Below are 104,728 nucleotides of genomic sequence, written 5' to 3'. Positions count from 1 at the left end.
TTGGATACTACTTTGGGTTGTTAGCTATAGTTTTTTTCTAGGTATGATTTCATCCATGTTATGATGGAAGGCTTATTTTTAAATACTTTGTAATTTATAGAAAAATCTCAAAAGTAATACAAGGAACTCCCATAGACACTTTACCCAGATTCACCAATTCTCTCTCTGTCTCTGTCTCTGTCTCTCTCTCTCTCTCACACACACACACCCATACACACATACAAACACACATATGTTGTGTTTGTGGAAGTATGTATATATATATATATGTATATATATAAAATTTCTAATTATATTCTCTTGCACATGCTCTCTCTCTATATATTATAAATATATTTTCCCTTATTTCCCTGAGAATAAGAGCTGGACATTGTATGTTTTATTCTTAGATATTTTGTTGTGTATGTCCTTGAGAACAGAGACATTCTCTTGTACAATGATTTTGCTTAATTATCACAATGTAGCAAACAAATCCACACTTAATAATGTAAAACAGCAGTTACTTTCCATTACTTATGTATTCTGGGGATCAGGAATTAGGAGTGAGAACAGTTGAAATGGCTTATCTGTTCTTGCTATCAGGAGTTTCAAATGGGAGGGACTCCAAACTCAGAAGATTTCAAACACCCGTATCTGGAAATGTCTGAAGATTCCTTTATTCACATGTCTTGGGTGGGATTTCTCAAAATTTGGGCTAAATGGTGACTGTTGGCCAGGGTCTTTACATGTGGCTTCTTATATGCCTTTGATTTCTTCACAGCGTGGTATCCTCAGGGTCACTGGGCTTCTACATGGCTTCTAGCATGGGCTTCTACTTGCTCAGGACACCAACAGCAAGTATTTCTATGAGCAAGATGAAAACTTCAAAGACTTATTTTTAATAAGCTCTGAAGTCACATAGTCTCACTTTTGCCAGGTTCCACTAGTCAAAGTAGTCACAAAGTTGCCAAGATCTAAGGGGAAGGGATTCTAGAACCAGATCTCAAAGGGAAAAGTGCCAAATAATTTGCAATAAACTTTGTAACCACTACCGTAAGCACGGTACAATTCTAAAATCAATGTCACTTTAATACAGTCAGCTGAAGTCCTTGAGTTGGACCCACCATGTGTGAATTCTGTCTTTGCCTTTTAGAAAATATATGACATTTGTCAAGTAACTGGTCTCTGATCTTTAGTTTCCTCATCTCCAAATGAGCTCTATAACAGTATGCGTCTTAAAGATGTTGTCAGGGTTAAATATTTTAATTATATGATGAGTCTGGGACCTAGTAGTGACTTTCTAACCTTTAGATCTCCCTCCTCATAGAATTAAACATAATGTTGAGTGCTCAGGGTGCCTATCATTAATTATTGCTTATTTGGGAAGTTTTAGAGGTGGCTGCCTTTGTAAGACATAATGAAGTAATTTACTGTAAATTCATACTTTTTATCTATGAAGTTCAAATTTCAGAAGACTCATTTCCCCCTTTTTAGATGTGAGATAAGTATTTTCCACTCAGTTGGGGAACAATCCTTATTTTTATACAAGTTATAGCTATTTTAAGAGCAAAACTTGTTCTGTTAATCTATCACAAATACGAAAATAAATGTTAACATGATTGTTTCTGAATCAGAATACCTTTGGTTACAAGTAGCAGAAAATCCAACTCAAAAATAGTTCAAACAATAGAGAATTTATTTTTGGTAACAAGACCGGAAGCCTAGAAAGTCCAGAATTGGTCAATTCAGTAGCTCAGTGATGTCATCAAAGGTCCGATTCTTTCTATGATTGGCTGGAGTCTCCTCTCTGTGTTGGCTTACACCAGGGACATGTCATGGTGACAAGAGGCCTACAGCTGTCTCATGCATCATTTTCAGGTATGACAACTTTCAGGAGAAGAGATCATTTCTTTCTGGGAACTCTTCAAGAATGAGAAAGTCTTCAGAAGTACTCTGGAAGGTGCCCCTCGCCTCCTTCTGCCAACCTGCCTCATGGGCACTCACAGATGTGTCAGAGAGAGGAAGAGGGACCTCTTTACTGACAACAGCCAGTTGAGATCCACTTCTTGTAATTTGTTATACTCACAGTTAACAACAGACAGGTAGGTTAGGTAATGATGTAACAAATAAATCATCCCCAGATTTCAGTGGCTTAAAACAAGAAAGGTCTGTCTGTCTGTGTATCTAACCATCTATCTATCTATCTATCTATCTGGACACAATACCTTTATTTTATCTATTTACTTTTATGTGGTGCTGAGGATCAAACCCAGTGCCTCACATGTTCCAGGCAAGTGGTCTACCACTGAGCCACAACCCCAGCCCTAGAAAGGTTTATTTTTGCTCATCCCACATACCTTGCAAAGTTCAAAGGAGTGTTAGGAGCTCTGCTCATGTTAGTGACTCAGGGACTCAGGCTGATGGAGTAGCCACCATGTCAAATATGCCACAGGGACAGGGAGCTTTGGGTGAATCTTCATGGCAGCAGTCACATGTTCAATCAAGAAGCAACACATGTGGGCGGAGGCTGTGGCTCAGTGGTGGAGCACTTGCCTGGCATGCCTGAGGCACTGGGTTTGATCCTCATTGCCACATAAAAATAAAATTAAGGTATTAGAAAAAAAATCATGCAATACTTTAAAAAAGAAAAAGCAACACATGTACTTCTGTCACCTTTTATTGATCCAGATTAATTTCATTAATTTCAAATCCCCAACCCTTGGGAGAGCTGGAAAGTGTGGTCCTCCCAGGTCTCCTGAGAGATGTACCAGTGCCAGTATCAGTCATCAGTATTTTTGAAGGCTGCAGAGATGTGTCAATGTATATCCCTACATTTCAACTCAAGGGGAGACATGTTCCAAAGCAACTATTAGTTTTCATTTGTAATAAATAATGGAAATGTTGGGCTGGGATTGTAGCTCAGTGGCAGAGTGCTTGCCTAGCGTGTGTGAGGCACTGGGTTTGATCCTCAGCACCACATAAAAATAAACAAAATAAAGGCATGCTGTCCATTTACAACTACAAAAAAAATAATAATGGAAATGTTTCCCACTCAGGGTGTTGCTCTAGAATCTGGTGTTATTACAAATACAGTTTTATGAGGGGTAACAACAGCTGCTTGTCGCATGGCTTTGAACCACAATTTGGCTTTACTCTCATGTTAAGAGTCATGTTTTGGTAAAATGGAGACTTTTCTAAATCTACTGTGTTCTTACCTACTGTGGAAGGATTGATGAGGATAATAAACATATAATTCTTGGGGGTGTGTTTCCAACAACCGACTCTAATTTTACCTACTTTTAAATTCATGAATCTTCTGTCCACATGTTTTGTGATCATAGATTTTTATGTTTTTATTTCTATTTATTCAGCATGAATAATGTCCTACTCCATTTAAAAGATTTATTGCTTTTTTTTATCAAGAACATCATATGAAGGGTTCATAACTTAATATTGGATATTTAGGGTTTGCCAATATTTGATATTATAAGCAACGTTTTGATGAACATCTCTCTGTATTGATCTTTGTGAGCATAATTGTCATTGCACCATCTGTCCCCCAGAGAATGTGTTCATTAGCACAGTGAACAAGCACATCTTACCACCTTAGTTTGATATGGATTCTGAATATTGCAGCCACGTCTCTCACCTAAATGATCTAAGTAAGCCCATGGGCTCCTTAACACATCAGGCTTCAATGGCAAGACTGGCAAAGTGAAAGTGTTATGTTACAGAAAATAGAGTGTGAAGTCCAGCCACTCTTTCATTGGTGCTAATAATGATACCAAGTAACTGAATGGACATTTCACTGTAGGCCCTTGAGTAGTAGTTGTTTTATCTATCTATCTATGTATCTATCTATGTATCTATCTATCTATCTCTCTATCTCTCTATCTGTCTATCTAAATATTTATTTTCCTTTTGCCCTAGCCAAACCTCAGAACAAATAGAGTGAGCTGATATTTTTACCCTGAGAAAAATGAGTGTGGGAGAAGTTTGTCTAAGTTTAAACAGCTACTCAGTCCCTTCAACTGTTATCAGACTTTGAGGATTTAGCTTGATTTTATTTTATTAACTGTTTAGTTTTTAAGACTTATTCCCTGAAGATATTACCTGTACCTGTAGTTTTTAAGGTGCTGTTCACTGCCTTCCACTTTGTACAACACTGGCTTAAGTAGACCTTTATAGTCTTTCCTTTATACTACATATGCCTCCCAAATCTTTGCATGATTAGAGACCTAACTCACAGAAAAATTCAGAAAGTGCATGTGAATGAAGGAATGACCAATGTGAGTCTGTCAAGCTTGGCTAAAAACTCCCTGTGTAGACAAGGGCAGAACAGGGAGGTGTGCTGTACACAGCCCACCACTGTCTGCACACGGGTAGAACTAAGTGTTCTTACCTAAATGGAAGAGAAAAATGTTCAAAATGACTGTTTATCCCAATTAAAAATAGTTACCTGCTGATTGGAGAAAATCTAGACAGTACAGAAAAATATAAATAAGAAAATAAAATTCACTTCCAATTTCAGCAATAGATGTTGTTTTAACCAGTCATTCTTTTTAAAGGCATTTATACACATAATTTGCACAGCTGTAATCACATATACTTTTGTATCCTGGTTTTTAACTTTTTATTATGCCCATTAAAATGTTTTCAGAAAGACACTATTTGCCTCATATTTTCCCATTGTAGGAAGGGTCTTAATTCATTATTGAATATTTGGGGTCTGTCGGTGTTTGGTATTATAAATAGTGTTGTGATGAACGTCTTCCTATATAAATCTCCGTGAGCATGACTTTCAATGCACCATCTGTGCCCCAGAGCCCCTTGATTGGTGACACTCACCTCTACTAACTGACATTGGACATGTGAAACTGGAACTATGCAGCCAGAGCTTGTCAAGAAGACAAATAGGGTAGCAGTGGCCTGTCTCACTTTCATAAAGCAGACTGGAAACAACTATGATTTTGCAGGCCATTTGTTTGGTTAGAAGCTGTTTGCCTCATTGATTCCACTCATGATGTATTCTGAAAGAATGAAGGTGACCTTAGAGAGAGCCAGCCATTTGGAATCCAATTAATCAAGCTTCAGGGAAGTTTGGGCATCCAACAGCAACCCGAAATATCACGATCTGTCAGATTCTTGTTACTCAGAATTAGAGTCTAGGAAGGGATGTGGATTAGGAGTAGCCTGTGGGTAGTCTTCTGGAGACAACATCAAAACTAAGCAGTGTTTGTTATAGGAATTGAAGGGTTTTTATACAAAAAAACCAAAATTGTATTCTCAAATTTAGTGAGTTTTACTGAAGATTTCCATGTAGAGGAAACCTTAGTTAAATTTCAGTGTCATCTCACCTGAGCACTAGAATTTTAAGATAGTAGTTTTAGAATCAAGCTTGTGTCTTTGCTCCCTGGACGTCTGAAATATATAATCTGCTATTCATAAAGTTCTTTAAATGGAGGGGTTCACTTATTTTGTCAGTATGTTGCAGAACCAACAAAAATTAAAATCTGTATTTAAAAAAAAGACATGAATTGATTTTCAGTTACTTAAGCTACAAGCGTGAATGCTTAGCATTCATCTCTAACAGCCTAAGAGGAAAAAGCTTTTACCTTTGATCTAGAATTTATTTAATCTTCTAGGACAGAGTTGGAAAGTCTAGGTCCAAATTCCATGTATTTAATATGCTCCAGTTTTACTCTCTGTTTCATGATGATAATTTTATCACTAGCTCTTAACACCTTTTGTACTAAATTGCTATATTAATATTAATATCAGACTGTGAAAAATTCAGCTGGTAAGTGGTATGCAAATTAGCCTAATGCAAACTTTAATGGATTAGTGCACTCAAAAATTTCTTTGAGACAAAGGTAACTGGAATTGAAAAAGACCAACTAATCAACATTAAATGGAAAGATTGCTACAAGTAAAATAATAAAATGCTGCAAAGCAAGTGTGACTACTTTAATCAAACAATATGAATGTAATTGTGGTATAACCCTTGGATTATATGAGGGGCTGTAAACAGGAATTATTTTTGTTCCCAGTCTCAGTGATAAGAGTTGAATAGCATCCCCCCCAAAGTACGCTGAAGTCATTACCCCTGGGACCTGTAAATTTGACCTTATTTTAGAATAGGGTCTTTGAAGATGCAGTAAAGTTAAGACAAGGTCATCAGAGTGGGTCTAATCCAATATGATTAATGTACTTATAAGGCAATGGAATTTGGGCAGCCATTCACAGAAGGAAGATGGCAAAGAGGCTGGGTGATGGTGGAGGCAGAAAATGGAGTGCTGCATCTCCAAACAAAAGAATGTCTTCCACACGGTGGGGAATTTCAGGGAGTGGTAGAAGGAGGAAGGCAGCTTCCACTCACTCCGGGTGGATGTTGGCTGGCTGAGGTTTTGAGATCAGTGATAAACTCAGGGTCAGCTGTCCGGTGGCTCATCTCTAAACCAGAGGTTTGCAAAATGTGACTGCCTGATGGCCATCAGCAGTACCCCCTGTGATGCTGTTAGAAATACCAATTCTCATGCCCCAATTCAGACTTGCTGATCAGAAATCAGAAGCAAGCCCACAGAATATGTGTTAACGCACCCTCTAGGTGGTTCTGAAGCACCCTGATATTTGAGAACTGCTGTTCTAACGATGCCTCTCTTTCCCAATTCAAAACGACACCCTGACTTTTCTAAGAAACAAGTGTCTACTTCATGTGGCTGAATAAAATGATTTGACTTACTTAAAAAATTATTCCTTCAAAATTCTCTGACAATTTTCTTTGCTTATTTGCAATTTTCAGATACTTTATCTTAAAAGCTTTGTGATACATTTTAGCTGGAGCAAAGAGAACCTCTTTTATCCTGCCTCAAGAATGAAACTCCAGAAGTTTATTTTTAACTACTTTCAACAAGGTGATTTCCACTTGAGTCCAATCTTGCTTAAAGTGATGTTTACTGCTATGGAATATTCCTTGAACAAGATGAGGCTTAAGAATGGGATCCACTCTTTCCTGCTTTGTTCCCTTCAAAGTAATGTTCAACATCAAACTTACTACACATTTTACATGCTTGTTTTGTTTTTGATATTTCTAAATCCATGTGAAGGTGAGTCGTATGTAGGGAGGAGTTTTGCCTACATACTGCTGATTCCCTCAGACCTTGACCAGTATTTGGCACAATGCAGTCACTCAAAAGTTATTTGCTAAATGAATATGTGGATGTTCTTAGTTTTCCAGAATGTGTTTTACAGGTTCTGTAGATTTCAATGTTTATTAATTCATCAAAATGAAAATCATGATTTTTGTTCTTATTTTAATTGTGAGGATGCTTTGTTTCATAGGATCCTCAGAAAATCAATTATTTTTAAGTAACCTGAACACAAGAATTTGTTAGATGGACGTGGAAATATAACTCAGGGGTACACTCTAGGGTGACATAGATTGGAACATAATAGAGGAGGCTAAAACAGGAGAATTAGAGGCGATTTATGATATAAAACTAACACAAAAGAATTTTTCAGTAACTTCTGGCCATGTGAACATGTCTTTTCTAGGGATTATGTTTATATACAAATCTGAAAGTAACAGTGCTAGGCCAAGCACCTCCCAGGGTGCAGTATTTCCACCTTCCTGTCTGCACACCTCACGGCTCCCACTTCACAGATGTTGGCTGTTTTCTCGCGTGTTGAGGATCCAATTTTGATACAGTAGAGCTGGTTTCCACCCTTGAAGCACTTGGGGGGCAAGAGGCAGACACAACTGGAAGTGGAAGCTACGATGAGAGAGAGAGGGAGAGAGACAGTGTGACTTATCACAGGATTTAAAGGATGTTATGGTTTGGAGATGAGGTGTCCCCGACAGCTCAGGTGAGGCAAAATGGAGGAAAGTTCAGATGAAATGACCAGATTATGAGAGCTGTAGCTTAATTGTGGATCAATCATGTGACGGATAAATAATTTGAAAATACTGCTATACTGTAGGCAGGTACAGTGTGGGTGGAGGAAGTAGGTGGCTGAGGGCATGATTTGGGAGTTTATATTTTGTCCGTGGATCCTTATCTTCTCTCTGCTTCCTGGTTTCCCTGAGCTGGGCAGTTTTCCTCTGCTATACCTCTCTGCCATGATGTTCTGCCTCACTTAAACCCACAGCAAATGAATCAGTCGGCTGATCACGGACTGAACCTCTGAAATCATGAGTCCCCACTAAACTTTTCCTCTTCTAGGTTGTTCTTACCAGGTAGCTCAAGCACAGCAAAGAAAATCTAACTCACACAAAGGCTTAGTTTTACTTGTCCCAAGTGCGGGGGTGGGGGGGGGGAGACTCCCTAGTGGCAATGACTGAGAAAGCTGAAACAATGGCAGTCACCCAAAAGACCCATCAGTGGTTAAATGGAGAGGCCTGAATGCAAGACGGCAGGGTGCACCCCTAAGCAGGATTCAGGAGTTGGGCTATCTCTGACCTCTGCCGGTTTCACTGCTCCTATCCAGTCAGGATTTAAGCTATCTCTAGCACCTCCCTCTCAATCGCCGCCCACACGGAGCTGCTAGTGTTTACCAAGCACTTCACATGCTTTATTTAATTGTCTAAAAACTATACTAGCTCCATTCTGCATGGTATAGATTTAGTCAGATTTCAAAGGTCATTCTCATTTTCTATTAGTCTTCCCTTTCCAGTATTAACATTTCTACCTTCTCCATTCCAAGTGGATGAAACTCATCTCAGTTAAAAAACAAACAAACAAAAGTCCCCAAGTGTCCAAGGTGCCAAAGTGTTCCAGTGTTTGTCCTTTCCTTCACGCCACTACCTTATTTTGCCAGACTAAGGTGTTCTTTTCTATTCCCGCCCCCAAGTGTACATTTTCTATAAGTCTCACCTCCTCTATGAAGCAATTCACAGACACTTAACCCCATCTTTTCCTCTACTAACTTTAAGAGTATACATTTTTCAGTACCACATTTGACATTTTCTTGTTAGCGTTCATATGTCCTTTTTCCCAAGACAATTTTAAGTGCTTTGTTTTTAGAACTTCAGTGGTTGCTCATACACCTGTATGTCCTACTCAGCTATTAAACAGATGCTCAACTCATTCTGCTGGAACAATTGATCTTAAATTCTGGATTTGGGGTGCAGATATATGTATAGAAGAAGAATTATATTTTATGGGTCTTGGAAACTGATGTTGACACTTTAAGGAAGTCAGCCTGCGTATCAGCAATGCTGTCTTTAATGCCTATCTTCTATTAAGCAGAAGATAGTTATTACCTTTGTGTCTCACAGGAGAAAACAGGGAAAGGAAGTGAAGAATTACTTACATGCACCATATGTACAGCCATCTTGCCCTTGGTAGGAAACATTTTGTGCAAAAACGCATTTCCTTTCTATGTTCTCTGCCAACCAACTAGAGAAGATTCTAGTTGTGGAAAGTCTCATCCATCATTGGAAGGAATAGAGTTTAGAGAAATTCAAGGTACTATTCCACCTCTGGTAAGTAAATTGGTTTTCTTAGCTTTTGGAAAGGCCATGGTCACCCTTTTTTTAGTATGATCATAGTTTAAATGCTCTTAATCTGCTATATATATATTTTTTCAGACTACCAACACCAAAGGGCCCTTCCCACCACTTCCACTAATCAATCCTTGCACAGTCAGTTTTCACATTCTCATGCTTAGGAAACCCTCCCAGGTTAGAAGATTTCTCTCACCTACAGCTCTTATCACATGCTGCTGTGCATTAAAGTGATTCATGCAATTACTGTGCAATGTTACTCCTCCAACTACTGTGAGCAATTGGAGAGATACAAAGGGTCCTTTATCTTCAGCCCACTCAACAGGCCTTTTCAGTGACTTCCACATATTGGATGCTAAGTGGATTTTTTGCTGAATGAGTTTCCCTTTCCTGTTGGTTGTTGGTGGATATTTTTGAAATTTAGACGGAACATTTAATATTCATAAAAAATAAGCTCCCTGGGGAAGCCATTTCTTTTAACTTTTGAAAAGTGAACTTTATGTTACTTTGAAGTTCTAAAGTGTTCCTTATTTCATTTTAGACAGAGAAGGAAAAGAGTAGCAAAGAGCACAATGTAATCAAGAACACCATTTAATCAAGGTGACATTCAATTCAACTCAAAATTACTAATATCCCAACTTGCTATGAGTAGGTGGAGTATAAAACACATTTCCAGCTTTCTCTTCCTTTGTAAATGCATTAGATTGTACATTGATGCTATTCTATAGTGCTACTCCAAACAGAATTCTTGGTGACACTAACTTTTGTTCACCAGTTGAAGAAGCCCCCTGGCAGAGACAGACCATATCTTTAGGGAAAAATGCTTTTAGTTTTCTGATTATGTTTGGGATTAAAATATATTTTACATTACTTAAATCTCTTATTAAGAAATGAACAAGTGTTGGGTTGATTGCCCCCAAATGTCCTGCTAGTTTGAGGAATACTGGTTAAGTATTCAAAATTTTTAGCAACCCTCCCCCAACTTAGATTTCTGAAGTTTTTGGGCACTTAGATGCAGGTATAACAGAGGGGTTATAGTAAAGCAGATATTTTGATGAAAGTGTATGCTGTTAGTTATTTTTTGTTTGGACAGATTTGAAAAGAACAATTTGTAGAAAAATAGCCAGAAGAAAAAAAAGAAAGAAAAGAAATTATTTTTAATAAAAGAGTTTCATGAAGACTTTTCTTCATAACAAACAAAGAAGAATGGACACTAACCCTAAACACACTCCCAAATATCTGACCCATCTACCTAGTATGAACAGGTATTTGGGAAATCCTCCCTGATACCCATATTCCTCTTATTTTCTGTATATATATATATTTGAGAGAGAGAGAGAGAGAGAGAGAGAGAGAGAGAGAGAGAGAGAGAGAGAGATATTTTTTTAATATTTACTTTTTAGTTCTCGGCGGACACAACATCTTTGTTGGTATGTGGTGCTGAGGATCGAACCCGGGCTGCACGCATGCCAGGCAAGCGCACTACCGCTTGAGCCACATCCCCAGCCCTCTGTATATATTTTTAATGATATTCTTATGTTAAATTTTTTCAGAGAAAAAAAGAAACTTAGAGTTAGTACAAGAAGAATGCTGCATAATGCCTTCAGGTTTTTTCTACCCAAATGATTGTTTCTGAGAGAACTGGCAGTTGGGTAATGGTGTTAACCAAGCACCCAAAATATGAATAATAGAGTTTTTAAATCTATGAGATGAATTAAAAGTGTTTACAATTGGGCAGTGTACATATAGGGCTCTGTTTTTCTGTATTTTGTGTGAAATTGTTTGGTTCAGATGTGGCATGAAGGCCGGCAGTCCCAGGTATTCACCTCCTGACCTGTGGCCACTAAATGGCCTGTTCATCTGTGCCACTTGTGTGTACCCTCTCTCATGGGCCAACCTTTTGGCCTGTCAAAGAAGTTGAATCTTGATGAACAGCTTTACATGGGTCAGGAAGAAATGGGTTTGGGTAATACCTCTTTTCTTTTTAGGACTGTGCTGATTGGGCCAGATAATGAAAGAGAGAGTAAGGGGAACCCTATGATTTCTGCATTTCTTCTTGTAAACTAAGGAGGTTTTAGCAAAAGTTAGATATAGCAATTCAGCAAGTTCCCATTGGATACTTTACCTGCAGATTTGAGATATATTTTTGAAAATGTATTGCAAGGCAAATTTAGATGCCTATTTGAATTCTATTGATTCCTAATCTCTGACCATCTTTGTGTTTTATATGAAGCTTAGTTGGGGCTATTTCAGGGTCAGACTTCATCTTACATCAAATGTACTGCTGTGAAAATCCTACTTCCAAGAAATTCACAAATGTACTGCCAATAGCAACGTACTTATGGAAAATGGAGATTTAATGCCTCATCTTAAGTATTAAATTGGCAGAGATAGGAGCATGATTTTGAGACTTGGTGAAGGAGTGGGAGGACAGTCTCTATTATGTGTTTCAGATTGGAATACAATATGGTAAAATCATCTCTGGAAAGCAAGCTGATGCATTAAATCAGTCAAAACTTTATTCCTAAAAATAATACTTACTTAGAAATTCTATTTTCTGAGTTTTATCCTGAGGAAATAATCTTAAGTTATATATCTCTCTGTGTGATAGATTTATCCATCATAGCACTGTAGATAATAGAAAAATGAGGGGGGAAATTCAAGAATCAAAACAAAAATTGGTTAAATAAATCACAGAATGCCCATTTTGCAGAAATTGAAAATTATATGGAAGAATAACAGATGATGATGAGAAATTTGTTTTATGATCTATTAAGTGAACAACAGCAATTTATATATCACATAGAAAGTAATTATATTTTATTTTTTAAAATTTGCATTGTGTGCAGGGTCACCCCTGGGGTATGCAAGGCCCCAGGGATAACTTTTACGAGGGCATCTGTCTATATAAATAACCAGTCACCCAAATTAGTGTGTCAGCACCATACCAGTAGTCCAATATTAAGTAATCGTGAGCAAGAAGACCCTACCAGTTAATAGGAGCAATCTTGGTTGCTCTCTGGGAGTGAGGATCTACCTCTAGGCTGGATGTGGCACCATAGGCATGAGTCACACAGCTCTGGGGGGCATTTGGTTGATTTGCATGCATGGTGAGAAAGAGAGGCAGCAGAGGGTTGGAGAATTTCTATAGGAGAGAAACCAAGCCGGGGTCTCTGTGTACTACTGTTTGCTCAGGGTATCTACTTGAAAAACATTGCCAGCCTTGGCTGATTCCAGGTACTGGAAGATACATCTAGCAATTGTTATCTATGTGAAACCTAGTCCTTCCTGGACTACACTGTTGGCCCCTTGTATGTTTGAACCATCCAAAAAAAAAAATTAGACAATTCTGACCTGAAGCATGAAATCAGAGAAATGCTCTTCTCACTGGGATCTAAGGGTTTTACTGATTTCACTTGAATAGAAAAGAAATTGGAAAGATATACATCCACATTACAGTAATTATTTCTAATCGTGGATGGTTTTGTGCTGTTTAAATCATTAATTTTTTTTTTTGTATTTGGAATTGAACCCAGGGCACTTTAACCACTGTGTTACATACCTAGTCTTTTCAGTTTTTATTTTGAGACAGGGTCTCTCTAAATTGCTGAGAGTCTTGCTTAGTTTATGAGACTGGCCTCACACTTGGATCTTCTTGTCTCAGACTCCTGACTCACTGTAATTACAAGCATGTTTCCCCACCTCCCCTTCAACAGATAAATGGCTAAAGAAATCGTGGTATATATACACAATGGAATATTACTCAGTCTTAAAGAAGAATGAAATTTTGGAATCTGCCAGTAAATGGATGGAACTGGGGAATATTATGCTTAGTGAAATAAGCCAATCCCAAGGAACTAAAAGCTGAATATTTTCTCTGATATGTGGATGTCAGTTCTCAATAAGTTGAGGGGGGGGGTAGGTAAGAATAGAGGTACTTTGTATTATATGGAGGAGAGGAAAGGGAGGGGAGGGGGTATAAGGAGGAAGGATAGTAGAACGAATTGAACATTATTACCATATGTACATATATGATTACACTACCAGTGCGATTTTACATCATGTACAACCAGAAGAATGAGAAGTTATACTCCATTTATGTGTGACATGTAAAAATTCACCGTATTGCCACGCATTACTAATTAGGACAAATAATAATAAGTTCAAAATGTTTTTGCCCAATAAAAAATGTATTTTTTTAATTAAGGAAAGGTTAGTTTTAAATTGATGACGTGTAAATACCAAGATACACCATATCTTCTGAGCTGCATCATCAGGGAGAGCATGTCTAGGGACAGTTGCGGCTATGGCTTACCTGAACATTTTTCCCAGTCGTAGCACGTATCATAGCCACAGGGTTCCTTCTTTGTGCTATTGGATGCAAGTTTTATCCTTTCAAGTCTCCATTTTAACTGTGGTCCCTCTTGGCAGGTACCAACATGCAGGAAATGGAGTTTCTGATCATTTAAACATCTCTCCGCCAAAAACTTACAAGCAGATGAAGTCAAATAATGGCTGGAATCCATATCAAACACACAGATATCTTCTGAGTAATGACTGTCCAAGGAAGGAAAGCAAGCATTTATATATGAAGATCGGAAAACATAGATGGCACTTAGTCGATTTAATACGTAAACTTACCACCCAGTTTTCTTCCCTCATTTTTTTTTTTTTTTTGCCCAATTTCCCCACTTTCAATCCCTCATTTCATCTTGCAAGCTGCCTGGGATTCATTTTTTTATTCTTGGTATTCCTCCAAATTGACTTCAAGCTAGTCTAAAGAATGCAGTAATAAAGATCTTCCATAATTCGACTCCAAACAACTTTCTTTTCTAAAATTATTTTCTCATTCTCCTAGACACCTCTTTATCACCTGATGGTTGCTTTGATTGCTTTCTTGACTGCTAAGATAATTCTTCCTTTGCTGCCATCCAGCCCTGCTCAGTCGGCACTGTGTTCTCTCTCTTCTCTACCTATGTATATCCAGCTCAGTTTCTGGTGACATTTTCAAGTTCACCCAGATCAACCCAGCCCATGACCTTGAGTAGCTTCTCTGAATTCTAAACTACTCATTAATTGAAACATCAACTTAGAACATGTAATATGGATTCTAGAACATTATATTGCTTTTCAAGCGTGTGCTGTACTGTGATTAAGAGGATGAACATTTAAATCGTTCCCCATATAACTTGTTTCACCTTCCTGAGTAGATGGATGGGGCCCATTACCATCCAGAGGTGACAAGTGACTACAGTTTTTTTTTCTTTTGTTGAGAAATCAAGGTATCCTTGATTATTCCAAATTTGAGTTTCTTGTCCAATGTCAACCTTAGAGTCAACAATCAATGTGCCAATATGAAAGACTGTTCCCAGGAACTAGAACCCAAAACTGAGAGCAAAAAGCTGTGGCTCCTATAACACCTTAAACCCCACATTAAAAAAAAAGATCTGAAGTATATAGGAGGAGGGTGGAGAGGAAAATCAGAGATAAAATAGGATTTCCAGGGCACAGCTTGTATTCTCAAGATTTGGTATCACACAGAAAAAGAAAGAAGCTTCCTCTGATTAAATAGACAATGTGGTCCTGTGTATCTTCCAGAAGACCATCTACTGGTGAGGAGACTGTAGTGGCAAGAAGCCACATGGAGGGGGGTAGACAGAGTCACCTTTGGGCTGAATTATGTCATGGAGATAGATGGGAAAGCACCTTATTGGGACTGGGGCTTGGACTCAGTGGCAGAGCACTTGCCTAGCATGTGTGAGGCATTGGGTTTGATCCTTAGCATCACATAAAAATAAATAAAGGCATGCTGTCCATCTACAATTACAAAAAATAAATTTAAGAAATTTAAAAAAATTGATGAATAATTTCAATCTTTTAAAAAATAAAAAAATAATGAAAAAAGAAAAGCACCCTGTTGGACTCTCCTTAAACAACATTTGCATCCTTACAAAAAAAGATCTGAAGTTCAGGTCCTTGGCCCATTTATTGATTGGGTTATTTGTTATCTTATTGTCTAATTTTTTGAGTTCTTTGTATATTCTGGTTATTAGGGCTCTATCTGAAGTGTGTGGAGTAAAGATTTGTTCCCAGGATGTAGGCTCCCTATTTATCTCTCTTATTGTTTCTTTTGCTGAGAAAAAACTTTTTAGTTTGAGTAAGTCCCATTTGTTGATTCTATTTGTTAACTCTAGCGCTATGGGTGTCCTATTGAGGAATTTGGAGCCCGATCCCACAGCGTGTAGATCATAACCAACTTTTTCTTCTATCAGATGCCGTGTCTCTGATTTAATATCAAGCTCCTTGATCCATTTTGAGTTAACTTTTGTGCACGGCGAGAGATAGGGATTCTGATTCATTTTGGTGCAAATGGATTTCCAGTTTTCCCAGCACCATTTGTTGAAGATGCTATCCTTCCTCCATTGCATGCTTTTAGCCCCTTTATCAAAAATAAGATAGTTGTAGTTTTGTGGATTGTTTACTGTGTGCTCTATTCTGTACCATTGGTCCACCCACCTGTTTTGGTACCAGTACCATGCTGTTTTTGTTACTATTGCTCTGTAGTATAGCTTGAAGTCTGGTATCGCTATACCGCCTGATTCACACTTCCTGCTTAGTATTGTTTTTGCTATTCTGGGTCTTTTATTATTCCATATGAATTTCATGATTCTTTTATCTATTTCTACAAGATATGCTGTTGGGATTTTGATTGGCATTGCATTGAACTTATAGAGAACTTTTGGTAATATCGCCATTTTGATGATGTTAGTTCTGCCTATCCATGAGCAGGGTATGTTTTTCCATCTTCTAAGGTCTTCTTCTATGTCTTTCTTTAGGGTTCTGTAATTTTCATTGTATAAATCTTTCACCTCTTTTGTTAGGTTGATTCCCAAGTATTTTATTTTTTGGGGGGATATTGTGAATGGAGTAGTTGTCCTCATTTCCGTTTCAGAGGATTTGTCGCTCATATACAGGAACGCCTTTGATTTATGCGTGTTGATCTTATATCCTGCCACTTTGCTGAATTCATTTATTAGCTCTAATAGCTTCTTTGTAGACCCTTTTGGGTCTGCTAGGTATAGAATCATATCATCTGCAAATAGTGATAATTTAAGTTCTTCTTTTCCTATTTTTATGCCTTTAATTTCTTTTGACTGTCTAATTGCTCTGGCCAGTGTTTCGAGGACTATGTTGAACAGAAGTGGTGAGAGAGGGCATCCCTGTCTTGTACCAGATCTTAGAGGGAATGCCTTCAATTTTTCTCCATTCAGAATGATGCTGGCCTGTGGCTTATCATAGATTGCTTTTACAATGTTGAGGTATGATCCTGTTATCCCTAATTTTTCTAGTGTTTTGAACATAAAGGGATGCTGTACTTTGTCGAATGCTTTTTCTGCATCTATTGAGATGATCATATGGTTCTTATTTTTAAGTCTATTGATGTGGTGAATAACATTTATTGATTTCCGTATATTAAACCAGCCTTGCATCCCAGGGATGAATCCTACTTGATCATGATGTATAATTTTTTGATATGTATTTGAATCCGATTCGCCAGAATTTTATTGAGGATTTTTGCGTCAAGGTTCATTAGAGATATTGGTCTGTAGTTTTCCTTCTTTGATGTGTCTTTGTCTGGTTTCGGAATCAGGGTGATGTTGGCCTCGTAGAATGAATTTGGAAGTTCTCCCTCTTTTTCTATTTCCTGAAATAGCTTGAAAAGTATTGGTGTTAGTTCCTCTTTAAAGGTTTTGTAAAACTCTGCTGTATACCCATCCGGTCCTGGGCTTTTCTTAGTTGGTAGTCTTTTGATGGTTTCTTCTATTTCCTCTATTGTTATTGGTCTGTTTAGGTTGTCTATATCCTCCTGGCTCAATCTGGGTAGATCATAGGACTCAAGGAATTTATCTATGCCTTCACTATCTTCTATTTTATTGGAGTATAAGGATTCAAAGTAATTTCTGATTATCTTCTGGATTTCTGAAGTGTCTGTTGTGATATTGCCTTTTTCATCCCGTATGCTAGTAATTTGGGTTCTCTCTCTTCTTCTCTTCGTTAGCATGGCTAAGGGTCTGTCAATTTTATTTATTTTTTCAAAGAACCAGCTTTTAGTTTTGTCAATTTTTTCAATTGTTTCTTTTGTTTCAATTTCATTAATTTCAGCTCTGATTTTAATTATTTCTTGCCTTCTACTTCTTTTGCTGTTGTTTTGCTCTTCTTTTTCTAGGATTTTGAGATGAAGTATGAGATCATTTATTTGTTGGTTTTTTCTTTTTTTGAGGAATGAACTCCAAGCAATGAATTTTCCTCTTAGAACTGCTTTCAATGTGTCCCATAGATTCCGATATGTTGTGTCTGTGTTTTCATTTAACTCTAGGAATTTTTTAATTTCCTCCTTGATGTCTTCTAAAACCCATTGATCACTCAGCAACCTATTGTTCATTCTCCAGGTGATGCTTGCTTTTTCCTTTCTTCTTTTATCATTGATTTTCAGTTTCATTCCATTATGATCAGATAAGATGCATGGTATTATCTCTACCCCTTTGTATTGTCTAAGAGTTGCCCTGTGACATAGTATATGGTCTATTTTTGAGAAGGTTCCATGTGCTGCTGAGAAAAAAGTGTAGCTACTTGATGTTGGGTGGTATAGTCTATATATGTCAATTAAGTCTAGGTTGTTAATTGTGTTATTGAGTTCTATAGTTTCCTTATTTAACTTTTGTTTGGAAGATCTGTCCAGTGGTGAGAGAGGTGTGTTGAAGTCTCCCATGATTATTGTATGTTGGTCTATTAGACTCTTGAACTTGAGAAGAGTTTGCTTGATGAATACAGCTGCACCATTATTTGGGGCATATATATTTATGATTGTTATGTCTTGTTGGTGTATGGTTCCCTTGAGCAGTATGAAGTGTCCTTCTATATCCCTTTTTATTAGCTTTGGCTTGAAATCTATTTTATTAGATATGAGTATGGACACTCCTGCTTGTTTCCGCGGTCCATATGAGTGATATGATTTTTCCCAACCTTTCACCTTCAGTCTATGTATATCTTTTCCTATCAAATGCGTCTCCTGTAGACAGCATATTGTTGGGTCTTGTTTTTTGATCCATTCTACTAGCCTGTGTCTCTTAATTGGTGAGTTTAAGCCATTAACATTTAGGGTTATTATTGAGATATGGTTTGTTCTTCTATCCATATTTGTTTATTGATGTTACTAAACCTGATTTGTTATCCTCTTTGACTACTTTCCCCCCTTTACTGTCCTACCTCCCATTGTTGGTTTTCAATGTTGTTTTCCATTTCCTCTTCCTGTAATGTTTTGCCAACGATTTTTTGAAGAGATGGTTTTCTAGCTGCGAATTCTTTTAACTTTTGTTTATTGTGGAAGGTTTTAATTTCATCTTCTAACTTGAAGCTTAATTTCGCCGGATACACGATTCTTGGTTGGAGCCCATTGTCTTTCAGTGTTTGAAATATGTTATTCCAGGATCTTCTAGCTTTCAGAGTCTGTGTTGAGAGATCAGCTGTTATCCTGATTGGTTTACCCCTAAATGTAATCTGCTTTCTTTCTCTTGCAGCTTTTAAAATTCTCTCCTTATTCTGTATGTTGGACATCTTCATTATAATGTGTCTAGGTGTGGATCTCTTATGATTTTGCACATTCGGCGTCCTGTAGGCTTCTAGGATTTGGGATTCTGTCTCAATCTTCAATTCTGGGAAGTTTTCTCGTATTATTTCACTGAATAGACTGTTTATTCCTTTGGAATGGAGCTCTGTGCCTTCCTGTATCCCAATGACTCTTAAATTTGGTCTTTTGATATTGTCCCATAATTCTTGGATGTTCTGCTCATGGTTTCTTAGCAGACTTGCTGAGCTGTCTATGTTCTTTTCCAGTTGAAATACTTTGTCTTCATTGTCTGATGTTCTCTCTTCTAAGTGATCTACTCTGCTGGTAGTATTCTCAATTGAGTTTTTAAGTTGGTTTATTGTTTCCTGCATTTCTAGAATTTCAATTTGTTTGTTTTTTATTACCTCTATCTCCCTGTGAAATTGATCTTTTACTTCCTGGATTTGTTTGTCAATGTGATCTTTCATTGTCTGATTTTGCTGTCTCATGTCTTCCTTGAGACTCCAGATCATCTGAAGCATATATATCCTGAACTCTTTATCTGATATTCCATCTGTTGCAGCTATTACCTCTTCTAAAGTTGAGTTGACCTGCATTGCTTGTGGTCCTTTCTTTCCTTGTCTTTTCATACTGCCCGCGTTTCTTTCTGCTTGGTGCAACTGTTGTGTTTTGAAATTTACCCCCTATTTATTTATGTTGCTCTTGTATACTTGAAAAGTCTCCCTTGCAGGTGCGGGCGGCGGCTGTGCCCCTACTCCAATTGGGGTGACGTGTCTACCACGCTGGCGGCTCTCTGGGCCTGTTCCGGGAGTGGAAGGCGGCTCTGCTCTGTCCCTATTCCAATTGGGGTGTCGTGACTACAATGCTGGCAGATCGCTGGGCCTGTTCCGGGCGTGGGCGGTGGGCTTGGCTGGCGGGATTCCACCTAATGGCAGTCCCTAACCTCCCTGCTTGCTAATTAATGGCTTCTCTGAGGCGCCACGCCTTCTGTAGCTGCTGGGCAGGCCGCGCGAATCAGTTGGCCTGGATCTCCGGGGTCCTGCTGCTGGCTGTTTTGATGTTGCAAGCTGTTGGAGAGTGGTGGTGTATTCTTCAGCTTTCCCGGATGGTGGCCACTGACTGCCTGGATGGAGTGTCCGCTGTTTTGATGTCGCACTCTGAAGGAGAGTGGCGGTGTATCCTTCAGCTTTCCCGGATGGTGGCCGCTGACTGCCTCGGCGGAGTGTCCGCTGTGGGGGATGGGACTGTACCGCTTCCTTCCCCTTCTGAGAACCCGTGCTCGGCCCAAGGGTCCGTGTGGGCTTGGCTGGTGGGATTCCACCTAATGGCCTTCCCTAACCTCCCTGCTTGCCAATTAATGGCTTCACTGAGGCGCCACGCCTTCTGTAGCCGCAGGGCAGGCCACGCGAATCAGTTGGCCTGGCTCTCCGGGCCCTGCTGCAGGCTGCTGGGATCCCTGGCACTCTATCACTTTGATTTTTTCTGCTTGCCCCTCCCCCCGCGCTGGCTAGCCAGGTTTCCTTTTGGCTGCTACTGGGAGGAGGGGTTGGAGGTCAGGTGTCTCTGGTTTCCCCCTAGCCTGTATGGAGGCTCAGCTTGATACTCCCTCTCCCGGCAAGCCTAGGAGAGATTTTATGCGAATTCCCGCTGTCTGGGGGGTGAGCTGAATGACACCGACCTGTTTTGATGTCGCACTCTGAAGGAGAGTGGCGGTGTATCCTTCAGCTTTCCCGGATGGTGGCCGCTGACTGCCTCGGCGGAGTGTCCGCTGTGGGGGATGGGACTGTACCGCTTCCTTCCCCTTCTGAGAACCCGTGCTCGGCCCAAGGGTCCGTGTGGGCTTGGCTGGTGGGATTCCACCTAATGGCCTTCCCTAACCTCCCTGCTTGCCAATTAATGATCTGAAGTATATAGGAGGAAGAATATGAGAGCACAGAGGAATATGAGAGCCCAGTCAAAGTAAAGCGTGAAATATTCCCAACTGGACAGAGTCTTGGCTTTCTACCCAAGCATCCATTCTTTCACCTCTTCAGTAACTGAACTCTAATTTTACTCAGAATGGTCATGTGTCCCACTAAAGAAAGACATTCCTTGCAGGTGCCTGTGGCTCTGGGAATAAGAAAAAGTTAATGAGATAGAAGCAAAGTGTAAATCTTCTGGGAACACTTAAAAAGAAAGGATGCACTCTGATTTTGGTCTCCCTTCCTGTTCCAGCAGTTTTGACTGTGAAATAATTTTAAGGATGGCAAAACTGAGAGCAGAAAAGAAATTCTGTCTTATGGAAAATGGGGGAACCACCAAGCTAGCTCTGGACCACCCATCTCTACATTTATTTTGTGACATCAAGAAACAGTATTTTATCTTCCGTGAATGCTACTTTGATTGCTTTTAAATTCAGCCCAAACTACCCCTTAAATTAACGAGCAATGTTGACACTCCAGTTGTGTTTAGTAAGGAGAAGGCAGTTAACCAACAAAGAGGAGACAGTCATGGAAGTCATGTGAGGACATGTCATTTTTCTTCTTTATGATTCCCAGCATGAAGAAAAAAATAATCAAGTGGCAAAGATGTGTGTGTGTGTGTGTGTGTGTGTGTGTGTGTGTGTGTCTGTGTGTGTGAGGTCCATGATCACACCACTTCCTCTATTTACTTCAAGCTATTGTAGTTGCAAAAAACCTTTTCCTGTTCTTAGTAGGGGAAAGGAAGGCTTTTTAGCATAGGTGAGTTTGACATTTTAAAGTGGAGAAGAGTAATTTAAAACCAAAGTGAGACTGTTAAAAAAAAAAAAAAAAGCTATGCAAACTTAGGGAAGTAGGCTGAGAAATCATTTTAAAATTTGCTGCCCAGTGGGGAAGGAGCAGTTCCACAGAGCACAGGCTCATCAGTTATGTGAAAATTAATATGCCTCATGTGTGTGCGTCAGGAGCTCAGCTTCTCCATCCAGCCGGAAAGACAGTTTTTTCCAGTTTGCCAACACAGTCCACTTACCCACAGTCTTCTTCGGGAGACATACAAATGCATTCAGATCCTGACTGTTTTTGACCTGGCTGACAATGCCCTTTTAATTTTGTCAGAATATCTGAAACAAAAGAAAAGAGAGAAGAGAACAGTGCACAGTGTGGATTCCCGTTGATAAGCATGAATTTAGGAGAAAAAAACCAGGGGCCAAGGGTTCTCATTTATCTCCTAGAGTTCAATCATTCATTTCAGCTTCTTCAAATAGGTTGTCATGAAATATTCCTGCTGAAATGTCCTTTCCAGCTCACCTACACAGTCATTTCCCGCCCAGAAATGCTCTTAAGTACAGAGAACTAAAGAAAATAAATTGATGGAATTTTTGTTCATTTGTTTTTCAAGTGCTCATTGAACATCTGTGATGTTCCCAGCACTCTGCTAGGTTCTGGGGATAGTGGGTTGGGCAAAACCTGACCTGGTCTGTGCCCACAGAGTTTGCAGTCTTGTGGGGCAGGCAGACGTTGATCAAACACAATAATACATATAGAACTGCAGCCATTATTAAGGCTATTAAAGAGAAAGCATATAATCAAGCAAATTGATGTAGTGGAAAGGTTAGGAATGGCCAAATAGGGAGGAAGACTGTAGCAGAAGGAACATCAGGTATGAAAGTGCTCCCCAGGGAGGCAGCATGTGACTTTCCTGGAACTGAAATAAGGGCAGGTTGTGTGGTTGAAGTGCGGAAAAGCTGAAGCATGAAATATAAAATGGCCTGAGAAGCAGGAATGTGGTCAGCTGTGCACGGTATAACAAGGGCCTTTTTCCTCTTCATTTTCTAAGCAGTGGAAGGTCTTTGATGGGTTTTAAGCAGGGGGTGGTGTAAAAAAAAGTCAAGTATGGGTTTTGAAAAAGAAATGGATCCTGGCTTCTGTGCAGAGAATAGATTTGGAGAGGCATGGGGATTCAAGAGAGGCATATCAGAGGATCCGTGGGGCTATTATGGTAATTTGGGTGAAGGGGATGGTAATTTGGGTCAAGGTGTCCTAGGTGAAGTGAAGAGAAATGGATGCATTTGAGTTATACATAGCATGTTAAAACCAATGATATTACATATTATGGTAAGTTGTGAGAGCTTTCAAGTATGATCCTTAGGTGTCTGATTTACATAAGAGACTAGGCATTGTTGTCTTATCGGAATGCAAAATTATTAGACAATGCTTAGTTTTAGGGAGAGAAAGGAGATGAATGAACAGTCCTCCTCTACATTTGTTGAATTTATGGTATCTTTTAGGGGAAACCAAGGGGAAAACCTTGGTTACCTTTGTTTACACTGAGGTTCACCCAGAGAACCTTTAGACTGGTTCTGTTGGGCCTGAAACTGACCTCCTGAGCATGTTGGATGAAACCAATGAAGCCAGAATTAGACAGGCAGAGAGGCAAGGGTGATCCAGAGAATGGAGGCATTGACATGTTAATTCCTTCAGAGCCCTTCCTCCACCCTCATAATCTGCGCCTGTTGCTAAGATAACCTGTCCCAGGGATTGTCCCTCTTCTCAGGGAGTTGTTAATTACCATTCCTTCCTGACTGGATCACTGCTTCCAGGCCTCTTGGCCCACCTGTTTTCCACCTTTTGGCCATCCAGCTGAGCTTTCCTGGGCCTAGTCCTGTATGCATTTCTTAGGATACCAGGATACCAGCTATGGCCCTTCCTCTTCCTCCAGGGAGAAGTCTATGTTCCTGTTTTAAAATAAACCCTGCTTTCTATGCTTGCCTCGGTGTGCTTCTCTAATGTTATACTTCAACATGTGAGGGAGCAGAAGTCATCACCGGTAACTGGCGGTATCACCACCTTCTTTGATCTGGATCTGATGAATCAGACACCCACAGGACTAGAATGGCCTTTGGGAACCAGTTAATTGTCCAGGGTAGAAAACTGGCAGTATGAAGAAATTGCCATAGATTGCAGGACAGAACAGTGGGCTCAACCCAGTCTCTCCTCTTAGCCTATTAGGTGGAAGGTCTGAAAAAGGAAGGAGAGGGGTTTAGGCAAAAAAAAAAAAAAAAAAAAAATGGAAAGATCCATAGGTTTTCCTCTTCACAGCTATTTCCATTTCTTACTATTATCCTCTGTTAAGACCCTCATTCCCTCTGGTGAAGTCTGTCCCAGAACCTTTATAAACATAGAGGTCTGTAGCTCTGGAAAGCGGCAGCTACTAGGATGGACAATGACATAGGATTGATCTTCTTTGTTTTCTTATAGAGTTTTGCTTCTTTGCCCTTTGTAAAGGCCAGAAAAAGGCCCCAAAGAGAACCAACTGTTGAGTGGCCCAGAGCACTGCTCTGTCACTGCTGGTTTGAAATGGTCAGTGGCCACATGCTAGGGGCCTTTGGTCTTCCCCACAGCCTCATGTTGAAGCTGCTGCTGGCTCTAAGCTGCCCACCACCATGTGCAGCACAGGGGCAACTTGGAAATGAGCAATTCTTTCATCTTTGATGTGCTGAGGGCAAGAGGATCTTCTGAGGTGCTGCTGGAGGTGTTGGGTTCTCAGAAGGAAGAAAAAGAAACTGCAGCATCTTGCTTCTTCATGGGTAAAACCCTTTTTCACACTGAAAGAATCAGGAATCTTTCCTGGTTATGTGACAGCTGAAAAGTCTCTTTACCTCCTGAGTCCAGGTTGTCCTGCGAAGGGGGTCGATAAATCATTGCTTTGAACTATGAGAAACCCTGCGTGGTGAAACGTTGCTTTGGGGAGCCTGGTGGTAATGTTACCACTGTTGACCGGTGACGAGTCCTTGCTTCCCCAATGTTGAAGAATAACACCAAAGAAGCACGCCGAGGCAAGGTCAGAGTAGAAATTAGAAGTTTATTAAAGGACAGCAGAAAAGACTTCTCCCTGAGGAAGAAGGGGACCCAAGAGGTGGAATCCGTGGAAGGGCGGTTGTCTCCCCTTTTTATAGTTCTTTCAGTGATGGAATGTAGGTGGGAAGGCCGGAGGGGTGGGACACAGGTGGGCCAAAGAAGTAATCTGGGCAGGAAGGACTTCATTAACACTTCTTTGGGATGGACTTTGGCCTAGAGCCTTTTCAGGACTTCATTAGCATTCCATGAGTTGTCCTCCGTTTCCTGGAATCATTCTCAGCATGGCCTCCATTTTAGATTTCACTGGGTATTAGACCCGATTTATCTAACTACACTGACTACCTAACTTTAAATCTGGCTTCAGTAAGAGGGTACCCAGGGAACACCCATTTGCAAGATGATTCCTGTTGATAGGGGAAGTTCTGTGTTTGCCATGGAACTCACTAATTCAAAAAGCTTTGATTTCTAAATCCCATCCTGTCCCGAGGTAGAAGAGATGGACATAACCTGCTAAGCCCCAAACAACTTGTTTTTCCCATCTTCCTTCTGTTTTCCTGAAGAACTTTTTCACACTGAGTCCTTTTACTGTACCTTCCCAGCAAAATGACTGCTTGGGCCCCATTTTGATGTTAGATCCAGTCTCCATCAAAGCTGGACCATCCCACAGTGTCCCCCGATTTTCACTAACAAATGAGTCTAATCTTATTTCTATAGTTCTAATTGATTTTCCTGGTCTAGCTCATCTGTGTGTCGGTTAAGCATCCAGCCGCTGCACTGGCCGTGGCGGACAATACCAGGTTATTATCTTTTTCTTTCTCTGACTGCTTTCCTTAGTCTTTCTGTCAATATTAATATTATTTCCTTTATACAGATATAGAGCATGAGCAGAGGCCCCTAGCCCCCACACCAGCTGACTATCTCACACTGAACTTGCATGGATTGAGGGCCATTCTCTTCTAAAATTTTGCATTATTTGATTTCAACACATCTGTGTGTTTCCTGAGAGTCAGTTTTGTTTGTTTTCAAATCTACTTATGCCAGATATCCTTGTATAAATTGATTCAATATATAAATTGGCAGAGGGGGAGAAACAGAGTTTTTAAAATAAAAACCAAGGTGAAGGTTTTGATCAAGTAAATAAAAGAGATTTTCAAAAGTCACTTTTGAGTTAGTTGTGGATGAAACCACTGAAAGATTTAGGAGAAGGTATACAAAAATTCAAAACATTCTCTAAATATTTTGCTTTAAAAATGTTTTAAAATTTTCCTCTTCTTTTCAAAATAATGGTTCTCACCTCTAGTAGAACATTTGGATTAGCTAGGAGAGTTCTTATTAATTTTGCTTATTTTGATTAGAATTTTTTTAATTGACACACAAAAATTGTCCACAGTTATGCAATCTCATGTGATGTTTGGATACATGTATACACTGGATAATGTCTACATTGGAATGAATAAATCTATGTCATCAAATAGTTGTCATTTCTTTTTTGATGAAAACATTCAAAAACCATTCTGACTAGAGGATTAAAAGAAAAAAAGAAGAAAAGAAAGAAAACCCACAAATGCTGATCCCATTTTAGCTCAATGACCATAGTCTGAAGAATGTGTCTGGAGCAGATTTTTAGAAGTTCACCATCTGGAGGTAAAAACCTTTGTTTTAGAGAAGTTGATACAAAAAAATGTAGATGATTGTTACTGTTTAGATATCAGGTGTCCCCCAAAAACTCATGTGTGAGACATTGCAATAAAGTTTACAGGAAAAATGATTGGGTTATGAGAGTCTTTCCCTAATCAGTGCATTAATTTCTTGATAAGGATTAACTGGGTGGTGACTGTAGGCATGTGGGGTGTGGCTGGAGGAGGTGGGACATTGGGGGCATACCTTTGGGGTATTTATTTTGTCCATCAGGAGGGGAGATTCTCAGTCTGCTTCCTGGTGCCATGTCCCCAGCTGTTTTTCTCTGCCACACTGTTCTGTTATGATGTTCTGCCTCATCTCAGACCCCGAGGAATGGAGTTGGCCATCTGTGGACCTCTGAAATCATGAATTCTCCCAATAAACTTTCCTCCTTTAATTGTTTTTGTCAGGTCTTTTTAGTCATAGCAGTGAAAAAGCTGACTAAAACAATGATAAATGAAGTTCATTTTGTTCAAAGAGCATTAGGAAATTTCTGTTTTAGGTTAATAGTAACATGTGTACTTAATTAGTGTGTTTCTTACTTCTTTATGGCTCCCCACTTGAATAAAAATTTCAGCTAGCCTTCAATTTATGTTGCTTGATGAGAGATCTTCAACTTCTTCTAAATATTAAGGTTTTATATTGGAAGAAACTCGAACTCACCCTATAAAATTTGAAGACATCCACTCAACCAGTTACTTATTATTTGCTGCCTGAAATCATCTACGTGGGGTAGACTATGACCTAGCCTTCCAGTGGAATCTTCTGCTTTCTGATTCCAAAACTCGATGTTGTAGATATAATCTTAGGGATCTTGGCCCTATCAGAATCCTGAATCCTGAGCTGCTACTTACCTTTTTCACAGGTGAGTGAGTTTGAAATGGGTGGTGTCCAGGAATCCCCCTGGCATGTGTACCGTGATGGCCCAGCAATCACAAAACCTTTGGGGCAGGTTAGCTCAATGGATTCCCCAATTTTATATGTTCTCTGGAATGGTGTAAGGGTCAAGCCTTCTTGGACAGCTGGCTTGAGACACTCTACCCCTGCAGGGAGAGAGCAACATTTCAGATGTGGTTAGCGATGCAAACGACTGTAGGCAGATTGTTTGTGACTCAAAAGATGATGTGAATGAGATTTGTTTAGCCGTTTCCCCTGAGACAATTCTCTGAAAAACTTCTGTGAGTCCTGGTATCTGAGATTGCTTTCTATCAAACTGAGTCCAGACATATCCAACTTTCATTAGTACATCACTGGGACCTTTTACTTTCAAAGAACAATTTGCTTTCCTTTTCTATCTTTTGGGTTTTCCCCAAAGTGAGTTACCATGTTTTGAGTGGCACAGAGGTGGAACATTATAATTGACTCTAGTCTTAACTCTGATGCAACATATCCCATAATAATGCATAGGGTCCCCATTTGGGCATTTTTGAATATCAGTGTTTACTGTAGCATGTCTGTGCACAGGACCTACAAGCTCATTCACTGTCTCAGCAGAGGATGTCAGTGTGCTCCAAGAACTGTGCCCCAGAGAAAACTGCATCTCACATGGAATCCCATTTCTGATACACAAAGAGTCTAAGTATCATCTTCTTGGGACTCACCAATTTGTATCAATTTGTACACAAGGCAAGACAGATGTCTGCAGTTAGCTATGGTTTGCAGACTTCCAGTATTTCTTTTTAAGAGCATGCTTCACAGTTTTGTGTGCATGAGGCTAATATGCAGGGGCAGAAGAACTGAAATATGAGACATTTTGAAATCTAATTTTAGCAAATGAGCTCCATTTACTGCTTCACTAAATCTTTTCACCATAGTTACTAAAAAATAGTAAAGTATACTGATCTAAAGGTGTGATTTTTCTCTATTTATATTGGGCACATTCAGAGTAGTCACACAAAATGTTTGCCCAGTTCTCACGTTGGCATTCTATGTCTCCTTGACTCCAGGTCCCATCTGGTAAGCATCTGAAGTACTGGTATCCAACAGCTCTGAATCCAGTAAGGCATGAAATCTCAACTTCTTCTCCAACTGAGTACAGTTTCTTTTCATTCTACAATTAAAACAGAACCCCCCAAATTATTAATTCAACAAATTACCATATATAAACATCTCAGGTCAACCTGAATTCTGTCTATCCCATCACCTACAAATAATTTATTCCATCACCTACATATAATTTTAAAATGTTATTCGTCTTGTAGTAACCCATTTGTTATTATATACTTTTCTAATTAATAGATAATTAAAGTACAAATACTGTCATGTAGGGATAGGGCTTACTAAAATCTTTAACCAGTACCACCAAAAAAGGAAGAATAAGATTTTCAAGATGACAATGGATCTTATATTTCTAAGTTTTGAGTATTAACTTTCACCTACTTTTTCTATTCTTTTCTTTTTTTTTTTTTGAGAGAGAGAGAGAGAGAGAGAGAGAGAGAGAGAATTTTTTAATATTTATTTTCTAGTTTTCGGCGGACACAACATCTTTGTTTGTATGTGGTGCTGAGTACGGAACCCGGGCTGCACGCATGCCAGGCGAGAGCGCTATTACTTGAGCCACATCCCCAGCCCTCACCTACTTTTTCATCCCATAAAACCTATATGCTGGACTACCGGCACATCAGGCCCAGCAGCCTGCTGAGGGGCGGAGCCGCCCCCTCCCCCCGCACCTGCAAGGTAGGCAGTCCTGCGACCCACAGGCAGGTCAGGCCCAGCAACCTGCGGAGTGACAGAGGTACCCCACGCGCCTGCTGGGTAGGCGGACCTTCGACCGACCGGCAGAGCAGAGCTAGCGGCCCGCCAGCGTGGTAGACAGATCACCCCAATTGGAGGAGGATCACAGCCACTACCTGCCCTGCAAGGGAGATTTTTCAACTATACAAGAGCCATATAAATAAATAGAGGGAAAATTTCAAAAACACAACAGTTTCACCAAGCAGAAAGAAACGCCAGCAGTATGAAAAGACAAGGAAAGAAAGGACCACAAGCAATGCAGGTCAACTCAACTTTAGAAGAGGTAATAGCTGCAACAGATGGAATGTCAGATAAAGAGTTCAGGATATACATGCTTCAGATGATCTGGAGTCTCAAGGAAGACATGAGACAGCAAAATCAGACAATGAAAGATCACATTGACAAGGAACTACATAAACAAATCCAGGAAGTAAAAGATCAATTTCACAGGGAGATAGAGGTAATAAAAAACAAACAAATAGAAATCCTAGAAATGCAGGAAGCAATAAACCAACTTAAAAACTCAATTGAGAATACTACCAGCAGAGTAGATCACTTAGAAGATAGAACATCAGACAATGAAGACAAAGTATTTCAACTTGAAAAGAACATAGACAGCTCAGCAAGTCTGCTAAGAAACCATGAGCAGAACATCCAAGAATTATGGGATAATATTAAAAGACCAAACTTAAGAGTCATTGGGATACAGGAAGGCACAGAGCTCCAAACCAAAGGAATAAACAATCTATTCAGTGAAATAATACGAGAAAACTTCCCAGACTTGAAGAATGAGACAGAATCCCAAATCCTAGAAGCCTACAGGACGCCGAATGTGCAAAATCATAGAGATCCACTCCTAGACACATTATAATGAAGATGTCCAACATACAGAATAAGGAGAGAATTTTAAAAGCTACAAGAGAAAGGAAGCAGATTACATTTAGGGGTAAACCAATCAGGATAACAGCTGATCTCTCAACACAGACTCTGAAAGCTAGAAGATCCTGGAATAACATATTTCAAACACTAAAAGAAAATGGGTTCCAACCAAGAATCATGTATCCAGCGAAATTAAGCTTCAGGATGGAAGATGAAATTAAAACCTTCCACAATAAACAAAAGTTAAAAGAATTTGCAGCTAGAAAACCATCTCCTCAAAAAATCCTTGGCAAAACACTACAGGAAGAGGAAATGGAAAACAACAATGAAAACCAACAGTGGGAGGTAGGACAGTAAAGGGGGGAAAATAATCAAAGAGGAAAACAAATCAGGTTTAGTAGCATAAATAAACAAATATGGCTGGAAGAACAAACCATATCTCAATAATAACCCTAAATGTTAATGGCTTAAACTCACCAATTAAGAGACACAGGCTAGTTGAATGGATCACAAAACAAGACCCAACAATATGCTGCCTACAGGAGACGCATTTGATAGGAAAAGATATACATAGACTGAAGGTGAAAGGTTGGGAAAAATCATACCACTCATATGGACTGCGGAAACAAGCAGGAGTGTCCATATTCATATCAAATAAAATAGATTTCAAGCCAAAGTTAATAAAAAGGGATAAAGAGGGACACTACATACTGCTCAAGGGAATCATACACCAACAAGACATAACAATCATAACTATATATGCCCCAAACAATGGTGCAGCTATGTTCATCAAACAAACTCTTCTCAAGTTCAAGAGTCTAATAGACCACCATACAATAATCATGGGAGACTTCAACACACCTCTCTCACCACTGGACAGATCTTCCAAACAAAAGTTAAATAAGGAAACTATAGAACTCAATAACACAATTAACAACCTAGACTTAACTGACATATATAGAATATACCACCCAACATCAAGCAGTTACACTTTTTTCTCAGCAGCACATGGATCCTTCTCAAAAATAGATCATATATTATGTCACAGGGCAAGTCTTAGACAATATAAAGGAGTAGAGATAATACCATGCATCTTATCTGATCATAATGGAATGAAACTGAAAATCAACGATAAAAGAAGGAAGGAAAAATCATGGATCACTTGGAGAATGAACAATAGGTTACTGAATGATCAATGGGTTTTAGAAGACATCAAGGAGGAAATTAAAAAATTCTTAGAGTTAAATGAAAACACAGACACAACATATCGGAATCTATGGGACACATTGAAAGCAGTTCTGAGAGGAAAATTCATTGCTTGGAGTTCATTCCTTAAAAAAAGAAAAAATCAACAAATAAATGATCTCATACTTCACCTCAAGATCCTAGAAAAAGAGGAGCAAAACAACAGCAAAACAAGTAGAAGGCAAGAAATAATTAAAATCAGAGCTGAAATTAATGAAATCGAAACAAAAGAAACAATTGAAAAAATCGACAAAACTAAAAGTTGGTTCTTTGAAAAAATAAATAAAATCGACAGACCCTTAGCCATGCTAGCGAAGAGAAGAAGAGAGAGAACTCAAATTACTAGCATACGGGGTGAAAAAGGCAATATCACAACAGACACTTCAGAAATACAGAAGATAATCAGAAATTATTTTGAAGCCTTATACTCCAATAAAATAGAAGATAGTGAAGGCATCGATAAATTTCTTAAGTCATATAATCTGCACAGATTGAGTCAGGAGGATATAGACAACCTAAAGAGACCAATATCAATTGAGGAAATAGAAGAAACCATCAAAAGATTACCATCTAAGTAAAGCCCAGGACCAGATACGTATACAGCAGAGTTCTACAAAACCTTTAAAGAGGAACTAATACCAATACTTTTCAAGCTATTCCAGGAAATAGAAAAAGAGGGAGAACTTCCAAATTCATTCTACGAGGCCAACATCACCCTGATTCCGAAACCAGACAAAGACACTTCAAAGAAAGAAAACTACAGACCAATATCTCTAATGAACCTAGATGCAAAAATCCTCAATAAAATTCTGGCAAATCGAATACAAAAACATATCAAAAAAATTGTGCACCATGATCAAGTAGGATTCATCCCTGGTATGCAAGGCTGGTTCAATATATGGAAATCAATAAATGTTATTCACCACATCAATAGACTTAAAAATAAAAACCATATGATCATCTCGATAGATGCGGAAAAAGCATTCGACAAAGTACAGCATCCCTTTATGTTCAAAACTCTAGAAAAACTAGGGATAACAGGAACATGCCTCAACATTGTAAAAGCAATCTATGCTAAGCCTCAGGCTAGCATCATTCTGAATGGAGAAAAATTGAAGGCATTCCCTCTAAAATCTGGAACAAGACAGGGATGCCCTCTCTCACCACTTCTGTTGAACATAGTCCTCGAAACACTGGCCAGAGCAATTAGACGAAAGAAATTAAAGGCATAAAAATAGGAAAAGAAGAACTTAAATTATCACTATTTGCAGATGACATGATTCTATACCTAGCAGACCCAAAAGGGTCTACAAAGAAACTATTAGAGCTAATAAATGAATTCAGCAAAGTGGCAGGATATAAAATCAACACGCATAAATCAAAGGCATTCCTGTATATCAGCGACAAATCCTCTGAAATAGAAATGAGGACAACTATTCCATTCACAATATCCTCAAAAATAATAAAATACTTGGGAATCAACCTAACAAAAGAGGTGAAAGTCTTATTCAATGAAAACTACAGAACCCTAAAGAGAGATATAGAAGAAGACCTTAGAAGATGGAAAAATATACCCTGCTCATGGATAGGCAGAACTAACATCATCAAAATGGCGATATTACCAAAAGTTCTCTATAAGTTCAATGCAATGCCAATCAAAATCGCAACAGCATTTCTTGTAGAAATAGATAAAACAATCATTAAATTCATATGGAAAAATAAAAGACCCAGAATAGCAAAAACAATGCTAAGCAGGAAGTGTGAATCAGGCAGTATAGCGATACCAGACTTCAAACTAATTTGCAATAGTAACAAAAACAGCATGGTACTGGTACCAAAACAGGCGCGTGGACCAATGATACAGAATAGAGAATACAGAAACCAATCCACAAAATTGCAACTATCTTATATTTGATAAAGGGGCTAAAAGCATGCAATGGAGGAAGGATAGCATCTTCAACAAATGGTGCTGGGAAAACTGAAAAATCCATATGCAACAAAATGAAATTGAATCCCTTTCTCTCACCATGCACAAAAGTTAACTCAAAATGGATCAAGGAGCTTGATATTAAATCAGAGACTCTGCGTCTGATAGAAGAAAAAGTTGGCTATGATCTACATACTGTGGGGTCGGGCTCCAAATTCCTCAATAGGACACCCATAGCGCAAGAGTTAACAACTAGAATCAACAAATGGGACTTACTCAAACTAAAAAGTTTTTTCTCAGCAAAAGAAACAATAAGAGAGGTAAATAGGGAGCCTACATCCTGGGAACAAATCTTTACTCCTCACACTTCAGATAGAGCCCTAATATCCAGAGTATACAAAGAACTCAAAAAATTAGACAATAAGATAACAAATAACCCAATCAACAAATGGGCCAAGGACCTGAATAGACACTTCTCAGAGGAGGACATACAATCAATCAATAAGTACATGAAAAAATGCTCACCATCGCTAGCAGTCAGAGAAATGCAAATCAAAACCACCCTAAGATACCATCTCACTCCAGTAAGATTGGCAGCCATTAGGAAGTCCAACAACAACAAGTGCTTGAGAGGATGTGGGGAAAAGGGTACACTTGTTCATTGTTGGTGGGACTGCAAATTGGTGCAGCCAATTTGGAAAGCAGTATGGAGATTTCTTGGAAAGTTGGGAATGGAACCACCATTTGACCCAGCTATTCCCCTTCTCGGTCTATTCCCTAAAGACCTAATAAGAGCATGTTACAGGGACACTGCTACATCGATGTTCATAGCAGCAGCACAATTCATGATAGCAAGATTATGGAACCAACCTAGATGCCCTTCAATAGATGAATGGATAAAAAAATGTGGCATTTATACACAATGGAGTATTACTCTGCATTAAGAAACGACAAAATCATAGAATTTGGAGGGAAATGGATGGCATTAGAGCAGATTATGCTTAGCAAAGCTAGCCAATCCTTAAAAAACAAATGCCAAATGACTTCATTGATATAAGGGGAGTAACTAAGGATAGGGTAGGGACGAAGAGCTAGAGAAGAAGATTAACATTAAACAGGGATGAGAGGTGGGAGGGAAAGGGAGAGAGAAGGGAAATTGCATGAAAAGGGAAGTTGATCCTCAGGGTTTTACAAAATTACATATAAGAGGAAAGGAGGGGTAAGAGAAGAATAATAGAAGTGGAAGAAATGATTTACAGTAGATGGGGTAGAGAGAGAAGAGGGGAGGGGAGGGGAGGGGAGGGGGGATAGTAGAGAATAGGACAGACAGCAGAATACATCAGACACTAGAAAGGCAATATGTCAATCAATGGAAGGGTAACTGATGTGATACAGCAATCTGTATACGGGGTAAAAATGGGAGTTCATAACCCACTTGAATCAAACTGTGAAATATGATATATTAAGAACTGTGTAATGTTTTGAACTACCAACAATAAAAAAAAGAAAAGAAAAAGAAAAAAAATTTAATGAATATGGATTTTTTTTAAAAGAAAATTGCAGATTTTAGTTAAAATAGGCACAGGAATAGGATTTAAAGAATGAAATCTATACATCACTAAACAAATTGCATTGAGGGAGTGATAATTCTGAATTTGTGCTTTTGTTATTTGTAGAGGTCTCAACCTCTTTTTGTTGAGAACAGAATCAGAATAAGAATTCAGATGCATAAAATAAAACACATAGAATTACACAAAGGAACCAATACCTTGAAATAAAATTATCAAAGTGTTTTATTTAAAGTGCAAAAAAAAAAAACCTATATGCTAGTGAGACACAATTACCTACCGTTCTTCAAACATAATTCTCGTCTGTGCCTCTATTTCTTCAGTTGCCCCTATCTCTCCACTAAACACCTTTTTCCCTCTCTCTCAAGAATCAGCTGAAATAGAACGTCCTCTGTGAAAACTGCCTTGGTTTCCACAGCTTGTGGTATATCATCCTTTTAGTGCTGGGGGCAACCGACAGAGCTCTGTTTATATATAAAGTTTATCACATTTATAAGCCCCATGTTGACAGTTGGTGGCAACTCTGCAGATCTCTGTCTCCCAAATACTTACCCAGGCCTTAATAACTTTGAAACTATGCAACCACTATCCTTCCTGGGGGGACTTGTAATGCGACATCCTCTCCCTTTACGAAGAGGCAGGAGAGTGCCAGGAACTGCCTGGTCAGTTATTCTCTGAGAACTGCGGTTGGGGTTCTGAAGGGAGGTGAAGGCTCAGTTGTCCATGTTTACTATTACTTGGGCACATGATTTAACTTGTCCCCTGGAAGAGTCCTAATTTCCTGGATATATAAAGCTGTCCTACTGTCGATTATTGCAGGTGTGTCTTTGTTTCCAAGCAAAATGGAATGATGAAAAGGATTAATGATTTTAGTGTCTTATTCAAAGGCTGCACACTATTTTTGCATGAATTTCTCCTAAAATAAATGATTGTCTTGAACATTTGTTGTTTCCATTTCTCTTACAAAGCTATTATCTACATGTTTATGTTGTAACCATTAAGCTTAAACCACACATCTGCTAGACTGACTAAACAAGAAAACTTTATCTAAAGTCACTGCCACTTGCCCATAGGAATAGGACTTGTCTTGATCACTGAACAGATGTCCCCATGAGTAATAACCTGATTACTGTAACCTGGAGTTAGGTGTGTCTGTCTCTGAATCCATACAAGGAGCATTTTCCTGTTGTGACACGTGACTAAATCAGCCAGGGTCACTCTAGGAGAACTAGGCTGGCATGAATTAATGACACACAGACAGAGAAACACCTTTTTATCTGGGTTCTGTGACAGTCCCTCTGACCCAGTTCCCACGAAGGAGGCAAGGCAGGCAAGAAAGGGAGGGAGCATGCTTCTAACCTGTGTTTATTAACGGGGAGAGCTAATCCATGGAACATTCTATCCAAACAAAATAAACAAACAAACAAACAAAAACGGCAAAAGGTAGAATTACAACAAACAGGTGGGTGTAACTCAACCCCATCTGGTGATGCCCACTCCCAGAGCTGCACCTTTCTTATCGGAGCAGAGGTAAAGTTCACTTGCATTGCAGAGTGCAATACCTCTTTGCTGAGGACTTAAAGATGTGTGCATAGCTCCTGTTCAGGGTGGCCCCTGACATCTTCCTACTAGGAAATCCAAAAAATGCTCATTAGGAAAAAGTAAGGTTGTATTACTTTTGAATAAAAACTGTTAGCAGATAGAGATCAAACCTTTATAATAAAACAAGGAGTGAATTTATTAATGAAAATAAAAACATACTGCTGTGGTTTGAGTGGTCCCCTTATAAACTCATGTCGAATATTTAAGTGTCATTGTGACAGTATTAAGAGACAATTAGGTCATGAGGGCTGGTCACTCTCATGAATAGATTAATGCCATTATCCTGATGAAAAGATAAGTTCTGTTCCATCCTTCCTCTGTGACTCAGAATGCTCACTTGCCCTTCATCTGTGTTATGACCTTATGATACAGCACTAAGCCCTCATTAGTGTTGGTGCCATAATTTTGAACTTGCCAACTTCCAGAATTGTGAGTTAAATAAGTATCTTTTCTTTATAAATTACCCAGTTCTTAGTATTCTGTTATATCAACAGAAAATTGACTAAGACACATAACATTTAATTTTATAATGGAGTCATAAGAATCATAAATTACAGTTTAGAGACTTTGCATGTTTTTAAAATTAGGATGTCAACAGTTTTAACATTTTTTTTTCTGTGAAGCTATAATGGATTAAAAGTTATTTAGGCAATATGTAAATCAATGGAAGTGTAACTGATGTGATTCTGCAATCTGTATACGGGGTAAAAATGGGAGTTCATAACCCACTTGAATCAAAGTGTGAAATATGATATGTCAAGAACTATGTAATGTTTTGAACAACCAACAATAAAAAAAATAAATAAAAGTTATTTAGGTAGTTGGAGCTGATCAAATGTAATTTTGACAATACTGTTTTAGAGCAGGACCAGCAAACCTTTTCTATAAAGAGCTGGATAGTCAGTTGCAAGCCATAACGTGTCTGTCACAAGTATTCACCTCTGCCATTATTGTGTGAAAGTAGTCATAGACAGTATATAAATAAGTAAATGTGACTGTGTTCTAATAATACTTTATTTTAAACAAGTAGTAGGCCAGATTTGGTCATTAGAGCATAGTTTGCTGGCCCCTGTTCTAATGGATTAATTCTCAAGGTGAGACTTCCTGACCTAGCAGCATCAGTACTGTGTTTGATATGGATACTTTGGGGCTTCACCCAAGACCTACTGAATCAGAAACTGTGGGAAAGGGACAGTGACCTAACAAGCTCTTCAGTGCTTTGGTGAATTTGAGAACCTCTGTTTTAGAATAAACACTAGCTAAAATTACCTCTCTCCAATAATTTTCCTCCTCTTAAAATCTTTAGGCACATAGACAGAACATAAGTGACCAGGAAAGACACATTAGCTTAGCCTATAGCCCATGGATATTTATGTGCTAGGCTTGGAGAATTAAGGGTTAATGATCTTTAATCATAAATGTGATAAAATTGGAAAAACACTAATGTAAAGTTTTAAGAAATGTAAAATGAATAGGGACCATGCCTTCTGTGATCAATTTTAAGTATTATGTATCTACTGAAAGATTTACATCTAAAGCCAGACTGTTTGAGCACTGCATTTGATTTTCAGAAAAAGCATAAAACCATTTTGTGGCTTAATAAAAACAGATTAAATTAAAAGGTGCATTACAATGGTATTGACTGCTTCAGGATTCTACAGATTCCTCATCTTATCAGACAGTACAGACACAGGGACTTCTATGATAGATTATGATTAACTCTAGTTTATCTTTTTTGATGACATACCTTAAATGAAGGCATTATTTTTCTCAAACTCAGAAATAAACAACCAGACTTAGTTGAAGATTGTTACAAGTCATCCAAACCTATATTATGCAGGAGTTCCATTCTCTATTCAACAAATATACCATTATCATTTGACTAAGTGGTACCAAGGAACACAAGCAACCTACTGTCCTTTGATCAAATAAGCAGATATGAAGACATCTTCAGTGAGTTCAAGATGAAAGAGTGGTCAGGCATTCTAAATATTACTTCGATTACATAAAAATATTACAAAGATTATTGAAATTGAAAAATAATAACTCCACTTAAAAGAAAATACACATTTTTCAAGTTTGTTTTTGTTTTTTAACTTCAAAACAAACTGAAGGTCAAGATACTTACCCAGATAAATCCATTTTCTGGAAGAACTGGCTGACGACATCCAGAGTCTACTTCTAGCTCAGGAAGATCGACCTCTTTAATTTCTTCATCATCGCTGATACACGGCTGCCCACTAAAAGGGGAAAACAACGTGTGTATATGTTCACATATATTTACACACTGATTACATACATGTATGCAGATTGAATGGAAAATATGACTCAGAGACAAGGGTAACAGCAGATTCAATGCTTCACTAATAAGTTGTGTTGACATAGATAAAATTCGAATTATTTCTTCACTTAGCGGCAGAATAATCAATATCCAAACTGTGTCAGTGAAGGAAATGGCTGCACTTTCCTCTTTCCTTTTACCCAACCTTACATATTTTCCATTATTGAAAACGTGCAGTCCTCCTCTTGACGCCCCTCTCCCTCGCAGCCCCTTCCTCCCTGTTGAGGAGCAGGGTTATTGCACTCGCGGGTTCTTGATTTCTTATAAGTGGGATTGCACATGCTCCAGGAAGACCAGCAGCCCCAATTTCCATCCACTGCACCTGGAAGAAAGGAAAGCCCCCTTGTCACCATGGTGCCTCTGAGAGAATTTGCGCCTTGAAGAAAGGCCAGCCTGACCTGCTTTGTGGAATATTACAGGATCCTAATAAGGATTAAAGGAAATAGTTGCTGACAGGGATCTGATACAAGGCCTGATTTTCTATTCCTGTTCCCATAGGTCTTAATAAAATGGCAGAAATTATGGATCATTTTCACTATAAATGTTATGGTTTAGATATGGTATCCCCCAAAAGCTCAGGTGTGAGACAATGTAAGAAGGTTTGGAGGAGAAATGACTGAGTTATAGCCTTAGCCTAACAGGTGAGTTAATTCCTGGTGGGATTAACTGAAGTGGCAGGGTGTGGCCGGAGGAGATGGAAATTGCCGAGTGGCTTTGGAGTATATATTTGTATCTGACGGGCAGACTCTCACTCTCTGCTTCTTGATCACCATGATATGAACTGCTTCCTTCTGCCACACACTCCACCATGATGTTCAGCCTCATCTTGAGCCCCCAGAAAATGGAGGCCTTCTATGGACTAAGACCTCTGAAACCATGAGTCCTTAAATAAATTATTCCTCCTCTAGAGTTATTTTGGTCAGATCCTTCAGCCACAGCAGCAAAAAAGCTGATGAGTAAATATATATATATGCATGTACAGATACACATATGTGTATATGTACAAACATGAACATTTTCTGAATAGAATATATATCAAATTATTTTTCAAAGGTAGTAGGATATGTTCTTAATCCCATACATTATTCTCTTTCTAAGGAGAATTTGGGGTAACTTTGAACATTACTTAGCTCTGAATGAAAACTTTGGTTGTGACTTAATCTATCCCATATTGCAATGTCATCCTCTTATATTATGATACATTAGAGGTTTATGATAATACTATCATATTTTTATAATTCTTTACTTTTTAATTTATTTAATGTTACAGGTATTATGTTATGTACAATAAATCACAAATAAACAAATAAATACATTTTAATGCTTGGATACATACTAGGATTATCCTCATTTGATGGATGAACAGATTATGTCATGGAGATTTTCCAGCATCACATAACTGGTAGGTTGTAGCTGAGACTAATATGAAGTCATTTGACTTTAGAGTCTTAATTTTTTGAAGGCTTATTTTCTTTATGCATTTATAAAAGGTGGAGTTTGCTAGAAAAATTGTCTTAATTGGCCAACCTAGAATATCTTTTGGAGGGGAAAAGGTGCCTACCCCACAATTAATTACTGATACTTACTAGATTTATAATCTGGAGACCGTATCTCACAGTTCTTGCCATAGGTGCCACTCCGACACACACACAGACATTCGGTCCCTGAGAGCACAGGACGGCCATTATTAGGGCATGGAGCACACTGGCAAGGGTCAAACTTGGCTGTGTATTCTTGAAAAGCTTTCCTGAGGTTGTTCCGTTTAGTCACTGCACAGGGAATGTTTCTTACTAAGTCCATGATGGGAGCAAGCTAGGAAGAGCCAAGAGAGAGGAGATCTAGTCACATGCAGTCAGACAATACACTGCCATCACTGTCCAGTTCTCATGGAATGAGAGGCAAGGTCTGAGAAAATCCTGACTTCAAAGGTATTATTGTAAAATCTACAAGAGCTGCCCATTAAGCCAGTAGAGAAAGGCCCTCTACCTGAGGGCAGGTGTGAACTACCTGAAACTCATCTTCCCTGCACTTCTACTGTGGAGGAAGTCATCTGTGACACATTGCTTACTTGGACTTGCATCATGTTATTCATTAAGGATCAAAGTACTGAGATGGTTGACCAAGGGCTATGTAGCACACAAATGCTCTGCTGAAACCTCATCAAGTTTGATTCATGCAAAAAAATCTAGAGAGGCTGCTGAAGACTACTTTTCTTGTTCTCTGTTTGGTAAGGACAGTACTGGCTTTTGGTGGAGCCAGAAGAGAAAATGTGGAATAGGAGAAAATGAAGAGAGGAACTTGCCAGTGGGATGGATAGAAAAATTACAGTAACAAATAAGGAAGCTAACAACAATAAAAGAAAGGCAGTGCTTATTTTAATTTTATTAGCATTTTAAAATCCCAAAGAAATGGCCATTTAAGGTGCTGTATGACTAAAAAGTGCCCAGATGGGTAGCCAGTGCCTCATTTTTCCACCAAAACCTTTGGAGCTCAATATGTTTTCATGCTGCATGTAAATGGCTCCATTTTCATAATAATTGAATTCCTTTATCTTCATTTAAATGAAGTAAGCATAATAGCCTCTTTGGAGGCCTTTTAAAATGTGGTTGTTAAATGCAAAACTGATTCTAAATGGAATATGACTGGTATGTGGGCAAAGTACTCCATAAATAACAAAAATCAACTTTTAATGTAATTACAGCAAATACAAAACTGGTAAATTGAATCAATGGTGATAGAAACAGGAAGTCAAATGGATCTAAAATCCCATTTATCCCACATCATTATAAATAAAGATTTATAAGTGCTCATCAAATGAAGAGTTGCCAGAAAGATATAGAAACTAAATTTATTTTATGCATGGGTGAGATGAAGAGTACTACTCATGGTGAGTTTGAACAGTTTTATTCACAAAATTTCCTTTTCCAGTGTTTCATAGATGCTAGGAATTCTAAATACTGTACCAGAATGCTTGTTTGAATAGCAAAAGCACTAGATGTGCATTTTTTAAAAAAGCATATTGTGCATACATATTAAAGAAATACATTTTCCATATCATCTGAAAAGAAAATGGAAAAAGAATTGCACAATGTAAAATTTGATTGCTGGAAAACTACTTTAGCTCTCTTACCTCAAAGTCAATCACAGCAGGATTTTCCTTCACTGATTCCAACCACTCAGAAAATACTTTTTCCTCTGGACCTGAGGTCCCTTTCTCCCAGGCCAAAGCTGCTGAATACTTGCTTCTTCCACCTCGGACCAAAGATATGGACTTTTCTGCTCCCTGTAAAAATGAACCTACAACGTATTCAAGAAAATTATCCATTTAATTGTATTGAGAATTTATTCTTTAAAGAAATGTCAATTTGCACAGGACAGAGAAGTAGATGGTATAGTCAAGCATCTCCAATAAGAAAAGCTAAGTGGAAAAACAAGAAAACAATTCTCATTCCCACAGAGACTTCAATAGAGACATGATAATACCAGTGCAAACACTACCACTTATTGAGCATATGGCATCTGCCAGGGACTTCCTACACATTGTGGTATATAATTCTCACAACAACCCTGAGCAGTAGACATTAGTAGCTATTAGTTTAAATGTATATATTGAAACTGAAAATAATTTGTCCTGGAACACATGTTTAGGGAGAGGCATTACTGGCATGCAAATACAACTGAGTTCTTGAGTACTTTTCCCTTTATGGTTTGATGCCAACCCTCCAGCTTTTGATTTACAGACATGGGCCCCTAACATAACATAACCACATAGCTCTGGTATTTGATCAATTGCCTGCCACATTGGAAACTTTCAATTGCAGATAAAAAATGATAGAATGCCTTTAAACTTAAACTTTAAACTTAAAAGCATTATATGTAAAAGGAAAAAAATTTAAAAAAATACTGGAAAAGGAAATTTTGTGAATAAAACTGTTCAAACTCACTATGAGTAGTGAGTTTGAAACAGTGTTGACACTGTTTCTTTAGAGGAACTACACAGCACAGATATTTAATACAAATTTCAAATTAATTCCCATTAACTAATGACAATTTTAACAATATGGGTAGGATCTGAGTAGTAGGCAATTATAGTGAGAACAAATATCAAATGAAAACTTCTTGTGTTCATGTCAAAATTTCAAGGAGTTATATGAAATAGTGCTTTCTTGTTAATAGGAAGACTTGGTCTAAGCATAAGTAGCCACCACTGTGGAGAAAACAACAAAAAATTCTGTTTATTTCATCTAAACTGTCTTCTGTAACTTTTTTATACATTTGCATATTTTGGGCATACTATATTTTTAGAATAATAAATTTATACAACTCATTAGTAAGTATATATGTATCCATACATGTATTAGGTGTATTACTTTAAAATAACTTTCTACAATATTTTGGATTTGAAAACTTTGGATTCCAATTGCTTAAGTGAAAAAATTTAGAGCTAGAAATGGACAAATCTGTGTTGCCATGTATGCTTTTTCCTCAATATGCTATTGATTTGGGGTAAATGACATTAGCAAGAAGTTGTTGAGAAGTTGTCATATGCCAGAAGACTGAGAGAAATGTAAAATATTGACCCTCCATGAGGAGACAGCATAGGTACAGAAATACACTAGCAAAACTATAAAAGAAAAATTTAAATGAAGGATGAGGAAGGAAGGAAAAGAGGAAGGGAAGGACCATATGAGGCAATACTATTATTGTCATCAGACTACTAGAAAACAGGGTGGACCTAAAGGAACTGGAAGAGAAAATGTCCAGCACAGACGCATAGTTCTCCATTTATAGAGGGAGATGGGAAAGGGAGGAAGGGAGAAATGGAAAGAAAAGATAGAAAACATAACAAAAGAACAACAATGCAAACAGTTTTGCCAAGTATTACTGAGTAGTGTAAGCAATTCATGATTCTGGAGTTAAGAAGGTGAAAGAATGCCATGAGCTGGGAGTTAGGGAGGGTGGCACTCTGAAAAGAGGACTGTCGTGACCATGGGGCATGGGTAAGACTTGCTATGAAGACGGTGGGCTTCAAAGCCTGGGACACCACAGGCACATGCCCAAATCTGGTCAATGTGCTATATTCGGAAGAGAAGGCAGATGGGCATCAGTCTGAGTTAAATTTGAAGAGGAAGAATGGCAGAATTAAGAAGATCTGAATGGAAAATGAAGAAACCTGGGTTTATTCTCTAGGCTTCAAAACCACTGCATTCTCTAGAATCAATAAAAGGTTTTGTGATGGGGAAGGGAGAGGATTCGGGTACATTAGCAGTACTGTGCCAACTGGGTAGCCGTGGGAGATTGACACACCAGTTTGAAAACTATTATGCCTGTCCCTAATTTTGCAGTGTCCTCTCATTCCAACAAGTTGAAAACCAGGCTCCGTCTATGGTATTTTCTCATCCCAATACCTCTCTATCAATTCAGTTTCCAGAGGAGTCCTGATTCTAATCTAGTATTGCCTCTCATATATTTAAGTAAACTTTTCTACTGAAGTATAATTTTCACACATAAAAGCACATCATCGTAAGTATGCAACTCAATTAATTTTTTAAAAGTGAACATGCCCTCGTAGTCATTGCCCACATTAACCAAGAGCACCAGCAGCACCCTCAAAGTCTCCTTGATGGCTTCTGTCAACTGTTATTTCATTCTCAAATCCAACCCACAGCTTCACTATCCTTGCATATTAGTTTTGCCTGTTTCTGAATTTCAAATGAAAAGGAATAAAATGTGAATTTTGTTGTGATGGTTTTTTTCACTCAGACTTATGTTTGTGGGATTTGTCTACATTGTGTGTAGCATTCATTAATTCATATCCCTGTCCATTTTATTCTTGATATAGACACTTGAGTCATATCCAGTTTTTGATCAGATATTTGAGTTGTACCCAGTCATATATGTATTCAAACTAACATTCGAAAATGTTACTGTGCATATTTTTGTACATTACTTTTTTAGCATATTTGTCCATGTTTCTATTGGGAACAAACAGCAGTATAATTGCTAGATTATTAATACATACATTATATATACATATATTCATGTGTAGAAACAGACATAGCTATCAATAAACATTTTTTATATATATAAAACATTTTATATATATATAAAATGTTTATTGATAGCTATGTCTGTATATATAAAAAAATACCACTTCAGTAAGCATTTCCAGTGTCCAAATAGTTTCATCAATTTAAATTTCTATCAGCAGTTTCGGTGATTGGTTCCATACTCTGTCAAAATTTGTCAATTTAAAATTTTTTACCTGAAAGGGAGGGACATGAGGAAGTACCAAGGAACAAAATCTACTAAATTATGCTATGCCTATGTACAAATATACCACTCCATATATATATATACATACATATATATATATGTATATATATAAATTTAATGCACTAAATAATAATAATAATAATAATAATAATAATAGAAGGGAAATCAATAGAGTAGAGCAAGAGGTTCAGGAGGAAGGAGGGGAGAAGAAAAAGGGGAGGGATTGGTGAGTGAGACTGATAAATTTATGTTATGTGCAGGTATGAATATGCCATGCTGAATCCCACTATTATGAATAATTATAATGTACCAATAAAAAGATGAAAAATATTTTAAAAATTTCAGCAAAAGCCAAAACAAAAATTAAAAATTTCACCATTTGTATGAGGTAGTATCTTATGGGATTTAAATTTATTTCAACTCCTGATATGTTCTTTTCATGTTTGCTCTTTGAATATCTTCTTTCATGACAGGCTTACTTGATAGGTTTGCCTATTTCTAAATTTCTACTATTTCCCTACATTACATGTCTTTACTATATGTCACCTAGACAACTGCCAAAGGATAACTTATAAGAGCTCAGTATTTAGTACAAGACAGGCTTTATTCTTATCATTTTATATAGACTGTTAAATTCTCATAAAACATACATTAAATAAATAATATTAGTTTCATTTTATATGTCAAAAACCCAGAGCAAAGCAAAGAAGGGTCTTGATGTTGGTTACATTGTTAATTAATAGTGGAGCCAAAATTTGAATTTATATAGTCTGTCTTGTAAATTTAATAGAAATGCAATGTACTTAATCCACCACAGCTAGAAATAATCTGTAAAGGAGAGTTTACTTCCATACTTAGTAATTTTTACTGTTTTTCTATTGAATTCACCAGAGTGTTTGGCCCAATACTAAATCTAAATTTCTTGGTAAGGCCTTTTTTTGGGGCGAGGGGGTGTGGTAACTGCATACCATATAGGCTTATTGAAAAAAGAAAATCATAGTGTTCTTCATGATTTTAAAAACTTAGAGGAGTTCTCTTTAAATATTTTTTACACTGGGAGTTTTCAAATTTAAAGATGCAACAACTCCCTTTTCACACTTAACACCTATTACCGTCCTGAAGATCCTAAGTGCTATAGTGAGAATATTTAAATAGGATTAAGTCCAAATATTTAACCAAGGCATACAGTCCTGCTTTTTAAAAAAATATTTATTTTTTAGTGGTAGTTGGACACAATACCTTTATTTTACTTATTTATTTTTATGTGGTGCCGAGGATTGATCCCAGGACCTTGCATGTGCTAGGCGAGTGTTCTACCGCTGAGCTACAACCCCAGCCCCCAGTCCTGCTTAATACAGAAAAAACTGCTTTCCTTGGTTTATTTCACAAATTTATGCTCAAAAAAATAGAAATATTCACTTATGTATTCAACCTTTGCCTCTCTGTGCTTCTGTTTCCTCATCTATAAGGTAATAACTGAAGCAGTCTCCTGGGGTCACTAAGAGGATGAAAAGTTCACACACACAAAGCAATTAGAGTGGAGCCTGGAACATAATAGGAACTTACTAAATGTTGATCATTCATGCATCATTTCTTTCACTTTTTCATGTTTATAGAAATACATTGATTAATGGGAGATGAGATTGATCAAATCATGTTATGTGCACATATAAGTTTGGCATAACGAATCCCACTATTCTGTATCCAACAATAAAAATAAATACATTGATTAAACATTCCTATTGTGTTAGTCATGGTGGACATAAGGACTGTATCACTGTCCTAAATTTGTTCACATCTTAATGAAGGAAATAGGAAGTAAACAGTGCATTGAGTGCTATGATACTGTGAATAGGGGTTGCAGTGAGATTAAACAGAAGTGTAGCTACTTTAATCATGAATAACAACAGGTGGTAAACAGAATGGCTCCTTGGACTGCCTGATAAGTTAATAATTTATAGACTTGTTTGTTTTGAAATAAATATTGCATTTTGAGCATATTAAATATTTAAGCAATTCAGAAAAACAAAATCCTCATTCCCCTTACTTAATGTTAGTTTTATATATTAAATGATTCAGTCTCCTTGACTCATGTTTGCCCACTGTTTCTTCACTCCTAAATTCTTTTTTTTATTTATTGGATTAAAGTCTTGGTATTAACTTTTGTCTGTTTCCTTAATTTTTTGGTCTTCAGCAATTTATTTATTTATTTATTTTGTTCTTTTTTGTTACACATGACAGTAGAGTATAATTTGACATATTTATACTAACATAAAGTATATATTATTCTAATTAGGATCCCAGTCTTATTGTCAATAAGCTTTCCATGTGTTTTTAAGCTCTATCTCTGCCATTCCTTTCATAATTAAAGCCACATTGTGGGTTTTTCAACAGTACAGCCTCAAAATAGAGAAGATTGACAGAAAAAAAGAATAAAAAACCTTTCTTCTGAACTCTCAAGTATACTTTTGAATCTGGCAGGAATTATAGACCTAAAGGCCATGGTTTTCAAAGTCAAGAACCAGGCTGTTGAAAGAGAAAAGAATTCTTGGAATTCTTAAAACTTTAACTTAAATACCAAGAGCCAAACCTGCTAGGATTCAAACCATAGAATTTATAATACCAATCATAGAATGAAAAAATGAACCATGACATAAGAACCCATTTCTTTCTCAAAAGGAAAAAAAATAGATTTTTGAGTGGAAGGGAAAATGGAGAATGTTAGATATGGTATAATGAAAATTTAGACGTGACGAAATTCTTAGCTCAGACCTGGGATTCTATTGCACTGAGCAGTCTTGGGAGGGATGGTAATACAAGAGAAATTTGATAGCAATGCATAGTCGTTTGTATCTAAATCTTCTCTATGAGTAGAATGAGAATGGTGACACTTGTAGAGAATATTTTATATCCCACATGGTGCCCAAGCAAATGGTCCCCTGAGTTGCTTTAAAGGCACTCACAGTTTGCTATTATGTGTTCAAGAAAGAGTTAGGAGTTGCCTAAATCTTAAAGAAGATGAGGAAATCTTGAGAGAGGGTTTTAGACAAAGGGGCATGATGTTGGTTGATGTGAAGAAGATTCAAAGGGTATGGCAGGACCATTAGCATTGGTGGTGGGTGCCAGTGTCTAATGATGAGGACCAAGGTAGGCAAATAATAGATTAGCTGAGGGCAACAAAGACAAAAGGGCTTTGTGCTAACAAAGGTTTCATTTTTCCTCGGATGCTAGGATACCTTTCCCCCAATGCATGTACAAATGTACATACATACACATGCATGCACATGTACACACACATAAACACACACACAGAATATCCCTGAGAAATATCAAAGGAGAAAGGTGAGGGAATCTTACATTTGACTGAAAATTGAAAAATGAAACACTGAATAACTGTGTTACATTACATTGGCATTTTTATATTTTTTTATTACTTAGAAGAAATGGGCATTTGAGAAAGACTTTAAGTTCCACTTTATAAAAAAGCCCTATCTGAACATGTGAATTATTCCAATTGTTCTTTTTCATTTTTTTCTTTGTGACATGATTTTGAGTAGTTATTTTTTCAGTAAGTACTCAAGAATGTATATCACCAGAATTCTCTGATGTTTTGATAACGTCTTCCTGTTATTTTTCCATATGAAGGCATTTCTTTCCTCTGTTCAGAAATCTGTGGGATTTCTCCAATAGCTTGTTACACAGAATGTTGTTATGGAAAAGTCTAGGACAACCAGGTTTTGTCATTGTTGTGTATAAAACTTGTGTTTTTCAACTGAGATACTTGCAGAGTTCATTTTCTAAATCTTTGGATTTAGTAAAAAAAAAAAAAAAATCAGTTTTTTTTCCCCTTGAAGTTGCATCCGTAAACCATATGTCTTTTCAATGTTTTTATTAGTGTCTTATAGTTATACATAATATTGGGGGTTAACTCTGACATAATTATACATATAAAATTTCTTCATTTATTTTGAAGACTCTTATTTTATGGTACTTGTGATTGAATCCAAGGTACTCTACTGTAGACCTATAGGCCTTTTCTTTATTTTTTGTTTTGAAACAGGATCTTGTTAAGTTGCTGAAGCTGGCACTGAACTTCCGATCCTCCTGCCTCATCCTCCCAAGTAGGTGGGATTATCGGTGTGTGTCACCCAGGATAGATTCTTACAAAACACTGCTATTATTGTTGTGTGCATGTTTTAATATTTTTATTATTTTTTAAATTAAAAAATTTTATTGGTGCATTATAATTACACACATTAGTAGGATTTGTTACATATTTGTACATGAACTTACATGGTTTGTCATTCATTCTATTTTCATTAGATTTTCTTTAATAATAACTGTTTTTTTCTGTACTTATTGTGATTTCTTTAGATAATTCTTACATGTGTTTAACTTTATTAATTTTATATTCAGACTATTATGTTTTGTCCATTCAGTGTCTAATTTATTTATAATGATAACGGTAATGCTGCTCAATGTTTTTACCTTGACTTTGAAGTCTTCCTTTTTCTTTAATTTGCACATTTAAATTTTTATCTTTGAGCTTTTGACTTATCGAATTCATGTTCTTATTAAAATATTCTATTTCATGATAAGCTAGTAAAGAATCTGTATCCATTCTTTGATTTATATTACTAAATTACTTGTCTGTTTTGGATGTTGTTTCTTTTTGCCTTCATTTTCTTTCCTTTTTTGTTTTGCTAGAATGCAAATGTAATTGTCAATACAGTTCTTCTCATTATGCTTATATTCAAGCCAAATTTCTATGTATTTAGAATAATATATTTATTATTTTGGTGATGAATATTACATTTTTATTTTTCTCTCATATTCCTTATGAGAGTGTAAGTTTCAAATCTAGGAGTTTCTGTGATCCTGTTTCCTTTCCTTTGTTCTGACCAAATGAGTGGCAGTCAGGCAAAGTAAGAGAATAAAAAAATTGTGCACAGAGTAAAGAGTTATTTGTAGAGGCAAGGCATAGCAGAGAGCATGACATGTTTAGGAGATGACATAAAGTTGAGCTATGCAGAGAGATGTGCGGGCTTATCCTTGAGGCTATAAGGGACCATGACATATTTAAAGCATAAGGATTTCATGAATAAGATTTGTCTTGGAGAAAATCCCTCTCACAAAAAATGTGTAGAATAGACTGCAAGAAGGGAATACTCAGAACAAGGAGACCAGTTTTAGAGACTTTTGTGATAGTCCAGGTTGGATATAATGAACGGAGTTATGTACATGGAATTAAAGAGAACACTTTGAGAGGTATTCAGGAGACAGAATTGATTATACATGGTTACTTATTAAATATGGGGGTTAGAAAGAAGGAAAAAAATCAAAGGCGATTCCCAGATTCCTGGCTTGGTTGACCTGGTGGACGGCACCACCATGCCTCAAGCCTGGGAATGTTGAAGGAGAGGGGAAAAGAGGTAGGCACAGTTTGCTGGTTCCTATGCTAGTCGTACTGTTAAGTCTTCACAATAATCCCTATAGGCTGTGAAACTAAGGCAACACTAGATAGTGATGAGAACAGCTTGAGAAGGGAAAGAACATACTGATGTTCAGGTAGATTTGCTTGGTAAACAGCTGGTGTCTGGAGCTCAGAAGAGAAATCTGGGTTGGGGATTAGGATGTAAGAGGGCAGTAGCCAAAACACTGGGAAAGAGGAAGATCATTCTGCAAAACCTGACTAGTGTCTTTTTTCTTTGAAAGGTTGGCCTGGATTTTCTTTCTCTTCCTCTTCATTTGCCAAAGTCAACTTCTGCCTTCAATGCATGGCCCCCAAATAGTTCTTGTCACAAGACCATCTGCCCATCTTTTTCAGCCCAATGTACTTTCATAGCCTTTAAAAAATACCTCTTCTAAACATTTATCAGTCTATTTTTAATGGTCATTTATATATATCCTTACTCTGTAAGTTTCTTAATAAGAATGTCCAGATCTTACTCCTTCGCCTTACAAAGCTTCATACTGAATTCTACCCATGGGGATACTTAGAAATTGTTCATTAAATTAAACAGCTTTAGCCAGGCGCAATCCCAGCAGCTCAGGAGGCTGAGGCAAGAGGAGTGTGAGTTCAAAACCAGTCTCAGCAACTTAGTGAGGCCCTTAGCAACTCAGTGAGACCCTGTCTCTAAATAAAATACAAAATAGGACTGGGATGTGACTCAGTGGTCAAGTGCCACTTGAGTTCAATCTCCAGTAGCCTCTCCACCCAAATTTAACAGCTTAAGAATTAGATAAAGAAAACTTTAGTCACTACTTGAAAATATTTTAAGTAGTGCTAATGTTATTTTATTTGCACCTTTCCCCTGTCACACACAGGGCTGTGAGGCAGGTGAATGAAATGTTAAATGTTAAAGATAGCATAGTCATATGCAATATGGTACTTAAGTTACAGGCAGTCCCAGGACACACTGGACAAGTGGCTAAGAAAGGACCATTACCTTCATATCTTTCTGACAGCTTGTTAGTAGTACATTTCTTCTCTACTTTTGTTTTCTTAACAAAAAGAATACGCTTCTTCTTTTCAATATGGATACAGTTTCGGATTTCTTCCTCTGTTAACCCTAGAAAATGGAATACAAACAGAACCCACTTAGACTGTGCCATTGAGGATTCAGAGGAGGTACATGAAACTCTGGTCCCTTTTGGAGCGAGACACTCTAAGCCTCTGTCCTTAATTCCAGTAGACAGTGTTTTATACTGATTCAGATTTGCATAGGACCAGAGATGATGAACAGAAAGTGTGTCTTTGAGTTCCTGCATCTCCTGCTGCAACACTGACACTAGGAAGCATCTATGAGAACACTGTAGCCCACCGCATAGGGTTGTGTTAGCTTCTCCCTGTTTCTATTCACTGTTGCCCAGGACCTTAAAGCCTGTCTTTTCGTCTGCACATGGCCATTGAGTAGCCCTGAAAATCAAGAGATTTAGACATGCTCTGTTCTGAACCCCACTATAAGGCCTGCTTTCTGGGTCACAGCTGATTCCATGAGATCTAAGCGTATTTCACCTGTACATGACCTAAAATGTAAATGCCGAACATCTCTCCTTCCCTGAACACTCATTTTCTTCTTCTATGCGTCCTCTTCAGGACTCAGCTTTTCACTCTTTCCTACCTCCCAACATTTCTTATTTTAATCTCAGGAATTCTGATTCCCTGAACTATGAACTCTTCATCTCCTCCCTGGCTCTCCTGAATTCAAACCTGTATTCCATCCTGTTTCCCTGTTGTCTCTGCGGGAGATCGACAGTGCCTTATTTCCACCCCTTTAGTCCTGGGATCTGGGATTGACATCTCTCTAGTTTCTTAAAGTTGCTTTTACTGGATGACTTTTTACAGTCTTATAAGTCTTGTAAAATCCTTGATGCTCTAAGGCTTGGGTTATATGGTACCTTTAATTCTCATTGTTTTTGTCCTTTTCCAAACTCCCAGTCCTCATCCATTGAATATTTTGCCATCTGAATCACTCCCACTGCAATGTCTGTGGTCATTCTCAGTGACCTCAATACCACGTATGAGTAGAATACAGTGCAAGGAAACAGATTGAGCACATTTTTACACCTAGTGGTTCCTACCTATCTGGGCTAATTTGAAGGGAATCCATGATTGAGTTCCTGCATCTCCTGCTGCAACACTGACCTTAGGAAGCATCTATGAGAACACTGTAGCCCACCCCATAGGGTTGTGTTAGCTTCTCCCTGTTTCTATTCACTGTTGCCCAGGACCTTAAAGCCTGTCTTTTTCTTAAAACAGCTCTCCAATCTTCCTGACTCACTGCCAGAAATATCAAAATTAGAATGCAGGTTTTTTATTTAGTTGAAAGTTGCCTTACAAAAAACAAGTTCATGAGAGTTATCACTGTTACTATCAGATTTTAAGCACCTTAAAGCAACATTTTTTTTCCAAATACTGATATTTAGGGTTGTAGGTTATAATAAACAGGGAAGAGCACTTTTAAAGATTGAGGCACCAGTTGGGCATGAGGGGGCATGCAAACCTGAAGGCACAGATCTCTGAGAAATAAGGCTGGGTATTGTGAATTAGATCTGCTTTCTACACAGGTCTTTTCTTTTTTGACAGTTTGACATATTTGAAGAGATGTGTTACTAGTTGGGAGTAAAAAATTATTAGCTTGGAGCCCTCATGTTTACCTGGCCTGTTCAATGCTAGCAAAAAAGATGACTATTTGAAGCTGGCTAAATAAATACAATTCCCTTTTCTTGGTGGTAGCACTGTTTTATAAGTGGATCAGCAAAATCCTTGGGACACGCTAGGAATTTAGTTTCATAACACACAGTTCCTTTCTTTAGGTTTTTATTATTTATAAGTGAAAATTGAATTTTATATGTCCAGTTAATTAACTATGACACACACACAAAAAAAAACTATAAACTCAATTTTATTTCCTGAGGGCTATCTGTGAATCCCAAAGAAGCCAAAGTCTGAGTCTTTCTTATGGCATTGAAAGCAGAATCATTAAGATATTAGGTCTTCATCAATAAATTTCTGCACAAGCTTGTTCTTCCCCATCATATGTCCTGACATTGCTGCCTGGTTTCTATCTACTAATTAACCAAGGAGCTTCCAATATCCAAATTTCACACCTAAGTGTCCTCCTGCTGCAACACAGGGATCAGTATTTCTATCAGGTCCTCAGGTACTCTAAGTCAATAGTGTTAGTCAAAATATCATCCTAATACATAGTATTGTGAATACTTTTTCACCTCAAATTCAGAGCAGATAACTTCCCCAACAAAAGTTTTAAATTACCATTTTGTATGATACTTTAATTTCTTCATGTTTTCACTGTGTTTCTGAAATTCTTTTCATCTTGCACACTGAAGAAATGTCAACTTTTATTCAAAGTTTTAACATGACTATGGGACACTGAATAATAGAGGAATAAATCAAGGAATGAAAACAAAAAGCAATTTTATTTTATTTCATTCAAGTTTCAAGTAACTTTCTCAAAGGCAAAGAGTGTAATGCTCATTGAATATAGTATAACAGAAGCTAATTCTATTCTCTACTTTCATATTATGTCTAGGTAAAGGGTGAAGAAATAGGAAGAAAGAAAAGAGAGAAGACCAGAATGTATGTTGCAGAAGCAGGCAAGTCCAACCCATGGTCTAATTCCATTTTATTGAGCTTTGTTTCTATTTGAATGTGCTTCATTTTAACTACAATTAAAATTGCACAGCCATATTATTATTGTGACTTAGAAACATCTATGTACGTATAGGTATAATATGTCTATTTACTATACATAAGAATATTCAGAATCTAAGAATATTGAATACAACGTTGTAAAGTATATTAAATACATACACATATATATTCTGTTCATATGCACACTATAAGTAATATATATAGTGTGAATTTATGTATAGCATGTGTCTATATATATCTGGTGTGTACGGGTATATAAATATGTATGAGCATTAATTTCAGTGACTCAGTGCACCTCAAACTCTCTCTTTCCTTCATCATGTATGTCTAATAGTCAATCTCTATTTACAGAGAAAGAGAGGGGAGGTGAGAGTGTTTTAGCTGTAAAGTTTAGCCTATCAGTCTTCACCTATTGAAACATTAGGTGGTTGATTAGAGATCTACACAGTTCTTTAACTGACCTGATCTCTAAGCTTTTAAAGGCTTTGCTTTGAATATGTGAGTATACTCATCAAATAGGAAATTATTGTCTGGGCTCCACAGCATCTAAAAGGAGCTAGGATTTGCCCCAGCCTTTTTTTGCTCAGGATTAGCATTGATACTATAGCAGTGGCTGAAGACATCAAATTCATTATGTAAGCTTGGCTACAGTAGAATAAATAAAGAAACGGAACTCGAGGGGCAGACAGTATAATAGTTAAATAAAATAATATTATAATAATAATATAATAGTTAAATAAACTTAGCATAAATACTTTGGATTTTAGTAAACATGTCAGATAAAAATTTATTAAAACCTTCTTATTAAAAATCCTTCTGAAAGATATTTTTCCCAGTATTTTTCTTAGGAAATAGATTATGAAGTACCTTAAGATTTGGAGGGACTCAGGGAAGCCATATTAAACATTAGTAGTTGCCACAATGAGATATAAGAACAGAGGGACTAAAATTGTATTGACCCAAGGGCTAGCCTGTTACTGTACTTTAAAATAAATTTCTGGTTTCTTTTGATAAAAGTTTAATGATGAGTAATTTTGATTTATTTAGGGGAATTGATGAGTTCAGTTCTGGTTATCATAGTTTCCCAATTTTACCCTTTTTTTTTAAGAAAACCATTTTTTCTTTAGTTGTCAATGGACTTTTATTTTTTTTTAAATTTTTATATGAAGTACATGACAATTGAACCTAGTGCCTCACACATGCTAGGCAAGCACTCCACCACTGAGCCACGATCCCAGGCCCCCAGTTTGTTCTTAAGAGAAACATGATAGTCATCACAAGGATCCTTGGTCATTTCACACAGGAGCTAGGAAAAAAATAATAATCCAAAGGAACTTAAACTATAATGATAATTAATATTGACAATTTCAGATAATATTTAATAAAGAGGTTTATGTTGTTATTTTATATGCAAGCACAAAAATGTCTGCTCCAAACCTCAAGACATGAAGTTGTAACCTTTCCTCAAATAAAAAAGCTTCAAATTTGGTTTCATGTTCTATCACTAGGAGTATGTACAGGCCTGTAGTAACTCAGTCCCTTTTCAGTTTCCTTATTGTTCTTCCACTTTATGCCCTTGACTTTTACTTAAAATCATTAAAAGTAAATGATTGCTATTGAATTTGCTATAAATGTTGCTCTATATAATTATCTGCAATAAAAATGCTATAAGTAAATTATCTTCAGAATGGAGTTCCAGGACAACCTTTGTTCTCCTTGTGGTATTGGAAAACCTCTCTCTTTTATGTATCTTCTGCTGTGTAGCTTATGATGCTTTGAGATGTCAGGAAATTCAGAGACAAATACAATGCCCAATCACAGAGACTAGGCATACTTATTTTTTGGTACAATTCTCTATTTTTAATTTATATGAGTATGAACTTTTTATTGTTCTTCATATCATTCTGGAAATAAAGCAGGTCTAAATAAAGTCAAAGAAGAATTATTCAAATAGCAGAGTAGGAGAAAAAAAAATGTATTGCATGCCATCCTACCACTTTAAAAAGGGGAGGGGGCGGCTGAGGGAAACGTACCCGAGTTCTTCAGCTCTTCACGGCTAAACTGGTAGAGAAGGTCATACACACCTCCCAGGGAGCCGGAGGTGAAGTAGTGTGTACCAAAGTTCTCAAATATCTGGCTGTATAGAGCAGAGTTGTATTCTAAAGGCAGATGGTTAAGGGCTTTCAAAAAGACGTCAGAAAGCTGCAGATCCTCTGCTTTCATTGTGAAGTTTAAGACCTTTATCACTTTATGGATCCTAACGAAACTAGAATCCTAAATGAAATTTAAAAAAAAGTTAAGAAATAAAAATAAAAAGGAAGATCAAAGGTAATGAAAGCTTTTAAGTGCCATTAATTTATCATTAAGCTTGTTTCCTTCCACAGTATGAGAACAATTTTAACTCTGTTGCATATTCTCTCATACACAATTATAATTTTCATTTTATGTTCCAGTACCTTTTCCTGAGATGTTCAGAGCACTAAACAGATGAGATTATCTCAATAATGGGAACTGTGTGACTGAGGCCTATGTTCTGTACCAAAAAAGAAATGATCAATCTTTCTCTCTTGATTGCCCACCATGGCTGCATCCCCACTGAGTTTTTATTTAGAATGCCTTACTAATGCAAACCATTGAAAAATGATTGTGTAAAGATTCAAGTGGAGTTTGGCAACTGTGTAGCTTCATCACTAACTGGAAAAAGCATTTAAATTTTCTAAATTTTTGTTGTCCAGTGACAAGATGAGGGCAGAGCCCCAAGGAATACTTTACACTTCCTTTCAATGACAAAATGCTGTGATTCCAAATGATTTAGGGGTGAATTTGAAACAAAATTTTTTTATATTATTTCTCCTTTACACATAGGCAAAAATAGATGTGGATTTTTGTTTGTTTCATCATTTCTTTTTATGTTAGGTTAATTAGGATTAGATGGTTGTTATAATGCTTAAAATCTCATTTCTTGCCAGGTACGGTGGGGCACGCTTGTAATCCTAGGGACTCCTGACTCCTGAGGACTCCAGGAGGATTACAATTTAGAAACCAGCCTCAGCAATGCAGCAAGTTCCCAAAGCAACTTAGCCTCACCTTGTCTCAAAATAAATAAAAAGAACTGGGGATGTGGCTCAGTGGTTAAGTGCTCCTAGGTTCAATCCCTGGTAATAAATAAATAAATAAATAAATAAATAAATAAATAAATAAATAAAATCTCTTTTCTTTATATTGTCCTAAATGGCCACTGAGGCCTATGAGAATATTCACATATACTAGCTTATTAAAAAAATAGATAATTTATTTGGTCTTTCAATTATAACACATTGTAATGTTTGAATAATAGTAACAGAATGAATGACCATATTTTAACAAAAGAACTATAACTGGTAATTATTAAGCAGCCATCCATCTTTCTGTATACTATAATTATGGCACCAAATGACTGCTAAAGCAAAAGAAAGAAAATCACAAGGATCAAAAGACTCAGGGTTCATTTTCCTCTCTGCTTTTTCCTTTCTCCTTCTTACCTTTTTGCCTTCCATTAATTTATTTTTCAGCCATCAAATACTATGGATGTAGAAGGCACAAGGTAACCAAAGATTGTGCCCTTGTGGAGCTCACATTTTAGTAAGTACCCATTAATTCTATTTTTAACTTTAACACTTGAATTTTGTGATAGAACCATAGTTTTCGACAGTTAGAGGGGCTTTTGCTTTTAGAGAGAAGTATATAATCTCCCTGGGTATCTGAAATGCCTGTTACGGGAGGTTCAATATTTCCATTTTTTAAAAAAATGGAATGATAGAAAATACAAATTAAACTTAGCACAAGCACAGGCATACTATTCTTCTCACCAATATGGGATAGCTGGAACTGGCTATTTTAGACTAAAGAATACTATTATGGTAGTTTATTAAAAACATGCATTTAATCATTTGTGAGATCTTACTGCATTTTAGTCATATCTATGTAGTTTCAATTTTGTAAATCAGAAAAGCCCTGGATCTTACAGAGCTGATTGTTATTTATTTATTTTTTTAATAGATTCTTTGCTCACCTCCCCCCCCAAAAAAAATCATTGGTTTCATCTAATAAAATAAAGCATTAAGATCACATGAAGGGCTTGGATTAAATTTCAAGTGTGTGGCATGCTGATTTCACTGCTTGAAGATGGAGAGGAGTTGCAGTAGCATTCTCATCTAGACTAAGATTTCCTTATTCTATTCAGATCTAATTGAAGATAGCAGTCATGATTTTGGATGACAATTTTGTAAGACAAAATTGTTGAATGACAGTAGTTTCATATGTTCTGACTTGATACTGCAAATGACCCTGCATGTTTCTGCTTGGGAGAAAATTCTTAGGGATCAAAAAAAAATGCCTGTTTATCTACAAATGAGGGTTTTACACCTGTTCTTTAGAATGTTTAAAACATTTATAAACCAACTCGGTGAAGATGTTTTAATATCAGGACTGATACCCACATCTGTGTCTCTTTAGCATCTCCATTTCCCTCCCATTTTGGGGGGATCTACTTGTAGGTAGTTACTTTGAGTCCTGAATGCTATATTAGAGATTTTAAAAAAGAAAAGACAAAGGACCAGAGATGCACAGCCTCAGATATTCCAAATCAGTAGATTAAAAGGAGCTCATAGAGATGTGTATTTCCACTTCCTGGTGATACTGGCACTCACTTGTCTGACTAATAAGTTTAGCTAAATTTGGAGGAAGTATATAAACCATAGTCCATTTGAAACTAAAGGAACAATATGTTATTAATGGAATCTATTTTATTCTCATTTTCTACATGCCTATCACCAGGGCTGCATTCTTTCCACAGTTTGTTAAAATTAAGAATAAATAAGTGAATGATTATCAAATATATTGAAATGTAATGTAATGTATAAGAGCAACGGATAAAAGTCAGGATAACTGAGTTCAGTTCCCAACTCTGACATTTACTGACTGCCAAGATCCCTGAAAGTCACTTAGCTTCTTTTGGGGGGTGGTGCTTTTGCTAGGGATTGAACCCAGGGCGTCACACATGTTAAACATACATTCTACCACTGAGCTACACCCCTAGGCACACAGCATCTTTACTGAAGTGCACTGTCCTCCACAAGCAGGTATTTAATAAGTGTTTATTGAATTAAAACTAAATACATATACTTCAACTTATTCTTCTACCGAAATGTAATATGATATCTATTCTGATTACCTCTTAGGGTTTCTTTGAAGATAAATGGAATGCTTAGGAAAATTATCTGTGAGGTGATATAAGGTCCCATTTTGATATAAGTAGATAAATGTGTCAATGATAAAGTATGAGGGACTCTATGGTAAAGGCAGCAGGAGCCACATAATGGTCCCTCCAGTTGCTGGTCTCATTGGCTCCAGTGTTAGTACCTGTCCTTTTCCCTCCTCAATACCAGGTTCTACAGTTCAGAGCTCACTCTCCTAATTCATCTCTTGGGAAAAAACAAATGCTACTCAGAATGGTGGTTGTAGTGGAGAATGACACTATTTTAAAAGACCTTTGCAAATGTATGAAAATTTCTATCAGAAACCTGTTTCCTATAAAATTTAAGAGTTGCAGGATATACTTAAGAGATTTCACATGCCACAATGGAGAAAGTGAAATAGATGAAGAAAGATTAACAAAGATTTCCTTATACATTGAAAGTATTTTGTAAAAAGCTTTTGGCAAGGAAAATAGGAAAAATCTAATACATAGTCATACCCTAAATTTTAAGTGTAAAAAATAAATTCTCATAAATTTCCAGACAGTGAAAATAATAACAAAAAATCAGCTTTTCATATTATTTTCCTACACAACAATGGAAATCAGAAGACCATGGAATATCATCTACCGTCAAGAGAAGAGGACTATGATACAAACAGGATATTCTTTATCTTCATTGCTCAGGGAAAAGGCAAATAATTTTAGATATATAAGGACTTAGGAAATAAACCTCATGTGCATCCTATTTGAGGAAAACACTAAAAAAATCTCAGGAAAGAGAAGATGAGAGTAAAGGAAATGGTGGCACATACATAAAGATACATATATTATATATTACACAAATATAAAATATAGATTATTGTTAGGCACATTGCATTATATGAGAAATCTTTATAAAAGAACCAGAATAAAACACAAACTAATACACATAATATTTTAAAAAATACAAAACAATCTCTAGGAACAGCTTAGAATGTGTAGGTTTTTAACTACTTCAATAAAGCTATGGTATTGGAAGCCTATGAACAAGAAAGCAAATGTACCCTCAAGAAAAGAGTTAGGGGACTGGGGTTGTGGCTTAGCAGTAGAGCCCTTGCCTAGCACATGCTAGTTGCTGGGTTAGGTCCTAGGCACCCCATAAAAAATAAGTAAATAATATAATAAAAACATACTTAAAAAAAAGAGTGGGGTCAGTACCCTAGAACTTAAAAGTAGAGTAGAAGTTCTAAAATGACCAAAAAGACAAATGGGAATAGATAAAAATGTGAAAAAACAGAAAAAGTAAGAAAACTAAAATATATACACTGTGTTCAAACACAGTGAGATGAAAAAAAAAATTAAAAATGGAAAGAGTATGATCAAATGTTTCAGCGAGTACACTAATGTAACTTGGCTGAATTTCCCTAATAAAGGCTTGAGATTTTTATGTTCCACAAAAAGACAAAGTTTTCTTACATGTGATTTATAAGAGAAACACATCTATAATGACATAATGAAGAAAATAGAAAACAAAAACACAATCAAATGTTAAAAGGAAGCATTCATCTATCTATCTATCTATCTATCTATCTATCATCTATCTATCATAGATATATCTTCTGTAACTTTTAAAGTGGTATTTACAAAGCAAAACAAAAAGGACATCTATTGAGGTGTGTGTTAGAAATTCAACTGTTAGGATATAAAAACTCTCCCCTTTTTGCACCTGATTGCTTTCATTGGTGTTAATTTTTCATGAAAGAATGAATAGATAAGAAAAGATTTTTATTACCTTTGTTTTGGAGGCCTGAATGGCTTGTTTGAAGCCTGAGTTATGTTGGACATTTTTACTTTTTTGTGAGGAATAAAAAATTGGTACGTAAAAAGAATTCTCCTTTGCCCCTGATGATGAGTCTTGTTGTTTTTCATTTTTTTCAAAATCAATTAAATCCCTGTAGAAATCGGTCTTCAGATCATCTTCTTCAGTTTGTACCTGAGAAATGATCCATATGAAGTAAAGTATAACATGGGAAATGTTAAAGCTGCTTGTGAATATCAAATGCAATGATCACTCATTCATTTGTGCATTCAACGTGCATTCATTGAAGACTCATTGTTAGAGGACAAGGAATAATGTTAGTGCTTACATTCAGGGAGTTAATTGGGGAGTTAGGGAGAGTGATAACCACAAACACTTAATGCAATGTGGTATGTGTTGTGCTGCCAATCAGATTCCACGGATAAATACAAGATCTGTATTTCCTGAAACGGTGCCTGAACTGGGACTTCATGATAAACAATGAAGGCTAGTTTTAGTCTGTGCCTTTGATTCAGTGTTCAGTGTAACTTAAGGTAACTTTCAGAAAAATAATAACTAGCAAAAGTGGGGAGAGATTCTGTCTGATCCTGCTTTCATTCTACCTGTGTGCTCTTTGCTTTATTGAGATCTTGAACTTTAGTAGTCTACTGGCCATGTTTCTGAAATGGAAGACTATTGATCAATTGGTTCTGCCCGGTGGGTGATTAAATAGTATTACTTGGTTTGAAGTAGGAGTAAGAGGAAAAAAGTACCTGGTGGGACCCACTTGAGCTAAGGGTAGAAAAGTGAATTTCTCAAGAAGAAGTAAAACTATTATGATTATGCAGGTATGAAGAGATAATAGATGAATTTCTAAAATTTCAAAATTGAAGAGTACTTCTTAATGTTAAATATACCTGTCTGATTTGCAATGGAAAAAATCTTGTTTTGAAATACTTAATATTAAGTAAGAGGCACTGAGAGATAAACCACTTGTCACCATTAAATAACTTGCAAAATCAGTTAAGACAAAATAACACAGCTGCAAAAGAGTATAGTTAACAGTAAAATATAGTCAAGAGTTCAGTGTGACTTTTAGATATTGTAGTGTATGCTAGTTCACATTTAAAGAGTTCACAAAGTAAAGCTCTTAGTTAATAACAAAGAAATGAAATTATTTTATTTAAATATATCATTGCTTACATTTTCTTACTATCTCTTTAAAAAACTCAGATTACAAATATTTGGTTTTACAAATTGCTCTCAAGAAGAAAATATATGACACACCAAAGAAAAAGATGTTAGTGTGTCAACAGGGAGCACTGGGCATCTTGAACAAAAACTCAGAGAAAATCTGACTGTATGTATTATGGTGGGGCAGGAGGGACTACACATGAGCAGTAGTGAAAAATTAGACTGGGACATTGGAGCCAGATTTTGTATGCCCTCCAAAAGTATTTGGATTTTATTCTAAAGGCAAGAATTTGTATATTATAATATTATGAGTTCTTAATAAATATGAAGTAAATGAGTGAAATATTCAGAGTGCCCATTTTGCAAAGATTGTGTTGCAAAGATATTGAGGAGGAAAATTTAACAGAAGTCATTGATCAAACAGATGTGGGGAAGAGAAGAAGGAACAGACAGTGTAGATGATGGGTATGCTACTTTGTAAAGGGAATAGAGAAATCCAGGGCCACTTTTGAAAGGAGGTGCAAGAAATAGCAGGTAGGTACATTAAAAAAAATGTTGTATTTTGAAAGTGAGCTTATGAGCTGGTTGTTTAGGAACTAGAAAGATTCTTCCAGTAGAGTAACATTATATATAAATGTTTACCTTTTATCTCTGTCTGCAAATCCTGTTGAATATAATGCATCTTAATAGTAGTATCATTCGTCTTCCCAGAGGTATTTAAATATGACAGTAGAGCCCCACACCTTCCCAAAATTCATTTATGTATATTAGATGATTTTAAATTGAGTGTATCAAATTTAAAAATGCCTGTATTTACATGTATAAGAAGGTCTCTTTAAAGGAAGGGTTGAATGACTGCTTGGTGAACGCATACTGTCAAAAACTACAGTTGGATCTTTTGAGACTTTCTCCACTATGTCACATTTATATGCATGGATTTCACGATTAAAATCATGTATTTTCTGTTTCACTTAACACAAGTTAAGTAGTTTGCTCACCTTAGCATAACAAGTATGGAGCATTTACATGTGAAGCACTGGGGTAGATTCTGAGAACAGGCAGTTGCTACAGGCAGTAGCTCATTGCTACTTTGAAAAACAAGCAAAAACAACCAAACCAACTAATACAATAGAAAGGAAGGTAAGCAGAATTAGTTTATCATACTTGGATTACTCCTGACTTTTCTTGGGTTCCCAACACTTTCTTACGTCTAAATGTCATTGTTATAGAAGAAAACTAGATATGATATGAGAAAATTTGGAATAAATTGAGCCTTTTATCTATGTGAGATATGCTAGAGGTCTATGTTTACTGGAGAAAAGATGAATTTTAATCAGGGAAACCTGGACTTCTAATCCACTTCTTTCTATAGTTTATTTAAATTTAGATGTCTTAGATTTTTTCATCTGTAAATTTACCATAACACTAACCTCATTGGGTTATGGAACAATTAAATACACACACATAATAGGCAATTTAAAATTGTTCGCTATCTTTCTATTCTGTTCATTTCTCACTAATTTTTCATTATAATTTTAGTTTGTAATCATGGTGGTGGAGCTGCCACCATGATAGACTAGCATACCTGAAAGTTGACACTTTCCAGATTGGCCGGAACACGGTATGGATTACTTGCTCTACTGCTTTTGACAGTCTTACATATTCCTCCAGTGAAAGAGTTATCGAGGACTTCTCCTCTGGGCTCTCCTGCCAGAAAGTGAAACCTAGAAACAAAGTAATTTTCAAAAATTCAATAGATGTAAACCAATCTTTAAAATTTACCTTACTTATATGAAAGAAATTTCTTTTCCTGGACAATTTTGACTCATGACAAATGACTGGAAGAAAAACCCATTTTTTTCTAATCCATGGTGAAGCATCCAAAGAGGGATAAAAGCTCAAACTCTGTCCCATGACTCAATAAAATTCTCTTTTTTTTTCTAGATTTTCAATATAAAATAAAAACTGAATTCATAATTTTTTATGACTTAAAAAGCCAGTGCAAATTTTGTAATCAGATTATAAAATAATGAGTATCATCTGGGGCCACTCCCTTCAGTATACTACAATAAAGGAATTCTTAGAGAGGGGTAGTAATGAGATAGTAATATCAACATGGTAATGAAATTAGAATAAATTATTATTCTTATCAATTGCTCATTATCATATTTAAGATTTATTTGACAAACGCTTATAGTAATTGCTTTGCAAATATTAACTCATTTGATATGTATTATAACCATATGATATACATATACATATACGATTATTACAATCATTTTACAGATGAAGAATTGAGGCACAAAGAGGTTAATTAACTCAGCACAAATTTAAGAAGTTTAATTCAATCACACATTTAAGAAGTTCTTTTTGATAGATGAAAAACTTCTTCAAGATGCTACTATTTTTTCAGATTCATAGAGATTGTAAAATGCATTCTGTAAAATAAATAGTTTTTGTCAAAAAGTGTAGTAAATGTATTATGTAGTGATAAATATATCTTCTGTCATGCCAAAGCCTTTAAAAATATGAATTTTCTGTTTTCAAATACATTTGATGAGATAACCTTGTATTTCATAGAGCATATAACATAGTTAGAGAATACCTTCGGGAAATTCCATGTAGCAGAGGAATATCCCTCCCGGCCTCCCTCCTTCATGATCCATAGGTACATCTGTCTGTTCTGGTGGTGGTGGGGTACTTGAGAGGACTCAAGAAGGTCATCTACCACCTACATGTCTATTTATTTTGTACATCTATAACATTAACTCAAAAGGCAAAATGAACTGAACAGATTTCACCCCTCTCAGAGGCTGCAATATTATCTTCCATAACTACCTTACAGAGGTGAGAAAAGACAGACTCACCTGGTTGGGAAGACATCAAGAAGTTAGGTCACTAGATGAGACTTTGTGATCTTTTATTACACATTTGGATTTAAAGTAAAAAATTCAATCAATTATTTAGACACTTAATCTAATCAACTAACAGCACCATTCTACCCAAGAAATGCAGGGATAATTTTTGAAGTTGTAAATTAATGTTCAAAATAAATTATTGGCTGATAAAAGTGCTTGTGAATTCTCAACTAATATAATTACATTGATGTAAACACACACAAAGAATTTAAAGTTCTTAAAATAAAAACTACAGTGAGATATCATTTTAATCTAGTTCTAATGGCGATTATAAAAAAAGACAAAAATAACAAATGCTAGCAAGGCTATAGAGAAAGGAGAACTCATATATGTTGTTCGTGGGAATGTACATTAGCACAACCATTATGAAAAACAATATGGAGCTTCCTGAAAAAACTAGAAATAGAACTATCACATCATAAATCAATCCCATTGTGGAGTATATATTTAAAGGAATTGAAATAGTGTGTCAAAGAAATACTGCAGTCACATGTTTATTGGAGTCCCATTCATAATAGAAAATATATAGAATCAACTCATGTGTCTACAGACAGATGAGTGAACAAAGAAAATATGGTACATTTGCACAAGGGAATATTATTCAGCCACAAGAGTAAAATTCTGTCATTTGCAGAAACATGGGCAGAACTGAAGGCTATCATGTTAAGCAAAATAAGCAGGCACAGAAAGGCAAATGCCACGTGTTCTAATTTGTATGGGGATGCCAAAGTTGATGTCAAAGAAGGAGAAACTAGAATAGCTGTCACCAGAGCCTAGGAGGACAGAGGGATGGAGAAAGGATGGTTAATGAGTCCAGGAGTATGGTGGTATAGAAGAAATGGCTTTTAATGTTCTATAGCACAATATGGTAACTATGATTAGCAACAATTAATTGAATATTTCAAAATACCAGAGAAGATTTTGAGTATTCCTAGCCTAAAAAATTGTTATATGTCTGAGATGATAGACAGGCCAATTACCCAGATCTGATTAATACACAGTGTATGTGTGTACTGAAATTCCACAATATACATCATAAATTGAATTACTATTCAAAATATTGAATATTAAAAAATCAAATATATTTCTATATAATAGTGATGAACATGTCAATAATAAAATTAAGAAAAAAAATTCTATTTATAATAGTATCTAAAAGAAATAAAATCCCAGGGATGTATTTTTAAAATGTAGCCTAAAACCTATATACTTAAAAGTATGAAAAACTGTTGAAAGATACTAAATAGGATTTCAATAAATAAAAAGACATTGCATATTCATGGGATAAAAGATTTTAGTTAAAATGGAAGTTCTTCCCATATTGACCTACAGATTCAAAATATTACCTATCAAAATCCAAATTGCCTTTATTTTCTAAAAATTGATAAGCTAATCTTAAAATTCAACTGAAAATAAAGGAGATCCAGGATAGCCAAAACAATCTTGAGAAAGAAGGGCTAATTTTGAGGAAACACATTTCCTGGTAGAAAGATTGCTTTAAAGCCAGAGTAATCATGAGAGTGTGGTACTAGAGTAAGGACAGACATATTAATCAATAGGGAAGATTAAGAGTCCAGAAATAAATCCACATCTTTAGTCAGTTGATTTTCAACAAGAGTGCCAAGAAAACTTGATGAGGCAAAACTGATTTTTAACAAAGAGTGGTGGGACAGCTTGAAAGTCATATCAAGTCATAAATGAAGTTGGAACCTTTCTCATATGATATGGAAAATTCATTCAAACTAGATCAGAAACTTAAATTTTAGAGTTAAAACTACAGAATTCTTAGAAGTAAACATAGGATTAAATCTTTGTGAACTTAGATTGAAGAAGGCCTTCTCAGATATGACACCAAATGCACATACTACAAAAGAAGAAATTAATATATTGAACTTTATCAGAATTGAACAATTTTGTGATTCAAAGACACCTTTAAGAAAGTGAAAAGACAACTCACAGTGAGGGAAAGTATTCGTAAATCATATGTCTGCTGAGTATCTTGTATTCAAAATAGATAAAATCTCTTAGAAACCAATAATAAAAAATCAAATTATTCAGTTAAAAATTGGGTAAGGGATCAGAAAACTAAATATTTCTTTAAAGAAGACATGTAAATTGCCAAAGAGTACATGAAAAGACGATCAATGTTATTAGTTATTCAAGAAATACAAACCAAAACCACAATGTGAGGTAGCATTTCACAGCATTTTGATTACATGGCTGTCATCAAAAAGATGGATGAAAACAAACTGTGGTGGAGATTTGGAGAAATAGATTTCAATCAAGCATAACTAGTGTGAATGTAAAATGATGCAACCATTTTGGAAAAAGGTGCAGAGGGTTTTTTTAGGGGCACATGTGTGTGGAGGAATACCGGTATGAAAATATTCTAAAATAATATTGTGATAGTTACATATGTCTTTGATTACACTAAGCACTATTGAATTTTATACTTTAAATGGCTGAATTGTATAATATGTGCATCATAAATTACTTTTTTTTAAAAAAAAAAAAGAACGATTCTTGTGTGTTCTCCAAGATGCACCTCACAATTCAGGAACTGCAAGCACAACGTGAGATGTGCTTTCATTCATATTTGAATTTCTATCACTGGGTGTTTGAAGGAGAAAGTATGGGAAATTGATCTGGGGAGAACTTTCCAAACTGCTTATATTCACATGACAGACACAAGTGTGCTTGAGACTCATTTTTTTGCATTTTCTAAGTTAAGAGGAATTGATGTGGAAAAAAGAACTCTTGGTCTTATAAGGCCTCATACTATGTACTTCTGTTTGTTATTTGAGGAAAGTGGCTCCCAGGTTGGGGGGAATCTATGAAGCTAGCAGCCACCTGCAGAGAGTCTGGAGATAGGATTCTGATGAAGGAGGCTCCATCAGGGCATGCCCATGGAATCTTTGGGGAGCAAAGCTAACTATGGAACAGTTTTTAGCTTCAATCTTGCCCTCCCCTCTGAGATGTTTATATCGACTTTAAATATTTTCATGTTTCAAATACATAGTGACATGTAATACCTTTTCTTTCTCAAGTGCTTTTATTTCATTTTCTTTGCCTGTTATACTTTGTAACTTTTTTAGTTTTTGTTTTTGTCTGAGCTGGGGATTGAATGCAGGGCCTTGCAAATGTTAGGCAAGGGTTTTACTACTAATTAAAAATATATAAACTAAAATTATACATATATAAACATGCATATTTACACATACACACACACACAGGAATATGTGTACATTTATATTTGCACCTTGAATGAGCCTGATAAAAAAACAAACAGCATACTATTATTGCCAGATTCTTAATTCAGATGTAGGACCTGGTGACTAATATGGCAATGTAGGGATTTTGGCATATTTTGTTAAAATTTTTCTTGGAGTGATGTCATTGTATAAAAGGAACAGCCACCTTAGGATATCTTTTGTGGATTGAAATGTGCGCGGGCAGGGCAGGAGAGGAGGCAAAGATTCTAAGGCCAGCAGATGAGAAAGAAATTACAGCAAGCAATTCTTAATTCTCAGTCCCTACAGAGCAAGGAGAGGACTGGCTGTCCCTGAGCCAGCAGTTTTTGCTCATTTCTGAGAATCCTTGGGACAACTTCTCAGGTTGGCAGAAGGCCACACAGTCCTCCTGCCAAAGTACACATAGCATGTGGTCCTTCCCATCTGTCACTGCAGAGTCTAGACCCACAGAACAAGAGGTAAGTCTGTAATGTCTCCTTTCACCAGTAAGAATATTAGAGAATGTGATTATTAGTAGGAGTTTTTGGCTGAGGATTTCTTCAGAGAAAGGAAAAGAAGGAAATCATTTCTACACATTGATTTTTTTTTTTTTAAAAAAAGGTCTGTTGACGTGCTCTCAGTGAAATCAGCAGTAATTAGAAACTCTTAGAACAGAAACTCAAAATCAGTTTGTAACCTTCCAAAATACAGATGAGAAAACTGAGGCCCAGAGATGTTAAGTAACTTGGCTGTGATGTAGTGAGTTGCTGGAGCACCAGGCCTACAACCCAGCTCCTCTTACTTCCATACTAATATCTTTTCTTTACTGGTGCCTCTGAGTTTGGTCAATGGCTTCTGGCTTTTATTCTAAATCAAAAGAGGTTATATTTACAGTTGTGGCTGTTTGTTCTTCAGGCCTCAAGATTTCATATTATGCAACTCTGGCAACATAAGTGAAGACTTACATTTTTAAAGTCCAGTATGAAGCAATAGATGCTGATAGCAGCCTGCCCTCTAGCCCAAATGGAAAGGGGGAATGGAGGGTACTGGAGACTGACCTTACTGATTTTTTTTTTTAATGATTCAAACTAAGGCTCAACTCTTCCGTTTCCCCTGATTTCTCTTTTATCTCCTAAACTCTCCCAAGGTACTGGCTCAGCCTAATGAATTTGGAAATTCTTGCTAAACTCCCAATGCCCTTCATGACTGAATATTCCTGAAACAGGAAAATTAGAATTTCAGGGCTCTATTCAAACACAGGGCTGTGTGGTCTCTTGAGGATTTTCCCAGTGTTTTTCTGTCTTTAAGCAGATTTTTTTCCTGAATCAGCACGAAATGAAAGAAATAATAACCTGAAATTTGAAGTCTGGATTTGAATCCTGTTTTCACCATTTACTACTTGGTAGATTTGAAACATTACCATATGGTCTCAACTTCTGTCTTTAGACTATATAGGCCTATCTATGCATCCCTAGTCATATTCATAAAAATTTTACTCTTACTTTTTTTTTCTTTCATATTTTCTGTTTTCCCCACTCCTTTCTTTCTGCCTTTGTCTCCTATTATTGACTCTTGGGCTTGCTTCTTATACCAAAGGACTGACTATACTTCTCTCCTAATTATGAGTGAGTGACCTCAACACACTCACTCATAATTCTGCAATCTCATCATGGTGAACCTGCTGTAGAGATCATGTTCCATAGAAATAGAATTTTCAATAGGTTCAGAATTTTCTTTTCATTCAGACTTTTCTGATACCCTCCTTCTCAATTTGCTCCTAGTATTTTTAAGTGGTTACTTATCTATTCAAGACCTAGTCCGAAGATTCCATGCTGGTGACTCCTAGACTGGCTTGCCTCCAGCTAACCTACCTGATCCATAAAAGGGCTTTCAGAGGCATGTGTGAGAATTAGAACAAGAAAAAGAACCCATGACATTTCTAAATTATTTTATACCCTAGCAGTGAGGATCGGGACCACATGCTGCCTGAACGTGATAGATAACACAGTATCAGACGGGACTGGTGGAAATTGTAAGAAGTTAATGAGGAAGATGGCTCATGATGTGGCTCTCTGTTGCACTGCTGCCTCTAGCTCACTCATTCTGAGACACCTTTCCCCCAAATGATAAAAAAAAAACTGTTACATACCCAGCGCCCATCAGCTCTACACTGGGGATGGGATTATACTTCCGTGGGCATACCGCCTTTGTTATTCCACAGTCCCTTTCATCTGAATTATCTCCACAGTCATTTTCTCCATTGCATTCTAACTTGCTGGCAATACATCGCCCTGGTCAAGGAAAGCACACAACAGTGTTGTAACACATTCACATTTAAGAAAGTGTACTAAGTTGAGACACAAACATTTTACAGTTTTTATTACTTTTCATAACAGTTTAGTATGGAAAGGGAGTGCTAAACTGATATTTTCCCTTAGATTTTGAGTCTATACGAGTCACCATAGAATGATTTAGTTGCTGACAGTTCTCATTATTTTTTAAAAGAAAAGTAATTCTGCAATCTCATCATGCTGAACCTGCTGTAGAGATCATGCTCTATAGAAATAGAATTTCCCGTAGGTTCAGAATTTTCTTTTCATTCAGATGATAAGGCTGGGCCCCTGGGTTTTTTGTTTCTTTTGTTTTGGTATCCAGGGGATTTTACCATTAAGCCACACCCTGAGCCCTTTTTATTTATTTTGAGACAGGGTTTCAACAAGTTGCTATATTGCTGTGGCTGACCTTGAACTTGCCATTCTTCTGCCTCAGTCTCCCAAGTTGCTGAGATTACAGGTGTGCACCACCACATCTGGCTTGAGTCCTTTTTATTGAAAAAAATATTATTTTACACTCACTCACTCACTCACTCTACTGGTACCAAGAATAACATGGCTGAGTCTCTAAAGATTTATGTCAAACAAAAGAAGGCACACATAAGAGTCAAGCTGTATAATTCCTGTATGATTTTCAAGAACAAGAATAAGGTGAGGTATTGACTAGAAGGAAGAGGGGAAATTTTTGAGGATATGGAAACTTTCAAAATCTTCACTGGGGGTTGTTTATATGGTGGTAAAAAAATGTGTACACATTTGTTAAAATCAAACTGCACACTTGGGATCTGTGTGTTTTAAATAAGTCACTATTTCACTGTAAATTGTTATTTATTTGATAAAACAGACTTGCTATATATTTTCCTAGATATAATTACTGTATATAATTGTTTTTATACATGTAACTTATAATCTGAAATTATATTTTTGGACAATTTAAGTGCCACAGTAACAAAGTAAGTGCTGAGGCAGCAAGTTACCTGAGTGAGTTTGACAAATAATACAAACTTCATGAACTCAGATAATTTCCTTCCCTTTTTGTCTTGCTGACTTTCATAAGGATCCTTGAAATATGTGAGTAACGGCATATTGTGCAAATTAAAATGCCTTGGCTATAATGACAGCCCTCCTTCCTATCCTTTAGTCTCTTGCTTTGTGTACCATTGTTACTGGTATCACTGGCAAAAATTAAATGCCTTACTCATGATTATCTGGTTGACTAGTTTAAATGGTGATTGGAATCTCACTACAGCTATGCATTACTCTTTTGACTAAAATGGTTAGGGAAATTGGGTATTCTGTTCAATCAAATTTTTGAAATATTTTTCCTTATTTTACTAGCATGATATATTGAGGTCTAATTGATTTATATGTTGTTAGAGCCAGTTTTCTGAAGATTTTTTTTTTATCCACAATCAAGAGGGATATTGTTTTATAATTTTCTTATGACACTTCTGCTTGGCATAGTGGTATGAATTCGGATATGTTCCTGTCTCTTTAAAAAGCATTTTTAGTAGTACATTATAGTTACACATAATAGTGGGTTCATTTTGATATAATAATATATGCATGAAATGTTGCTGCATTTCAGTTCCCAGTGCCTCTTTTCCCTCCCCTTTCCAACTTCCTATTCCTCATCCTCTACTCCACTGTTCTACCATTTATTATTTATTTATTTATTTATTTATTTTTAATTGGTGATTTACAGATATACATAAAGGTGGAATTTACTGTTATATTAATATATGAACAGAGTACAATTTGGCCAGTTTTATTCTGCAGATTCTCTCTTTTCCCATTGTTCCTGCCTCCCCCTTAACCCACTTCCTCTACTCCTCTGATCTTCCTTCTATTTTAATGGGATTCCCTGAGCATCTTTTCCCCCTCATTTTGGTCTAGCTTCTACACATGAGAGAAAATATTTGGATCCTTAATTTTTGGGTCTGCCTTATTTTACTTAGCATGATATTCTCTAGTTTCATCCATTTACAAGAAAATGCCACAATTTCATTCTTTATGGCTGAATAAAACTGCATTTTGAATATCTACAACATTTTCTTTATCCATTTATCTGTTGATGGGCACCTGGGCTGGTTCCATGACTGGGCTATTGTGAAGTGAGCTGCCATAAACATTGATATGCCTATAGCCTATATCACTATAGTATTCTGGGTTTAGGTTTTTTTTTTTTTTTTTTTTAATAAATACCAAGGAGTGGGATAGCTGGGGTTCCTCAAAAAGCACTTAGTTTCAAGTCTTTTATTTAGTAATCTTCACATAAAAAGTAGGGTGTAATGAAAATAATTATCTTCCTTTGATTATTCAAGATCTTGCATTGTGTCCAGACCATTATTATAATTATACCTGCAAGAAGCATAATAATACAAAAATGAAAATGTAGATGAAATTGAATTTCTGTCAATCTCAAGCTATAACCTGGAAGAGGTGTCTAAAACACACACACACACAAAAAAAACAATGTATCTTTAATTTGCTTTAAAGGAAAGAACAGAATGGATGATTTAATTTGAAACAGAGATGATTCCATTTGAAAAATGAATCTACATTACATTTAAAATTTTTTTGAACCTGGCACTTACAAATTTAAGAAGAATCTAATTTTTGGTATAGTTTCACCTTATAAAAGCATGATATTTTATTAAGAAGAAGTCAGGATACTCATGCAGGTTATGTTTGTTATTAGCCTAGCTTTGTACTTAGGGCATAGGATACAGGAGAATATAAGCAAATCTATTCATTTGATATTGAAAGGGGCCAATTAGCAAGTATAGGAATGAAAGAAAGATGATACCTTGATGAGGACCAGAACCAAGTTAAGATGGCGCCTGGCAGTATGTTAGGAGGAGTGGTTTCTGAGTAATGCCAGCGAGCCATTAAGATGATAGAGATTCCTTAATGACTGATTGCTGTGTCTAGGTTATGTCAATTCAGTTAAGCTGTGTGTAATCATTAAGATGATGAGGATTCCTTATTGGTTGACTGCTGTATCTAGTTTATGTTAATTAAGATAAGCTGTGTGTAATTAGTTAAGTATATATACCTCTGCTGTCCTGCAAAAAAGCGGCTTTCACTGTATCAATCTTCACAAGTTGCTCATCACCCCTCGGTTAGTTTGCCCAGCCAGACTGCGGCAATACCTCTTGAGTGATGTTTAGGAATATGTGACGGCAGTAATATAGTCCTAGTGGGACATAGCTGAGAATAATACTCAGTGGAATACAACACAGAAAGGAACCAATATTCTAAGTCACAAATATATCTTATAGGCAGGGAAAGACGAAGGGCAGTTTTAATATTGCAGGATTCATAGAGTTAGTATATTTTAGCTAGCACGTGCACATACAGCCTTCTTAATATGTGAGAATTAGGTTTCAAGACTCTGTGTTAATGCCTGAAATTTCTGATAGTGTCAAATCCTATATATTAACTATGATAGTGTCAAATCCTATACATTAACTAAAGTGCCTTTTACATCTTAACTAAACAGCTAACACACACTGTGACGATAACTTTGGCAATTTGAGGTCTGAAAGCCAAATCAGCACACGTTTCTTTTTCCTGCTTCATAATTTGATCGATAGTAGATTCAGTCTTATCCTAGATCTTAGCGACCTCAGCTTACTATTTTAAAATGTTCTTTAAGTCAAGAACTTTTGCCTTTTCACTTAAAGGAAGCACTTTATGGTTTCTCTTTGACATATCTGAATTTCCACCACTACTGTAGAGCTTTGGAGTACATTATTAATGATTTAGTAAACACAAGCATTGCCACAAGTTGGTAGTTGATCTGATAACTGAAACTAATGGGTGGGTAGTGTATACAGTGTGAATATACTAGACAGAGGGAAGATTCATGTCCCGGACAGGACAAAATGTAATGGCACAAGATTTCATCACTCTATTCAGAATAAAATGTAATTGTGCAATTTAAAATTTAAAAATTGTTTTTTTCTTTAAATTTTCCTTTAGTATTTTTGGACTGTGGTTGACCATGGGAAACTAAAACCATGAAAGTGAAACTGTGGGTAGGGGGTGATTACTGTATATACTGACCCTTGGAAATATGCAATCCTTTAGATGTTGTTCAGGTGTTTCCTGCCTACTTGAACTAATTTCTGTTACTGCAATACCAGGGTTGTTTTATTTTGTTCTGTTTTATCAATAGCTATGAACATATTGCTGGTCAATCGAAAACCTGCTATACTTGCACTGTTTTTTTTTTTTTTTTAAATCAGTGTAAATTCTCTAATCTTTTATGCTTAAAATTAGGGCTTTGAGAGAGAAGTGCTCACAGGGCATGGGAATTAGTCTTATGAAGAATTCTCAAAATCCATGTGTACATTAAAATAATATATTTAATCTTGGGGACTCTTGGGATAGTCTGTACAGTGATTATGAGGGAAGAAATAAAACAAGGTGAGTCTGTTTAACATAGAGTATTAGTTTTAACTAATTCTTGTTAAGTGAGGGCCAAATAACATCAAGTCAGGCAAACAATTGTCCATCCAAACCCTCATTCTCATCCCCAGTGGCATTAGTGGGTTTTTAAAAGGACCATACAACAGCATATCACCTACAATGGAATAGTTAAAGACAAAAAGCCATGGAATCTCTAAATCAGAAAGGATATCAACCAAACCTGTGCTGGGGGCTAACCAGTCAGTGGATGGACTGTGGGGACATCTAAAAGCTCTGGGTAAATGGGTCTGGACAGGGGAGCTCTGGGTGTTATCTGCTTACCAAATACTACAGACATGAAATAATGCAGGGTTTGGAGTTGTGTATGTATGTGTGTGTGTGTGTGTGTGTGTGTGTGTATGTGTGTGTGTGTTTTCCATCAAAAATGTCTATGGACATTTAACTGATGAATTGGAAACTAGATGTACTTACACGGCTAACTTTTCTGAAATCAGTCATTGTGTCCCAGTGATTCATGGATAAATCAAAAGCCTTCTCAAGCTTGTGAATATTTTTGGCTTATTAAAAACTCTTTTGTAATGAATTTCATAACATCTACTGAAATAAAGGAGCCTTTTCTGGTTATTTGTTGCAAAAACCATCTTTACAGTTTCAAATAGTTGTAATTCAGTTCTAAATCTTGATTTTAACTCAATTTGTCGCATCATTCCAAAATGTGGGATGATCTGGAAACATGTATGAAAGTTTCAATATGGTACATGATGTACAATATAATTATTGGGGCTGGGATTGTGGTTCAGTGGTAGAGCGCTTGCCTAGCACGTGTGAGGCAGTGGGTTCCATCCTCAGCAACACATAAAAATAAATAAATAAAATAAAGGCATTATGTCCATAAAACAACTTAAAAAATAAAAAGATAATTATTCTATCATTATTGTATAACTATAGTTTAATTTAATAATATATATAAACTAGATTATTATTTCCAAATTATTTTAATGCAACTGTGCCAGTTTCACTGAAATATTCACACAGTTGAAACCTGGTTAATATTCTGGATGTAATGCTCTCATCTGTATCACCCTCAGCCATTGTCATTAAAATTTTGTTTGTTTTTTTCTCTTCAAGTCAATTTGTGACATGACCTTATTCATGTAGACATGATGTATATTTCCCTACCCAAATCCCACTCTCATTTCCCAGAATTGGGGTAGCATAAAGGGAAAGTGTGACATCAGAATTTCTGCCTGACATCCAGAAATGTTGGCAAAGCTAAAGGCAAGAGGCAGGGACTATTAAGCAGGCGATGGGGGTTGTGTGGGGGAGGGTTAGTTCCAAGCTCTTGAGTAAATTTTCTAAGGAATTTGAAATTTGCTATCTTGTTATAAATACTTTACTTTTCAGTAGATCCCAGAGTACATAGAAATGATAGAGAGTTCATTCATCTGAAATCTAATTTAGTTGTAACTTCACATTGACTATTTAGACAGGATGTCAGTGAACGAGGGCTCATGTGCTAACACTGACCTGTTTCTGTATAAACTTTTAATGGAGCATGGCCATGCTCATTTGTTTATATACTGTCAAGGACAGCTTTGGTACTATAGTGCCAGGTAGCAAGATAGACCATATGGCCTACAAAAGCTAAAATATTTGCCATCTGGTCCTTTACTGAAAAGTTTGCAGAAATCTGATATAGAATATTCAAAATGGTAACCATTAAAGAGCTGTTAATTAACAAAAGAATACATAAGATTAATATAATCCAGATTTGATTATAATATGATACTTAGATATCAGATTTCTTGCATGTGAAGAGGATTGGACTTGTAGATAATGTTACCATCATTCAAATCATTTTCATCTTGTCTTCTGGAATTTCCTTTGAGTCAATCTAGAAAATTTGCTACATCATTTCAAGTCATCCCTCTAACATATTTCAATATTATTGTCTTAATAAACTATTAATATTTTTAAATCTGTTACCTCTTTTCAATTATTCTTACATACAGTTGTGTTTATTAATAGCCAATTTTTAAAAAAATGTGCCTTTATTTTTTTCCCATTCTTCTCTCTCTAGGGGCCTTAGCACCACTACTTGGTAAACAAGTAGTCAGTTGTACTAGCTTTGATTTAGTCAGGTCATTTTTTTTTTATGGCGACTGAACATTTTACAAAAGTACATTACCACTGTCACAGCGGAATTTATTCTTGCAGTCAGTCTCTTCAATTTGGCAGAGCTTAGATGGAATGCATGGTTGGAAGGTCACCAGGGGCTCTGTACATGGTTGTCCCTCAAATTGACTAGGACGCAAGACAGATCTAACTTTAGTCTAAAAGGAAAGGAGAAAAATGTAAGTAACTTCAAGGCAGGACGGTCAAAATGCATCTAAATGCATTTCCAATTACAGTGGTGATTCTTCCTGTGGTAGTGTTTCCTAAGTTTTATTAGCAATTCCTGCAGTTTCATTATTGTGCATATTTAGGGAAACCACTACTTTCTTGGACCTCAGTTTCCCGATGTGTAAAATGTAGAAGTGGGGCAAAATGATTTCTAAAGCTTCCTTTAAGTCTGAAATCATAATTCTAAATTGCATCAACATCAAATGTTTACTGAGCATCTCTTGAGCACAGTAAATTCTTCCAAGCAATAACAATAGTCCTTCTATATCTCAAAGACTTTGTGAGGTGAGAGATATGAAAGGATTTTGAGGTTCTTTTTGCATAAGGAAGTCACCATGGAAACTAAGGTTGACACAATCTCCACACTTTAAAAGGATTTTAAATGGTGAGTAGTTAGATGGAGAGTCAGGGAAGGATAGAAATATGACAAGATTAACAACTATTGACTTTGACAATGGAAAAGTTCAAGTTCAAAATGTAGCTGCTTCATTAATTAATGGTATATATTCTTGGGCAACTTATTTAACCCTTAATGAGCTATAACTTACTCTTCTATAAAATGGGTAGAAAAATATTACGTGATGTGAAGTTTGAATAAAGTGGTACATGTAAGGGACCCAGAATAGTTTTTCTCAGAGAATGTGTGCTCCATACATGAGTTTCATTTTCTTCTCTAAAATGTGCATACTCAGCACACATGACCCTGACTGGGTTCACATGGGTCAATGCCCTTACAGGAATGAGCATGAGGTGGGTAAATATTGCAGCTGGGAACAATAAACATAATGGGGGACTTTCCGCTGGGGAGAGGTGATTTAGAGGTAGAGCAAAAAGTCAGGCTTTTGATTCATTCCTCTCGCCTCTGGTTAGTTTGAAGCATTGGACTGGAATCTGTACCTGATTTCTCTTTCAAAATTCTCAAAAGGCAAAGGCAGTGGAATTCAGATATGGATAAAAATAAGAGCAATCCTGGAAGTAGAATTTCCTTTTGGTATTCATAAGACAGCAAGGTATATAAAGTGAATCCCTTCTTCTACTCCCTCCAAAAATAAACTGCTAAATGAAAAAATTCTCCCAGTGGTAGTGGAACAGTTTATCTTTAGAATCTGAAGCAATTTAGTATTTCTATGCTGTTAAACCTATCAGGGATCAGAGAACTACTGGGTTGTGATTCAGATATCCTGGGTGAGTCCAGGCATTACTTACCTGTTTTTGAATACATGGGTCACAGTCTGACCACGGCCCATAATCTCCCAAGAGGCAGTTGATAGGACATGTTTGCAAGTTACATAGCCTGGTCTCCTCTTTGGTACAAAGCTGGTCACATGAGTTATCCCAATAGTAATTATTTACTACTATTTGTCTGCAACAATAAGGAAAAAATTTGCTTAGAGTTATTTACTTTGGCCCTAACTCTGTAAAAAAAAATGTCATTGAACATTACAGAGAATAAAAAAAGAGCAAGTTTTCATGGGAATTTGGGCAGGTTGGCATATTTATGGTTTACACACTAGGAACTCAGATCAGCTCCAGAATTTTTGAGGCCCAGTACAAAATGAAAAAAAAAGAAAAAAAAAGAAAAAAAAAGGGATCTCTTGTTCCAAAGCAAAGAATTTCAAGACAGTGATGACAGATCATGTAGCCAAGCATGAAGCCATTCTAAGCTTGGGGGTTGGGGGTCTGTGCCACTGTACTGGTCACATTCATGAAGCTAGCCTGATAGATCTCCTGGAAAGGACCGGAAGGAAAAGAAAAGAAAGAAGACAGGAAAGAAAATCCCTGTAAATTTCTTAAAAGGTGAAAACAAAATGTGTAAGTACAATGATTCAGACAGGGTCAGGGTAATGTGAGGCTGAAGATCTAAATACAAAGTGACAGGAGAGACATCTTGATTAATGTATGTGAATTCCCCAGATAAAAGGCGTAAGGTATTCAGAGGGAATGACAAAATTAGAGCTGAAAGAGAGAGTGAGAAGCTTGTATGACCATCCAGGAAGGAGTGTGTGATCGAGAGGCACGGCATATATTGTGCTTTATTTGATAAGTAGAGAGGTCCTGAAGGACTCTTGAGTAGAAGAGTATTATAAGCAAATCTTTTTTCATACACTTAGTGAATGATTTATTGGAAGTCAATTGGTACTTTTCATGAGATTCGCACTACATATGTAAAAATAGCTTTCTAAAGTAAGTCTGTAAAATGTGCTATAATAGTTAAAACAGATTAACCATATGCCCTTCTCTCTCAAGTCATGTGAGCATCTCCATGGTACAGAAACATTTAACAGAGTTACAGAAATTATGAGGGGTGGGTAATATGAATTGGTGAAAAGACTAAATACTACATCCTATCAAGTAACAGTTTTCTTGCCATCTTGTGTATGCCAGCAATCAGTGCTGCTCAACTGAGGTCCTGTGAGGCTCAGTTTAATGAGTAGAAAATTCTTTGTAATTAACTTACTCACTGTGAGCAAGCAGAGTTATATGTTGTTTGAAAAAAGCTTGCAAAGCAATTCTGAGTAAGTCAGTCAACTGAAGATATCACACAGATTCTTAATTAACTTTTTTGGTGTCCTTTGTTTTTATAGAGAGAACAAAAGTAGGCTTTGCTCACAATTCACAATAGCCAAACTGTAGAACCAGCCTAAGTGTCCATCAACAGATGAATGAATAAGGAAAATGTTGTATAGACATGATGGGAGCTTTATTCAGCCACAGAGGAAAACGAAATGATGTCATTTACAGGAGGGTGGATGGAAGTTGAAATCATTATGTAAAGCAAAATAAGGTAAATCTAGAAAGTCGGGGGATTGTTATGTTTTCTGTCATATATGGAAGCTAGAGAAGAAAAGGTGAAGAAAGGTCTTAGGAGGAATTTCATGAAAATTGAAGGGAGATCAATAGAATAGAAGAAAAGAACCAAGAGGAGGGAGGAGAAAGGGAAAGGGGAAGAAATGGGGTGTGATGTTGGGCCAAATTATATTGTTACATTGTGTGCATTTACGAATATGTAAACAACAAATCCCGCCAGTATGAAAAACTATAATGCGTTAATAAAAATATGGAAGAATAAAAAAAATACAAATAAAAATACGAAAAAAGTAGGCTTTGTTTTAACTTTATGTGCAAAAGATTTCAAATTCCATTCAAATTTATTAGCTCTTGTTTGAGATATATTTTTCCCTATATCTTAGTGTGGCACCTCTGATACTGTTCTCTCCATCCTCAAGGTCTCCCAGGACACAAAGGAAAACTACATAGCTCACACCTACCTCTGCCTTCTCTGGGTTCCAGAATTGCAGGTTTTTGAGCAACTGGACCACTGAGTCCATGGGTAGTGATCACAGAAGCAGCATTGTGCTCTGTCAATTAGCGCAGTCAGCAGGATGAAATAGAAGGTGAAGTGTCTGGCCATGTCTTGAGAGCCTCCAGGCCCTGGGGTGGAATAATGTAATACATATTCAATATTTGTTGGGGATAACACTACAAGTCATTCTAAGTCACAGACTCAAATGTAATTTTAGGAAACATTTGCATTTTCTACCTTCCTTAAGGCAAGTGAACATACAAATTCATATGTTCATGAGTACAAGTTTGATTTTAAAGATTTTGGGGGAATGGAGATTACCATGGCTATAAGATCCAGTATATTATATTAACTTTCTTTGAACTAGAGTGGTAGAATACAAGATAAAGTATGTAGTAAATATCTGTAACTCATTTCATTCCATAAAATGTTAGAGATTTATGTAATCTTATTTTTTTTCTCAAAGTGACTGCTCAATTTATGTGGGAAGTACCCATAATTACATTTCCGCTTTATGCTTTTTGGGGGACTGGGGAAAGTAGCTTGGGCTACTTCTGTGCATCCTAAAAACCTGCTAAAGAAAGTTCGATGTCTGTCTCCACGATGTATGGAGTCACAGAAGTTATAGCTGGAATGGATCTTCAAAACCTGTAAGTCAAACTCTTTCTCATTATGGAGATGAAAATGAGGTACAAGGAGGAGGAAAAGGATTGAGACAGAATGAGAAGACTTCAAGACTCCTGGTTCTTGGGTGAGGTGCATTCCTTCACTGAATTTCCAGCAACACTAATTATCATGTTAATGGAGCATCAAGCTGCCTGGAGCTCTACAACCCAGGCCACAAGAGAGTTTGATCCATTTATGCCCATGAAAACCTCTACCAGTGGTTCCCTACTATGTGCTCTAGACACATGAGCACCTGTCAATTATTTGCAAAATCATGTATGCCCCCAAATATTGCCAATTGGATCTTCATATAGCTAACAAAATGCAACAGGATTCATACATACATACATATATATACACACATATATGTGTATATATATGTAGATATACATGTTCATAGATATAAATATACACAATATTGCTGGATTAATATAGTGACTCTCAATTCAAAAAGAGTAATGCCATCCACCTAACTTCTTTTTCTCTCATTATCTACAACATTTCTTTCATTATCTACAACATAATACTTTTACCTCTTTTGTAAAGTTTTTGTTAGAATTAAATAAGAAAGCTTAGAACAATCCTTAGCTTAGATTCATCATTCAATAAAAATTAGCTTTTCGAATTAGAAATGAGATTTAGGAGTGTTACAGACTTACAGGATACAAATCAGCATACAAAAAATCAGTAGTTTTCTTATACACCTATAATAAATTTTCTGAAATCAAATCAGGAAAACAATCCCATTCACAATAATACCCCTCCACCCACAAAATAAAGTACCAGAAATAAAATTAATGAAGGATATGAAAAAGCTCTACAATGAAAGTTATAGAATACTGAATAAAGAAATTGAAAAATACACTATAATAAGGAAAGACCTCTTATGTTCATGGATAGGAAGAATTAATATTAAAATGGCCATATTACCAAAAGCAATACACAGATTTAATGCCATCCCCATGAAAATATCAAAGGCATTCTTCATCACAATACCCAATTTCAAATTATATTACAGAATTATAGTGACAAACACTGCATTGTACTGCAGTGTATGTGTAGTCTATTAATGACTCATGAAATCAGTTCTGTGAATCATTTAAAAAAATGAACAACTTTTAAATAAAATAAAATATAAAATATCCAAAAGTTTTGTGTAGACCCTTGGCCTAAATTGTGCATGTTTCAAGGAATTTGGAGGTACATTTTAACATACAAGAAAAGTATTTGATGGAAGGGATAGGATGAGTAGAATATACATTGGCAAAGGGATGATTTGCCACCTTTGCTTGCAGCTGTCACTTAGTGTTCACAGCAAGTATACTGTTGTGCAGTTTAGCTTGATATTAACATGACTCTCAGCGAGACGAAAAATCTGAGATAGTCAACTCAGTTCATGTGCAAATTTCGAGTTCATTTTTTTGGAAAGATGTTACCTATATTCTTTCTTTCTTTGAGTTAGCAGCAATTATTATACTTCATGAGAACTAGAATAAATTACTGTTAAAATGGATCGTTTCTTTATAAAAGTTTCTTTATAAAAAGAAAGAGGATAATGAATGAAATATATAGAAAATGTGTTCTGGATCTGTAATTGTAGAAATTGACAATACTGAGCAAAATATTGACTGTAATCTTCCAACTTCAACTTCATTTGAACCACATTTCAAAAAGGAAAAAGTAAGTACAAAATATTATAATGAAGACTACTTAAAATATGGTTTTATCTAATGTGAAAAACCTTTTGAAAATGACAGACCTCAGTGTGTTATTTGTAATAATATTCTTGCAAATTAAAGTTTAAAACCTTCAAAATTAAAAAGTTATTTAGAAACTCAGCATGCTGAACATATTGATAAGCCTCTTGAATATTTCCAAGGAAGAAAAAAGACATAAAGATATCAACACAATTTTTCTTCATTGGCCTACTGCTAATGGGGAGAAGATCTTATTGTCATCATATTTTCTTGCTAATCAAGAAAAGGTTCAGACAACTGTTGAAGAAAATTGTCCTTCCAGCATGTTTGGTATATTATAATTTTGATGATAATTCAGCTGATAAATTAAAAACTATGTGGAAGACAGTCTAAAGGAAAAGAGAGAAAATTAGTGGGGGTGGGAGGATTCCATCAAAATAGAAGAAAGGTCAGTGGAAGAGAAGGAGGGGGTGAGGGGGAGGGAGGAGAGACAAGAAAAGGGAATAACAAATATGAATATGCCACAGTGAGTCTCAGCATTTTGTACATTCATAATACATTTAAAAAAAAAAAGCTGTAGGAAAATAGCAAAAAGTCAATAGAGTAAAGGAAATAGGGGGATGGAGGAGAGGAAGGTAAGGGGAAGTAATGGAACCTGAAAACAAAACAAAACAAACAAAAAACCTGTACTTAGTGATAACACAATATCTCTTGGAAATTGTACTATTGCAGAACATTTAGAAACAACACTTATTATTTGGTTACAATCTGGTATAAATTTTGCAATCCAGCTGGATGGAAACACTGATATTGGAAGTTACACAGCCCTTCTAGTTTATGTTAGATTTTATGAAGGATTTTTTTGTACCTTTTACATTTAAACTCACATTCAAGTGAATTTGATACAGAAAAATGAAAGCGCATTGTGGGTCAATATAAATTCAACTGGAAAAACTATAAAGTATTACAAGTAGTAGAACAGCAAGAATAACTGGAAAACATAGCAAAGCAATTAAAAAGTTGCTGGGAGTTACTAATAATGGTGCTGTGTGGAATCATTGTTTTATAAATCATGAAGAGAAATTCCAGAGAGTCTCATGGAAGAATTGGAAAATGCAGTAAATGCTTCTTGAGACAGTTTGTTCATAATTGGAACTAATCATATGCATGTATTGCATCATCCCAAAGTTTTTTGGTTTTCTCAAGTGAAAATACTAACCAGGGTTTATGAACTCAGGAATGAGATACAGAACTGTCTGTAATCCTATCATCTTAGGAGTCTGAGGCAGAAGAATAGCAAGTTCAAAGCCAGCCTCAGCAACTTAGCCACACCCTCAGCAACTTAGTAAGACCCTGTCTCAAAATAAAATATAAAAAGGAATGGGGATGTGGCTCAGTGGTTAGGAGTCTCTGGGTTCAATTCCTGGTACCCCTCCCCCCCAAAACAATAATTTAGCAAATTTTTGGGGTAATAAAATTGTCATACTCAAATGATATTTTTGACATTTTTAATAAGGTGAGTTTAAAATTATAGGAGAAAAAAATGATGTATTTCAACATACTGAATATATCCAAGCATTCCAAAAGACATTGTTATGGCATGCAAGGCTTAAAAGCTACTACATGTTCCCAAGGTTTTTACAACATATTGAAGAGAATATTATTAAGGAAATAAATTTGAAAGAAATGAAATTGAAGATATTGTTGTTTCTTACCTCTCTATCTCAAACTTTTAACCATTTCTTCCCAGTAGAGAAATTTGAGACACTGAGGGAAAACAGTCGGTAAAAGATCTATTTGCTTTTTTTCAGGGGGGGGGAGCGGGCGGAGCTGGGGTTATGGCTCAGTGGTAGAGTGCTTGCCTAGTACGTGCAAAGCCCTGGGTTCAATCCTCAGCACCACATAAAAATAAAAAATAAAATAAAGGTATTGTGTGTAACTAAAAATAAATATTAAAAACGAAAGACCTATTTGCTTTTTGAAACCTTGAAGCAAAAATTGGGCTAAACAGTGTCTGGAGAAGAAAATGAATTACTGCAGCTTAGTTCTTCATATATACTGACAAACAATTATGAGACCTTAGGTTTTTTGTTTTATTTTGTTTTGTTTTTCCTGGTGGTGCTGGGGATTGAACCCAGAGCCTGTGGATGTTTGACAAGCACTCTACCAACCGAGATATATCCCCATTCCTGAGCATTTCAGAAGACATTCCTTTGCTAGGTAGAAGGAGTATCCTGCTATTACTACTATTCATGAGAACTAGTTAGTGTGAGCTGGAGTTTTCAATGTAACCCAGTTAAAATCAAAGGAAGAAATGGGCTGAATGGTGTGGTAGGTATGTAGATAGAGTTATCTTCTGTGCTCCTGACTGGAAGGAGCTTTTGAACAGGAAAACACACTCATCACATTAAATAAAATCTTACTTAGCTTTTGTTTTTGTATTATTTAATGTTATTTTGTAATATTTTCTATTTCATATAAATGTTAATGTGACATTGTATGTGACAACTTTTTATGTTTTACAGTTGCTATATTTAAATATTAATACAATCAAGTGATTCTATGTTCATAGAAAAAAGGAATTTTTGTTACTTGTAGGAAAATGGATTGAACTTGATACTATTAGATTAAGTGAAATAAGCCAAAATCAGAATGCCAAGAGTCATATGTTTTCTCTTATGTGAAAGCTGGAGAGGGAAAAGGAAAACAAAAATATGTGTGTGTTGGGGTGGGTGTCTCATGAAAATGGAAAGAAAATCAGTAGAGGAAAGGGACCTGAGGGTTAGAGTAGAAGGAAAGGGGAGATATTGGAGAATGATATTGGCCAAATTATATTGTTATACTGTGAATATTATGAATATGTAACAACAAATCCCACCATTATGTACAACTATAATGTACCAATAAAAATATGAAAAAATGCAAACAGTAATAAATGCTGGAGGGAATGCAAAGTAAAAGGAACAACTTTAGACTGTTGGTGGGATTGTAAATTAGTACAGTGACTATGGAAATCACTATAGAATTTCCTCAAAATACTAGGAATGGAACCACCATCCATGGAAGAATAGATTAAGAAATGTGGTATATATACACAATAGAATTTTACTTGGCTACAAAAAGAATAACATTATGTCATTTTCAGGAAAATGGATGGACCTTGAAGGCATTGTGTTAAGTGAAATAAACCATACTCAGAAAGTCAAGAGTCATATTTTTTCTCTTATATGTGGAAACTAGAGAAGAGAAAGGAAAATCAAGGTGTGTGTTGATGAATGAAGACAGGAGGACCAGTAGAGTGGAAGAATGATATCAGGAGTGGGGAGCCGGGGCGGGAATGGAGAAATACTAGGGAGTGATAGTGACCAAATTATATTGTTTTATTTTGTGCATATATAAATATGCAACAACAAATCCCATTATTATTTTTAAATATAGTGCATCAATAAAATATGGAAATAAAACCCAAAAGAGTAACATACAATAATTTCATGAGCCTGTATATTTAGCTTCTGTAGTTATTGAGGAACTATTGGCATGATTTTAAAGCCAATTTTATTTTTTTTAAAGAATTATGATTATTTGCAACAGTTCCATCTTACAATTTTGTTCTGTTCATGATATTATCAAAATTAACTTTCATTATTTGCATACTTCTAATAGTATGGACTGGGTAATATGGTAATATGCATTAATATATAATTAAACATTTTTAGATATTTCCTGTGAGTCTCCAAACTAAGTGATACTGTATTGTAAACCTTCCTGCCAAGTGGTATCAGTTGTAGCATAAATGGTGATAAATTCTTGTATACCAGTCACCAGGTCTGCATACACATAATCACTGTTTCCTCTTAAATACAATTCCAGAACACAGTCCATTCTTGACCAAAACAGCAGGTGGTGTACAACTGTATATATTTATTTTACATAATTTATAAAATAACAGAAAAATATAAAAATTTTACTTATTAAAAAAGGTGTTACAAATTTAATAGCAACTGTTAGTTATGCATTAAAAAAATGAGGGGTTTCCCAAATTATAGCAAACAAGGATTAAAAATATGTTTTGAGGAATGCCATTGGGATTTTGATCAGAATTGCATAAAATATGTATAAAATATGTTTTGATATTAAATAAGGCTATTTATTTGCAAAATATTTAGAAGTACAGCTTTAGTTACTTTGCTTCTTACAAATAAAATCCGATTTCTGACCATGGTATTTGAAACAGCAATTTTTACTAGTGTTTCCTATGTACCTTTACTGCTTTACTTTCTGTTATACATCTGCTTCTAATATAGTGCATGATTTATATTTAATTTTATTTACATTTAATACATTATTAGTTAAGTTTAAATATGTCTCCTCTTCCTTTTATCTTCCCTCACTGGAATGCAAACACCATGATGGTCTATCCTGTCCCTTTTGTTCATTTCAGCATTTAGAAGAATGAAAACAAACATAGCATATATTGAATACAAATATTTGCTGAATTCAGTAAGTCCAGGATAAATTTTAGAAATAGGTTGGACTCATGCAATTTGGGCCTATTCTTCTTGCCACTTCAGCATAATACTAGTCTAAAAATTTCTAGCAGACTGTGCTTATTTCATAGCCCTTAGGGTTGGACTTGTCTGTCCAGGAGTCACCTGTTGCTTCTGCAAGAGTGACAGCCTGCAGCGAGACTGGTTTATCACTAGTTTGTAGTGATCATGGATCAAAATGGAAAATTAGGTTTCTCAAGATTCAGATTTATTTTTAAAAGACATAATTCATTTAGTCTATTTTTATTTGATATTGGTTATTGTGTTTTGAAAATATAGAAATGTATGAAGAAAATTGACACATCTTACAATGCAACCAAATGGAAATCCATCTCTAGATTTGAAAATTATAAACAGAATAAAATGTGTGTGTGTGTGTGTGTGTGTGTGTGTGTGTGGTTGTGGAAATAAAGCCTGGGTTCTTGTATACCTGTCATCAGGTCTGCACACATATAATCACTGTTTCCTCTTCTTTATAGGATATATATATATATATATATATATATCCTATCTTCTCCTTTGAGATATGGAAATAAAACCAATATATATATCTCAAAGGAGAAGATAGGATATTTTATACCATATGGATGAGGTATTGGATTTAATCATTATCCTTTCTATGCACATTCAGTACACATGCTGCAGTATCTTGGTAATTATATCTTGGCATATATTTATTGTATGTCCATGGAACCAGCAAGTATATTGCTAGCAATAGAATGGTTCAGTCAAGAGATTTATAAATTTCAAATTATTAATACTGCCAAATTGCCCCTCAAGCGTCTTAGAGGCTGAGCTTCTGCTTGCATTTTAACAGGATTAGTTTATGTTTCTGAATTGTGATGAAAGGATACTTTGATAAAAATAAAATGGGGTTAATCATTTCATAGATCTTGGTATAAAACAAGACATCAAGGGTAGATAAGAAGTGTTTTGCCAATATGTGCAGAAATGAGAGCATTTCTTATTAATAAATCAGTACCCTTTTTGAAGTCTTCTACAAGCTGAGAGAAAAGTGATGGAATAAAAGTAACCAAATCGATTGGCATATGGCTGAATATGTCCTTCAATTTAAAATGGAATCCATACATATTTAAGTGTCCATTCTGTGCTGCTGGACAGTACATAGAAATAGAAACCATTATCACTGTCTGGGGAGGGTGGAGGGACCTAGATATTTAGATTTTTCCTGTGAGTCTCCTGGTCCCCTACTCCCTCCCTTCCCAGTACCATTCATGCTTTTTATCCAAGCTTTTTCATCCAACTCATAGATAAACTGCTACATCCCTAAGCTTTTTCAATAATAAAAATGAGAATCTCCTCTAAAGATCACTCTACTCACCTGATGATTGTGGTTTCCTAGTAAACAACTCACGTCCTGTTTTTTTCTCAGCATCCCAGAATGACTGGGGCAAGAATCACCAGAAAGAATATAGGTTGGGATGAGACTGAATGGTGTGAGTCCTAAATACCTAACCTGAGTTCCAGATTGAGTGGTTTTCTTTTTTTCTTATTTCTTTTTCTCACCGGCTTTTATCAGGGCCCTTGGGAGCTGAGGGTCCTAAACAATGTGAAGCTTCTCTGTCAAACATTAGACCCATTAGAGATATCCCGCCTTCACCACCACCCCCCATTGTTGAAATTAAATTCTTCTCACGCAGAAAAGTTTTCAGTAAGAAAACCTAAACTCAAATGCGAGTACCAGGGTTCTCAAGATGATGGATTAGCGTGAGGCAGCATTTCTCTTAACTCAGCTACCCAGAACTCAAACAGCAGGAATAACACATCTCCCCAAGGTCTAAAGATAAAATTCCTGATTCTGAAGGGTCTGTCTGCCTTAGCCTATCCAGAGACTGTTTTACTCATTAATAAGACACATATTAAATAACAAAAAACAAAAAACCCGAAAACCCTCTCCACTGGTTTGAGACCCAGGATCCATCCTGAGACTGCAGGGTGACAGAGCCTAAGGGAACTGGAAACCCAGATCCATGATTTTGCGCTTCACCCTATGAAAACAGATTAGATGCAGGAGAAAGCTGGGCTCTCCCCAGCTCCATGACCCCAGAGGCTCCTGGGGACTGAGGGACTAGTTACAGTGGGTAGAAGTCAGAAGGTTCGAAGAGGGTGTGAGGGCATTTTGCCTCCAGCTTGCCCAGCCAGCCTGTCCAGCACCCACCAGGTTCCTGGGGCCCATCTCGGGCCAGCACTTGGCCAGGACCCAGTACAGCCTGGTCCCCTACTCCCTCCCTTCCCAGTACAGCATCCACCACTCCCTGAGTCCAGTCCAGAACCCGATAGGTACCTCCAGCTCTCCAGAGTCCCCAGTCTCTCCTTGGCCCCTGACCAGGCCCATCACTTGCAGCTTTGTGGCCTGCCCACAGGTCACGGCACCCAGCCTTGATCCTCCCTGTTGCAGAACAGATGACAATAGCACCTGACTGCTGCAAAAGGAAGCTGAGAAACTTGAACTCCAATAGAAACAAACTTTTCAATTTTTCATCAAGATCTTTCTTTTCTCTTTTCTTTTTGCTCACATTTCTACTATTTTTGAAATCAACTATTTTTTGTTCATCAGTTATGTGCCACCTGATGTTTTGGTCAAGAACGGACTCTGTCCTGAAATTGTACTTAAGGTGGCCCAGTATGAATTTATCACCATTTGTGCTGTAACTGATACCACTTGGCAGGCAGCTTTACAATACAGTATCACTTAGTTTGGAGACTCACAGGAAATATCTAAAATGGGATGTCTGAATATTATATTTCAGTTTTGTTTTTCATTCTTTCATTTATACCTCTTTCTTTCTATTTTTAAACTTTAATTTTTTATTTTATATATATTTCTCTCATGTATCTGTTTCCCTTGATTCTCTCTTTTCCTGCTAAAAATCAACCTCAATTATTCCCTCTTTCACTCTTACAATTTTTTACTTCTATCCTCTCTCTTCCTTCCTCATAAACATCCCATCCTTCACCACTCCTGTTCTTTCTTTGTCCACCATCTGAAATTGTAAACCCTTTTGCAAACTCACTGCTTTTATCATAGACAATAACTAAGCACATCGTTTCTGTGTATTGGGACAATACTGTAGGTGTCATAGGAGGGGCTATTTGGTTTATGGCTATATATAGCATGAAAAAACAAGGGAACAAATCGTCCCAAACCAACCAAGATGCACCAACAATAGAGACCAATGACACCACAGTGGAAAAAAATGTCAGAGAAGGAGTTTAGAATGTACACACTTGAATTGCTCTGTGAAGTAAGGACTGAAATTGGAGAGAAAATTCAGGAGGTAAAAGAATACTTCAGTGAAGAGATAGAGATTCTGAAAAGAAACCAAACAGGCAAAGACATCCATAGACCCAAGTTAAAGATGGGAAAAAAACCATATCACTCACATGGATTGACTAAACAAGCAATACCATAAACACTTTATCTTAATATCAGATATAATGGACTTTAAGCCAAAGTTACTCATAAGGACATTCCAAACTGCTTAAGGGATTATATATCAGTAAGACATAACAATCATACATATTTATGCCCCAAACAATGGAGCATATACATACATCAAACAAATCCTTCTCAATTTCAAGAACCAAAAAGACCACAGTACAATAATCCTGGGTGACATTAATACACTTCTGTCACTACTGGATAGATCCTCCAAATAAAAACCACACACAAAAAAACCCTACAGAACTAAATAATACAATAAATAATTTAGACTTAAGAGACATTTATAGATTATTTCATCCATCAACACATGAATACACTTTCTTCTCAGCAGCACATGAATCCTCTAAGATAGACCATATCTTATGCCACAAAACAAATTCTTAGTGAGAGAGAGAGAGAGAGAGAGAGAGAGAATACTCTTCATACTATCAGATCATAGTGGAATGAAATTAGATATCAATGATAAAATTTTAAAAATAGAAGCTATTTTAAAGCCTGGAGATTAAATAATATGCTATTAAATAACAAATGGATAGCAGAAGAAATCAGGGATGGAATAAAAAATACTTAGAGGTAAATGAGAATAGTGATACAATATATCAAAATCTCTGAGATACTGTGAAGGTAGTGCTAAGAGGAAAATTTATTGCATTAAGCTCATCCATTAAAATAATAGAAAGTCAATAAATAAATGACCTAACATTACATCTCAAAGCCCTAGAGAAAAAACAAATCAACACCAAAAGCAATAGAAGACAGGGAATAATTAAATACAGAGCTGAAATCAATGAAATTATAACAACAACAACAACAACAAACAACTCTGAATATTGACAAAAGTTGGTTCTTTGAAAAGATAAATAAAATTGATAAACTCTTAGCCATGCTAATGAAGAGAAAGAGAAAAATTCAAATTACTAAAATTCATGCTGAAAAATGAAATATGAAAACAGACACTACTGAAATAAGAAGATAATCAGAAATTATTTTGAAAGTCTATACTCCAATAAAAAAGAAAATCTTGTAACATCAACAAATTTCTTGAGACATATGACATACTCAAACTGAATCAGTAGGTCATACACCCTTTAAACAGATCAATTTCAAACAATGAAATAAAAGATGCCATCAAAAGCCTACTAATTAAGAAAAGCTCAGGACCAGACAGATTCTTAGCTTAGTTTTACAAGACCTTCAAAGAAGAATTAACACCAGTATTCCTCAAATTATTTCATTAAATAGAAAAAGAGGAAACTATTCAACTCACTCTATGAACCTAGTGATATCACCCTGATAACAAAACCAGATACCAAAACCAGGTAAGGACACATAAAGGAAAGAAAACTTTAGACCAATATCCCTGATGAACATAGATGCAAAAATTCTCAATAAAATTATGGCAAATTGCATTAAAAACATATCAAAAAATTCAAATGGGGTTAATCCCAGGGATGGAAGGTTGGTTCAACCTATGGAAATCAATAAATGTAATACATCACATCAGTAGACTCAAAGACAAGAATCAGACGATCATAACGATAAATGCAGAAAAAACATTTGACAAAATATAACACACCTTTGTTCTCAAAACACTAGAAAAACTAGGGATAGTAGAAGCATACCTCAACATTTTAAAAGCTACATATGCTAAACCCAAGGCCAACATCATTCTAAATGGAGAAAAATTGAAAGCATTTCCTCTAAGAACTGGAACAAGACAAGGATGACCTCTTTCACTACTTTTATTCAACATTGTCCTTGAAAGTCTGGCCAGAGCAATTACACAGAAGAAAGGAATTAAAGGGGTATGAATAGGAAACGAAGAACTCAAACTATCACTATCCACTATCGACCAATGACATGATTCCATATTTAGAATATTCAAAAAAATACACCAAAACACTTCTAGAACTAATACATGAATTCAGCAAAGTAGCAGGATATAAAATCAACACTTATAAATCAAATGCACTTCTATATATCAGTGATGAGTGCACTGCAAAAGAAATTAGGAAAACCATTCCATTCACAATAGCCTAAAAAATATTTGGTAATCTAACAAAGGAGGTGAAAGTCCTCTACAAAAAAAATTACAGAACACTAAATAGAGAAATTGAAGAAGATGTTCAAAGACAGAAAGATCTCTCATGATCTCAGATAAGCAGAATTAACATTCTCCAAACTACCAAAAGCATTATACAGATTTAATGTAATCCCTATTAAAATCCCAATGACTCTTCCTAAAACAAGAAAAAGCAATCACAAAATTCAGTTGGAAATATAATAGACCCAGAATAGCCAAAGCAATACTTAGCAAGAAGAGTGAAGCAGGAGGCATCACAATACTAGACCTTAAACTATAGTATAGAGCCAAAGTAACAAAAGTGGTAAGGTATTGGCATCAAAACAGACACATAGACCAATGGTACAGAATAGAAGACAGAGACAAACCCACATATATATAGTTATCTCATACTAGACATAGGTATCAAAAACATACATTGGAGAAAAGATATCCTCTTCAATAAATGGTGCTGGGAAAATTGAAAATCCATATGTAGCAAAATAAAATTAAACCCCTTTCTCTCACCCTGCACAAAAGTCAACTTGAAGTGGATCAAGGACTTAGACACTAAAACAAGAGATCCTGTGCCTAATATGGGAGAAAATATTTACCACATGCACCTCAGATAGGGTATACAAAGAACCAAAAAAATAATAATAAACCTTAACACCCCCAAATAAATAAATAACCAACCCAATCAATAAATAGACTAAGGACCTGAATAGATACTTCACAGAAGAAATACAATTGATAAACAAACATATGGAAAAAATGTTCCATATCTCTAGAAATTAGAGAAATGCAAATCAAAACTACACTGAGATTTCATCTCACTCCAGTCAGAATGGCAATTATCAAGAACATAAGCAACAATTAATGTTGGCGAGGATATGGGGGAAAAGGTACACTCATACATTGCTGGTGGGACTGCAAATTGGTGCACCACTATGGAAAGAGGTATAGAGATTCCTCAGAAAACTTGGAATGAAACCACCATTTGAGCCAGTTATCCCACTCATCAGCATATATCCAAAGGACTCACAATCAGCATACTACAGTGATGCAGCCGCATCAATGCTTATAGCAGCACAATTCACAATAGCTAAACTGTGGAACCAACCTAGGTGCCCTTCAACAGATGAAAAGATAAAAGAAAATGTGGTATATATACACAATAGAATACTACTCAACCTTAAGGAAGAATGAAATTATGGCATTTTTGGTAAATGGATGGAGCTGGAGAATATCCTGCTAAGCAAAATAAGCTAAAACCAAAAATCCAAAGGCTGAATGTTGTCTCTGATATGTGGCTCCTAATTCACAATAAGGTTGGGCATGGCTAGGGAAGAATAATGTTTGGATTAGACAGAGGGGGGAGTGAAGGGAGGCCAAGGGGTATGGAGGTAGGAAGGAATGTAGAATAAATTGGACATTATTACCCTATGTGCATATATGATTACATTACATGTGTTACTCTATATCATGTACAAGCAGAAGAATGAGAAGTTATACTCTATTTATGTATGATGTGTCAAAATGCATTCTACGGTCATGTATAACTAATTAGAATTTTAAAAAAGAATATATTCATTAAAAAAAAGAAAATCTAAACTCATGTTTGTTGTTGTTGTTGCTTATGTGTGGTCAGCATGGAAATGATGGCAGGAGTGGAACTGGAAGAAATGATCAGTTCTCAGTTTTCAGCAGATATTATCTGTTTTAATTTATAAAAGCTTGAAGGTATAGGTGGATTTTATTTCAATTATCATCAAAAACTGCAAGAACAGAACCTATGTAAGATATTTTGATCTCTTCTTTAGTTATAAGTATTCTGAGGCAACTTGGAAAACATTATAAATTAAGATGGTAACATTAAAACTTGCTTGATGAGGTGAAAAAGAAGAGCTGCTTATAGTTTTTCATTTAAAAAAACTTTGCAGTTATGGATAAACATTGTTTTGTGTCTGGAAAATTTGTATTCAAATAAAAGCTTTTTTTGTTTAAACAGCTCACCACATGTTCCTTATTTACTAATTTCTAATATCTCTAGATATTTTGGAGGTAGCTAGTGTTCATGCTGGCATTTTACCCACTTGTTTACAATTGTCATACAACAGGAATCCGATGTTAAGTGACTGGAGAGAGAGTTAGGAATCATCTTCTGCTTCAGGGCTGTGGGAGAAGAGCAGCAATTCTGCAGTCTTCCTCATTTCTGTTGTCCCCTCCTGAACTCTCTAAAATTCAGTTATCTCATTCAACCATGAAACTGGCTTTGTGAGCAGTAGAGAATCCTAGTCCAGAAGAAGGTCCTCCTTATTCTAGCCTGTTAGCTTCCAGTGTCCTTGACTCACATGAGCCTTACGTCCACAAGGCAGTTCAGCACATCTAACCTGACACATTTCAAAGGATGCTTTGGTTTATTCCCAATTGTGGGTTATTCCTGTCCATCTTCTTGTAAACTTTTCAAATCTCTCATTTCCTATTTTTATTTTTGTACATGCCCCAGAGGCTCAAAAAATTATATTTACCATTGCTAGAGTAGGCTAGGGAGTCTAGGCACACGATTGACCTTGGTTAAAGAATGTGTTTGCTTCACTTTTAGCTGTAGTTTAACTCACAGAGAAACTCGATCTCAAATGTCCTCTGAGAGGACATTTAAAAAAAATGAACATTTGGTGTTTTTTTTTTTGTTGTTGTTGTTTTGTTTTAGATTTAAACAAAGGAATTTCTTGGTTTGAAAGAAAGACAAATAATTTCTTGGTTTGAAAGAAAGTACATCTAAGTGATGTACTTTCATACATGGAAGAGTTTGTTAGAATCGTGATCTGTGATTTTGAAATATTAAGATTAAAAATGAAATAATCAGGTCACTCACCTTTAAATAGAGTTTGTGAGGTCCAGGGTCTTAATCTGCAAATGATTGAGGAAATAATAGGTATGCACAGTGAAGCGGGTTTCTATGATAATCCAAACAAGGTTCCTTTCCCTATTGCTAGCTAATACAAAGTAGCACTGTGTATCCCAGAGACCTAACGATAACCCAGGGCATTGCCAAAATAAACATTATGTTGAAACTTGGACTTTGTAAATGAGTATTCCAGTCAGGACTTAACCCTGAAACCCTAAGCATGATATATCATACAGGGTCCTGGATATTCACATTCAAGATTATTGCAAAAACTTGCTACCACAGAAAAAAAGAAATCTTTGAAACTATTTTTAAAAACCTTACAGAATAATTGCTTTTCATTCCTTTCACCAATAGACATGTGACCATTTAATTAACACATGTATTGTTTTTTATTATAGCATACTTATTGAGATTTAACATTTATTATTTGTAAACAATATGATTGCTTATGAAGAAAATTCACAAGAACTGAAAGACAAGCCTTAGAATTAATAAATGAATTTAGTTAGATTGCTGGATACAAGTTCATTAGAAAACATGTTTCTATACACCCACAGAAACAAATATGAAATATAATTTCCACTAGAGAGATGCAAAGTCAGCGGCCAGTAGAATGAGTCTAAATGGGGCTGCTGATTAACCTGAGCCATGGGAAGGACTGAGAAATGAGATAGTGGTACACCACTGCACAGGAAAAGCACAGGCAGAAAGAATGGAAAATGGTATGGCAAAGTTTTTGACAGGGAGTACAAATGTCTGATCCAAATACTAGAACTGACCAGGAATCAACTGTGAATATTGCATCTTTTCAATGATGTATTTGGTTTCCCCATCTTGGGTACCAAGAATAGTTAAATAATATATCCCATTCATGAGGCCTTTTCTAGAGCAGGGGTTTGTAAACTATAAATCAGTGAGTCAAATCTAGCCTGCTGCCTGTTTTCGTAAATAATGTTATATTGGATTAAAATCTCACAATTAGTTATAGCCTATCTGCTTTTGGACAACAACAGAGTGGAATAGTGGCAACAGATACTGTATTTAGCCTGCAAGGCCTGAAATATTTACTAGCTGGTCCTATACAGAAAACGTTATTCTGGTCTGATAAATACAACCACGGTGTCCAGTTGGCTTTGGGAAGTAGGAGTTGTTTTATTTAGGACTAAAGAGTGGGCTTCAGGGCTAGGAATCAAATACTTGTATGCAACTGTGCTGAGTTCTGCCCCTGGGTGTGCAAAGAATATAAATGCTCTCTAAACAACGTTTGAATATGTGCTGCTGAGAAACAAGCACGCCATGAAGTTTTCCAGCTGAGCTGTTTCAGCAACCACAGGGCTTCTGTAGTGTTGGCTGGTGACATGGAATACTCTTTCAAACAAAATACCCTATAGTTTCATAACATGGAAATTTGCTGGTGACCAGCCAGTGGAAAACGGCTATCATTGTAAAGGAGCAAAAGAGTGCAGAAGGATATTAGGGCCAGGACAGGGAAAGTTAAGATGGAGCAATTATCATTTTTCCAGAAGGAGAATATGGAGTCTGTTCCAAGCCAGTATTCCTCTTCTAATGATGATAGAATCACATCCAAATGATATTTTCTGCCAAGAAAATAACACTAAATATAAGATAATAAACAGTGGAACCTTCTGACTATCTGAAGGCCTTTTCACATGCTAAGTATTTGTATGTCAACTGTTCATTACAGCAAAAAATACTATCAATTCTCATTAGAACCAAGGCTAATGACCCCATTTATTTCATAAACCCACAGAGTGTACTTTGTCAGTTGATAAGTGAATAGATAAAGTGAAATGGAAAATTTAAACCATTTCACTTCTGGCAGTATATATACACACTGTGCATGCTGTCAAATATGGAGGAAATAGAATCTGCTTTGGACCTCAGGCTACCATGCTCTTTTTTCTTTATTATTAAAATTATTAGAGATGTACTCTAAATAGAATAAATAAACTGCACTTAACGTCTTGCTATCTACTCTTCACTCAGTTCACTTTTTGCAATATGGGTTAAAAGTATAAGCAGCCTACATGAACTCTCTTAATTATCACCATTGACTCCCTAAATGCTTAACTGAATGACATCTTCTCAATTCACTACTGGCTTCCTAGAAACTATATAAGGCTTGCAGTTGTCTGCACACTGAGAAAACTCCTCTTTGGCTTCCATCTATGATTCTTTCCTTACACCCATGTGGGATTCTAACTTCAGTCTCTTTTCTTTTTTTTTTTTTTTTTTTTTTTTTTTTTTTTTTATTTTATTTTTTTTTATTGGTCGTTCATAACACTACATGGTTCTTAATACATCATATTACACGGTTTGATTCAAGTGGATTATGAACTCCCGCCTTTACCCCATATACAGATTGCTGTATCACACCAGTTTCCCTTCCATTAATTGACATATTGCCTTTCTAGTGTCTGATGTATTCTGCTGTCTGTCCTATTCTCTACTGTCCCCCCTCCCCTCCCCTCCCCTCCCCTTTTCTCTCTCTACCCCTTCTACTGTACATCCTTTCTTCCATTTGTATTATCTTGTCTTACCCCTCCTTTCCTCTTATATGACATTTTGTATAACCCTGAGGATCGCCTTCCATTTCCATGCAATTTCCCTTCTCACTCCCTTTCCCTCCCACCTCTTATCCCTGTTTAATGTAAATCTTCTTCTCAAGCTCTTCGTCCCTACCCTGTCCTTGTTTACTCCCCTTATATCAAAGGAGTCATTTGGTATTTGTTTTTTAAAGATTGACTAGCTTCACTTAGCATAATCTGCTCTAATGCCATCCATTTCCCTCCAAACTCTATGATTTTGTCATTTTTTAATGCAGAATAATACTCCATAGTATATAAATGCCACATTTTTTTTATCCATTCATCTATTGAAGGGCATCTAGGCTGGTTCCACAGTCTTGCTATCGTGAATTGAGCTGCTATGAACATCGATGTAGCAGTGTCCCTGTAGCATGCTCTTGTTAGGGCTTTAGGGAATAGACCGAGAAGGGGAATAGCTGGGTCGAATGGCGGTTCCATTCCCAGCTTTCCGAGAAATCTCCATACTGCTTTCCAAATTGGCTGCACCAATTTGCAGTCCCACCAGCAATGAACAAGAGTGCCCTTTTCCCCGCATCCTCTCCAGCACTTACTGTTGTTTGACTTCCTAATGGCTGCCAGTCTTACTGGAGTGAGATGGTATCTTAGGGTGGTTTTGATTTGCATTTCTCTGACTGCTAGTGATGGTGAGCATTTTTTCATGTACTTGTTGATTGATTGTATGTCCTCCTCTGAGAAGTGTCTGTTCAGGTCCTTGGCCCATTTATTGATTGGGTTATTTGTTATCTTATTGTCTAATTTTTTGAGTTCTTTGTATATTCTGGTAATTAGGGCTCTATCTGAAGTGTGTGGAGTAAAGATTTGTTCCCAGGATGTAGGCTCCCTGTTTATCTCTCTTATTGTTTCTTTTGCTGAGAAAAAACTTTTTAGTTTGAGTAAGTCCCATTTGTTGATTCTGTTTGTTAACTCTAGCGCTATGGGTGTCCTATTGAGGAATTTGGAGCCCGATCCCACAGCGTGCAGATCATAACCGACTTTTTCTTCTATCAGATGCCATGTCTCTGGTTTAATATCAAGCTCCTTGATCCATTTTGAGTTAACTTTTGTGCATGGCGAGAGATAGGGATTCAGATTCATTTTGGTGCAAATGCATTTCCAGTTTTCCCAGCACCATTTGTTGAAGATGCTATCCTTCCTCCATTGCATGCTTTTAGCCCCTTTATCAAAAATAAGATAGTTGTAGTTTTGTGGATTGGTTACTGTGTCCTCTATTCTGTACCATTGGTCCACCCGCCTGTTTTGGTACCAGTACCATGCTGTTTTAGTTACTATTGCTCTGTAGTATAGTTTGAAGTCTGGTATCGCTATACCGCCTGATTCACACTTCCTGCTTAGTATTGTTTTTGCTATTCTGGGTCTTTTATTATTCCATATGAATTTCCTGATTCTTTTATCGATTTCTACAAGATATGCTGTTGGGATTTTGATTGGCATTGCATTGAACTTATATAGGACTTTTGGTAATATCGCCATTTTGATGATGTTGGTTCTGCCTATCCATGAGCAGGGTATATTTTTCCATCTTCTAAGGTCTTCTTCTATGTCTTTCTTTAGGGTTCTGTAATTTTCATTGTATAAATCTTTTACCTCTTTTGTTAGGCTGATTCCCAAGTATTTTATTTTTTGGGGGGATATTGTGAATGGAGTAGTTGTCCTCATTTCCGTTTCAGAGGATTTGTCGCTGATATACAGGAATGCCTTTGATTTATGCGTGTTGATCTTATATCCTGCCACTTTGCTGAATTCATTTATTAGCTCTAATAGCTTCTTTGTAGACCCTTTTGGGTCTGCTAGGTATAGAATCATATCATCTGCAAATAGTGATAATTTAAGTTCTTCTTTTCCTATTTTTATGCCTTTAATTTCTTTCGTCTGCCTAATTGCTCTGGCCAGTGTCTCGAGGACTATGTTGAACAGAAGTGGTGAGAGAGGGCATCCCTGTCTTGTACCAGATCTTAGAGGGAATGCCTTCAATTTTTCTCCATTCAGAATGATGCTGGCCTGTGGCTTATCATAGATTGCTTTTACAATGTTGAGGTATGATCCAGTTATCCCTAATTTTTCCAGAGTTTTGAACATAAAGGGATGCTGTACTTTGTCGAATGCTTTTTCTGCATCTATCGAGATGATCATATGGTTCTTAATTTTAAGTCTATTGATGTGGTGGATAACATTTATTGATTTCCGTATATTGAACCAACCTTGCATACCAGGGATGAATCCTACTTGATCATGGTGTATAATTTTTTTGATATGTATTTGAATCCGATTCGCCAGAATTTTATTGAGGATTTTTGCATCAAGGTTCATTAGAGATATTGGTCTGTAGTTTTCTTTCTTTGAAGTATCTTTGTCTGGTTTCGGAATCAGGGTGATGTTGGCCTCGTAGAATGAATTTGGAAGTTCTCCCTCTTTTTCTATTTCCTGAAATAGCTTGAAAAGTATTGGTGTTAGTTCCTCTTTAAAGGTTTTGTAAAACTCTGCTGTATACCCATCCGGTCCTGGGCTTTTCTTAGTTGGTAGTCTTTTGATGGTTTCTTCTATTTCCTCTATTGTTATTGGTCTGTTTAGGTTGTCTATATCCTCCTGGCTCAGTCTGGGCAGATCATAAGACTCAAGGAATTTATCTATGCCTTCACTATCTTCTATTTTATTGGAGTATAAGGATTCAAAGTAATTTCTGATTATCTTCTGTATTTCTGAAGTGTCTGTTGTGATATTGCCTTTTTCATCCCGTATGCTAGTAATTTGGGTTCTCTCTCTTCTTCTCTTCGTTAGTATGGCTAAGGGTCTGTCAATTTTATTTATTTTTTCAAAGAACCAGCTTTTAGTTTTGTCAATTTTTTCAATAGTTTCTTTTGTTTCAATTTCATTAATTTCAGCTCTGATTTTAATTATTTCTTGCCTTCTACTTCTTTTGCTGTTGTTTTGCTCTTCTTTTTCTAGGATTTTGAGATGAAGTATGAGATCATTTATTTGTTGGTTTTTTCTTTTTTTGAGGAATGAACTCCAAGCAATGAATTTTCCTCTTAGAACTGCTTTCAATGTGTCCCATAGATTCCGATATGTTGTGTCTGTGTTTTCATTTAACTCTAGGAATTTTTTAATTTCCTCCTTGATGTCTTCTAAAACCCATTGATCACTCAGCAACCTGTTGTTCATTCTCCAGGTGATGCTTGATTTTTCCTTTCTTCTTTTATCATTGATTTTCAGTTTCATTCCATTATGATCAGATAAGATGCATGGTATTATCTCTACCCCTTTGTATTGTCTAAGAGTTGCCCTGTGACATAGTATATGGTCTATTTTTGAGAAGGTTCCATGTGCTGCTGAGAAAAAAGTGTAGCTACTTGAAGTTGGGTGGTATAGTCTATATATGTCAATTAAGTCTAGGTTGTTAATTATGTTATTGAGTTCTATAGTTTCCTTATTTAACTTTTGTTTGGAAGATCTGTCCAGTGGTGAGAGAGGTGTGTTGAAGTCTCCCATGATTATTGTATGGTGGTCTATTAGACTCTTGAACTTGAGAAGAGTTTGCTTGATGAACACGGCTGCACCATTATTTGGGGCATATATATTTATGATTGTTATGTCTTGTTGGTGTATGGTTCCCTTGAGCAGTATGAAGTGTCCTTCTTTATCCCTTTTGATTGTCTTTGGCTTGAAATCTATTTTATTAGATATGAGTATGGACACTCCTGCTTGTTTCCGCGGTCCATATGAGTGATATGCTTTTTCCCAACCTTTCACCTTCAGTCTATGTATATCTTTTCCTATCAAATGCGTCTCCTGTAGACAGCATATTGTTGGGTCTTGTTTTGTGATCCATTCTACTAGCCTGTGTCTCTTAATTGGTGAGTTTAAGCCATTAACATTTAGGGTTATTATTGAGATGTGGTTTGTTCTTCTATCCATAATTGTTTATTGATGTTACTAAACCTGATTTGTTATCCTCTTTGACTACTTTCCCCCCTTTACTGTCCTACCTCCCATTGTTGGTTATCAATGTTAGTTTCCATTTCCTCTTCCTGTAATGTTTTGCCAAGGATTTTTTGAAGAGATGGTTTTCTAGCTGCGAATTCTTTTAACTTTTGTTTATCGTGGAAGGTTTTAATTTCATCTTCTAACCTGAAGCTTAATTTCGCCGGATACATGATTCTTGGTTGGAGCCCATTGTCTTTCAGTGTTTGAAATATGTTATTCCAGGATCTTCTAGCTTTCAGAGTCTGTGTTGAGAGATCAGCTGTTATCCTGATTGGTTTACCCCTAAATGTAATCTGCTTTCTTTCTCTTGCAGCTTTTAAAATTCTCTCCTTATTCTGTATGTTGGACATCTTCATTATAATGTGTCTAGGTGTGGATCTCTTATGATTTTGCACATTCGGCGTCCTGTAGGCTTCTAGGATTTGGGATTCTGTCTCAATCTTCAATTCTGGGAAGTTTTCTCGTATTATTTCACTGAATAGACTGTTTATTCCTTTGGCATGGAGCTCTGTGCCTTCCTGTATCCCAATGACTCTTAAGTTTGGTCTTTTGATATTGTCCCATAATTCTTGGATGTTCTGCTCATGGTTTCTTAGCAGACTTGCTGAGCTGTCTATGTTCTTTTCCAGCTGAAATACTTTGTCTTCATTGTCTGATGTTCTCTCTTCTAAGTGATCTACTCTGCTGGTAGTATTCTCAATTGAGTTTTTAAGTTGGTTTATTGTTTCCTGCATTTCTAGAATTTCTATTTGTTTGTTTTTTATTACTTCTATCTCCCTGTGAAATTGATCTTTTACTTCCTGGATTTGTTTGTCAATGTGATCTTTCATTGTCTGATTTTGCTGTCTCATGTCTTCCTTGAGACTCCAGATCATCTGAAGCATATATATCCTGAACTCTTTATCTGATATTCCATCTGTTGCAGCTATTACCTCTTCTAAAGTTGAGTTGACCTGCATTGCTTGTGGTCCTTTCTTTCCTTGTCTTTTCATACTGCTCGCGTTTCTTTCTGCTTGGTGCAACTGTTGTGTTTTTGAAATTTACCCCCTATTTATTTATGTTGCTCTTGTATAGTTGGAAAGTCTCCCTTGCAGGGTGGGTAGTGGCTGTGCTCCTCCTCTAATTATGGTGGTCTATCTATCACGCTGATCGGTCACAGGTCTGCCCCCCCTGCGGGCACAGGAGGCGGCTTTGCTCTGCCCCCACTCCAATTGTGGTAACGTAACTACCACGCCCTGGGGTCGTAGGTCCTGATCTGGATGTGGGTGGCGGCTCTGCTGGGTCCCCACTCCAATTGGTGTGACGAGTCTACCACGCTGGCATACTTCTAGGCCGGTGGGTCACAGTTCTGCACAGCCCCCACTCCCAATGGGAGTACCTGACTACCTCTCCAACGGGTCGCTGGGCCCCCTCCGGACCCGGGCGGCGACCCTGCTCCGCCCCCACTCCAACCAGTGTGCCGCAACTGCCTCGGTGTTACGTGTCCACCACTCTGGCAAGCTACCTGGCCTGTCTTGCCAGTGGGCCGCAGGTCTGCCTGCACGCTCTGCACAGCCCCTACTCCAAATGAGGTTAC

The 104,728-nt window shown here is 36.5% G+C and overlaps 1 protein-coding gene across 1 annotated transcript; it reads right to left on the bottom strand.

Annotated features, from left to right (window-relative positions):
- Window positions 1-7,534: 7,534 nt before the first annotated feature.
- Window positions 7,535-96,581, bottom strand: C6 (complement C6). The gene is made up of 18 exons (XM_026410245.2): window positions 96,506-96,581; window positions 81,155-81,317; window positions 79,092-79,248; window positions 77,671-77,815; window positions 70,862-71,003; window positions 64,150-64,288; window positions 61,365-61,565; window positions 56,391-56,631; window positions 51,629-51,751; window positions 42,034-42,200; window positions 40,490-40,715; window positions 39,054-39,225; window positions 38,691-38,802; window positions 28,526-28,658; window positions 27,463-27,651; window positions 22,101-22,191; window positions 13,800-14,041; window positions 7,535-7,751 (listed from the first exon to the last, which is right to left on the bottom strand). Exons 2-18 carry the CDS (start codon window positions 81,295-81,297, stop codon window positions 7,570-7,572), a joined length of 2,805 nt encoding a protein of 934 aa, XP_026266030.2. The 5' UTR covers window positions 81,298-81,317; window positions 96,506-96,581; the 3' UTR covers window positions 7,535-7,569.
- Between the last annotated feature and the right edge of the window lie 8,147 nt (window positions 96,582-104,728).

The sequence above is a fragment of the Urocitellus parryii genome, chromosome 1 (assembly GCF_045843805.1).
Source record: "Urocitellus parryii isolate mUroPar1 chromosome 1, mUroPar1.hap1, whole genome shotgun sequence".
Taxonomy (NCBI): Eukaryota; Metazoa; Chordata; class Mammalia; order Rodentia; family Sciuridae; genus Urocitellus; species Urocitellus parryii.
Note: the sequence above shows the minus strand (reverse complement) of the source record. Positions and strands in the feature narration are given on the sequence as shown.

What these genes read in the sequence shown, in the direction of transcription:
- C6 (XM_026410245.2), bottom strand. Translation starts at nt 81,297, where the DNA reads ATGGCCAGACACTTCACCTTCTATTTCATCCTGCTGACTGCGCTAATT. An exon ending in TGAAGAGCTGAAGAACTCGG is followed by an intron (nt 51,752 to 56,390) that starts GTACGTTTCCCT and finishes TCCATTTTCTAG; the next exon opens with GGTTAACAGAGGAAGAAATC. An exon ending in CAGAAAATGGATTTATCTGG is followed by an intron (nt 28,659 to 38,690) that starts GTAAGTATCTTG and finishes TTTTAATTGTAG; the next exon opens with AATGAAAAGAAACTGTACTC.